Source organism: Microtus pennsylvanicus, chromosome X, assembly GCF_037038515.1.
Source record: "Microtus pennsylvanicus isolate mMicPen1 chromosome X, mMicPen1.hap1, whole genome shotgun sequence".
Lineage (NCBI taxonomy): Eukaryota > Metazoa > Chordata > Mammalia > Rodentia > Cricetidae > Microtus > Microtus pennsylvanicus.
The window spans coordinates 22,349,582-22,493,760 of NC_134601.1; the positions used below are offsets into that span (position 1 = coordinate 22,349,582).

The 144,179-nt window shown below is 39.5% G+C and overlaps 1 pseudogene; it reads left to right on the forward strand.

Moving 5' to 3' along the window:
* The first annotated feature begins 21,964 nt into the window (after positions 1-21,964).
* LOC142840272 (uncharacterized) lies at positions 21,965-99,150 on the forward strand (annotated as a pseudogene).
* Positions 99,151-144,179: the final 45,029 nt, after the last annotated feature.

Below are 144,179 nucleotides of genomic sequence, written 5' to 3' on the forward strand. Positions count from 1 at the left end.
GGTCATATTAGCATTTGTATAACAACCAAAATGATGTGACTTTCTAAATAAAATAACCATTCTTTTAAATACCATAGAAAGTCAGCATTTCCCCTGGAACTGTATCAAATCCAATTTGTGTTTTTTGTTTTTGTAAATGAAAGTTGGATTTTAAAAGTCAGTGATGTGCTAAAATGAGGGCATACAAAACAAATTTCCTTGATTTACTCTACTCATAAACATAACTCAACAAATTGACTTTAGGAAAATGTAGAAATTAGTAGATTTTTTCCAAGACTTTTACATCTCTTTTGAGAAAACAAATAAAATCACTAGCGACAGAAACTTTACCAAATGATTTAATCATATTGCATAATATGAAAACAAGGGCTTAGCAAAGACTTTAAAATACACCTAACAGGTGGATGCGAAGTTAAGCCTATGATTATATAATGAAAATATGTTGACTTTTGTAGGTTCTCTAATCACTTAATTGTAGTTTCTTTCTCATTTTTTAACAAAAAGTTACTTTTGTTTATTTTTTAATGCAGAATGTTAAACCTAGAGTCTTGCTCACAGTAATCAAGTACTCTACCACTTAACTATAAGTACCAATTAGTTGCTTTTGCTTTTTAAGGTGCTAGAGTCACCTGGATTCTGATTTTGTATATTTAAGAACTGCATTCCAAATGAAATTGTGTGTTATAAGTGACAAGTAAGTTGTCTTTTCAGAACAAAATAATATGTTTAAATTTTAGTATTCTAATTGTATATATTTTTAAATAGTCTCACTAGAACTTGTTCCAAAACAGAAGTAAATATATTTTTCAGCAGGACCATACTGATTTCTAGAGTCTTCATCTCAATAGAAACAGAGCAATGGGGGTGGGAAAGTGGCTCAGCTGTTAGAAGCACTGCCCGCTCTTTTATTAAAGAGGACCAAGGTTTGATTCCCAACATCCACTTTGCTGCTCACAACTCTTTAGCCCAAGTTCCAGGAGGATGCAGAGCCAGCTTCTAGCCTCCATAGGTACTGCATGCGCATTCATGCAGGCAAAACACCCATACTCATAAAATAAAAACACATAAATATTTTTTAATTAAATGAAGCAACAACATGATCAGATAGGCAAGTTGGTAGAAAGGTGGAGTCAGTCTTCTTGTTGGTTTTACTATTTACTATTGTTATAGTTTGAAAAAGCATCTTCTGCTCCATTCTACTGGGATCACAGTCCAGTTGCCAGAAGTGAGTTCATGGGAGAAAAGAATAATCAGCAATCACCTTACAGTTTCTTACTTCTGACTGACAATAGATCAGTTCTTTAGGCAATCAAGAGGCTTTTCTGTCTTTGTATGTACATGGGAACATACAAGTACCAAATTGGAAAAAAAAAACACTTCTGGATTTATAACGTAGCATTGATGAAAGACCCACTTATATTGACAGTAAAAAGTAAGGACTCTATAATATTAATTACATATATTCATAGATTTTTTTCAAAATCAACATTTGGAAAATTTTCCTGACTTCGTCACTTTACTGATAATTTATGCTTAGTAAATGCTATACAAGTAATGCCACTGTATTATTTCATGAACCTTACAAGAGAACACGTGCTTTGAGTCTCTTTTCACATCATAGTGGCTTTTTGGAATAGGAAAGTATTTCTTCTCTATATATCCATAAGAGAGTAATTAAAATACTTCTCACTATTTTTATTAAGAAGAATTAGAAAACATAAGCACAGTTGAATTTTCATGATTATAAAGCTCCAAATTCATCACTAAACATTTTAATCCTTCACAAATATATTTCTCTTACAGACACATGATGATGAGCTCATTTCAAATGTTTTAAGCTAAATTACAGTAACATTTTTATTTAGTAAATTGCACAGAAGCCTGTAGATGCTATCTTAGTTTAAGGAATGAATCCCCATACATGATTTGTGCTTTTTATATAACCCTACATTTTATTAATCATAATTAGACTGTGTTCAAATACGAATATAATATTAAGACTTAAGAAAAGTGACATTCCTTTCCCACTTGCTGCATTTTATTCAAATGACATACAGAGCCTACTGCTTTTCTGGTCAGAATGATAGATAATGACTTTGTACAAGTTAATTTAAAATTGGATCCTTAATTTTCTCTCATTTAATTACAAAGCAGCATTATACAATCCCTACCAAAATAGTTCACATAGTAGTCTGCTCTAAGGAAGCTTTTATGTGAAAGCACATTGTGTAAGATTGGTCAGTGGCCAGAAGTGGCAGCATTTTGCTGAGCAAGTCATGGCATTGTTAGAGGATGCTGGCATAAACAGAAATGCAGATCAGTAAATGAAATGGAGTATAGAAAGAAACCAATAAAGATGGTGTGTTTAAAATGTTGAATGTAGCTTATTAGAATACACGTTTAATGGTCTGGTGTGAGTAAAGACCTGAGGAAATGACCTTTCATTTCAGCGTAAAAGAAATGCAATATAATTTACTCCAACTGGGCTCTTTTACAGGATCATTTAGACTTGTTCATGAAAGTAGTTTTATTGATAACCTGAAAATAATAATAAATTGATTCTTCATGATACCAAAACGTTTGACTGGTGAAGAACTTAAAACAAATTAAAGGAATTTTTAATTTTATTGAAAATAGATATTGCAGTTTTCCCTCCCTCCACTAGGTCCTTCCCACTTCCCCTCCCATCCAAATTCAACCCATTTTGTTCCTGCCATTCAAGCACTAACCAGGTCTGACCTTGTTTAGCTTCCAAAATCGGAAAAGATTTGGTGTGCTCAGGGTGGTATACTATAAATCTATTTTTTATCTCATTAGAAAACAAATAGGCTTCTAAGGGATAAGGATAAGATAAAATAAAATAAAACAAAAACTAACACATTGGAATACAACAAAGAAAATAAACAAATAGAAGGAAAAGATCCCAAGAAAAAGCACAAGAAACAGATACAAACAGAGAGCCATTCATTCACACACTCAAGAGCCCCATAAAACTCATCTGGAAGCCAGGTGATGGTGGCGCACGCCTTTAATCCCAGCACTCGGGAGGCAGAGGCAAGTGGAGACCAGCCTGGTCTACAGAGCTAGTTCCAGGACAGGCTCCAAAGCCACAGAGAAACCCTGTCTCGAAAAACAAAAACAAAACAAAAAAACTCATCTGGAAGCCATAATATATATGCAAAGGACCTGTAGGGTAAAAATTAAGAAAAGATTAAAAAAGTAAAATAAAATTTTAAATGAAGAGGGAGAGAAAGAGAGAGGGAGAGAGAGAGAGCGCGCCCTGACATCCTGACATGACATATTGAGACAAGGAACTTCCAAAGATGATATTGAGTTTTTCTGTTGGCCAGCAATTGCTGGGCATGGGACCTACTCTTAAGCAAGAGTAGATTTGTTTCCCCAGTAAGGCTTCCTTGGAGAAACTAAATTTATATTTGGAAATGATTTTTGATTGGAGATTGCTTTGGGGCTAGAGATGGGGGTATGTGTTATCTTCTTCCAGTTCTAGAACCCCAACTGGTGCAGACTCATGCAGAACCTTATGCGTACTGCCTTAGTGTCTGTGACTTCACATGTGTACTGGTCCTGTTGTACTAGAAGGCCTTGTTTCCTTGGTGTCCTCCAACCCCCTCTGGCTCTTAGTCTTTCTGCCTTGCTTCCATGGGTTCCCTGAGCCCTGAGGGAAGGGATTTTATGGAGGCTTCCCATTTAGGGCTGAGTGTTAAGAACTATGTAGAAAATAAATTTCAAAAAGTGAGAAGAGATTTGTCCTCCAACGGACAGCAGGAAACATACTAGAAAATAATAATCTGGGCACATCATCATATTTATTACATCTACTATAAAGCTTACATTTTGTAATAGAAATAGCATAGTTGTCAAACAATCATTCATTTAAAAGAATGATTCGATTTCATTTGTACAGCAAATTTATCTTGAAATATCTATAACCAAGTAGGTATAGCCTGGTATAGACTTCATTCTCATATAACTGAACACATAAATAGGACATAAGAGATTCACACATTGTTGAATTTTCAGATTCTCTAATATTGTCTGCTTCTTTAAGAGATTTCCAATGAGTGTGTATAGCCCAAAAGAGACTCCTGACATGTTCACACTGTGTTCTAGCTATAACTATGGCCTCATGTGTCATATGTCTACATATATCTTAGGTTGACTAGGGCTGAGCTAAGCAGGGAATAAGTGCTGCAAGCTTGTAATCTTAACACTTAGGAGCTATAGGCAGGGAAATCAGAAGTTTACGGTCATCTTCAAATACAAAGCAGCTTCTAAGCCAGCCAAAGACTTGTGAGACCCTGTTTCAAAAAACAACAAACAATTGGCTAAACCAGCTGTGAACAAAGATAACTCTGTTTACTCAACTTCCATCCTAGGCTTGGGCCTGGGTTAGAAGTAAGAATAGACTTCCCCACAGCTCCCCAAGGGAAATATTACTTCCTTTTCTCAGCATACCCTGCTTCCTTCTTTCAATCTTAGGTCTTACATTTTGACAATGAACAAAAAGAAACGTGTTCTGGAAAAAAAAAAGTAGAACATGCTTAATTTACTCAGCTGCACAAAATACAAAGGGTTCTAGCTTCAAATGGGCTTACCTACCACTGTACTTTCATATGAAAGTACAGTCCAGCCTCAAACTTCTACCTCTTCGCTTCTTACACCAAAACCTCTCCCTCTTGAGGACTGTTTGTACTTGACCATTGCTAGAGGGCTGTTCCTTCAGAAGATAAAAGGTGGGGAGAAAAATGACCTCTTGCAGCAGTTAGAATGTTCCAGTAACAACTTGGAGAAAAGGGGAAGAATAATTACATACCTCTTAAGTTATTCTTCTAAATTCAAGGACCCAAATTTTAACACTTCATTGACCTGGTAAGGGTCCTGAAACATTTTTAACTTTATTGTCCATATCCATCAACTCGTTGTGATTTTAATAAGCAATTTTTACCCTATATACATATTCTTACATAGGGTAAATATATATATATATATATATGAATATATATATTCAGAGAGAGAGTGTGTGTGTGTTATGTGTTCAGAAAATATCAACTTGTTAATTTGTCTAGGTTTTTAAAAAATAGTTCTACCATGCAGGGATTTACTATTTCTATAATCACATATTTGTAAGGCATGTCTTCAAAATTGGCTTCCACCTTGCAAAACAATTCAGTAATTAATATTAACACAACATATAAACAACTTATAAATAATAAATGATATGAGTTATTTATTCTACTCTCATCCAAATCTAGGACCTAACTAAAAGTAGGACTACAAGTTTCCAAGCAAAGTTTTCTCATCCCCATTAAGATATATAAGAAAGGATAGGAACTCCATGTTAGGAAGAAGAGCTACTAACTTCCTTGAGGAAGAAAGTTTTATGTGAAAACGGTAAGACTTTGTTCAATATAGAAGTTATCAGGCTTTGATTCAAATTTAATTAATTGTAAACTCTGGAGATGGGGCTCAGAAATCTGTAATTTACCAACTTTCCCAATGATTCTCATACATGCTAGGATTTGAAGAACATTCTCTAATCTATTAATAGACCTAAATTTAGTAATTATCTTGTGTGCAAGGTACAAAACAGAAGCATTTGGGAATAAACTTAATTGCCATGATTCAGAAAGGCTCAATGGGATTAAAGAAGTCATATTATCAGACAGCATATAGAGGAAACCAAAGAACACAAAGTCATCCCTATGTCCCAACAGTCATGTCAGATACAGAGTTTAGGATCATGTGTTGACATGGACATATTATAGACACCTCCTACCTAAGAACAGTTTCAAGATCTGCAAATTGAGATTTTACTGCTTTCCATCTCTTTATTTTCTACCAGGGACATTAACATTCTTATTGTCTAGAAAATAATCAGTTTTAGGGAATGGAAATGGTAAATTAAGGCATCAGAAACAGAAAAATTAAACTAAGGAGTCATAATAAAAGCACATTGGTAATGTTAAAGAGATTGCTCAGTGGTTAAGTCATTGATTGCTCTTATAGAGGACTCGGGTTCAATTCTCAGTACCCATATGGAAGCTCACAATCACCTGAAATTCTATTCCCAGGAGATTCTGCTATCCTCCTATGTACTCTTCTAGCATCTACATGTACTGAATATACACGGTGCACAGGCGTACAAACCTGCAAAATGTTCATACATGTAACCTAAAAATACACACAATAAATAATATTTTTTGAAAAGCTCATTGACATGCCAGCATTTGAGGAACAGTGAAAGAAACAAATAAAAACAAATGGCAAACTCATTTATCATACTTTCAGTTGTTCCTTAGATCTCTGCCTTTGTAGTTTTCACCAAAGTTAGAAAACATTTGGCCATTGTTTCTTCAAATATTTTTCCTGTACTTTCAGTCTTCTAAGACTCCTATTGAAAATAAGTTAGAATGGTCACTTGCGGCTTCTCTGAGTATTTTTTTCACTCTGATGTTCTATTCAGTGGCCATCGCTGTGTGTTCAAGTTCACTGTTGCTTTCTTTTGCCATGTCTAATACTGTCAAGCCCATAAAAAATTTTCATCACAGATACATTTTCTTCACTATCATTTCCATTTGAAATGTTTTTACATCTGCCATTTCTTTTTTCATTGTGGTCATGCTTGGCTTGTTTACATCCATAAGCATATGTAATGTCCTTGTTTGCAAATTCTATCATCTTTCATTTTACCATCAGTTTTCTCAGTGCTTATAGGCCACATTTTTATAATTTTAACACATAATAATTATTTTTCCAGATAGAAGATTTTGAAAATTTTACTTGCAGAGTACTAGAATTCATAGTATATAAAAAGCATAGTACTGTGGCCAGTAAAACAGCTCAGTAGTAAGGCACCTGTTGCCAAGGCTGACAACCTGAGCTCCATACCCAGAACTTACGTGATGGAAGAAGATAACTGACCTCCAGACACTTTTCCATCAATTTCTGCCATAACTATGGCCGTTTACCTCCAAAACATGCACTTTACTCTGAGTGATGTGATCAGAAAATTTAAAAATCACAAAAATTAAATTTAAGGTCATATTCATAAAAGCTACTACATGCATAAATGGTTCATGGCATCACCACATCATTACATTGTGTACGTTACGACAGTATTAGTTAGCCAGTCTCTCATTAGTGCTTACAATGTAATTAAAAATACACTGAGCCTGCTCATTCTGGGTCAAAGGGTACATAATAATTAAATTTAAAAGGTAATGTTAAATTATCTTCCAGAAATGTTTACTAGTTAATATACATTGATAAATAGTACATGAGGAGGTAAGTTATGGGTATTAATTTTCTTAATCGATATTTGTGGCACTAGTAGGCTAAAATATCTGTTTTACACTCTACATTTGTAACTAACATGTTGGAGAAATTACTATATTGATAGGAATAATTTGTACTCCTCCCATGACTTATATATTTGTATCCTCTCCACATTTGTTTTAGCTGTTATTCTTTTGGTGATTGAAATATAGTAATTCAAAGAACCAAAGGGTTTCACACGTCCGTGGACAAAATGAAGAGCTTGTCAGTTTAGTGGAGAATAATCAAAACTATATGGGTAAGGATGAAGAGGAAGGTAAATGCCTAGCTATCCATGGTCGTATTTTAATCTAGGAGTAACAGAGAGCCAATGAAGGTTTTTAAGTGTGAAACAGCACAGTGTAATTAATGTTCTGTGATTTCACTTTTCAGACAATTCTAAAAATGAATTAGTAAAAGGGAAAGTGACAAACATAAAGAAGAGTGAGGCGACTACTCCGTCAGGAATCCCTGGCTGAGATGTTAGTGGCTTAGATGATGATGCTAGCTATGGAAAGGGAATCACGCTAAAAAGACAAATTTTAGACACTCAATCCTATATTGTCCTTCCACATCACGTGTAATGTACTTTCCTTTTCTATTTTCCTCTCTTCCTGTTCATGGCCAAGGGATGAGATAGGTATCTTTGCTCTTTTCTGAGACAAACCTCTCAGGACAAAATAAAAATCACCCACTCATGAAACTTTTTTTTTTTTTTTTGGTTTTTGAGACAGGGTTTCTCTGTAGCTGTGAAGCTTGTCCTCGAACTAGCTCTTGTAGACCAGGCTAGCCTCGAACTCACAGAACTCTGCCACCCTCTGCCTCTTTAAATGATGTGACCCAAGATAAGCCAACCAGATGCAAAGCAGAACCCATTTCCAAGGGTTGTTAGACAACACAAACTGTACTTGATGGGAATTGGATAAAGGGTAGATAATGGAAGAATGAGAGAGAGTAAATACACTCTATGAAATTCTCAAGGAATAAGAATATCATTTTATCCCCATGGACACCTAGGATCCCCTCTAGAGTCAAGTCTCTTGCCAACCCTAAAATGGCTCCCTTAATGTAGCTATCTTCTTCCCTGCTCCTATATCCTCCCTTCCTCCATCTTCACCCTCCCACTCCCCCAAGTTCTCCCCAGTCTTTCCCTTCTCCCTTCTCTCTCCCCTTCTCCCCTTCCCCCAACCCCACCCCTACTCCTACCTCCACCTTTATGCTCCCAACTTTTGCCCAGCGATCTTGTTTGCTTCCATTCCATTTCCACGGACAGCAAAGCAGAAGGTGCCTGAACTGGCCTTGCCCCACTATCACACTGATGATTATCTCGAATATCACCATAGAATCTTCATCCGGCGACGAATGGAGATAAAGACAGAGACCCTCATCAGAGCAACGGACTGAGCTCCCAAGGTCCAGTTGAAGAGCAGAAGGAGGGAGAATATGAGCAAGGAAGTCTGGACTGTGAGGGGTTGGTCCACCCACTGAAACAGTGTGCCTGATCTAATGGGAGCTCACCAAATCCAGCTGGACCAGGACTGAAGGAGCATGTGATCAAACCGGACTCTCTGAATGTGGCTGACAATAGGGGTAGACTGAGAAGCCATCCATAATGGCAGTGGGACCTGTTTCTACTACATGTACTAGCTTTTTGGGGACCCTTGTCTATTTGGATGCACACCTTCCTAGACCTGAATGGAGGGGGGAGGGCCTTGGACTTCCCACAGGGCAAGGTTCCCTGCCCTCTCTTAAGGAGGGAGGGGGAGGGGTTAGGGGGAGGGAGGGAGTGGGAGGGGAATGGGAGGAGGAGAGGAAGTGTAAATTTTTGAATGGAAAAATAAAACAAAATAAAAATAAATTTAAAAAATTAAAAAAGAATATCATTTTATATATGATTATGCTATATAATGTGTCAGAAAGACTTATTTTAAGAAGCCTTTTCTGATGAGCATTGTGACCACCTTGTAACTTTCTGATATAAACTTCTACCAAAGATTAAAAAGCATCAGATTTTATATATGTCACTTGTCTTTGTTATTATTGGTCTCTATGAAGTAAGTTAGTGTTTTTGCTTTTATAGGCTCAATGAGGTAAGCGATTGTATCTTATCTATGTAAACTAGAATCTAATGCAGGATATGTCATGTAAGTAAGTATTTAATTATTAACAGTTTTAGAACTGGCAAAAATGGGTATGCAACTTTTCCTAAGGCATCTATGGTGATACTAATTAATTTCATCTATTGATGTTGCATACAAATTGTTTTTGCCTTAGAAAAAATATCTTTATATTTTTGAAATAAGCTCATGTAACTATGGTAGATAATTTCCATGTGTTGCCAAATTTAATCTGCTAGTAGTTTATATAATTATTCTTACACTATATTTATGGGTTAATTTGGTATTCCTTGCCCACAATTTTAAACCAAGATTATGGTAACTATAACTATATATTAAATAGGTACCTCGTAAAAGTTTTTAATTTCAAGCAGCAGCTTATAGTTCATATGAACAATAGTGAGTTTCTGAGAAAAACACTAGTTATTTCACAGGACTCACAGAGACACCTTAAACTTAAGATCAGTGTGAATGCAAGGAGCTACCAGAGGATAGGGACCAGCAGAGGTACTTTAGATGTACATTATGCCATGGGACAGTCTCTTTAGCATTTGGCACTGCTAACAACCACTATAGTTGCTATAGTTCAATCCACTGTACAAAGAGAGAAGTCTACTTGGACCTGCTATTTTCAGAATCCAATTCCCTAATAGACTTCAATGAGCTTAGGTCAAAAACACATATTCTAGGACTAAATGTAATCTTCCCCTTCACTCACACCATACAAAGAAAGTTCAGATGTTGGACAGAGCCATAATACATACACATGAACATTGTCCTAAAAACAACCCCAAAACTAAATCCATTCAAGTTTATTATAATCATTTTAATGACCCTAAGTAGATTACATGATATGTAAATTTGTTTGTAAACATTCAAAGGCCAATAGAAATTCTTAATATAAATTCTTATTCATCTTAATTTTATCTATGGTTAGTCCTTGTGACAAGGAGTCTTCATTGTCAGGGTCATCGGATTTAGAATCACCAGGGAAAAATACTTCTGACATGACTGGGTGTGCCTAGGATGTTATTTCCAGAAAGTTTTAACTGAAGAAGAAAGATTCACTCTTAATTTGGGCAGAATATTTCATTCCATGCTCTGGAATCCTAGACCGAACAAAAAGGAGAAAACAAAGAGCACCAATCTCCCCCTTTTCTTTCTCTCTCTCCCTATCTCGGTAAATATCTCTCTCTCTCTCTCTCTCTCTCTCTCTCTCTCTCTCTCTCTCTCTCTCTCTCTCTCTCTCTCTCTCCCTCTGACAGCAATGCAAACTGAGCAGCCTCCCCAGGTTTCTGTCAACTTGCCTTCCAAGCATGATGGACTATATGTATCTCCTTGAAGTGTGAGCCAAAGGAAATCCTTCTTCTTTTTTTAATTTTTATTGAGCTCTACATTTTTCTCTGCGACTCTCCCTACCTCTCCCCTTCCCTTTAACCCTCTTCCAAGGTTCCCATGTTCCCAATTTACTCATGAGATCTTGTCTTTTTCTATTTCCCATGTAGATTAGATCTATGTATGTTTCTCTTAGGGTCCTCATTGTTGTCTAGGTTCTCTGAGATTGTGATTTGTGGGCTGGCTTTCCTTGCTTTATGTTTAAAAACCACTTATGAGTGAGTACATGTGATAATCGTCTTTCTATATCTAGGTTACCTCACTCAAAATGATGTTTTCTAGTTCCATTCATTTGTTTGCGAAATTCAAGATGTTGTTATTTTTTCTGCTGTGTAGTATTCCATTGTGTAAATATAGCTCATTTTCCTAATCCATTCTTCGGTCTAGCGGCATTTAGGTTGTTTCCAGTTTCTGTCTATGACAAACAATGCTGAGGAAATCCTTCTTCTTTTAAGTTGCTTCTTGTCAGGTAGTTGGCCACGACAGTGAGTAAAGTAACTTATGCACTGCTCTTCTTAAGTTGTTGGTAGTATTTTCTTAATATTTTGCTTTCTAGATGTAGAAACTAAATGGAAGCACATAAAGAAAAAAGCTATAGAAAGAAAAAAAGTCAAGCACACATAATCCCTGCACTTATGAGGTTGAAGCAAGAAGGAAAAGGTCATCCTTGTCTACATAATAAGAAGTTCAAGGCCAACCTGGGCTAAATGAAACCTTACCCCCCCCCCCGCAAGAAAATTTCAAAATTAGCATTGTTATCATTTGCCTACTAATAACATTTAACATCCATTTCCCTTTGCATTTACACAAATGATGTGTACATATATACACTATTGGTAGCTTTGGTTTTACAAAATTAAAATTATCCTAAACATATTGTCAAGATTTCTTTTCATATGATAGCAGAGCAAAGTCATCCTTGTATAATACAATTAGATAGATATTCCACATAATTTAAAGGGCTTTGTGATGCTTTGTTGTATAAATTACCATAATATAGATAATCACTATAGTCTGGGGAAATATTTTTGTTTCTAACCCTTGCTATTACATATTATAGTACAAGAAATATACTTTTGTTTATATTTCCGTACTGCAATCTGCTTAGATTTTAGTGAGGTTATGTTAAGCTTTTATTATTTTGTTTCGGTCCTTTCTGTTTCTCAGTCTCTTTTGAGTCTTTTATTTTATTTTTGAGATTATAATATAATTACAACTTTTCTCACTTCTTTCCCTTCCCTCCCTTTTCTCCCTCCAAACCCTTCCATATACCCCTCCCCACTTTCTTTTAAATTCATGGCCTCTTTTTTCACTAACTGTTATAGCATGCATTAATTTTAACACCTTCATCATCATCATGTGTTTAATGAACTTTTTTGTTCATAAAGTTCCTGGCTAAAATCTCATTGCTTAACTATGATTCTAAATTAATATATGCTTATTTTGTCCCACTAGCTTTTTCTTAAATTATATTTTATTAAACACCAATCTTCATTTTGTATGTGACTGTCATACATATATTTCATTTGTCCATTTATTTTGGGCTGTGGTTTTAATCTCTCCAAGAAGCAACACACGTTTGAGTGGGCCACTCCTTTACTAAGTGTCAAAATTTTCTTCTTCTTTGATCCTATGTCCCTGTAGTTGGAGGGAAGTTTGGCTCAGCATAACAATACCAAGTTTCCAAAAGTATCTTATAGGGTTAGATATAACACTTGTTGATACTATATGTGTTAGAATAAAAGATGTCTAAAATTACTTGACAAATAATTGAGGGCTATAAGAGGAATGCTTGCAGCTATCATCAGGCCTGGTGCTTTACTTACTCCTTTCTATTTGTAGAGCATGGTGGCATATATCTGCAGTCTCATCTCTAGACAGGCAAATGCATTCAGATGGAAAGTTAGAGGCTAGCCTAGGCTTCATAATAAGTCTGATGCCAGCCTGGGGTACTCATGTGACTATTTCAAAAAAATTTTAAATAAAATCAAAGATAAATAACGCCTTTCTTACCAAGAGATGAAGGCATAGATATCTAAGAAAAGGTTGTTACTTCTGAAGTTTAGCACATAAAGGTATTTCCTGGATCTCCTATTTTATCCCATCTTTGGGCAGATTTCTTCCATCTTAGATGGAAGATACTAACTTCTATCTCATTTTGAAATCTTATAACTGAGATCACATGGCTTAACTCCTGCATTTTACTTCTCCAGTGAAAGGCTCTTTATATAAACCACTGGGTGCACAATATTGTAAGCTTTACTCATATGGATGCATACCCTGCAGGCCAACATCCAGATTTACATTCCCCTATATCAATCCACAGTTTAGTGGAATTTCTTGGATTTAGGATAGTCATCATATGGATTACCTAAGTTAGTAAAAAATAACATTTATACAAGCATTGGGAAAGAATATAATCATTTACCTTTCCTGCTTTCTGATCCAGGTAAAACCAATAGTATGCCACTAGATTAGAATACAAAAAATATCCCCTCTACCATCTTGGAACCTAGGCTGTGGGAGGTTTTATATTTAGCAACTACTCAATATTATGCTTTAAATTTCTCTATCTTTTGGGTGCTATTTTTACAATTTGTATACATTTTCAGTACATTCTCTGGGATGAAGATGCTCTTGTCATATCCCCCTACAACTCCATACGTGGGTTGGTAGAAAGTTCTAAATGTATAAGAATCCAATAATCGTATGATATTTAAAGTGGAATAGGACAGCAACTATGGGTAAAATGGAAAAAAAACAATGATTGGGAGAAATAACTTTGCAAGAAGTGTAATACAAAAAACATGGATATGATACATTGAATCAGAGTTTAAATAGATTAATATAGTTTGGTAGTAAAAGAAAAGTTATTATAAATGCTATGATATACACGTAATCTTTAGTTTCTTCGAAATCCACAAAGGAGTGTGGTGATATTTTGTTTATGCTTTAACAAATAATGCTTGCCTGAAGATTAGAGTGTGGAGTTTGCCACACTAGTTAGCCATAAAGGTCGGGCAGTGTTGGCACACAGCTTTATTCCCAACACTCGAGAGACAGGGGCAGACAGATCTCTGTGAGTTCAAGGCCATCCTGGACTACCTGAGATTGAAACAGTATAAAAGAGAAAGAGAGACAAGTACTGGTGGTTCAGCACTAGGGAGGTGGAGATGGGAAATGATATGACTGGGCAGAGAGAGGAATATAAAGAGGGAGAAAACAGGAGTTCAGGATTCAGTCTGAGGTTTCATAGAGACGTCATTCAGTCTGAGGGCTTGTAGAGACAGGATAGCACTCAGTCTGAGGATTTGTAGGGACAAGACCACCCCTTTGGTCTGAGAATTCAGTAGAGGTAAGAATTAGTGGCTGGCTGCTCGGCTTCTCTGATTTTTCAGCATTAACACCTATATCTGACTCCTGGTTTTTATTATTAAAACCAATTATAATTTGAGCTACAAATGAGGTTGAGTAAAGAAGACAGAATGTTTTTCACTTAGAAAGAATCTAGTACTATGATTATAACTCCATGGTAGAACAATTATTGAGTAAGCATGAGGCACCAAGTTCAATCCCCACTTCTATACTCACAAAAACAATCATTTAAGAGAATTCCAATAATAGTAAAATATAATCACTACCGCCCTGCAACAGTCAAGTCTTTCTCTTCTGATCTAATAGGGAAGAATAGACTTTTGGAGCATTCACATTGTTTATGAATGGCTAATGATCATTTTCCATGTCCTTGTGGCATTTATCATCTGTACCTCTGCTACTCCAGATTTGCTCTATACCCCATTGGCATCAACTGCTTCTATCATACCTCTGGTCACCCATCATGCCATAAGCCGTTTTCCTACCACGTTCCAACAGTCACTTCTGCTATTAAACATATAGCAGTGTGTTATGTTACTAAGCAGTAAATATCAATGATCCTATGCTTTTAAGTTCATAGTTTGACTCTCATGATAATTTGATCTACTGCCTTTAAGAACCTGACTTTACCACCCTGACTCTGAGTGTTTAGCACAAAATACTTCCATGTGTTCTCTACTCATTTTCCCCATTAATACAAACTATTGTATTCCTGATTAAACCTATTACACCAACAATATCTCACCATACTGCTAGGTTCTTCTCATTGGTTTACCTGAATTCTTGTTCTGGGAAGATTTTTTATTCTCCCACAGCTCCACAAGAAGACTTAGTGCTGGATGCACATATCAATGTCAGTTTACCCAGCTATTATAGCTCAGATTTTATTCTGCACGCTCTTCCATGAACAACCTCCTGATAGGTCTGTTCTACTGGGCATCTGGATAGGACATGTTTGAATTTAGAGTGAGTGATACCATAACTTAGCCTCTCACTCTAGGACTCCCACTACACTTTAATAGCTTTTTTAAAAGATTTATTTATTCTGTATACAACATTCTGCCTCCATGTATGCCCGCATGCCAGAAGAGGGCGCCGGATCTCATTACAGATGGTTGTGAGCCAGGATGTATTTGCTGGGAATTGAACTCAGGACCTCTGGAAGAGCAGCCAGTGCTCTTAACCACTGGGCGATCTTTCCAGACCCATTTTAATAGCTTTTATAACTGAAAAATAACAAGCAACAGCAAAATGAGAGGAAACATATAAATTTGTAAATTGCAGTGTTTTGCAAATGCAATGTATTATAATTTTTGCTTAGTGTTTGTGTTATGTGTTTTAAAGAGATCCTTGTCAATGGTGCATCAAACAGGGAAGGTAAAAGAAAATAAAAACCAGTAATGATTAATTGAGGGAGAAGTCAAGCTGATGAATATATGCAAAGTAACACAAAGTCAACGCACAAAATAGAATTGTTGAACCTATTTGAATGTAAGGTATCCGTGACAAAGGAACTCAAATGAAATTTGGAAGATGTGGACTACCTAAAAAGAATACTTGATCCATATAATTTAGGCATCAGAATCTTAAGTGATGCTATAGAGCACAGGGAACTACAAAGATTGACTCCAAAGTTCAACTACTTGCTTTTAAATCTGAACTCAATCATTTATGAGTGGTAGGAAAACTTAACCAAGTCATCTGTTTCTTGTTTAATGAATTAGAGAGATAATAGCAATATGTCCCTTATTGGTTTTTAAAAATATGAGTCAATAAATATAAAATATTATCAGATCATATACACATTATGTGCTCAGTATGAGTTCATTTTAGAATTCATCATCCATTGTATTCCACAAATCTAAATTAAATGGGTCTATACTTTTATTCAGGTTTTCACTAAAACAGAAAGTTGGGGGATTTTATTTTTCAATTAAGTAGGATTTGGTTACTATTACCTGTAACTTAACAGAAAATGACTTTCTATCCTTAGTTTTAAGCAAAAGTTAGGGATAATATAGATTATTCAAGTAATATGAACAATTTATATATACATTTGCCTTTTTGTTGACAACATGTACACAGGGACATACTCCCATGGAACAAGTAGCTGTTGATATTAAAATGTAAGTAGTCTCATATACTCAAAATGACTGTTACAAATGAAAATTACTCTCACAATTTCTGTAGAAAATATAATTAATATTCATGTGAAGATACAATTTTATTTGCAAGTATCAGATAGTTTCCAGTGTACTTTGTTTTAAACTGCTACCATAAATGGAAATAGCATTCATCAACACTATAGAAAGCTACATGAATAATTATACATAGATATAGTTGAAGTTCTCAGTATTAGTAAGTATATCAAGCAATTTGTCCTAAAGTACTTCCTTATAAAAGAAAATTACTTTCATAACCATTTGAGAGCTTAATTACTAATCAAACATAGATACTGTTTTAGTTTCAAATATTAGAGTTTATTGTATAATACTTGAAAATGATTGCACTCTAAAAACATTTATTTTCAACAGTTCTTGAAAACCAAATGCTTAACATAAACCACAAAATGTTCACCATAACAATGCTTTCAAAATCTGTTTACTAGAACATGAATTTGGAACAATAATAAAAAAATGATTTGGATGCCAGCAATGCTTATATTCTCTCCCAGAAAGACACAGGAGTGAGTCAATAACATTCCCATTGGTCTAAAAGCAGGGATGTTTGCCAGAGTTCTGACTCATAAGCAGCCTGTTGGCCATATTTAGCCGAAGAGCCTGCAGTTGATTGTCTGTGCTCCAACAATAAACAGCCTATTATCACTGCGAATGAAAAGCACTATGGTACAGAGAATTGCTAAGAATATGGCACAACTCAGGTTAAGCAAGCTAGAATATGCATACACGAAAACTCATTGTTATTGTTCATTTCAGGTTTTGGTTCTTTTGAGACAGGATCTCAAGTACCCAGGCTGCCCTCAAATACACTATGTACCCTAGGATGACCTTGATTCTCCTGCCTCTGCTTTTCAAGTACTGAAGTTCCAGGCTGTGCTCCACCATGCTCCTAATGTAATAGAATGGTTTCACAACACCTCCTCATTGAATTAAGTTGAACAGGTATTCATTCAATGGATGATTGTCAGTGTAGCAAACGCTTTGATTTTGAGGCTCATTAGCTAGTTTCTGGGTTATCTATGTTCTGCTTTTTCTCCAACTGCTTCCTCTGACTGACAGCATTTTGACCATTTTGCTGTTCATTAGCACCTATAAAGGATACATGAAATCACATAGGTCACACCACTCAATTATGTTTCTCATACCAGTGTACCCAAAGGACTCTGTCTAAGAGGTGGCTACAACTATGCTGTAAAATCAGGTTTCTCAATTATCAGTAGATTCAATTTATCCTTGTTGCTTCTGTCCCCTGTGACCTTGCATAATCTGTACTTGGCTGAATACACAGATTTTTGCTGTGCCATATGGAGAAAAAAAAAGCGAATCTTTAATAGAAAAAAATAAAATGCTAGCTTTCTCATCCTTCTAGTGAGAGTTTCCCCCCTAGTTTTGCTTTTTTTTTTTTTAACAGCATTTGAGTCTCTGGGAATATTCAGTAATTATCTGTTTAATTACTACTGTAAATGGTAATAAAGAAACTGGAAAGTAATCTTAAGAACATGTGGGTGTTCAGCTACATTTCTCAGATTTGAAGAATTGCTTTACTTGTGAGTAAACACGTAATTTGACAACTCATTGGTTAGACTAACCTCAATCAAAGGTATAGTCAGGGAGTGCCAGTAATAACATGCTATTAGAAGTTTTTCCTATGATGCACGAACAAGGGTGTGCCTCTAGGGAAAGTATGACTTGAATAATTTTAAAGATCTTGAAATACTTTCATCTACTGTCACGTTTGTTGCTGTGGATTTGCACATTTGTATTGCAAATCAGTGCATAGTTCTTTTAGAAATTCAGAGTAATAAAAGATGTCCATAATTGTACTAACAATAAAGAGTGACAGTTTTGTCAGGCAGTGTTGGTGCATGCCTTTAATCCCAAAACTTGGGAGGCAGAAGCAGGTAGATCTCTGTGAGTTTGAGGCCAGCTTGATCTCCAGTGTGAGTTCCAAGACAGACTCCAAATAAAAACCCACACATAAAAACCCTGTCTCAAAGCCTCCTCCCCACAAAGGAATGACTATTTTGTAGTATACACTTAAAGAAACTTTCTGTTAATAAACAACACTCCCATCCTCCAAGTAGGGTCACATTTATAAAACTGCCTTATAACTAATATATATGGTTCTTAGAGACAAGGTTTCTCTGTATCTTTGGACCTTTTATTTTTATTACATTTGTTTAATATGTATGTGTGTTTGTCTGTGTATCTGTGTATGTGTGGGAATGATCATGCCAGACTGTACATGTAGAGGTCAAACGATAACTTAAGGGAATCAGGTCTCTCCTTTCATCCTGTGTGTCACTGGGCTTCACAACAAGTACCTGTTCCTCTGAGCCATCCTGTTGAAATATAACTTGATTTTTGTTGTTGTAGTTGTTGTTTTTTAGTCAAAATGTCAGGTATATTGTTCTGTGTTAATGGATTTGCTTCAACAATATTCTTTGAGTTAGCCACATGTTATGTAACTTGTTATACTCTAGATTCAGCTATTTTTTTAGATATTTACATTTTTCTTGGCTTATTTTTGTCATTATAACAGAGCCAGGAGATTTAGTCCAGTGTGCAAATTTTGTGCACTAATAGAACTAGAGAGAAATTGGTAGAAGTAGAATTTTGTCTATAAAGATACAGATGTCTTCCCTTCTCCCTTCCCTCTCCTGCTCTCCCTTTTTCTCCAACCTCACCCCCACCCCTGCCCCACCCCCATACTCACAACTTTGGCCCTGTAATCTTGTTTGCTTCCAATTTCCAGGAGGATCTGTAAATGTTTTTTCTTTGGGTTCACCTTGTTATTTGGCTTCTCTGGGCTTGTGAACCTTAAGGCTTAATGACCTTGGTTTATGGCTAGAGTCCACAAATGAGTGAGTACATACCATATTCATATTTTTGGGTATGTGTTATCTCACTCAGGACAGTGTTTTCTATTTCCATCCATTTGCATGCAGAATTCAAGAAGTCACTGTTTTTTACCACTAAGTAGTACTCTAATGCATATATATTCTATACTTTCTTTATCCATTCTTCCATTGAGGGGCATCTAGGTTGTTTCCAGGTTCTGGCTATTACAATAATGCTGCTATGAACATAGTTGAGGAAATGCTTTTGTGGTATGATTGGGCATCTCTTGGGTATATTCCCAAGAGTGGTATTGCTGGATCCTGAGGTAGGTTGATCCCGAATTTCCTGAGAAACCACCACACTGATTTCCAAAGTGGTTGCACAAGTTTGCATTCCCACCAACAATGGATGAGTGTTCCCATTACTCCACATCCTCTCCAGCAAAGGCTATCATTGGTGTTTTTGATTTTAGCCATTCTGACAGGTGTAACATGGTATCTCAAAGTTGTTTTGATTTGCATTTCCCTGATTGCTAAGGAGGTTGAGCATGACCTTAAGTGTCTTTTGGCCATTTGAACTTCTGTTGAGAATTCTCTGTTCAGTTCAGTGCCCCATTTTTAATTGGGTTAATTAGAATTTTAAAGTCTAGTTTCTTGAGTTCTTTATATATTTTGGAGATCAGACCTTTGTCTGATGCGGGGTTGGTGAGGATCTTCTCCCATTCAGTAGGATGCCTTTTCGTCTTAATGACAGTGTCCTTTGCTTTACAGAAGCTTCTCAATTTTAGGAGGTCCCATTTATTCAATTTTGCCCTTATTGACTGGTAACAGCTTGAGGGAGTGGGAGGTTGGATATGGAGGAAGGGCAGATATCGGAGCAGGTAAAAAGATACCTATATTAAGGGATCCATTTTAGGGTTGGCAAGAGACTTGGCTCTAGAGGGGATCCCAGGTGTTCACGGGGATGTCCCCAGCTAGGTCCTTGGACAGCAGAGGAGAGGGTATCTGAGTGGTCCTTGTCCAACTATATCATGCTGATGATTATCTCGAATATCACCTTAGAATCTTCGTCCAGCGACGGATGAAGATAGAGACAGAGACCCTCATCAGAGGAATGGACTGAGCTTCCAAGGTCCAGTTGAAAGGCAGAAGGAGGGAGAAGACAAGCAAAGAAGTCAGGACCGCGAGGAGTTGGTCCACCAACTGAGGCAGTGTTCCTGTTCTAATGGGAGCTCACCAAATCCAGCTAGACCGGGTCTGAATGAGCATGTAATCAAACTGAACTCTCTGATTGTGGCTGACAATGGGGGCTAACTGAGAAGCCATTGATAAAGGCACTGGGACTTGTTTTTAAGGCATGTTCTGGCTTTGGGGACCCTAGTCGATATGGATGCACAGCTCCCTAGGCCTGGATGTAGGAGGGAGGGTCTTAGACTTTCCACAGGGCAGGATTCCCTGCCCTCTCTCAAGCAGGGTGGGAGAGGGAGGAAGGGGTGTGGGGGAGCGGGAGGAGATTGGGAGGAGGGAAGGAAGTGTAAATAATTGAATGGAAATTTTTTTAAAAATTAAAAAAAGAGATACAGATGTCTTTTAATATTTTCCTTGAGTTGATTATAACAATAGTGAGATCACACAAATTTGACAGTAATATTTTTGTTTGTTTTGGTTTGGTTTTTCAAGATGGAGTATCTCAATCTGTTCTTTGCTGTCCTAGAACTCACTTTGTAGACCAACCTGACTCACAGAGATATGCGTGTCTCTGCCTCCCAAGTGCTGGGAATAGCAGTGTATATCACCACGCCTGGTGAGATTATATAAAATTTTAAGGGACTGAAAACAGCTATATTCTCCTTAGGTTCTAAAACTCAGAAAGCAGTCTACCTCCCTCCAGGATCCCTCTTCCTCACATCTTCATCCCAACTACCATGTGTTAGTTTGTTTGTTTATTTATTTATTTATTTTATGATTCTGAACTACTGAGTTCAATTAATGCTGCCCATATAAGCATTGGTGAGTGACCATCCACTGGAATATGATCAAACTACTAGAGACCACAAACCTAAAGAAAACTGATTCTTCTTCACTCAGCAGCCATCAACTGTCCATGACTCCTCAGCTGGAGGTAGGAACTCATGTGCTTCTTCCCCAATCCATCCTGGAACGTTGACTGACTTGATCTTGTACAGGTCTTGTGCAGGCAACCATAGCAGCTCAAAATTCATGAGCATAACAGTCCCATCATGTCCAAAAGACACTGTTTATTTCCTGATTTCTGGCTTTTACATCTCCTCTCCCACTTCTACAATGACCCATGAAACATTGCAGGGTCTGGAGAGGAGGTGAGGAAAGTACCTACACACATTTTGTTCTCTGAACTTTAACCAGTTGAAAATTTCTGTGTTATCCATAAAGATGCTTCCCTGATGAGTACTAACAGCTATACTAATCTATGGGTAAAGAGGCACATTTTTAGACAACAGTTTGATACTAGGACATTTCTATATATCAGTTTAAGAAAATATGTTCTAGCCAGGTGGTGGTGGCACATACTAAAATGTCCTGTGGAAATGAGGAGAGAACATGAGACATGAACAGACCCACGTGTATAAGTTTATTAATAAGATTTGTGCGGATGAGCTCGGTGAAATGGTGTGGACAGGAGGGGAAGAAAAGAGTGTGGGAATGGCACATTTAGCTTTTAAAGGTTCCCCAGCATATGCACATGAGGGGGAAAGACGTGCTCACATCAGATGCTGATGATGGACAACGCTACGCCCTGCGCCTGCGTATGGGGGCTTCTAAGTCAGATGCTGGTGACGCAGATGGCAGGAGACTCACGCATATGCACCTGGGATACATGCGCCAGCCTCAGAACCCAGAAGTGCATCCTTACAGGTGGCTAAAGGAATTACGCATGCCTTTAATTCCAGCACTTGGGAGGTAGAAGTAGGCGGATCTTTGTGAGTTCGAGGCCAGCCTAGTCTACAAGAGCTAGTTCCAGGACAACTAGGGCTGATACACAGAAAAACCCTCTCTCAAAAAAAGAAGAAGAAGAAGAAGAAGAAGAAGAAGAAGAAGAAGAAGAAGAAGAAGAAGAAGAAGAAGAAGAAGAAGAAGAAGAAGAAGAAGAAGAAGAAGAAGAAGAAGAAGAAGAAGAAGAAGGGTTCTAAAATATACAATTCATTCTTAATATAAAATTAAATCACTTACTGAATTACTTTATGTGCTTCTATAATCTACGATTAAAAAGCTCTTATTTCTTTGGCCTATATTCTGAAGAATTTATATATTGTAATACGTTCAATTATCAGATACTAAGTAAAAGAAAGATACCAAAACTTCATATCTAAAACTTTGCTTGGGAGGCTAGCAAGATGACTCAACAGGTACAGTAATTACCATGCAAGCCTCAGGACCAGAGTTCAATTCCCAGAAACCACATAAATATAGAGAGAATTTACTCCAAAAATTATTCCTATCATCTTTATACGCACGTGGATGATATGCACATGGCACTCACATACACACACAATAATGGAAAATAAATGTTTTCTAAAACCCCTGCTAATGTCATGATAAATTAATTTATAATTATTCATATTTTCTAAAATTAGCATGTAACATGGTATAGTGTAAATTTTCAAATGAACAGTGTTGGGGAATATTATTTTCAGGTGTGTGACCTTTGTTTACACTGCATTTGTTTAAGCTGTTTTACTGTGCCTGTCTATAAAGAGATGAATGGCCAATAGTGAGGCAAGAGCAAGGATAGGCAGGTCTGGCAGGCAGAGAGCAAATACTAAAAAAAAAAAAAAGAGAGAACAAGGGAGGAGCAGCGAGAGAACAAGGAGCAGAGGACACCAGGAGCCACCCAACCAGCCACCTAGCCAGTCACGGAATAAGAAGGAAAGTAAGATATACAGAAGTAAGAAAGATAAAAACTCAGAGGGAAAAGGTAGATGTAAAAAGAAAACGTAAGATATGAAAAGCTGACTAAAAACAAGCCAAGATAAGGCCAGGCATTTATAATTAAGAATAAGCCTTAGTGTTTAAGATTGATTTGGGAGCTGGGTGATGGACCCCCCAAAAAGCCAAAAGGATAAAACTACAAAACAGAGCAGCAAGTATGGCAATGAATTTAAGTATTTCATAATTCAGGAAAACACAAAAACTACAAGGGCAAAACATTTAAACTAAAACGTATTTTTTTATTCCTTAGAAATTTCATAACTGTATATTATTAATTTGTTCATTTTCGCCTTCAATATTTTCTCTTATCTCCCCATGAAACACTTCTTCCCAGCAAGCACCTTTTTACTTTGATTTTTTTTTCTAATCCATTGAGTTTAATTGTGGTTGTTTGCATGAATGGAGTGTTTCTTACTGAAGTATGGGCACATTGTACAACCAGTTGCTGCAGCACTGAAGAAAATGGCACCCCTCCCCCAGTAATGATTAACTGCCCATAGTCCCTCATTGATGGATGGGGCCTCATGAGTCCCTCCACTACGTATGACAAAATAGTGACAGGCCCAATTTTGTGCAAGTTTTCTGCAGCTGCAGTGAGTTCCTAAGTACAAAGGCCATTTGATATCCAAGAGACACTTCCACAATTCTCCCCATCCTCTGGTTCTTTCATTCTTTTTACCTTCTCTTCTCAAATGTTCCCCAAGGCTTGGAGAGGATGATATAGATGACTCATTTAGAGCCAAGCACTCCTCAGTCTCTTATTCCCCAGCACTTTGACCAGTTATGAGTCTCTACAGAAACCACTGCCTGCTCTAAAAATAACGTTCTCTGATGAAGGTTGAGAGTAAGCAGCACTAATATAAAACTCTGGGCATGTGAAGACACTGTATACATTTAGTAAAATAACAGTGGTAGATTTCTTGGGTATATGACCCTCCCCAGATGCAGGTTTCTAACTAGGTTTACAGTCCAAGGTATGAGCTTCTTCCTTGGTAAGCCATCATCAAACCCAAGAATAGAGGGATTGGTTACTTCTATAATAATCATGCTACCATTGCACTAGTGGTATATGTGGCAAGTCGTTATTGTACCTTGTGGGGTACATAGCTGAGTAAGACTGTGGATGACTTTTCTCCCCCAGCACCTTTCCAGTACCTGTGAGAAAACTTCTATCTTGGTTACAGTTTGATTACTCAGTGTCCTGAAACCCAAGTGTGTGATATCTTCAGAAAGAGGGGCTTACAATCTAGTTCTGGGCGGGTAACAAAGAGCAGTAGTCTGTAACGGTTTGGGGGGGGGGGGATTCTGCAACTTCTCTGACAAACAACTCGTGAGGGAATATTCCACACGTGATACTGGGGTTTTCATCCGATAATCTTTGACTTCTTGGTTACCCACTGCGCACCTCTGCATATTTTAAAGTTATGATTTCACTAGATTTATGAAATAGTAAGTTTCTGTCAGACTTTTTTATGTGTGCTTGGTTGTAGTTAACCTTTCCCTCGCCCATTCCTTTGCCCTATTGCTGTAGGAATTCCTACTGCCAGTAGCCTTCTTCACCCCATGTCTTGTCCTCATTCCTGCTTATACTTTCTACGTATTTCCTACCTCCGCTTCTGTATTACCTATGTTCCATTATGCCTCCTCCCCTAGTGGCCACTTTCTGGGTTCCTTACCTCCCTAGCCACTCCAAGTTAGATACAATAGTCTAAGAATTCAAAACTAAAATACATATATGAGAGAGAGCATGCAGCAGTAAGGATAACAAAATAATATTCCATTGTATAACTGTGCCACATTTTCATTATCTGGTCCATTTCCTGACTGCTGTACATAAGGAAGCAGTGAATATGAATATGCAAGTATCTCTGTAAAAGGTTGTAGAGTCATTTGGGTATATGCCTGGCAATGGGATAGCTGGGTAACATAAGAGATGTACTTTTAAACTTTGAGAAACAACCACGATGATTTCCGAAGTGCTTGTACCCCATTTACAGCCCCATCAACAGTGAAAAGGCTTTCTCCTTGCCAGTATTTGTTCTAGTTGTTTTCTTAATAATAGCTATTCTGATTGGGATCAGATAAAATCTCAAAGTAATTTCAATTTTCAGTCTTCTGATGGATAAGGATACAGCTTTCTCCTTAATGTCCAAGTCTTTCAAATCTGTCAAGACTCATTCATTTTATTATATGATATTTTCATCATTCTATTTGCCCAGATCCAAAGGATCAGAATTGTCTATAATATATTTTTCTTCTTTTGCACCCATATTAGCTTCTAGGGGGTACCTGTATTCAATAATACTGTGTTGTTATATAATTGGATTTTTAATACAAAATATGAGTTTTATGCATTCTTTTTTATTGTTGAAATAGGATTTTTTACTTGTTAGTCCAGACTAGCCTTGAATTCATGATCCTCCTACCTCAGCCTCTCAAAAATAACACCTATGAAGCAAGAGAAGAAATGTTTGTAGGTGAATATGTATTCTGGGAGAATGCATTGCAATGGTAGTATCTTGGGTTCTTCAACCTCTGTGTGATAGTTTGAATGAAAAATGTCCCCTACAAGCTTTGGTATACAGTTCCAGGTATGAGCTTTTTGGACTTCATTTGTGTGGCCCTGTTTGGAGAGGTTATAGGAAGTGCAGAGTTTTTTTGTTGTTTTTTGTTTGTTTGGTTGGTTGGTTTGTTGGTTTTGTTTTTTTGTTTTTGTTTTTTAGGAAGTAAGTCACTCAAGGCAGGCTTTGAGAGTTCATAGCCTCACCCAACTTGCATCTTGTTCTCTCAGCTTAGCTCCTTGCTGCCATGGCCCCCTGCCATTAGCCTCTTTGGAACCATGAGTCCAGATAAACTCCTTCTTCTATAAGTTGTCTTGGTCATCGTATTTTATCACAACAACCAGAAACTACCATACTCGGCAACACACACACACACACACACACACACACACACAGGTTTTTCATATAGCAATCACGCCCTAGTAAAGTATTGTTTTAAACAAATTCCAATGGATATACCTTCCTCAATGTGTCTAGTTCTCACAATTTCAAATGCTACCACCAAGGTTAAAAGAACTATCATGTATCATTGAGGTACTGCAGTTATCTCCTATTTCCCTTATTGAACATGTGTACTTCTGTGTTTTATTCTTGAATAATTTACAAATAAATATTTGTTAATATATGTTAGATGGAATCATCCATTTCCTTAAAACTTTACAATATAATCTCACCTCACTTTGAGTCAAAACCAACATCTTCTTAATGAACACACAGACCCTAAAGAAAATAGCATTACTTCACCATTTAGCAATCTCTTAAAATTCTTTTTCTTCCTTCCCTTCTCACTTCACATCAACCTATTCTAATTGTCTTTCCTTTTCTTTTTCCATTATTTTTGTTTTCCTTTTGGGGGATATACATGCATATGGCATGTGTGCATGTAAATATGAATGTTTCCATGTCTGTGTGAATCTGTGTTTATATAGGTGAGAGTAAACATATATGAACATGGGGAAGATAGGGGCTAATGGAGGCAAAGTTTCTCACTAAAGGTGGAGCTACCTGATTCGGCTAGCATGACTAGTCACCTTGTTCCATTGATCTCCTATCTCCATCTTCTGAGGTCTAGGATTACAGGCAGCTCTGGGTGTTCACTCAAGTTTTAGGTTAATTCTGGGGATCTGAACTCTGGCCCTCCCATTCAGTATGTAGCTGAGGATGACCTTGACTTTATCCTCTTGCCTCTACCTACCAAGTTCTGGGATTATAAATATGTGTAACCATACCTGGTTGGATATGACATATTGCTTGAGCTAAATTTTGTATAGGTCTGAAATTCTGTTCTATGTGATTTCTTTGCTCTTGGCATAGTTCCCCAACAATAAATTATCTACTATATGTGATAATTATCTTGCAATTTCCAACATAACCTTGTATGTGTTCTTGTAATTTAGTCTCCCAGATCATGGCTTTTACAGCTAATGCATTTATCTCTCTGCCTTCTGGGCCAGTAGCAGAAACTATGGCTGCATCTTAAAATTTTTGCTGGTTAACTTCTACCACAAAATTTTTCCTATTCTATTTGGTCTTTTCTCTTGTGTATGCCTTAGGCCTGGCAGTGACTGTCAGTGACATTAACATGCATTCCTTTGGCCCAACTTTTTTATTGAAACACTCATATTCAGAAATGAATTATTGGCCAAGAAGGAATTAGATCTGGTCATTCAACTGGTTATTTTGTTATAATAAACACATCCAATTCTAGTTTGAACCACTGTTACTTAGCTTTACATTAGTCTATCACTAATCTTGAAAATGCCCAAATATTTGAGATATTCTGGGCTCCCTTGATTTTTCAATTCTGAGATTCTGGTTTATAGTGGAACAATGTTTTGGGTTATCCCTAAGGGCTTCAGGCAAAATGGACTTTCTTAATCTATTGAGCAGCCTGCCTGTTTAGATAAGCGGAATTTAATTGACTTACATATTTAAGAGATTCTACTTAGAGATGAGCTAAGGAAAAATATAGCTATGCTAGGAAATCTCACTTTTCTCTTCCTAAACTCTGATTTTCTATAGCGTAGCCAGGCTTCCAGGGACTTTACATGGATTAATTAGAGCATAAAAAGCACCTTTGTAAATGAAAAGGAGCTATACTAAGATAATCATTTAAACTCTGAATGTTTGCCATTTTTATTACTATTAAAACTTCATACTCTTTTCCATCATGTCACCAAATTGTAGGTGAGCTCCCAAAATACACATTATCTAAGACTAAAACTGTCATATGTCAATATGCAAAAGAGCTCTGGGAAAGGAGTACTGAAACTGACTTGATTGTAGCAATAGCCAAGTCTTTTTTTTTGTTGAATGGCATCCTAAGCAGTTTTGAGAGCATTTGGAAATGAGAGTATTTTGTATCTGGTGTGGCACAAAACTGGCATTCATGTCACAGTCATTGCAGATTAGTTGTAATGCCCTATGAAAGTTTGTTTCAAAAATGGGGTACCGGATTTGACTTTAGTACAGGTCAGATCAATATTCATAAAAGTCTTGATATTGTAAGTTTTCTCCTTCCTTTATCTGATTGTTATCTTCTCAAAAATAAGGTTTGGTGGGTTGTTTTGAAGTATTTCTCTTCAAAGACAAATGTAAAAAAAAAATTCAGGCTGGTAAGATGGCTCAGTTGGCAAAGACACCAGTCACCAAGTCTGATGACCTGAGATTGATCTCCAACCCCCACATGGTGGAAGGAAAGAAAGAACTTCTGAAAGTTGTCCTCTAACCTCCACATGAATGCAGACTCCTATACATACACACACGTATACACACAAGATAAATAAAATCTAAGAAAGAAATATCTTCATTGGGCATGGTGCTGCTTGCTTTTATTCCCAGTACCATGGAGGCAGAGACAGGCAGATCTCTGAGTTCAAGACCAGCCTAAAGTACATAGAGCTAAATAGAATTTATCAGCAGAAATATGCATGTTATGGAATTGAAGGTGACAGTGTACGAATGATGTCATTGTTTCTAATTGTGAGAAAGGTTAAACTTATTAACTACTATATAATTAATATGTAGATTTAATACCAAACAAAGACATATTAGTTTATTGTATCTGCCTGAACTGCATGAAGATCTACTCCTCTTAGCAATGTAAATAATGATTATTTAATGGTCCTCTCACCTAACTAAATATGTATTATCTAGTTATAACTACATCTGTATTATAGTATTACTGACAAATTTATGTATTTTCTCTTCTTTAGTAATTCTGCAGCATATACTCAGAGAACTGAAATAACAAAATATTCTATCACAAATGAAGGTACACTAAATTCTCATGTAGGTTTCTAAGTGATTGCTACATTTAAAAAAATAAGTTGAGAGGCTGAAGCTATGGTTCAATGGTTGAGAAGAGGTACTGCTCCTGCAGAGAATCTGCCTTACTTTGCTGTGAAGAGACACCATAATCATATCAACCCATATTAAGAAAACATTTAATTGGGGTGGCATGTTTACAGTTTCAAAAGTTCAGTCCATTATCATTATGGTGGGGAGCAAGCCAGCAAGCAGGTAGACATGGTATTGGTGAGGTAACTAAGAGTTCCATATCTTGAACGGCAGACAGCAGAAGGACATTGTGTACTACACTGTTCATAACTTGAGCATATAAGACTTCAAAGCCTGCCTCCATAGTGACACATCTTTTCCAATAAAGCTACACCTACTCCAGCAAGACCACACCTCCTAATTGTGCCACTCTCTATAGGCCAAGCATTCAAACACATGAATCTATGGGGACCATACCTATTCAAACTACCACAATGCCTCACCTTACCTTTCATTTATAAAGTATTTAAGTGGTATGAATCTAATAATAAGAATAAATAAACAATTTTCAGTGCTATATTAATAGGTTAATAGGGAGGTTTGAGAGTCCCGTATATGAGTCAGAGTGTTATCATTTTGACAATTTATTAGGAACCTGAAGAGGAATGGATATTAGAGTTAGTCAGACTATAAGGAAAATTATAAAACACTCGTGGGAAACTGAACAAATATTACCACTAAACAACAGATGAAAAATGACAGCTACAATTTAATATTTCTGTGTATAAATCAATGCACATAGAAAAATACTGAATTGTTATGTACCCTGTAAGATTCTGAATTAGTACTTCTTTGGTGGGGGCTCTCAGTGTCCACCACAGGTAATGAGATTGTATACTCTATGTTTTGCTTTGCTCAAACTATTAAAAGTGTTATGAAATAAATGAAAAAGTATTCATGACACCATAACATATACATACACAAGCATTGTGACAAGAACAACAGCAACACACACACACCAGAAAAAAATAAACAAGTGAATTAATAGTCATTTGCCTTTGCTTAAAATAAATTAATATCTTTCAATTTTATTTTGGCATTATAAATATATTTAGCATTCCATTATCTCTGTGTAGCAAATATATAAAATAAGAAAAAAAAGTGTGACTGTTTAGCAGAAGTAGATAAAGGAAAGAATTTCTAGTCATAATGAAAGATGATAGTAGAAAAAGGTGAGGGCTTCAGTATCAGACACACATATATCCCAGTCCCACCTCATTACTAAGACAATCCCTACATCAAGAGATTAACAACTATCCATTTGTGATTCTCAATGCTCAAAAAGTAAAAGCTTTTAAAATGTAAATTTCTCATCATAGATGCTCTCCTAGCTCTTTTAGAATTTATCAGGCCAAATCAGAATGCTTAAAAACTTCACTGATATGTATTAATGTTGAAACATTACAACTACATTTACCAAAAAGTATATAAATTACAACCACACTTCATTAACCTTGCACTGAATGAATCTGTGCACCCCATCATGCACCTCGAGAAATGGAACTTAAAGTAGAAAAAACTTCTATATTTATTCCTTTTCCCACTCATTTCCATCCTCCTATACTAAGGCAATCACTATTGTCAGAAATGAGTTTTGTATCTTTGAAATGTATATAAATGTAATCAAATAGAATATTTTCTTATATGTGTGTGAGCTCTCATTCAATATTATCTTGGTGAGTTTCATCTATGCCGTTACCTTTTGTACTAGTTTGTTCATTTCCCTGGCAATGAAGCATTCATTCTTCTTATGATTAACATTTTGTTTATTTTCTGTTGCTACAAAAATCTGATAAATATTTCTTGGTGAATATATGTATACATTTGTCAAATTTGGAATATCTTCATCATAATTACATTTAATCAACATGGAAAAGTAGTTTTCCAAAGTCTAGCAATTTAAAATTACACCAGCAATGTATGAGAATTCCAGTTGTTTTACAACCGATCCAACAATTTTGAAAAACTTCATATTTTTTTTATTTTAGTCTCTCTGGTGAATATAATCATTTTCTGTAAAACATGTCTGAATGTTCTTGTTTATATAGAAAATGACAAACAATTGCGAGGGTCTTTGATTATTCAGATTAAACAAAATTTATACTAATTAAGTGGAAATGCTTTGATATCCCTATTGGAGTTGGATCTGAATGTCCCACAAAGGCTGGTGTATTTGAATATGTGACCCCTAGCTGTCAGCACTGTTGGGAGGTAGTTAGAAAATATAGCACATAGTGAACAAATTAAGAGATAAAGCCTGGTTAGAAGAAGTCGGTTACTGGAGGCATGCCTTTCACTGTATACTCATAATAATTCTCTCTATCACCTATCTATCTGTCTGTCTGTCTGTCTGTCTATCTCCCCCTCTAGTTCTCCTTCTCCCTTTCTCTCTCTTCACTTCCTTCCATCACATCCCACTTCCCTTTCCTCCCTCCCTCTTTCCTCTTCCTTCTTCCCTCCTTTTGCTTCCTCTCACTTTTCCTCTTTCCTAGCTGTTATGATATAAACCGCTTCTTAGCCAAACCCTTCTACAGTGTGGTTATTCTTTGTTGCAGACCTAACTGAAATCAAGCCAGCTGGCTGATCATAGACTGAAATCTCTGCAATAATCCTCTTTTCCTTTAAATTTTTTCTCAAGAATTTTGCCATTGTGACATAAGTTAACAACTGTTATCCATTACTTTTCTCAGTTTCCATGTCATAAAGGAAAGTTTTAACTCAAAGCAAGCTTCAACACATTATGTTTTAGATCAATATCACACCAATTCTAATGATTACAATGAGAGGCAGAAAACTTAGAACAGCCAACACCATATTGGTGGAGAAGAGCGAAATCTGAAGGCTGACATCATTTAACTCTAACAATGCAGTAACTGAGAAAATCAAACTATTTGTGAGAAAATAAATAGACAAGAACAGACTAGAGAGCACAAAAACAAACCTACACAAACATCTACAATTGGACTTGGACAAACAGAAAAAGGCAATACAATACAGTCTTCTCAATGGTTGTCTTTTCAGTAAATGACAGCCTTTCAACAACTGGGCATCTATGTGCTAATAGATAAATCTCTAGACAGATCTAATATCCTTCACAAGAACTACTTCCAACTCTACCACAGACCTTATTTTGAAATGTAAAACTATAAAACTCATAGAAGGTTACACAGGAGAAAAGGTCTAGATGATATTGAATTGATGACTTTTTGGATATGATTCCAGAGGTGTAATGTATTAAAGAATTGATTAGCTGTACCATCTTCAAAAATAAAAACTCCTGACACGTGTAGTGGTGCATGCTTGTAATCTGCGTAGTCAGATGGTTTAAAAAAGGGAATGATGAGTTTGTAATATGCCTATGCTAGCTACATAGCAACATATCATCTTTAATTATTCAGCTAATTTGTTAATTAATTAATTTTTGGTTTGTGAGGGAAATTGTCAAGTGCATAAGACAGGGTACAGACTAGATAAAAATATTTACACAACACATTAAAAAAAGAGTGTTATCTAACACATCGTAAGTGCACTTGAAAGTCAACAATGAGACAAACAACCCAATTAAGAAGAGCCAAAAGTCTGAATAGACACCTTACCAAAAAAGACATTCAGAGGTCAAATAAGCACATGAAAATATGTACACTGCTAAGGAATTAAAAAAATCAAAGTAATGAGACTTGTGTAGTTCAATTTTAGAGTGCTTGCCTAATATGCAGGATAGGATGCACTAACTTTTATCCACATCAGAAAGAGAAAAAGAAGACATGGAGAAAAGAGAAAAGTGAGAGATATCCTTAAATATAAATTGCAAAGTGAAAAAAATTATGGGTCTAACTTTAAGACATTCCGAAAATATAATAAAAGGATCAGTGAAAGCCAGGAAAGATGACTAGGGTGAACCTAGAGACCATTTAGAGCAGGGAAGTTCTGTATGGTGCTCTATTTGTGGATCTGTGTCATCAGACGATTGTCCAAATCCACAGATATACCGACAAGAGTAAACACTAGTGTAAATAGACTTTTGGTTATAATGATGCCTGAATGTTTGTTCGTTGATTGTAATAAATACACAAGTCTAGGATAGAATGTTAATGATTAAATGGTATACCTGTGGGGACTGGGGATGGTAAAAGAGACCTGTGTTTCTCTCAATTTTTCTGTGCACCTGAACTGTTCTAAGAAAAAAAATCCAATTTTTGAAATGTAGAGCAAAAGCTAATGTCTTATTGGTGATACACTGGGGACAAAGCCATTGTGAGTTTTATTATAAGAATAATAAAAAGATAATTTGAAGGGCAAGTCCCACTTCCAGGAATTTGACAGCACAAACCAAATTTGATGCGGAAAAAAAGAAATAACAAAAATACTATTTTGTAAAGAATTAAAAATCTCTCTTACAAAAAGAAAACAAAGATCACTCTTACTGCTCCTGAGAGCCAATCCCACAGTCTCATCTCCAGAACTGTAGCAGGAAACCTGCTGTGGTTTTTCCTTTCTTATCTGACCCCATCCCCAACAGATATAAAGACCTTCTCCCTCAACTTTCCTTTTTCCCAACTCACCCCAGTATCAGAGCCTCCAACTCCAACCCTGGGAACACACCAGCTAAGCAGAACAGGGAAAAGAATAAGTTAACTGAAGACTCTCACCTCTCACGGCTCCCCTCCAAATCCAACCCACTAGTCTCCTCCCCAGCACTGCAACAGAACACCAACCTCAGTCTTCCTTCCTCCTGTCCACATCTTCTGTGTCCATCCCCTCCTAACCTCCCTGCTCCAATAGGATTCTTTATTGCAGCTCCCAACTCCCACAGGCATAACTGCTAACCCACAGGACACCCCTGACAAAAAAAATAAAAAAAAAATAAAAACCAAGTATACTGCCCTCAGACCTTCTCTTCCCCCTCTCTTTCCCCAGATACAATCCTCCATCTCATCTCCAGCTCTGCAGCACAACACCTTTGGCAGCCTTGCCTGACTGCCCCCCATACCCTGTGGATCCCACACAGTCCTTCCCCTGCTAATCTTTCTCCCCCTCCCCCACTCACAGCTTTTTCCCTAGACTTCAATCCCAGCCAGCACCCCCTGCTGATGAAGGACTGTTCCTCCTAGAGCAACAAGCAGGCTGAAGGAAGACCACACCTTCTAACTGCTCCTGGGAACCAATCCCCCAGTCGCACACCCAGCTCTGTAGCAGGAATCCCGCTGTGGTCTTCTTTACTGACCCCATCCTCCAAAGGATCACAAACACATCCCCAACCTTCCTTTCTCCAAATCATCCCAGTATCCTGAACTCCAACACCAGCAGGCATTCCCTATCAATACACAAGCTGAGCAGGCAAGGAAAACAAACAACACACAGCAACCACACTCTGAAAACCCAGAGAGGAAATGAAAACCAAAGAACAAAATATCCACCCAACAAAGACAAAACCAGAACTCAGCATCTAGATCTATAATCATCCCAAACCCAGATGCCCAAACACCAGCAAAATCAATCAATCAAAAGACTGCCAGGGCAACATGGCTTCTATAAAACCCAACAAGCCTATCACGTTAGACCCTGACTATTCCAACATAGCTGAAGCACAAGAAAAAGGACTTAACACCAGCTGCATGAAAATGATAAAGGTCCTTAAAGAAGAAATCCATTGCAGAAATCTAGGAAAACACAAACAAAACTATTGGAGGAAATGAATAAATCCCTTACATTAAAAAATATGGAGAGATTTCCTTTGGGTGCCTCCACTCAGAGCTGGAGAACCCCGTGGAGGGGGGGGGGGTTGTAGAAGTCACAGGGGGCATGGAAGTCACCAGGGGAACACAGCCCACTGAATCAACTAAGGAGGCTTATATGGGCTCACGGAGACTGAAGCAGCAAGCACAGGCATACATGGGTCTACACCATGTTTCTCTGCATATTTACTTATTATGGTTTCCAGTTTAATGTTTTTATGGGACTCCTGAGTGGGTCTCTGTTTCTTTTTTTTTTTTTAAATTTTTTTATTGATAAAAGGAGGATAAAGAAAAGAAAAAAAAACAAATTTCCACCTCCTCCCACCAGCCTCCCATTTCCCTCCCCCTCCTCCCACTCTTCTCCCCCTCCTCCCACTCTTCTCCCCCTCCTCCCACCCCTCTCCTCTTCCCCCCACTCCTCTCCCCCTCCCTTTCCAGTCCAAAGAGCTGTCAGGGTTCCCTGCCCTGTGGTAAGTCCTAGGTCCTCCCCCCTCCATCCATATCTAGGAAGGTGAACATCCAGACTGGCTAGGCTCCCACCAAGCCAGCACATTGCGTAGGATCAAAACCACGTGCCATTGTCCTTGGCGTCTCATCAGCCCTCATTGTTCGCCATGTTCCGAGAGTCCAGTTTTATCCCATGCTTTTTCTGGTAACAGTCCAGCTGGCCTTGGTGAGCTCCCAGTAGATCATCTCCACTGTCTCAGTGGGTGGGTGCACTCCTCGTGGTCCCGACATCTTTGCTCATGTTCTCACTCCTTCTGCTCCTCATTGGGACCTTGGGAGCTCAGTCCAGTGCTCCAGTGTGGGTCTCTGTCTCTATCTCCATCCATCGCCAGATGCAAGTTCTAGGATGATATGCAATATATTCGTCAGTATTGCTCTAGGGTAGGGTCATTTCAGGTTCCCTATCCTCAGCTGCACAGGGAACTAACTGGGGACCTCAGCTTGGGCACCTGGGAGCCCCTCTAGGGTCAAGTCTCCTGCCCACCCTAAAGTGGGTCCCTTAACTAAGAATTGTGGTTCCGTGCTCCCCTATCCAACCTTCCTTTATCCCGATCCTCCTGTTTCCCCAAGTCCACCCTCCTTCCCTTCTACCTTTTCTCTCCCCATCTCCCCTAACCCCCATCCCACCCCACCCCCAAGATCCCACTTTTCCCCCCGGCAATTTTGTCTACTTCCCTTATCCAAGAGGATAACTATATGTTTTTCCTTGGGTTCACCTTCTTACTTAGCTTCTTTAGATTCGCCTATTGTAGACTCCGTGAACCCTATTTATGGCTAGAAACCAATTATGAGTGAGTACATCCCATGTTCGTCTTTTTGGGCCTGGGATACCTCACTCAGGATAGTGTTTTCTATTTTCATCCATTTGCATGCAAAATTCGAGAAGTCATTGTTTTTTACCGCAGCGTAGTACTCTAGTGTGTATATATTCCATACTTTCTTCATCCATTCTTCCATTGAAGGGCATCTAGGTTGTTTCCAGGTTCTGGCTATTACAAATAATACTGCTATGAACATAGTTGAACAAATGCTTTTGACATGTGATAGAGCATCTCTTGGGTAAATTCCTAAGAGTGGTATTGCTGGGTCCAGGGGTAGGTTGATCCCGAATTTCCGGAGAAACCGAAACACTGACTTCCACAGTGGTTGCACAAGATTGCATTCCCACCAGCAATGGATGAGGGTACCCCTTCCTCCACAGCCTCTCCAGCAAAGGCTATCATTGGTGTTTTTGACTTTAGCCAATCTTACAGGTGTAAGATGATATCTCAAAGTTGTTTTGATTTGCATTTCCCTGATCGCTAAGGAGGTTGAGCATGACCTTAAGTGTCTTTTGGTCATTTGAACTTCTTCTGTTGAGAATTCTCTGTTCAGTTCAGAACCCCATTTTTTAATTGGGTTAATTAGCATTTTAAAGTCTAGTTTCTTGAGTTCTCTATATATTTTGGAGATCAGACCTTTGTCTGTTGCGGGGTTGGTGAAGATCTTCTCCCAGTCAGTAGGTTGCCTTTGTGTCTTAGTGACAGTGTCCTTTGCTTTACAGAAGCTTCTCAGTTTTAGTAGGTCCCATTTATTCAATGTTGCCCTTAATGTCTGTACTTCTGGGGTTATACCTAAGAAGCGATCGCCTGTGCCCATCTGTTGTAGGGTATTGCCCACTTTCTCTTCTATCAGATTCAGTGTTTTCGGGCTGATATTGAGGTCTTTAATCCATTTGGACTTGAGTTTTGTGCACGGTGATAGATATGGGTCTATTTTCATTCTTCTACAGGTTGACATCCAGTTGTGCCAGCACCATTTGTTGAAGATGCTTTCTTTCTTCCAATGTAAACTTTTAGCTCCTTTATCGAAAATGAGGTGTTCATAGGTTTGTGGGATAAAGTCCGGGTCTTCTATACGATTCCATTGGTCGACTTCTCTGTTTTTATGCCAGTACCACCCTGTTTTCATTACTGTAGCTCTGTAATAGAGTTTGAAGTCAGGGATGGTAATGCCTCCAGACATTCCTTTATTGTATAGGATTGTTTTGGCTATCCTGGGTTTTTTGTTTTTCCATATAAAGTTGATTATTGTCCTCTCCAGATCTGTGAAGAATTTTGATGGGATCTTGATGGGGATTGCATTGAATCTATAAATTGCCTTTGGTAGAATTGCCATTTTTACTATGTTGATCCTCCCAATCCAAGAGCAAGGGATGTCCATCCATTTTTTGGTATCCTCTTCAATTTCTTTCTTCAATGCCTTAAAGTTCTTGTCAAATAGATCTTTCACTTCCTTGGTTAGATTTACCCCAAGATATTTTATGCTGTTTGTGGCTATCGTGAATGGAGAAGCTTCTCTGATTTCCCTCTCTGCTTCCATATCCTTTGAGTATAGGAGGGCGACTGATTTTTTGGAGTTGATCTTGTATCCTGCCACATTACTAAGCTGTTTATCAGCTGTAAAAGTTCTTTGGTGGAATTTTGGGGGTCGCTTATGTACACTATCATATCATCTGCGAATAACGAAAGTTTAACTTCTTCATTTCCAATTCGAATCCCCTTGATCCCATTATGCTGTCTTATTGCTATTGCTAGAACTTCCAGCACTATATTGAAGAGGTATGGCGAAAGTGGCAGCCTTGTCGTGTTCCTGAGTTAAGCGGGATGGCTTTGAGTTTCTCTCCATTTAATTTGATGTTAGCTGTCGGCTTGCTGTATATAGCTTTTATTATATTTAGGTATGACCCTTGTATCCCTAATCTCTCCAAGACTTTTAACATAAATGGATGTTGAATTTTGTCAAATGCTTTTTCAGCATCTAATGAAATGATCATATGGTTTTTTTCTTTCAGTTTATTTATATGATGGATTACATTGATAGATTTTCGTATGTTGAACCAGCCCTGCATCTCAGGAATGAAGCCTACTTGATCATAATGGATAATTTTTCGGATGTGTTCTTGGATTCGGTTTGCCAGTATTTTGTTGAGGATTTTTGCGTCGATATTCATGAGTGAGATCGGCCTGTAATTCTCTTTCCTGGTTGAGTCTTTGTGTGGTTTTGGTATCAGAGTAACTGTAGCTTCATAAAAGGAATTTGGTAATGACCCTTCTGTTTCTATATTGTGGAATACATTGAGGAGTATAGGTATTAGGTCTTCTTGGAAGTTCTGGTAGAATTCCGCAATGAAACCATCTGGCCCTGGGCTTTTTTTGGTAGGGAGGTTTTTGATAACAGCTTCTAGTTCTTCGCGACTGACAGGTCTGTTTAGCTTGTTCACCTGGTCCTGATTTAATTTTGGTAAATCGTATTTATCTAAGAAAGTGTCCATTTCTTTTACATTTTCCAGTTTAGTGGCATACAAGCTTTTGTAGTAAGATCTAATGACTCTCTGAATTTCCTCTGTGTTTGTGGTTATGTCCCCCTTTTCATTTCTGATCTTATTAATTTGCAAATTTTCTCTCTGCCTTTTGATTAGTTTGGATAGGGGTTTGTCAATCTTGTTGATTTTTTCCAGGAACCAGCTTCTTGATTCATTGATTCTTTGGATTGTTTTTTGTGTTTCTATTTTGTTGATTTCAGCCCTCAGTTTGATTATTTCCATTCTTCTACTCCTCCTAGGTGAGTCTGCTTCTTTTTTTTCTAGAGCTTTCAGGTGGGCTGTTAAGTCTCCAATATGTGCTTTCTCTGTTTTCTTTAAGTGGGCACTTAGTGCTATGAACTTTCCTCTCAGGACTGCTTTCATAGTGTCCCATAAGTTCGAGTATGTTGTTTTTTTATTTTCATTGAATTCAAGGAAGACTTTAATTTCTTTCTTTATTTCCGCCTTAATCCAGGTATGGTTCAGTAGTTGACTGTTCAGTTTCCATGAGTTTGTAGGCTTTCTGGGGGTAGCATTGTTGTTGAATTCTAACTTTAATCCATGGTGGTCTGATAAGACACAGGTGGTTAGTAATATTTTTTTGTAGCTGTGTAAGTTAGCTTTGTTACCAAGTATGTGGTCAATTTTCGAGAAGGTTCCATGAGCTGCAGAGAAAAAGGTATATTCTTTCCTATTTGGGTGGAATATTCTATAGATGTCTGTTAAGTCCATTTGCTTCATTACCTCCATTAATTCTCTAATTTCTCTGTTAGGTTTCTGTCTGATTGACCTGTCCATTGGTGAAAGAGGAGTGTTGAAGTCTCCTACTATTAGTGTGTGCGGTTTGATGGCTGCCTTGAATTTTAGCAATGTTTCTTTTACATACGTGGGTGCTTTTATATTAGGGGCATAGATATTCAGGATTGAGATTTCTTCCTGATGAATTTTTCCTGTTATGAGTATAAAATGTCCCTCTCCATCTCTTTTGATTGATTTAAGTTTGAAGTCAACTTTGTTAGAAATTAGTATGGCCACACCTGCTTGTTTCTTAGGTCCATTTGCTTGATAAGCCTTTTCCCAGCCCTTTACTCTGAGTAGGTGCCTGTCTTTGTGGTTGAGGTGTGTTTCTTGTAGACAGCAGAATGTTGGATCCTGTTTTCGTATCCAGTCTCTTAGCCTGTGCCTTTTTATAGGTGAGTTGAGTCCATTGACATTAAGTGATATTAATGACCAGTGGTTGTTAACTCCGGTCACTTTTTAAGTAGTAGGGTTTGTGTGTTTCCCTTCTTTGAGTTGTGCTGGTGAAGGGTCTCTAGATGTCTGAGTTATTGAGGTCTTTGTTGGACTCCTTGGTTAGTGATTTTCCTTCTATTATTTTCTGTATGGCTGGATTTGTGGCTACGTATTGCTTAAATTTGTTTTTATCCTGGAAAATTTTGTTTTCTCCATTTATGGTGAACGAAAGCTTGGCTGGATACAGTAGTCTGGGCTTGCATCCATGGTCTCTTAGTTTTTGCAGTACATCTATCCAGGACCTTCTGGCTTTCATGGTTTCCATAGAGAAGTCAGGTGTAAGTCTGATAGGTTTACCTTTATAAGTAAGTTGGCCTTTTTCCTTTGCGGCTCTTAATATTCTTTCTTTATTCTGTATATTTTGTGTTTTGATTATTATATGGCGAGGGGATGTTTTTTTTTTGATCCAGCCTATTTGGGGTTCTGTATGCCTCTTGAACCTTCATAGGTACATCCTTCTTCAGGTTGGGAAAGTTTTCTTCTATAATTTTGTTAAGTATATTTTCTGGACCGTTGAGCTGCACTTCTTCTCCTTCTTCTACTCCAATTATTCTTAGGTTTGGTCTTTTTATTGTGTCCCATATTTCCTGAATGTTTTGTGATGAGAGTTTGTTGGACTTGCTGTTTTCTTTGATCAGTGCGTTTATTTTCTCTATGTTATCCTCAGACTCTGAGATTCTTTCTTCTATCTCTTGTATTCTGCTGGTTATGCTTGTTTCTGTAGTCTCTATTCGTTTACCTAGATTTTCCATATCCAGCCGGCCCTCTGTTTGTGTTTTCTTCTTTGCCTCCATTTCATTTTTCAAATCATGAACTGTTTCCATTATCTGCTTGATTGTTTTTCCTTGCTTTCCTAGGGTGTCATTCACTGATTTACTCAATTCCTCGAACTTTCTGTTATACTTCTCATCCATTTCTATAAGGGCGTTTTTTATATGCTGTTTAAGGGTGTCAATCACTGTCATGAAGTCAGTTTTTTCTCCTTCTTCATGATTAAGGTGTTCATGTCCTCCTGTTGTGAGGTCGCTGGCTTCTGGTGGTTTCGTGTTGTTCTTCAGATTGTTGGGTGAATTCTTGCATTGGCGTCTCCCCATCTCTTCCTTCCAATATTCTCCTATGGATCTTCTTTTACAGGATCAGGTCTTCTTGCCAACTGATGTACCTTCCAAGTGATGTCACTCCCCCATGATGTTTCTCCTGGAGTCCAGTTCCGATCTCCTTGCTGCTTCGTTAGCTTGCAAACAAAGGCCCACCCTGCTTGCTGCAGGCAGGTTATGGAGACAAAGGAGCTACCACCTTCCCCTTTGCACTCACCTTCGGGTTCAGTCCCAGCGCCCAGGCAGGCTGAACATGGAGGCACTCTGCTCCAAGAAGGGAGGGATGGAGGGAGACAGGGGGTAGGGGGATCTGGATGTAAACTGGATGGGATAGGAAGAGAGAGGAGGTACCGGGCAGTGTAGCCCTGTAGGTTGATCAGGAAGTGTAGGCGGGCTGTTCCCGGGTGCCGCAGCACTCACTCACCACAATGATGTCTCACTAGGTGCCCTGATCGAAACTCCGTGCTGCTTGGTTCGCTCGCAGACAAAGGGCCCACCCTGCTTGCTGCAGGCGGGCTATGGGGACAAAGAAGCCCCCGAGCTCCCCTTTACCCTACGCTTGGGGTTAGGACCCAGCGCCCAAGCAGGCAGAGCAGGGAGGCTCTCTGCCACCAGGGAAGGGAGGGGGGAGAGAAACAGAGGGTGGGGGGATCTGGATCTGGGTCTCTGTTTCTTGTGCCCTCTTTGGGGTGCTTTTCCTTCTGGATTTTTTTGGGGGCGGTTGTTTTTTTTTTTTTTTTGCTTGCTTGCTTGTTTTTGTTTTTGTTTTGATGTGTTGGTTTTTATTATGTGTTGGTTTATATGTTATATTTTGTTGTTATCTCTTAGAAGCCTGTTCTTTTCTAGTGAGAGAAAGGGAGTGGATCTAGTGGGGAGACCCGGTAGGGAGGATCTTGGAGGAGTAGAGGGAGAGAAAAACTGAAAATCAAGACATACTGTTTGAGAAAATAATGTATTTTCAAGAAAAGGAGAAAAAGAAATTAAATGTAAGGAAAAAAATGGGGCCGGAGAGGTAGTTCAGAGGTTAAGTGCATATATCGCTCTTATAAAGGGCAGGTCCTCAGCACCTGTGCCAGGCAACTCATAACCACCTGTAACTACAACCCCAGTAGATCCGATGCGTCTGGCCTACAGGGCCCTGCACTCACATGCGCTCATGCACAAGCGCACGCGCGCACACACACACACACAATTTAAAGTAAAGATTTAAAAATGAGTATCATAAAAAAGAAATTAAAGTTAAGGCTTGATGGCGCACACCTGTAAGCCCAACATTTGAGAGGTACAGACAGCGGGATCATGAGCTCAAGGTCAGAATGGACTACTTAAATGAGACCCTATATTTTTTAAAAAGATAAATTGATAGGAATTGGCAATAATTTTAAAGCATACATGTTTTCATTAAGATATGCCAATTCAGGCTGACAAGATAGCTCAGTGTATAAATGTGCTTGCCGCCGAAGCTGATAACTTGACTTGAATACCTAGAATCCACATGATTGGAAAAACTGACCCATGAAAGTTGTCCTCTGTCTTCTACAAGACTGCCATAGCCTGCATGCACCCACACACTTAAACTAATTAAAATAATAATTATTATTATTAATAAATGGAAGATCTACAAACTTTTAAGTAAAATTATACATATATAATTTTATTGTCTAATGATGATAGTAAAAACAATGCATTTCTGAATCTGTATTTATTTCTTACCACATGGAATAGGCCTACTCTTTAGGAAGCTAGCTAAACTATATGGTTATTTACTTTTCTATTGTTATAAAGGGATACCATGACCAAGGCAATTTATAAAAGGAAACATTTAGTTGAGGGTTTTCTTAATTTCAGGGGGTTAGTCCATTATTAGCATGGTGAGAAGCAGACAGTTATGGTGCTAGAGCAGGAGAGGACAACTTTATTTACATCATAATCCACTCCACAGGCATCAGGCAGAGAGAGAGAGAGAGAGAGAGACAGAGACAGAGACAGAGACAGAGACAGACAGAGAGAGACTTCCATGTCCTTTTGAACCCTCATATCCTTGTTGACACACCTTCTTAAACAAGACACACCTCCTAATCCTTCTCAAACAGCTCATCAACTGAAGACTAAGCATTCAAATATATGAGCCTATGGCAGTCATTCTCATTCAAACCACTATACACATTATATATAAGTTGGTTTTCATCCTACTGTACTGTATTCTGTCATGGTATACCTTTCCACTTCTCCTGGATTTTGTGTGTGTGTGTGTGTGTGTGTGTGTGTGTGTGTGTGTGTGTCTGCATTTGACTGGTTTGTGGATCAGATTTGTTGGGTTTTTTTCTTGTTTGTTCTTTGTTTTGAAACAGCACCTCACTAATGTTGGGGACTGCAGACCCTCAGACCCTGAATTTTCTATGACTCCTTGCCTGTCCAAGTAAACAACTTGTTTTCCTATGCTTGCAACTGGTCTGAGAATGAGACCCTCATGAGTTCTTGATGGCAGGGGAGTGGTTTCTGGTTGGCTTGCAGCTGAAAAACCCAAGAGCTAGGGCATGGCCATCAGTCAGTCAAGGAGAGCCCTATAAAAGCTGCCCTGGAACACAATAAAACTGGCATTCTTGTTTCAAGGATGGCCCATGTCTTGGTCTGTATGTGTGTGTGTTTCAATCTCCAGCCCCTTGCCCAACTTGCAAACCATCACATGGTGTACAAGTGGTACTGTACTGGTGAAAGTGCCAGCAAGATCAGGAACTAGGGATGCCTGAGTGATTGCCCTCAGGAAAAAACGAGAGGGTGAATTGAAGGATGGGGCAGATTCTTTCAAGTCCACACTGGTAGTAAAGATAATAAAAATAAGTCACATAAAGATGGAATGTACACAGAGAATCTGGAGTATATATATTATTGTGGTTTTTTTTCTGACTGGAGAGAGATATTTGATTCTAGGAGCTGCTAAGAAAGGTACCTTGATTGCAAAATTTGTTTCTTTGGAAAAGAGGTTCTGCTTTTGTTTGCACAGAAGATGAGAACCTGTGGGATAATGCCAGACTCATCTGGTTTGATGGAGCAAAATTCCCCAAAAAGTCACTGTGATTTGGACCTTGAGATTTCAGTACAGTGCTCCAATGTGAGTCTCTGTCTCCTTTCATCGCCTGATGAAGGTTAATATTCAGGAGGATGCCTATATGTTTTTCTTAGGGTTCACCGTCTTATTTAGCTTCTCTAGGATCACAAATTATAGGCTCAGTGTCCTTTATTTATGACTAGAAACCAAATATGAGTGAGTACATTCGAAGTTCCTCTTTTTGAGTCTGGCTTACCTCACTCAGGACAGTGTTTCCTATTTCCATCCATTTGTATGCAAAATTCAAGAATTCATTGTTTTTTACTGTTGAGTAGTACTCTAATATGTATACATTCCATACTTTCTTCATCTCTTCATCCATTGAAGGGCATCTAGGTTGTTTCCAGGTTCTGGCTATTACAAATAATGCTGCTATGAACATAGTTGAGCATATACTTTTGTTGTATGATAGGGCATCTCTTGGGTATATTCCCAAAAGTGGTATTGCTGGGTCCAGGAGCAGAAGGAGAGAGAGCATGAACAAGGAACGCAAGACCGCGAGGGAGGCACCCACACACTGAGAAAATGGGGATGTTCTATTGGGAACTCACCAAGGCCAACTGGCCTGGGTCTGAAAAAGCATGGGATAAAATCAGACTCGCTGAACATAGTGGACAATGAGGACTACTGAGAACTCAAGAATAATGGCAATGGGTTTTTGATACTACTGCACGTACTGGCTTTGTGGGAGCCTAGGCAGTTTGGATGCTCACCTTACTAGACCTGGATGGAGGTGGGTGGTCCCTGGACTTCCCACAGGGCAGGGAACCCTGATTGCTATTTGGGCTGACTAGGGAGGGGGACTTGATTGGGGGAGGGGGAGGGAAATGGGAGGCGGTGGTGGGGAGGAGGCAGAAATCTTTAATAAATAAAAAAATAAAATGTCACTGTGAACACCCCCAAAACTACTTTGCCCAACTAACAGCAGGAAGCAGTTTGGAGAGAACTACACCAAAATTCCCTAAATGATTGTTTGCTGAGGTTTTGGAGTCAGGGAGCAGCATTGAGACACTGGAGAATGTCCAGGATGGAGAGTCCCTGGCCTCATGCAGAGGAGATCCAGAGGGGAAAAAATAAAAGCCACATTTGGATTTCTGAATGGTTTGTGCATACTATGGATGATTCTCCCAACCATCAGCCATGGCCAACAGGTACGATGGGCCCCAGTCAGGAATCTGCCAGTGCTGATGGTGGTGGGCCTGGATAGTCCCTTATGATCGTACTTCTTTCCACGGATTGGGCTATGGGACAGTCAGCCATTCCCATTAATTGGGAACACAAGTCTGTGTTTTTAGAAAATAACTGGAGCCAACATAAGATTTCTCATACAGGTGTCTGTACCTTGAATGATTCTGCCCTTAACTGCTCTCAAGTTTAAACAGCTGTTGGGCAAATAAGATGAATACTGCAGTGATCTTGGTTCCAGGCTTGGTACATATCCCAGTGAATCAGCTGGTGCTGAAACATCCTGGCTGAGAATTCAGGATCAAAACAGCTGTAGCAGCCACTATTGTCACTGCTGCAGCCTCCATAGCAGCCAGAATTGCCATCAGCCAAATGGCTGCTGTGGCTATCTTGTAGCTGGCACCAGCATTTAATTTCTTGTTGAGCCGGGTGGTGGTGGCACATGCCTTTAATCCCAGCACTCGGGAGGCAGAGGCAGGCAGATCTCTGTGAGTTCGAGGCCAGCCTGGTCTACAAGAGCTAGTTCCGGGACAGGCATCACCAAAGCTACAGAGAAACCCAGTCTTTTTTTTTAATTAAATATTTCTGCCTCCTCCCCGCCACCGCCTTCCATTTCCCTCCCCCTCCTCCAATCAAGTCCACCTTCCTCATCAGTCCAAGGAGCAATCAGGGTTCCCTGCCCTGTAGGAAGTCCAAGGATAACCCACCTCCATCCAGGTCTAGTAAGGTGAGCATCCAAACTGCCTAGGCTCCCACAAAGCCAGTACGTGCAGTAGGATCAAAAACCCATTGCCATTGTTCTTGAGTTCGTAGTAGTCCTCATTGTTCACTATGTTCAGCTAGTTTGGTTTTATCCCATGCTTTTTCAGACCCAGGCCAGTTGGCCTTGGTGAGTTCCCAATAGAACATCCCCATGGTCTCAGTATGTGGGTGCAACCCTTGCGGTCCTGAGTTCCTTGCTCGTGCTCTCTCTCCTTCTGCTCCTGATTGGAACATGAGATTTCAGTCCGGTGCTACAATGTGGGTCTCTGTCTCTGCCTCCGTTCATCGCCTGATGAAGGTTAATATTCAGGAGGATGCCTATATGTTTTTCTTTTGATTCACCTTCTTATTTAGTTTCTCTAGGATCACGAATTATAGGCTCAATGTCCTTTATTTATGGCTAGAAACCAATTATGAGTGAGTACATCCCATTTTCCTCTTTGTGGGTCTGGCTTACCTCACTCAGCATAGTGTTTTCTATTTCTGTCGATTTGCATGGAAAATTCAAGAAGTTATTGTTTTTTTTACTGCTGAGTAGTACTCTAATATGTATATATTACATACTTTCTTCATCCATGCTTCCATTGAAGGGCATCTTGGTTTTCAGGTTCTGGCTATTACAAACAATGCTGCTATGAACATAGTTGAGCATATACTTTTGTTGTATGATAGGGCCTCTCTTGGGTATAATCCCAAGAGTGGTACTGCTGGGTCCAGGAGTAGGTTGATCCCGAATTTCCTGAGAAACTGCCACACAGCTTTCAAAACTGGTTGCACAAGTTTGCATTCCCACCAGCAATGGATGAGTGTACCCCGTTCTTCACATCCTCTCCAGCAAAGGCTATCATTGGTGTTTTTGTTTCTAGCCATTCTGACAGGTGTAAGATGGTATCTTAAAGTTGTCTTGATTTGCATTTCCTTGATCCCTAAGGAAGTTGAGTATGATCTTAAGTGTCTTTTGGCTGTTTGAACTTCTTCTGTTGAGAATTATCTGTTCAGCTCAGTGCCCCATTTTATAACTGGTTTGATTAGCCTTTTAAGGTCTAGTTTCTTGTGTTCTTTATATATTTTGGAGATCAGACCGTTGTCAGTTGTGGGGAAGGTGAAGATCTTCTCCCAGTCAGTGGGTTGCTTTTTTGTCTTAGTGACAGTGTCCTTTGCTTTACAGAAGCTTCTCAGTCTCAGGAGGTCCCATTTATTCAATGATGCCCTTAATGTCTGTGCTGCTGGGGTTATAAGTAGGAAGGGATCTCCTGTGCCCATGTGTTGGAGGGTACTTCCCACTTTCTCTTCTACCAAGTTCAGTGTGTTCAGACTGTTATTGATGTCTGTAATCCATTTGGACTTGAGTTTTGTGCATGGTGATAGATATGGGTCTATTTTCATTCTTCTACAGGTTGACATCCAGTTGTGCCAGCACAATTTGTTGAAGATGCTTTCTTTCTTCCATTGTATACTTTTAGCTCCTTTATCGAAAATCAGGTGTTCATAGGTTTGTGGGTTAAAATCCGGTTCTTCTATATGATTCCTTTGGTCGACTTCTCTGTTTTTATGCCAGTACCACACTGTTTCATTACTGCTGCTCTGTAATAGAGTTTGAAGTCAGGGATGGTAATGCCTCCAGAAGATCCTTTATTGTATAAGATTGTTTTGGCTATCCTGGGTTTTTTGTTTTTCCATATAAAGTTGATTATTGTCTTCTCCAGATCTGTAAAGAATTTTGATGGGATTTGGATGGGGATTGCATTGAAACTACAGATTGCTTTTGGTAGAATTACCATTTTTACTATGTTGATCCTCCCAAGCCAAGAGCAAGGGAGATCCTTCCATTTTCTGGTGTCCTCTTCAATTTCTTTTTTCAAAGACTTAAAGTTCTTGTCAATTCCTTGGTCAGAGTTACCCCAAGATATTTTATGCTGTTTGTGGCTATCGTTAAAGATGATGCTTCTCTGATTTCCCTCTCTGCTTCCTTATCCTTAGTGTATAGGAAAACAACTGATTTTTTTGGAGTTGATCTTGTATCCTGCCATATTACCAAAGGTGTTTATCAGCCGTAGGAGTTCTTTGGTAGAGTTTTTGGGTTGCTTACGTATACTATCATATCATCTGCAAATAACGAAAGTTTAACTTCTTCCTTTCCAATTTGAATCCCCTTGATCCCCTCTTGTTGTCTTATTGCTATTGCTAGAACTTCAAGCACTATATTGAAGAGGTATGGAGAGAGTGGACAGCCCTGCCGTGTTACTGATTTTAGTGGGATGGCTTTGAGTTTCTCTCCATTTAATTTAATGTTAGCTGTCGGCTTGCTGTAAATAGCTTTTATTATATTTAGGTATGACCCTTGTATCCCTAATCTCTCTAATACCTTTATCATAAAGGGGTGTTGAATTTTGTCAAATGCTTTTTCAGCATCTCATGAAATCATCATATGTTTTTTTCTTTCATTTTATTTATATGGTGGATTACATTGATAGATTTTCGTATGTTGAACCAGCTCTGTATCTCTGGGATGAAGCCTACTTGAACATAATGGATAATTTTTCTAATGTGTTCTTGGATTCGGTTTGCCAGTATTTTATTGAAAATTTTTGTGTCGATGTTCATGAGTGAGATAGGCCTGTAATTCTCTTTCATGGTTGGGTCTTTGTGTGGTTTTGGTATCAGGGTAACTGTAGCTTAATAAAAGGAATTTGGCAATAACTCTTCTGTTTCTATATTGTGAAATACATTTAGGAGTATAGGTATTAATTCTTGGAATTTCTGGTAGAATTCTGCATTGAAACCATCTGGTCCTGCCCTTTTTTTGGAAGGGAGATTTTTGATAACAGTTTTTAGTTCTTTGCGACTAACAGGTCAATTTAGATAGTTCACCTGGTCTTGGTTTAGTTTTGGTGTATGGTACTTATCTTAAAAAAATGTCCATTTCTTTAACATTTTCCAGTTTTGTGGCATACAGGCTTTTGTAGTAAGATCTAATGAGTCTCTGAATTTCCTCTGTGTCTGTGGTTATGTCCCCCTTTTCATTTCTGATCTTATTTGTTTGTGTGTTCTCTCTCTGTCATTTAATTAGTTTGGATAGGGGTTAGTCGATATTGTCAATTTTCTCCAAGAACCAACTTTTTGTTTCATTGATTCTATGGACTGTTTTCTGCGTTTCTGTTTTGTTGATTTCAGCCCTCAGTTTGATTATTTCCAATCTTCTACTCCTCCTGGGTGCGTCTGCTTCTTTTTTTTAAATAGAGCTTTCAGGTGTGCTGTTAAGTCCCCAATGTATGCTTTCTCCCTTTTCTTTAAGTGGGCACTTAGTGCTATGAACTTTGGATAAAACACAGGTGGAAACTGATTTTTTTTTGTATCTGTGGAGGTTTCTTTTGTTTCTGAGTATGTGGTCAATTTTTGAGAAGGTTCCATGAGCTGCAGAGAAGAAGGTATATTCTTTCCTATTTGGGTGGAATGTTCTATAGATGTCTGTTAAGTCCATTTGCTTCATTATCTCCAATCATTCTCTTAATTCTCTATTAGATTTCTGTCTGATTGACCTGTCCATTGGAGAAAGAGGTGTGTTGAAGTCTCCTACTACTAGTCTGTGCTGTTTGATGTCTGCCTTGAGTTCTAGTAATATTTCTTTTACATAAGTGGGTGCTTTTATATTAGGGGCGTAGATATTCAGGATTGAGACTTCATTCTGATGAATTCTTCCTGTTATGAGTATAAAGTGTCCATCTCGATCTCTTCTGATTGACTCTAGTTTGAAGTCAGTTTTGTTAGAAATTCGTATGGCCACACCTGCTTTTTTCTTAGGACCTTTTCCTTGATAAGCCTTTTCCCAAACCTTTACTCTGAGTAGATGCCTGTCTTTGTGGTTGAGTTGTGTTTCTTGCAAACAGCAGAATGTTGGATCCTGTTTTCGTATCCAGTCTCTTAGCCTGTGTCTTTTTATAGGTGAATTGAGACCATTAATATTAAGTAATATTAATGAACAGTAGTTGTTTACTCCGGTTATTCTTATTGTTTTTGGTAGTAGATTTTGCGTGTCTCCCTTCTTTGTGTTGTGCTGGTGAAGGTTCGCTAGACACCTGAGTTATTGTAGGCAGTGTTCGCAATGTTGGATTCCCTGGGTTGTGATTTTCCTTCTATTACTTTCTGTAGCGATGTATTTGTGGCTACGTATTGTTTAAATTTGTTCTTATCTTGGAATGTCTTGTTTTCTCCATTGATAGTGAACAATAGCTTGGCTGGGTATAGTAGTTTGGGTTTGCATCCATGGTCTCTTTGTTTCTGAAGTACATCTATCCAGGACCTTCTGGCTTTCATGGTTTCCATAGAGAAGTCAGGTGTAAATCTGATCAGTTTACCTTTATAAGTTACTTGGCCTTTTTCCTTTGCACCGTTTAATATTCTTTCTTTAACCTGTATATTTTGTGTTTTGATTATTATATGGTGAGGGGATGTTTTTCTTTGATCCAGTCTGTTTGGTGTTCTGTATGCTTCTTGAATATTCAAAGGAATATCTTTCTTTATGTTGGGAGAGTTTTCTTCCATAATTTTGTTAAAAATATTTTCTGGGGCTTTGAGCTGTGACTCTTCTCCTTCTTCTATTCCTATTATTCTTATATTTGGTCTTTTTATTGTGTCCCATATTTCCTGAAGGTTTTGTGATGTTTATTTGTTGGCTTTGCTATTTTCTTTGTCCAGTGCGTTAATTTTCTCTATGGTGTCCTCAGAATCTGAGATTCTTTCTTCTATCTCTTGTATTATATTGATTATGCTTGTTTCTGTAGTCTCTGCTCATTGACCTAGATTTTCCATATCCAGCTGGTCCTCAGTTTGTGTTTTCTTCCTTGCTTCCATTTCAGTTTTCAATTCTTGAACTGTTTCCATTACCTGTTTGATAGTTTTTTCTTGGTTTCCCAGGGTATCATGTACATATTTACTCATTTCTTCAAACTTTTTTTTTATACTTCTCATCCATTTCTATAAGGGCGTTTTTTATATGTTGTTTAAGGGACTCTATTGCTTCCATAAAGTCAATTTTTTCCACTCTGTGACTTTAGCTCTCTTTCTTATTATTTTCATTTCTGTTGTGCATCCCTTAAGCCTCAATTGCTTTTTCCTATAGCTTTCTACTTCCATGCAAAGTTGCAATGATGTAAATCTTCTCTTATTATGGCTAGTAACTTACCACCTGCTCTAGACCCAAATCACCATAATGCCTTCATAGGCATACAACCATCTTATTTCCAGCTTTCTGATTGGTGAGCCTTTGATTCTGTACAGATATATATCTAGCCTGCTTTGCAATAGAAATAGTTTAGGATTTTGCAAAATACCATAGAAAGTGAAAGGAAGAGGCAATAGTTAAGGTAAATCAAGAAAAGATTATATATTTGTATGAAAGCCATCTGTGATGAGATTTAAGCAAAAAAGTAAAAGAAAAATGAATTTTTGTTCTTCTGGATATAAGACAAATATAATCAGAGATCACAAAAAATGTTTTTGGACTGTTTTATAATTCAACCCATGTGCCCCAGCCTACACTATTGAACACTGCATCAGAAAAATGTGAATTAAACAGATGGCTAAAAGCACATTTGATACCTGGGTCTCTGGGCCTTGAAATGGTAATTTAGCAAATCTTAGTTTCGTGCCTGAAATTATTCCAAAGTGTTTGACAAACTCAGTTAAGGGAACAGTCTCCAAAAATCCTAAATTTTAGAAGTAATCCCTTATTTTTTAGCTTTTCTTTTCAAATGTCAATCAATAAAAGCTGAAGTAATCCAACAAACAGCTTTATAAATCCATACTTCTTGCTCCTAAGAACCTATTTATTCCACAAGTGTTTATCATTCTTCTATCACATAAGTACCATTAGAAGCAGACTTTCCATGTTTGAGACTAGAACCAGCATCTCTACAGCAACAACAACTTTTGTAAGTCTTTTTAAATAATCCCTCAAACCCACTTGATTCAGAGAGCAGTAGCAATCCTGCCTAGATAAAAGTATGATTACCATTCTATAGTTATTTTATCCAAATACAGTCACCAGATTTATATAATCAAGTGCAAAACTCCACACTCAGCCACTCATTTGGTGGTTACCACTGTTACTAAACTGTGGTATTCAGGATTTCCACATCAGATACATGGCTGATGAAAAGTGACAGCCTGCTGAGGACTTAGTTCAGCCTTGCTCTTACTAGAGAGAGAACATCTATATGGGAAGACTGGAAGTAATTGTGATTCTCTTTGCCCTTGTCTGGGCTTCAGCTCTTTCTGTTGGATTGAAAGAACACAGGCACAAGAGGAAAAAAAATACCCTTAATGGAAGTACCAAGTAAAAACTGAAATCATACCATTACTTAGAAAAGATTGTAGCCTGTACTTCCCTGTCACTGTTAACATGCACTAAAGTCATAATGGGTCGGGTGGTGGTGGTGTGCGCCCTTAAACCCAGTGCTGGCAAGGCAGAGGCAGGCGAATCTCTGTGAGTCCGAGGCCAGCCTGGTCTATAAGATCTAGTTCCAGGACAGGCTCCAAAGCTACAGAGAAACCCTATCTCAAAAAAAAAAAAAACCTCATAATGGATTGGGGTGAGATTCGGGCCCCTGGCAGCAGCCTGGGACACGGAACTCAGATGTTCCTCATTCTCCCTATACATCCTGAGCTTCATTCTGGGCCTATACTCCCAGCATACTGCCTCTCTCTTCCTATCCCACACAGCTTGCATCCAGACCCCTCCCCCATTTTGCCTGCCTTCCCCCTCAGGGCACTGGGGCCGAATCCCTAAGGGCAACCTAGTGGGCAGGAGCTCCTTTGTTTCAGTTGCCTGCCTGCAGCAAGAAAGCAAGACACTTTGTTTACGAGCTACCCAATCAGCACAGAAATCTGATCTCGGCACCAGGAGAGACATCACTCAAGCACCCAGGAGAGCCATCACTGGGGAGTGCCATCACTGGGAAGATACATCAGTAGGCAAGGACACCTGATCCTGTAAAAGAAGATCCATAGGGAAGCATTAGGAGGAAGAGATGGGCAGGTGCCAGTGCAAGAATTCACCCAACAATCTGAAAAACAACATGAAACCACCAGAACCCAGCGACCTCACAACAGGAGGACAGGAACACCTTAATCCAGAAGAAGTAGAAAAAATTGACTTTATGAAAGTGATTGACGGTCTTATACAGCATGCAAAAAATGCCCTAATAGAAATGGATGAGAAGTATAACAGAAAGTTTGAAGAATTGAATAAATCAGTGAATGGTACCCTAGAAAACCAAGGAAAAACAATCAAACAGATAATGGAAACAGTGCAAGACTTGAAAACTGAAATGGAGGCAAAGAAGAAAACACAAACAGAGGGCCGGCTGGACATGGAAAACTAGGTAAACGAATAGAGACTACAGAAACAAGCATAACCAGCAGAATACAAGAGATAGAAAAAAGAATCTCAGATTCTGAAGATAGCATAGAGAAAATAAACAAACTGATCAAAGAAAACAGCAAGTACAACAAACTCTCATCACAAAACATTCAGGAAATATGGGACATAATAAAAAGACAACACCTAAGAATAATTGTAGAAGAAGGGGAAGAAGTGCAGCTAAACGGTCCAGGAAATATATTTAATAAAATTGTAGAAGAAAACCTTCCCAACCTTAGGAAAGATGTACCTATGAAGGTTCAAGAAGCATTACAGACCTCAATATCATTCTGAACACACTGAACCTGATAGAAGAGAAAGTGGGAAGTACTCTACTACACATGGGCACAGGAGACCACTTCCTACTTATAACCCCAGCAGCACAGAAATTAAGGACATCATTGAATAAATGGGACCTCCTGAGACTCAGAAGCTTCTGTAAAGCAAAGGACACTGTCACTAAGATAAAAAGGCAACCCACTGACTGGGAGAAGATCTTCACCAACCCTGCAACTGACAAAGGTCTGATCTCCAAAATATATAAAGAACTCAAGAAACTAGAACGTAAAAGGCTAATCAACCCAATTATAAAACGGAGCACTGAGCTGAACAGAGAATTCTCAACAGAAGAAGTTCAAATGGCCAAAAGACACTTAAGATCATGCTCAACCTCCTTAGCCATCAGGGAAATGCAAATCAAAACAACATTAAGATACCATCTTACACCTGTCAGAATGGCTAAAATAAAAAACTCCAGTGACAGCCTTTGCTGGAGAGGTTGTGGAGAAAGGGGTACACTCATCCATTGCTGGTGGGAATGCAAACTTGTGTAACCACTCGGGAAAGCAGTGTGGCAGTTTCTCAGGAAATTCGGGATCAACCTACCCCTGGACCCAGCAATACCACTCTTGGGATTATACCCAAGAGAGGCCCTATCATACATCAAAAGTATATGCTCAACTATGTTCATAGCAGCATTGTTTGTAATAGCCAGAACCTGGAAACTGAGATGCCCCTCAATGGAAGAATGGATGAAGAAAGTATGGAATATATACATATTAGAGCACTACTCAGCAGTAAAAAACAACGACTTCTTGAATTTTGCATGCAAATCGACGGAAATAGAAAACACTATGCTGAGTGAGCTAAGCCAGACCCACAAAGAGGAACATGGGATGTACTCACTCATAATTGGTTTCTAGCCATAAATAAAAGACATTGAGCCTATAATTCGTGATCCTAAAGAAGCTATATAAGAAGGTGAAACCAAAGAAAAACATATAGGCATCCTCCTGAATATTAAAATTCATCAGACTATGAAAGGAGATAGAGACAGTGACCCACATTGTAGCACCAGACTGAAATCTCAAGTTCCAATCAGGTGCAGAAGGAGAGAGAGCATGAGCAAGGAACTCAGGACCGCGAGTGTTGTACCCACATACTGAGACAATGGGGATGTTCTATCGGGAATTCTCCAAGTCCAACTGGCCTGGGTCTGAAAAAGCGTGGAATAAACCAGACTTGCTGAACATAGTGGACAATGAGGACTACTGAGAACTCAAGAACAATGGCAATGGATTTTTTGATACTACTGCACTTACTGGCTTTGTGGGAGCCTAGGCAGTTTGGATGCTCACCTTATTAGACCTGGATGGAAGAGGGTTGTCCTTATACTTCCCACAGGTCAGGCAACCCTGATTGCTCTTTGGGCTGATGAGGGAGAGGGACTTGATCAGGGGAGGGGGAGGGAAATGGGAGACGTTGGTGGGGAGGAGGCAGATATTTTAAATAAATAAATTAATTAATTAAAAAAAACTTCCCTACCAAAAAAGCCCAGGACCAGGTGGTTTCAATGCGGAATTCTACCAGAACTTCCATGAAGACTTAATACCTATACTCTTAAATGTATTTCTCAATATACAAACAGAAGAGTCATTGCGAAATTCCTTTTATGAAGCTACAGATACTCTGATACCAAAACCAAACAAAGACTCAACCAAGAAAGAGAATTACAGGCCAATCTGACTCATGAACATCGACGCAAAAATCCTCAACAAAATATTGGCAAACTGAATCCAAGAACACATTAGAAAAATTATCCATTATGATATAGTAGGCTTCATGCCAGAGATGCAGGGCTGGTTCAACATACCAAAATCTATCAATGTAATCCATCATATAAATAAACTGAAAGAAAAAATACCATATGATCGTTTCATTAGATGCTGAAAAAGCATTTGACAAAATTCAACATCCCTTTATGATAAAAGTCTTGGAGAGATTAGGGATACAAAGGTCATACCTAAATATACTAAAAGCTATTTACAGCAAGCTGACAGCTAACATCAAATTAAATGGAGAGAAACTCAAAGCCATCCCACTAAGCTCAGGAACACGACAAGGCTGTCCACTCTCTCCATACCTCTTCAATATAGTGCTTGAAGTTCTAGCAATAGCAATAAGACAGCATAAGGGAATCAAGGGGATTCGAAAAGGAAAGGAAGAAGTTAAACTTTCGTTATTTGCAGATGATATGATAGTGTACATTAACGACCCCCAAAACTCCACCAAAGAACTTTTACAGCTTATAAACACCTTTAGTAATGTGGCAGGATACAAGATCAACTCCAAAAAATCAGTCACCCTCTTATACACAAAGGATATGTAAGCAGAGAGGGAAATCCGAGATGCTTCACCTTTCACGATAGCCACAAACAACATGAATTATCTTGGGGTAACTCTAACCAAAAAAGTGAAAGATCTATTTAACAAGAACTTTAAGGCATTGAAGAAAGAAATTGAAGAGGACACCAGAAAATGGAAGGATCTCCCTTGCTCTTGGATTGGGAAGATCAACGTAGTAAAAATGGCAATTCTACCAAAGGCAATTTATAGATTCAATGCAACCCCCATCAAGGTCCCATCAAAATTCTTCACAGATCTTGAGAGGACAATAATCAACATTATATGGAAAAAAACCCAGGATAGCCAAAACAATCTTATACAATAAAGGATCTTCTGGAGGCATTACCATCCCTGACTTCAAACACTATTATAAAGCTACAGTAATGAAAACAGTGTGGTACTGGCATAAAAACAGAGAAGTCAACCAATGGAATCGTATAGAAGACCCGGATTTCAACCCACAAACCTATGAACACATGATTTTTGATAAAGGAGCTAAAAGTATACAATGGAAGAAAGAAAGCATCTTCAACAAATTGTGCTGGCTCAACTGGATGTCAACCTGTAGAAGAATGAAAATAGACCCATATCTATCACCATGCACAAAACTCAAGTCCAAATGAATCAAAGACCTCAATATCAGTCCGAACACACTGAACTTGGTAGAAATGAAAGTGGGAAGTACCCTACAACAGATGGGCACAGGAGATTGTTTCCTATGTATAACCCCAGCAGCACAGACATTAAGGGCAACATTGAATAAATGGGACCTACTAAAACTTAGAAGCTTCTGTAAAGCAAAGGACACTGTCACTAAGACAAAAAGGCAACCTACAGACTGGGAGAAGATCTTCACCAACCCCACAACAGACAAAGGTCTGATCTCCAAAATATATAAAGAACTCAAGAAACTAGACATTAAAATGCCAATTAATCCAATTAAAAAATGGGACAGTGAACTGAACAGAGAATTCTCAACAGAAGAAGTTCAAATGGCCAAAAGACACTTAAGGTTATGCTCAACCTCCTTAGCGATCAGGGAAAGGCAAATCAAAACATCTTTGAGATATCATCTTACACCTGTCAGAATGGCTAAAATCAAAAAACACGAATCATAGCCTTTGCTGGAGAAGTTGTGGAGGAAGGGGTACACTCATCCATTGCTGGTGGGAATGCAAACTTGTGAAACCAGTTTTGAAAGCTGTGTGGCAGTTTCTCAGGAAATTCGGGATCAACCTACCCCTGGACCCAGCAATACAACTCTTGGGATACCTTGAGATACCCTATCATATGACAAAAGCATTTGTTCAACTATGTTCATAGCAGCATTATTTGTAATAGCCAGAACCTGGTAACAACCTAGATGTCCTTCAATGGAAGAATGTATGAAGAAAGTGTAGAATATATACACATTAGTGTACTACGCTGCGGTAAAAATCAACGACTTCTCGAATTTTGCATGCAAATCGACAGAAATAGAAAACATTATCCTGAGTGAGGTACCCCAGACCCAAAAAGATGAACATGGGATGTACTCATTCATAATTGGTTTCTAGCCATAAATAAATGTCACTGAGTCTATAATTGGTGATCCTAAAGAAGCTAAATAAGAAGATGAACCCAAAGAAAAACATATAGTTATCCTCCTGGCTATGGGAAGTAGACAAACTTGCCAGGCAAAAAATGCTATCTTGGGGGTGGGTTGGGATGGTGTTATGAGGAGATGGGGAGAGAAAAGTGAGAAGGGGAGGATGGGGGGAACTTGGGGAAACAGGATGATTGGGATAAAGGAAGGTTGGATAGGGGAGCAGGGAATCACAAATTTTAGTTAATGGAGCCACCTTAGGGTTGGCAAGAGACTTGAACCTAGAGTGGCTCCCAGGAGCCCAAGGCGATGTTCCCAGTTAGTTCCTTGGGCAGCTGAGGATAGGGAACCTGAAATGACCCTATCCTATTGCCATACTGATGAATATCTTACATATTACCATAGAATCTTTATCTGGTGATGGATGGAGATAGAGACAGAGACCCACACTGGAGCACTGGACTGAGCTCCCAAGGTCCCAATGAGGAGCAGAAGGAGGGAGAACATAAGCAAGGAAGTCAGGACCACGAGGGGTGCACCCACCCACTGAGACAGTGGGACTGATCTATTGGGAGCTCACCAAGGCCTGCTGGACTGTGACTGAAAAAGCATGGGATAAAACCGGACTCTGAGCCCGGTGATGGTGGCGCACGCCTTTAATCCCAGCACTCGGGAGGCAGAGGCAGACGGATCTCTGTGAGTTCGAGACCAGCCTGGTCTACAAGAGCTAGTTCCAGGACAGGCTGCACAGCCGCAGAGAAACCCTGTCTCGAAAAAACAAACAAACAAACAAACACACAAACAAAAAAAAATGGACTCTCTGAACATTGGCGAACAATGAGTGCTGAGATGAGAAGCCAAGGACAATGGCATGGGGTTTTGATCCTATTTCGTGTTCTGGCTTTATGGAAGCCTAACCAGTTTGGATGTTCACCTTCCTAGCCATGGACTGAGGGAGGCGGACCTTGGACTTTCCACAGGGCAGGGAACCCTGACTGCTCTTTGGACTGGAGAGGGAGGGGGAGAGGAATGGGTGGAAGGGGAGAAGGGTGGAGGAGGGGGAGGGAAATGGGAGGCTGGGAGGAGGCAGAAACTTTTTTTTCTTTTTTCCAATAAAAATATTAAAAAAAACTCACAATGGTGTGAAGTATGCAAAGCTATGTCAGCCCCTTAAAATAGCATGTTAACTGTCTATTCTACCACATTTCTATCCTTCTTAAGTTTTCCATTCATCATTTTCTGCTAATCTGACTTGGAACTGAGCTGGAATAAATTAGTACATAATAAATGTTACTAGGGTTTCTGTAGTATAGATGTTTTAGTATTATTTCACGTATTTTTACCTATCAGTGTTCTCAGAGATATTAAAGGACAACCTATACATAGTTTTGTGCAAAGATGAAACACGATTATCTTGATCTCAATAGACTTGAGTGTTTTTTTTAATATTAACATCAACTTTTAGAACTGAAGTGATTTTATTGTTACTTCAGAAAAACATTTTTAGAATGAAAGAAAAATGAATAAATTGTCTTTGGTTGTCAGAAATGTCTTATTATAGTTTGGCTACTGTATTAGTTACATTTTTGTGACTGTGATAAACACCATGATCAAAAGAAACTTGTGGAAGGAAGATTTTATATTGGTTTTTGATTCCAAAGTGAGAGTCTATAATGTCAGTAAGTTTTGGCAGCAGTCAGCCTTACTAGGAAACTGAGAGATGACATATTCAACTTCAGACTCAAATTAGAGCAACTGGAAGTAGAGAGATGCTATAAACTCTCAAAGCCATCCCCCTGTGGTGCATTTCTTCCAACAAGATTCCACCTTCTATGATTTCCATTACCTCTCCAAATAGGACTACCAACTAGAGAGCAAACATTTAAATACCTGAGCCTATGAGACAATTCTGATTCAAACTACCCCAGATGTGTTATTGTGGTATTCTTGCTTGTTTATAATGTCAAGAGCACAAGATTGTTTGTATGTTCAAGGGAATTTAGAAAGTATGCCTAAGCTGTAAGAAATTAAATCTTATTCCCAGTCTGTTCTTTGTTCTCTGTTTCCTGTCTGCAATGATGTGAACACCCTCTTCAGCTGCTGACACAATATATTTCTTAAGTATAAAAGGTCAAATAACCACAGACAGAATATATATATAATTTCTTGATATGTTCTCTTTAACATTTTGGTCATAGCTACCCAAACATAATTAAGTAATTATCACACCTATCTTAATGAACCATATGGTCAGTCAAGACAAAAATCTGTATTATCCTTGAGATGCCCTTCTGTTTAATCTGTGACATCCAATCTGTGTTGATTCTAAGTCTTTTGTGTGTTTGATTTTCTTCTAGAGTTCTGTAATTAATACCTCCATTATTTTCTATCAGTTTCAATTTCTACTGCATTTGATTTCATCTTAAAGACCTACATTATTCTAGGTGTCCTATGTAGTTTGCTACAATAAACCTCTTGCCTTCCAAACCATTTAAAATACCTTATAAAATATTTTTTCTAAGATGAGACTATCAGACTTGTCTTAAAGATTCATAATATAAAGTCCAATTTTCTTTGCTTGGGCTATAAGGAACTTACCCCTCCAAGTTCATCTCTTCTCAATTCCTTCATACACCCATCTAGTTTGGTCTACTTAAAATGTCTTGTCTCTAGCCCTGTACAGGTTCCACTATTTCCTGTGCTGGAATGTATCTTTTAAATTCTGCATTACCAAATTTCAATATTCAGTTTATTGTTTGTCACTGTGTTTTGTGATGTTTATAACAGACACAAATTTTATAAGTATATGTGTGTGTGGTAGTGTGTGTGTGTGTGTGTGTGTGTGTGTGTGTGTGTGTGTGTTGTAGTAACTTACAGGCCCTGGTCCAGCTAGTCCAACAATTGCTGTCTCCTATTGTAAGGTCCAAGAATCCAGCAGTTGTTCAATCCATGAGGCTGGGTGCCTCTGCTACTCTTCAGCATACATAGGAACCCTAAAGTAAGTTTTAATACCAGTGAAAGAATTAACTTTACAGCAAGAGCTAGGACAAGCAGGTGAAGAGCAAAAGCTTCGTTTTCCCATGTTCTTTATATAGGCTGCCACGAGAAGGTGTGGCCCATATTAAAGATGGGTCTTCCCGCCTCAAAAGCTCTGGATTAAAAGTGAGTCTTCCTACTGCAAATGACTTAATTAGGAAAAATTTTTAACAGATGTACCCAGCTACATAGGCTATACTTAATTCTAGATTTAGTCAAATGGACAACAAAGAATAGTCATCACAACCATTTTGTTTTTACTTCATTTATTGATTTTTTTAGAGTGAGGGTCTCACTTTATAGCCTTGGATAACCTTGAACTCATAAGGATATACCTGCATCTGCTAGGATGAAAGGCATGGGTGCTCTACTCGACCCTGCCCTGCCTGTCACGTTCTTCCTTTTGTCCCCGGCTCACTGGGCTACCAGGCATCCTTGTTTAGGTGCTGAGGAGTTCCATCTGGATGGGTGAGTGTTTGCTATCCAGGGTCGGACTGTCCTGGAAGAGAGCACAAACCCCCCTCCCCCAGCTCCTTCTCCAGGACTGTCTTTCTTACACACGACCCTCCTCCCAAGCCTGCGTTTTCTGCAAGGTCCTCTGCTCAGGAACAGTTTCCTGCTCCTACACTAAGGCTACCCACCCAGAGCGGTGAGTGCCTGCCTATCGGTCAGGCCTCTAGGACCCCCAAAAGGGAGCACGGGCACCTTCAGCTTGTGCTTCAGGGTCTCCTGTGCTCTACTCAACCCTGCCCTGCCCCCCAAGTTCATCCTTTTGTCCGAGGGTCATTGGACTACCAGGCGTCCATGTTTCGGTGCTGAGGAGTTCCATCTGCATGGGAACAATTCCTGCTTCTACACTGAGGAGATACACCCAGAGAGTCAGTCACAGAAAAGACTGGACCAAGACACCAAGCCTCTCCTGGGTCTATTTGAAGGAAGAGATGGGAAGGTGCCAATGCAAGAATTCCTCCAACAACCTGAAAGGCAACATGACATCACCAGAATCCAGGAGTCCGGAAATAAGAATTGTACACTCCAGAAGAATTAGAAGAAATCGACTCAAAAGTGAATTATATGAAAATAATAGAGGGCCTTAAACAGGTGAAAAACTGCCATAAACAATTAGAGATTACAAAAAAAAAAGGTGGAGGAAATGAACAAATTGTTCTAAGATACCCAAGAAAACCAAGAGAAACAAGAAAAAGCAATCAAACAGGTAAGGGAAGCGGTTCAAGACTTGAAGAATGAAATGGAAGTAATGAAGAAAACACAAACCGAGGGAAGGATGGAGATGGAAAATCTGGGTAAACGAACAGGAACTACAGAGACAAGTACTACCAACAGATTACAAAAGATAGAAGAAAGAATGTCAGACACTGAAGATACCATAGAGAAAATAAACACACTGATCAAAGAAAACAGCAAAACCAACAAATTCTCATCACAAAACAATCAGGAAATCTGGGACACAATAGAAGACCAAACCTAAGAATTATAGGGGTAGAAGAAGGAGAAGTACAGCTCAACAATCCAGAAAATATATTTAATAAAATTAAAGAAGAAAACTTTCCCAACCTAAAGAAAGATATTCCTTTGAAGGTTCAAGAAGCATACAGAACACCGAATACACTGGACCAAAAAAAAAATCTCCTCGCCATATAATAATCAAAACACAAAGCATACAGAATAAAGAAAGAATATTAAGAGCTGCAAAGGAAAAAGGCCAAGTTACTTATAAAGGTAAACCTATCAGACTTACACCTGACTTCTCTATGGAAACCATGAAAGCCAGAAGGTCCTGGATAGATGTACTGCAGACTCTAAGAGACCATGGATACAAGCCCAGATTACTATACCCAGCCAAGCTTTCGTTCACTATAAATGGAGAAAACAAAATTTTCCAGGATAAAAACAAAATAAACAATACGTAACCACAAATCCAGCCTTACAGAAAGTAATAGAAGGAAAATCACAACCCAAGCAGTCCAACAATGCCCACAATAACTCAGACATCTACTGACCCTTCACCAGCACAGCTCGAAGAAGGGAAACACACAAACTCTAATACCAAAAAAAAAAGAAAAGAAAAGAAAAAATGACCGGAGTTAACAACGACTAATCATTAATAACACTTAATATCAATGGACTCTACTCACCTATAAAGAGGCACAGATACGAAAACAGGACCCAACATTCTGCTGTTTACAAGAAAAACACCTCAACCACAAAGACAGACATCTACTCAGGGTAAAGGGCTAGGAAAAGGCTTATCAAGCAAATGGACCTAAGAAACAAGCAGGTGTGGCCATACTAATTTCTAACAAAGTTGACTTCAAACTTAAATCAATCAGAAAAGATGGAGACTGACATTTTTTACTCATAACAGGAACAATTCATCAGGATGAAGTCTCAATCCTGAATATCTATGCCCCTAATATAAAAGGACCCACTTATGTAAAAGAAACATTACTAAAACTCAAGGCAGCTTTCAAACAGCACACACTAGTAGTAGGAGATTTCAACACTCCTCAGTCACCAATGGACAGGTCAATCAGACAGAAACCTAAGAGAGAAATAAGAGGATTAAGGGAGGTAATGAATCAAATGGACTTAACAGACATCTATAGATCATTCCACCCAAATAAGAAAGAATATACATTCTTCATTGCAGCTCATGGAACCTTCTCGAAAATTGACCACATACTCGTTAACAAAGCAAACTTAAACAGTTACAAAAAAAATATTAGTAACCACCTGTGACTTATCAGATTACCATTGATTAAAGTTAGAATTCAACAACAATGCTACCCCCAGAAAGCCTACACTCATGGAAACTGGACAACCAACTACTGAACCTCACCTGGATCAAGGAAGAAATAAGAAAGAAATTAAAGTGTTTCTTAAATTCAATGAAAATAAAGACTTAACATAGTCAAACCTATGGGACACGATGAAAGCAGTGCTAAGAGGAAAGTTCATAGCACTAAGTGCCCACTTAAGGAAAACAGAGAAAGCACACATTGGAGACTTAACAGTAAACCTGAAAGCTCTAGAAAAAAAAAGCAGACTCACCTAGGAGGAGAAGACTGGAAATAATCAAACTGAGGGCTAAAATCAACAAAATAGAAACACAGAAAACAATCCAAAGAATCAATGAATCAAAAAGCTGGTTCTTGGAGAAAATCAACAAGATTGATAAGCCCCTATCCAAACTAATCAAACAGTGCGGAGAGAATACGCAAATTAACAAGATCAGAAATGAAAAAGGAGACATGACCACAGACACAGAGGAAATTCAGAAAATCATTAGATCTTACTTCAAAAGCCTGTATGCCACAAAATTGGAAAATGTTAAAGAAATGGACACTTTTTTAGATAAGTACCATATACCAAAGTTAGATCAGGACCAGGTGAACAATCTAAATAGACCTGTTAGTTGCGAAGAATTAGAAGCTGTTATCAAAAACCTCCCTAACAAAAAAAGCCCAGGTCCAGATGATTTCAATGTGGAATTCCACCAGAACTTCCAAGAAGACCTAATACCTATACTCCTTAATGTATTTCACAATATAGAAACAGAAGAATCATTGCCATATTCCTTTTATGAAGCTACAGTCACCCGGATACCAAAACCAAACAAAGACTCAACCAAGAAATAGAATTACAGGACAATCTCACTCATGAACATTGATGCGAAAATCCTCAATATAATACTGGCAAACTGAATCCAAGAACACATTAGAAAAATTATCCATTATGATATAGTAGGCTTCATGCCAGAGATGCAGGGCTAGTTCAACATACGAAAATCTATCAATGTAATCCATCATATAAATAAACTGAAAAAAAAACCACATGATCATTTCATTAGATGCTGAAAAAGCATTTGACAAAATTCAACATCCCTTTATGATAAAGGTTTTAGAGAGATTAGGGATACAAGGGTCATACCTAAATATAATAAAAGCTATTTATAGCAAGCCAACAGCTAACATCAAATTAAATGGAGAGAAACTCAAAGCCATCCCACTAAAATCAGGAACACAACAAGGTTGTCCACTCTCTCCATACCTCTTCAATATAGTGCTTGAAGTTCTAGCAATAGCAATAAGACAACATAAGGAAATCAAAAGGATTTGAATTGGTAAGGAAGAAGTTAAACTTTCATTATTTGCAGACAATATAAAAGTGTACATAAGCGACCTTAAAAACTCCAGCAAAGAACTCCTACAGCTGATAAACAACTTTAGTAGCATGGCAGGATACAAAATCAATTCCAAAAAATCAGTTGCCCTCCTATACACAAAGAATAAAGAAGCAGAGAGGGAAATCAGAGAAGCATCACCTTTCACGATAGCCACAAATAGCATAAAATATCGTGGGGTAACTCTAACCAAGTAAGTGAAGGATCAATTTGACAAGAACTTTATGTCTCTGAAGAAAGAAATTGAGGAGGATACCAGAAAATGGAAGGATCTCCCTTGCTCTTGGATTGGGAAGATCAACATAGTAAAAATGGTAATTCTACCAAGGCAATTTATAGATTCAATGCAATCCCCATCAAAATCCAATCAAAATTCTTCACAGATCTTGAGAGGACATTAATCAACTTTATATGGAAAAACAAAAAACCCAGGATAGCCAAAACAATCATACAATAAAGGAACTTCTGGAGGCATTACCATCCCTGACTTCAAACTCTATTACAGAGCTTCAGTATTGAAAACAGCTTGGTAATGGCATAAAAACAGAGAAGTCAATCAATGGAATAGAGTAGAACACCCGGGTTTTAACCCACAGACCTAAGAACACCTGATTTTTGAAAAAGGAGCTAAAAGTATAAAATGGAAGAAAGAAAGCATCTTCAACAAAAGGTGCTGGCAGAACTGGTTGTCAACCTGTAGAAGAATGAAAATAGATCCGTATCTATCACCATGCACAAAACTGAAGTTTAAATGGATTAAAGACCAAAATATCAGGCTAAACACACTGAACCTGATAGAAGAGAAAGTAGGAAGTACTCTACAACATATGGGCACAGGAGATCACTTCCTTCTTATATCCCCAGCAGCACAAACATTAAGGACAACATTGAATAAATGGGACCTCCTGAAACCGAGAAGCTTCTGTAAAGCAAAGGACACTGTCACTAAGATAAAAAGGCAACCCACTGACTGGGAGAAGATCTTCACCAACCCTGCAACAGACAAACGTCTGATCTCCAAAATATATAAAGAACTCAAGAATCTAGACTTTAAAATGCCAATTAACCCAATTAAAAAATGGGACACTGAACTGAACAGAGAATTTGCAACAGAAGAAATTCAAATGACCAAAAGACACTTAAGGTCATGCTCAATTTCCTTGGCGATCAGGGAAATGCAAATTAAAACACCTTTGAGATACCATCTTACACCTGTCAGAATGGCTAAAATCAAAAACACCAATGATAGCCTTTGCTGGAGAGGTTGTGGAGTAAGGAGCACACTTTTCCATTGCTTGTGAGAATGCAAACTTGTGCAACCACTTTGGAAGTCAGTATGGCGATTTTTCAGGAAATTCGGGATCAACCTACCCCAAGATCCAGTAATACCACTCTTGGGAATATTCCCAAGAGATGCCCTATCATATGACAAAAGCATTTGTTCAACTATGTTCATAGCAGCATTATTTGTAATAGCCAGATCCTGGAAACAACCTAGATGCCCTTCAATGGAAGAATGGATGAAGAAAGTGTGGAATATATACATATTAGAGTACTACTCAGTAGTAAAAAACAATGACATCTTGAATTTTGCATGCAAATGGATGGGAATAGAAAACACTATCCTTAGTGAGATATCCCAGACCCAAAAAGATGAACATGGGTTGTACTCACTCATAATTGTTTTCTAGCCATAAATAAAGGACATTGAGCGTATAATTTGTGATCCTAGAGAAGCTAAATAAGAAGGTGAACCCAAAGAAAAACATATAGTCATCTGCCTGGATATGGGAAGTAGACAAGATTGCCGGCAAAAACTGGGAACTTGGGGGTGAGGTGGCATGGGGCTAAGGGGAATTGGGGTGAGAAACGTGAGAAGGGGAAGATTGGGGGAGCTTGGGGGAATGGGATCGTTGGGATAAAGGAAGGGTGGACAGGGGAGCAGAGAAATATATATCCTAATTAAGGGAACCGCCTTAGGGTTGGCAAGAGACTTGACTCTATAGGGGCTTGCAGGTGTCCAGGGAGATGTCCCCAGATAGTACCTTGGGCAACTGAGGAGAGGGAACCTGAAATGACCCTATCCTACAGCCATACTGATGAATATCTTGCATATCACCTTAGAACCTTCATCTGGCAATGGATCGAGATAGAGACAGAGACCCAAATATGAGCACCGGACTGAGCTCTTAAGATCCAAATGAGGAGCAGAAGGAGGGAGAACATGAGCAAGAAAGTCAGGACCACGAGTTGTGCACCCACCCACTGTGGCAGTGGAACTGATCTGTTGGAGGCTCACCAAGGCCAGCGGGACTGGGACTGAATAAGCATGGGTTGAAATCAAACTTTCTGAACATGGCGAACAATGAAGGCTGATGAGAAGCCAAGGACAATGGCACTAGATTTCGATCCTAATACATGAACTGGCTTCGTGGTAGCCTAGCCTGTGTGGATGCCCACCCTCCTGGATCTGGATAGAAGTGGGAGGACCTTTTACTTACTGCAGGACAGGGAATCTGGACTGCTCTTCATTCTCGAGAGGGAGGGGGAATGGAGTGTGGGGGAGGGAGAGGGGGGGAGGGGAGTGGGGGGAGGGGGCAATGTGTGGGAGGAGGGTGAGGGAAATGGGGAGGAGGCGGAATTTTTTTTTCAACAACTCAAAAAGAAATAAAAAAAAATAAAGAAAAGAAAAAAAGAAAGAAAGAAAGGCATGTAACACCACACCCGGCAAGAAGACAAGAGATCAACTTGCTGGGGGAGAGTTGTGGAATAACACTTTATGCAAAAATGTGTTACATTTGTTTATGTTGCAGAAAATTATTTAACTATATAAAGGTGTGTTGCATTCGCTTATGTTGCATATGTTTAATTTTGTGAAGATGTACTGCTGTTTTACTTTGCCTGCCTAAGGCACCTAATTGATCTAATAAAAAGCTTAATGGCCAATAGCTAGCCAGTAGAGGGATAGGTGGGACTGGTGGGCAGAAAGAAGGAGGAGGAGGAATTTGGGCTGGAGTGAGGGAGAGCAAAGGAGAAAAAAAGAAGACTCCTGGGATCAGCTAGCCAGGCATACACAAAGTAGAACATACAAAATGGAAGAAAAGTAAAAGCCCCAAGGAAAAATTTAGATGAATAGAAACAGGTTAATTTAAATAATAAGAGCTAGTGGGACAAGCCTAAACCAAGGCCAAACATTCATAACTAAGAATAAATCTTTGGGAGCTGGTTGGTGGTCTAAAACAAAGCCAGGTACAGAGGAGATGTTCTCTCCATTTCATCTTGTAGGTCCCAGGGTTTTATCACTGGCTGAGCCAGCTCTCTAGCCCCAAACACACTGTTTTATCAGACCACATGATCTGAAAATATTTTTAAATGATAGGCCAAGAAGGGAAGAGACAGACAGCATGGATTAGTCAATGATGAAAGAAGTTAGAAGGTCACAGTGCCCAGATTAGAAAAAATAACAATAAAAATAATTAAAATTAAGCTAAGGCCATGGGGGTGGTCAAGAATAGATCCTATTCCTCTGGCTAAAACACATCACATGGGTAGGTAAGATAAAAGATAATTCTCCCCAAGATATTTTCCAAGGTCCTAGGAGACTGGAGAGATGGCTCAGTGGTTAAGAGCACTGGTTGTTTTTCCAGAGGACCTGAGTTCAATTCCAGATCTGGTGCCCTCTTCTGCCCTACAGGTATACATGCAGACAGAACACTATACATAATAAATTAATAAGTCTTTAAAATAAAAAAAGATACCATCTGCATCTTAACTTCTAACTTTCATTATTATTAAGCCAAGTTCACACACAGGATGGACCAGTATGACAGCTATTGTCCCTGGATCAAAATTCAAAACTGAAGTCCTATGTTGGCAAACTATACCTCCTCCCTAACAGTCCTGGGCTGCTCACAAGATCCACATACCCACCTTCTTCCTGTTTCCGTTCTGCCCAAGAGACACAGACACTAAACTCAACCCATGGAAATTGATGCCTGGTTGAAGACAGGAAAAAGGCTGAGGCATCCCAGGCAAGACTAATAGTTCTGATAGCAGCAGGGCAGATAGTAAATGGAGCCCTCAGTCAAAGAAGGGATGATTTGTACCTTATAAGAGCATCTGATATTGTAGATTAGAGTTGGGACTAAAGAAGAAGCCCAAATGAAGACCCTAGAAATGTCCATAGATAGATTAGAAGCAATAGGTGTATCAGACCAACACATAGTCACAGTTTACAAGAAAAATCAAATCTGCTTATTTGATGAGACAGAAGTTTGTGTAACTCAGTCTAGCCTTGAACTCATGGTCATCCAGTTTTAGCCCCCTGAGATACAGCTGTGCTCCCCCACCATGCTGGCTTTCTTTTTGTGTGCCATAAGTCTAGGTTTAATGTCATCATCTGGTTTCCTTCCAGACTGCTGCTTGGAAATAGAAGGCACTTGATACATCTGATTAACAGAATGAGTGAGTGCTCCTTAGTACCTTTGGGTACTTTATATGCTGTACCTGAATCATCCGTTTAGTTGCTTACCTTATTTATAAACCTGTAAGCTTTCTAAGACCAAATGATGTCTGTTTTATCCCCCTTGGTATGGTATAGTATCTAACACATAACATTTAATAAACATTTGTTGAAAGACTGCATGACAGAGCACATTTTGAGATGAGAAGCTGTCAGTGAGTATAAATAATGACTGACAGAAAAATTAATTTCCCTCTGTTTCAGAATGGAAGTAAGCACCTGGTTAATGCAGAAAGCATATTAATCATAATATTTAGTTTAAAACCCCCAACAGTTAATTGGTCCCAAGAACTGTTGTCATTGAACTATCTACAGGTCTGTTTTCTCAATTCTGGAGCTATAATCTCAGATATTAGTGCTATCTCTATTATACATATCATTCTGACTTTCTGTCTTATTATAGTCAACTTTAGCTTCAGATCTTACCTGGAAACCATGTATGAAATGTCGCTTTATTCATGAGTAGGACAAGCTCGCTGTTAAACATCTTCATGCCATCTTCCTCGCCATCTCTTCAAAGTCCCTCATTATAAATGGTCTGAGTCAACTTGACAGCAGAACTGGGATCTATTTAATTACCTGTTGTTGTGATCATCACAGACCTCCAGTGCCCTTACCTGTCTACAACCTGTGAATCTCACTAGGAAACCCACCCCATCCTTTTTGTCACTTGTCTGTTCTGTCAATGAGACCAAAGCCTAGTTTTGACATGTGTGGGTGGGGCTGAGTTTACTTCATGAGCATTTTGTCAGTTAATAATTAGAGTCCAAGATGGAAATAGACTTTTGGTAATAATTCTGAAAAATATTCCAATGAATGAATTTTAAATTATAAAACACACAATTATGATTCATTTTCATAATTTTTTGTGGTTTTTTATCTATATGGGTATAGATGTGTGTATGAATGCACATCCCACCCATGTGTATGCCTGTGAAGGCCAGAGGTCAACATCAGCAGCATTTCTCTATTACTCTCTATTTTTGAGACAGGGTTTCTCACTGAACTGATGGGTTAGACTGGCTTGTCATCAAGTCTCTGGAATCTCTCTTTCTTTGCCTCCAGCACCAGAATTACAGGCACATACTACAATGCCTAGTATTTTAACATGGGTGCTGGGGATCTGAATTCAGGTCATGCTTGCACAGCAAGCACTTCCCCCACTTAACAATCTCACCAGTGCTTTCAGACTCTTCAGAACCTTAGGAAGCTAGGAAGTGTAATTTTCTTTCTCACCCAAATGGCAGCTCCTCTCGGCTTTCTTATTTCTGGTTTACAATTGTAGCCACAGAAAAATGAAAGTTGCACGCTTTTGTAGACTAGCCAGAATTGCCCTTGTTTTCACTAGTGACCGTTGTTAGTAATGTTGAAGTGTCAATAAAAAGACAAAAATCTAAACTATCCACTTTTATAAAGTGTTACTATTTGTAATGCCAAATTCTCTTCACATATGACAACTTCAACTCTTAGCCCCAGCGGTCTCGACAGAGGACAGATTCTCTTTGTTCCTAATGTTTCTACACAATTCACTTGGCATAATGTGCATTAAAATAGGTATTCATTCATTTATTTTCATGCAAATGTGGTAATGAACATATTCATTCAAATGTCTATTATTGGAGCCTATAGATACTAAGGGAAGGGATGAATCTTTCAATTCTTTTTGATGTGCTATACCAGTTTTCTTGGTATTCTATAAATTTTGCTAATAGTGACTCAATTATAATCAATTCTAAATACAACAACCTTCAGAATATATAATATAAATAGGAAGTACTGGAATAGATGAGCCAAATTTTCACCATCTCTCACTCCATGCTGCTCTTTGTTAGCAGTAATGCATTACTGAGATGATGTGTTGCGTTTCCTACATTTCTATCCTACTGTTATTTATATCAAACCTTTGGGAGAACCTGCTACATGCACAATCTTGTACTAGACAGAGGAATATAGAGAAGGCTGTGGCTAGGTGCCTGATCTCATGAATCTGATTTGGATCTTCCATATCCTCTATAGGTGCCTATATTTAAAAACAAACAAACAAAAACCCAACGTTAGTTCCAGCTGATGATGCTGTTGGAAAGAGTTTGAACATCTGAAGGTTGGGCCTAGTTGGAGAAAACGGTCATCTGCTGGCTCTGTCTACCTGACCACCTTGATGTTCAGTGTTGGTCCGCCACATGTATCCTTCCATGATGGTCTGCACCAGGGCCAGGAGCGGTAGACCATGGTCAGAAACCGGGACCTGTGAGCCAAAGTGAATATCTCTTCCTTTCAATTGTTTATTTCTATATGAACTATGTGGCCACAGTGACAAAAAGCAGACTAACACATTTGCCATCTGGCTAACTGGAAAAAAAGATTATACTTTTAGTAATAATTAACAGTCAAAGGCTTAAATAGCAACAGAAAATCACTGTTCATGTGAAATTTCAAACTGTTTCACAATCAGCAGGAGTTGTGACCTCTGGTTCCTCAGTTAATGAGAAAGCAAACCAGGCCTCCCTTGAGCAGCTTCTCATAGCTGAAGGACACTTACCATAAAATGATTTCACAAACTACATACCATGACAACACAAACATATCCCTCAGTTTTCAAACGGCACTGAAAAAATATTTCTGCTTCACTTTTAAAAAGTCTAAATGCCTTTTCAAATAGTTCCTGCATTGTACACCTTGCTTTTGACTTTCAAAAACATTCCTAACATAATTTACCAATGAATAATAATTCAAGAGTTCTGATACTGCTGTAGAGGAAAGTGCTTATGCCTTTACAGGGATCAACAAAGAGTGTGAGAAGTCAAAAGACGTAGTCTCAAATGGCAGATCCTTCCTATTATTTTCATCCCCATTTACCTAAAGAAAAAAAAATGTGTTTCAACCATATTCTCCAAATACAAAGAAAGTATATCTGCTGTCAGTGGCATGACCTAAAACCAGGTTGAATTAATTAGGAGTCATCTCCAACTGTCATCTGGCCTCATTTTATAGGCTGTAAGCACTTCTCAGTACAGTACAGCAGCTGAACTTGAACCACGACATTTTAGGTTCATTGAGCCTGAGCTAAACCTACATCCTTAGTCTGTCACATCCCAAACCTCTTCAGTTGCGACAACAAAGGCCACCTTTGACTTCCTACCACACTATATACATCTGTGATTTGTGGAGACAAATACAGATTCCAGGTACCTGCTTTTACCTACTCTGATACCATGCACGTGTATAGTAATAGGAGCGGGGGGGGGGGGGCCTGCGTCCCCAGCACCCTGGCCGCCTGGCTAGCTTATGCTCCAAAATAACAACACACAAACTGTATTCTTTTAAACACTGCTTGGCCCATTTCGATCTAGCCTCTTCTAGGCTAATTCACGCACCTGGACTAGCCCATTTCTAATCATCTGTGTAGCTCATGAGGTGGCTTACCAGGGAGATTCTAGCCTACATCCATCCTGGGTCAGAGCTTCATCACATGTGCTTCAGAGGGCAGAGCTATCCCCGTCTGCCCAGGAGACGGGAGCATGGCGTCTCTGCTCCAGAGAGCAGAGTTGTTGAGTCTGAGCTCACTTCCTCTTCCTCTGAGCATTCTGTTCTGTTTACTCCTCTCACCTATGTTTTAACCTATGAAGGCCAAGCAGTTTCTTTATTGCTTAACCAATGAAATCAACAGATTGATATATGACACTCCCACATCACATGTGGGCTGAAGGCCTGGAGCATATGCATTTACAAATGACCCCCATGCAACCCTCAGGCTCACTAACCTACACTTTAGCTAGAAGCTATTGCTTCTTTCCTGAACATGTTCCTCTTTTCTTGTTCAAAGTTCTTACTAGCCATCCCCATAGTTGGGAAAATCCTATTTCTTTCCAATTATAAGTCTTTATTTGTCCTTCAGGCTCCCACATCCTCTTCCAACTGAATATGTTTTTCCCTTCAAGGGACTAAAAAGCATTTTGACTTTTAATGGTGCTTATCAGACTCTGCTTTATCACATTCTTACTCCCCATCTATTTCCAGATGCCTCTACCATAGCAATTACTTTAAAATTGTGTGAAATTGATTGATTTCTCTTCGTTCAACTATTTGGGAAATTCCCTGCACAAAATCTGTTTGTCTGTCTATATAACAGAGAAGCTTTCATCCCAGTATGTGCTGGTTCCTTTCTCTGTCTGACTGTACTGTGTATATTCCTGTGGAGCTCTCCCTGGGTTTCAGTCTCTCTCTCTTTGTTTTTTTTTCCTCTACAACAACACAACTCCTTCCTACCTCTATGTGGCACTGTCCATCTGTCTGTATCTGTCTCATGGTCTTTTCCTTGTTATTGTCGGTATAACATTTTGATTTTTTTTTATTTTGCCTTCCTCTGTCTGTCCATTTCCCCTGTCCCCTTTTAACTAACAGGTAAATTACTAAAGATCTTGCAAAGATTTTCTTAAACTGTAACTCAGTGTGCACTGTTACTGGGCCATTTGAAGTTGGAACACAGAGGATAACATCTGAAGATCATGCCCTGTGAGAAAAATTCTTTCTAGGCAAAATTAAACACAGCATCTACAGTGGGAAATGTGAATTGGAATCAACAGATGCTTTCGTTGCCTAACTTTCATAATAAAGCATAATGATTAAAAAATAAAGGTGACCCACAACAGCTCATCACAGTAACAAGGCTAATTTCTTTCAAAGAAACAGGCATGCCAGAGAACAAACAAAAATTCTATAACATTAGCCTGGCATAGTGGCACACATGTTTTATGCCAGCACTAGAGAGACAGAGACAGACTAATCTCTGAGGGTATGAGTCCAGCCTGATCTACCTATCAAGTTCCAGAGTTGATAGGTAGAAGGGGGAGGGAGGGAGGGAGGAAAAGAAGAAGGGAGGAAGAAAGTGAGGAAGAGAGGAAGAGAGGAGGGAGAAGGAATTTATTATAGTTTCCTACAGTCTATGGTTCCAGCTAAGACTATATAGTGAGACTGCCACATGCTCACCCCCCTAGAACATTATTGGACAATATAGCACCTTGCCCAAGAGACTGAAGATTCATGTGTAAATTTAAATAAATTAAAATACATTATATATAAATTAAAATACATTATAATAATGCCAACTAAAATTCTCAGTGTCCACTGTGAAACATATGTCTTAATTTATTGAATTGTCATTTTACAGGGATGAAAACAGAGGTTGAGGGTAGTTAATTAACTCTGTGATCAGCTATCCTCAAAGGGTGAAGCTTGAGTTTGAACTCATATATAGTATCATTCCAACGTCTGGGCTTCTAACCTCTCCAGCAATTTTCAAACTTGTGAGCTCTTAGGAATCCCTTGGGTGCTCATTAAACCTTCACATTATAGAACCTCATCCTAAATGCTCCAAGTTCCCGAGTCCGATTGTTTCACAAGCAATGCAAGTGATTTTTGACTGTTAGAACTGCTTGAGAAACTGCACTAAACAGCTTTTCTAACCACGGCATAAAGCTTGAGAGAGTTACATACACTACCTTTTCAGTGACTTTGCCACACAGAGAATCCAAATTAGCTCTAGATTCTTCCTTAATCTATTGCTTAAGTGTACAAAAGCACCCAACTTGAGGAAATCACAATTTTACCCAAAGTCAGGAAGAAGTGGCATTTTAATAGTAGTGTTATTGTAGAGAATAGAATCCAGGGGCTGGAGGACTGGCTCAGTGGCTGAAAGCACTTGTTCTTTCAATGAACCTGTGTTTAGTACCCAGCATCCATGTGGGACAGATCAGAACCATTTCTAGTTCCAGTTCCAGTTTCAGAGAATCTGGCATCATTGGGCACCTGCATTCATGTGCACACACCTACATATAACTAAAAATGATTAAGAGAAAGCTTAAAATAAAATTAATAGACTCTACTTCAAAGTGGAAAACACAATCATCTCCTACCTTAAGAGTTAATTGGGTGGGTCAAGGACCTGCTCAAGGGACCACTCCTTAGGAATATGGATGAAGCTATCCCAGGAAGACAAGCCCGCCTTCAATCATGCTAATGCAGAGTAACCAATGAGATATTACACATTTCCTCCTCTTAATTCCTTTATGTCCAAGCTCTACCTCCTTTTAGCCCTTCCCCTACTCCAGACATGGACTCTCAAAACCACCATGAATTCTAGTTAGGTTCGCTCTCTCTGATACTTTGGGTTCACTTACTCTTTATCTAAAGCTGCCTGGCTACCTACTACCTCCAGGCAGACTCCCATGTAGATTAGCTCAAATACCATAGCTTTTCTTCTGCCTCTTCTCCATTCTCCTCCACCAGGCAGCTACCAGATTTACAACTTACAAAGCTGGGATGTTTGTCTTTTAAACTCTAATAAAATTATTCCCCAGCTTCTGAATTTGTTAAATTATTTTATGAATTAGATTGAGAAACCTAAGAGGAGACCCCAGTTTCTCTGGTATCATCTGGTATCCCTGCCAAATGCCTGCTAACAGAGGCATGGGAATAGCAGGAGACTCTCCTCCTTTCTAAGGCTATACTTACAACAAATTGGGAAACAGTATTCATTACTTTTCTCATCTTTGTGACAGATCATCTAACAAGGCAAACGAACATAGGAAGGATATATTTTGGCTCCTGTTTGAAGGCACAGTTGGTGATACTGAGGAAGATATGGTGTGGGGAGCAGCTCTCAGCTATGTCAGTGAATATGAGGCTAAGGGACTGGGGTCAAAAATGGACCAGGTTATAGCTATCAAGACATACTCCCCAGTAACTCACCTTCTCCAACTAGGCCTCACTTCAAAAATGTTCCACAACCTCCCAAAACAACAATACCAGATTGGGACCAACTGTTTAAACACACGAGCCATGGGGACATAATAGATCAAATCATAAAAGGGCTAACAGCCTTCTGAATAAAGTCACACCACGTAGGTGGTGACTATTTTACCCTTTTAGATTCAGCAAGACTTTAATTAATGGAAGGGTCTGACATTATTAATTATAAACATCTAGAAAATGAGTAGGCTGGAAGCACAAATTCAAAGACATACATGTAATGAATTGAATGACAGGCTCTCTACTACATAATTTACTCAAATATTCACATTGAATGTGCACAATGTACTTACGATGTAGCTCCTTTTATTTCCTGCATTTTATAGGTGATGAGACAAATGCCCAATGAAATGAACTCTTCAGGATTTACAATTCCAACTCAAGTTTGTCAGCAATGTGGGCCCTGTACAGCCTCTGTTTCTGAGTCAAAGAAAACTTTCAGTAAATTCAGTGACAAAAGATCCCTGGTGATATATATTAAGGATATTATGGGATATTGAGATGTTTTGGGAAAAAAAATATTTAGTGATCATTCCATTGAAGACAAAGAACAAGATTTTGCCACAAAACTATCCCATGGTTTCACTTGTAAAGATACATCAATGTGATCCACTAAAAGATTCCCTATGTTCTTTGTTATTGTGTTTATTAGCAACTGATTTTTCACTCATTTAAGGTAGGGTAAAATTTTCATCAACTGAAATTTTCTAAATTTATATACTTTAAGATATAATAAAAAATCCTCACAGTGCTGAAAAAATTCCCCAAATTAAAAAGATAAGAAAAAGGAAGACATTCATTTTTCTGTCTTGAATTTTTTCCTATTCTAGATATCTTTCTTTTAATTATGCAAAGAGGAATAATGGCTATGTCACATATAATAAAAATGCCTCTAAAATAGCAGTACAAGATATTTGATGCATAATATGTACAAGTAGCTTCTCAATAATTCTTTTCAACTCATAATGCGCTACCAAAATTACATATTCTGAAATAAAACCTTAATAGCTTTTCAAATATTTGAGTACTTATAATTTCCAAATTTAGAAATCCTTTATTTTACAAACTGAACAAGTTATAATAAGTCTGAACATTTTTATACTTCAGTTTTTAAAAAATGAGCGATTATGAAAATGACTAAATGCACTACATTAATCATTAACTGAATCATACAACTTAAGAAGAACGTACTTACATGTGCCTGGTGTTTACTTATGAACCCTTCTTTTGTATTTTTGGTTAAGCAATAACACAGATAGGGTAGAAATTTAAGGAGCAAATAATGGCTGTTCCTCTTTTTTCCATTTCCCTCATTTTCATTCACAGTACACAAATTCTTTCAAATAATTTGAGTTTCAGTTCTGTATAAGCTAATTACTCGTGTGCTAATACGACTTTTTCTGTAATAAAAATCTATGTACCTCTCATCCAGCTACAAAAATAATGAGTGTCTTGTCAACAGTGCTTCATCTAGCAACGCTTTCCATTTTCTCCTGCAGTTTCTTTTCCTTATTGCTTTTTTTATCTCTGTACCACCCAGCTTTCAGTGCAGGAACTAAGTCTAACTTCTAGCCCTGCCATGCGGCTATTTTACACCTTGTTCACTTCCTGGAAACTTTATTTGGGTTCTGTTGCTTGCAGAAGAAACAATTTTGATTGCTAGAAACAGGAATGAGAACTTGGAATCTATAATATTGAGCCATTTTTCATAAGTAGTATTTACTGTTTTATATTTTGCCATAATTGAAACTGCAATAAACTGCATGTACTTTATAATGATCAAAGTAATGAGTAAGTCCATTGCCCAACATGGTTTTGTGCTGTCATTTTGCTGCTTTTGTTCTTTTTTGTTAGGTGCTCAGATTGAACCCAGAGCCTTACACATTTAAGGCACACATTCTGCCACTATGTTCTACCTACAGATCCTGAAAAATACCCTATTAGGTCATCCTGTCTTACCCTGAACCTTTGCCCTACTCAGGGACCTGCCGATTCTATCTGATTTATTTTCATTTTCTATAGTTTTAAATTGATGTAAGCTTACATACAATTTGTTTTTGGCCTGACTTCTTTCATTTAGTATACTTGCTTTGCGATTCATTTATGTTATTTTATGGATTCACATTTCTTTCATTTAGTGTGCTAGGTCATTGTACATTGACTAGCTATAAAATACATTTACATTATTCTCAGTTTTGTGCTATTATAAATAAATACATTACAGACAGTTCTTTTCTACATGTATTTTTTATTGGTAAGTCCAAATTGGCAGAATTACTTGATTGTATGCCAGACATATATTCATATACCTATATTGTTAAGGAGCTTGCCAAACTATCACTCATATCAATAGTATAAAAAGCATCAGTCCCCCACATCCTTACATACTTGTTATGATCAAGCTTTTTAATGGTAATCACTGTTTTTACTCTTTGTTCTTTTGGGGGACCTGCCACCAAGATCCCAAATAAATACATGGAGGTTTACTCTTGCTTATGAATGCCCAGCCTTAGCTTGATTTATTTCTAGCCATATTTTCTTTACTTTTTTGCCTTTGGTTTTTTTTTTTTTGACAGAGTTTTTCTGTGTAACAATCCTGGCTGTCCTAGAACTCACTTTACAGTCCAGGCTGGCCTTGAACTTACTGAGATCCACCTGCCTCTGCCTCCCAAGTGCTGGGATTACAAGAATACACCACCAACATTTTATACAGTTTTCAGTTTTTCTTAAATTCTCTACCTTTTGTCTCTGTGCTTTTACATTTCTCTCTCTCTCTCATCTCTCTTTCCTTTGTACTCTGTGGCTTTCTGGGTAGTTAGTAGCTGACCACTGGAGTCTTCCTTTTCTTCTTCCTCCTTCTCCTCCCAGATGTCATCTTCTATTTATTCTCTCTACCTGCCAGCCCTGCCTATATTTTTTTCTGCCTTGTTATTGGATGTTCACCTCTATATTAGTCCAATCAAGTGTTTTAGATAGGCAAAGTAACACAGTTTCACAAAGTTAAACAAATGAAACATAAAAAACGCAACACATCTTTGAATCATTAATCGAATATTCCACACCATAAACAAATGTAATACATCTTAAAATATTCCTCAATATATACTACATCACTGTAGTTTGCCCTATACTTTATAACTAACTAGTAATATTAAACAGTTTCTCTCATGATGTGGGAGTGTCATATATCAATCTGTTGATTTCATTGGTTAAGCAATAAAGAAACTGCTTGGCCCTCATAGGTTAAAACATAGGTGGGAGGAGTAAACAGAACAGAATGCTGGGAGGAAGAGGAAGTGGGCTCAGAGACGCCATGCTGCCCTCTCCCGGGAAGATGAGATAGCTCTGCTCTCTGAGGCACACGCGATGAAGCTCCAACCCAGGATGGACATAGGCTAGAATCTTCCCGGTAAGCGCACTTTGGGATGCTACACACCTTATTAGAAATGGGATAGTCCAGGTGCGAGAATTAGCCTAGAAGAGGCTAGATAGAAATGGGCCAAGCGGTGTTTAAATGAATTCAGTTTTTGTGTTGTTATTTCGGGCATAAGCTAGTGAGGTGGCTGGGGTGCTGGGGACGCAGCCCCGCCGCTCCGTACTACTATACTTTCATACTTAGGCATTCTTTTCTTTGTTGAAATGCCTTCAAATTCTTTTCTTATCTATAGCAGGAGGATTTTAGCACAATCTCAATTTCACTAAAAATCACAAAACTCCAAAATAGGCTTTACTCATGACTAACGTTTGCCTCTGGAAAACTAAATAATACATAGGGAACAAGTATCCTGAGCAAATGTGTATTTTTGACAAGGGAATGGTCATGTCAAGGACACCAATGTCTTGGCTAGCCACGTGGGAGAGGCAAAGCCTTCCTTGAGTGAGGTTCAGAGGGATGGCAAAGCCTTCCTCTGGTCTGAGTTGACAATGTGTGCAGAAATGGCTACCATAGCATTCTGCCTGTGCATGATGACAGTCTGAAGACTCATCCTGTGCAGAGACTTCTCCTATAGAAATTAGCTAAACCTGTTCAATTGTATATAATAACTCCATCTCTTACTGTATATATATATATATATATATATATATATATATATATATATATATATATATATAATGAGCCTGCCTCCTTGCTCAGTTGTATGAAATAACTCCAGCTTGATAAAAGTTTTTCTATACATGTCTCCTTGCTTTCTCCCTTCCATTCCCCATCCCAGTTAGGCCAATTGCTGAGGCCATTAGAAGCTGCAGTAATAGTACAAATGAAAATGTGAAAGAAGTGACTGTTGCATGCAGCCCTGAGTATTTCAGGCAGAGGTTGTGAAGTCTTTTCCAATATGGAATCTTACCAGACATACTTTCTCTCTCTTTTATAATAATATACAGAAGCTTTTATATAATATGCAAAAAAATTCACTGATTGTGAACTGTGTGGATATATTTTATAAAAACTCTCAGTACACATTAACCATTTTTTGGTGGTTTGAATAAAAATGGCCTCCATAGGCGCATAGGGAATGTCACTATTAGGAGATGTGTGTCCTTGTTGAAGGAAGTATGTCACTAGGTGGTGGGATCTGAGGTCAGAAATTCAAGCCAGGCCTAGTCGCTCACTATCTCTGCTTCATGCAGATCCAGATATAGAAGTCAGCTACCCCTCCAGAACCATATTTGCCCACATGCCACCATGCTTCTCATCACTACAATAATGGACTAAACCTCTGAACTGTAAGCCAGCCTCCATTAAATGGTTTCTTTGATATGAGTTGTCATGGTCATAGTGTCCCTTCAGAGCAATAAAACCCTAAGACACCATTCAAGTCTGAGGTTTTCATAGCAGGCTGGTTCCACAATGGTTTTATGCACACCTAGCCATGGCAACCAAAGCACAGGACTCCAACAATGATTTCTATGAAAGCAGTCTGGACAGCATAGTACAATACAGTCCAAAGCTCCTGTTATACCCTATCTTAGTCACTGTGCTATTGCTGTGAAGAGACACCATGACTAGTCAATTCATAAAAGAAAGCATTTAACTAGGGACTTGCTTACACTTTCAGAGGGTGAGTCCATGAACATCATGGTAAAGGAACATGGCAGCAGACAGGCACTGTGGGACTGGAGCAGTAGCTGGAAGCTTACATCCTGATCCACAAGTTGGAGGCAGAGAGAGAGAGAGAGAGAGAGAGACAGAGAGAGAGAGAGAGAGAGAGAGAGAGAGAGAGAGAGAGAGAGAGGAGGGAGGGAGAGAGAGAGAGAGAGAGAGAGAGAGAGAGAGAGAGAGAGAGAGAGAAAGGACTGAGTCATGTGGGATTTTGAAATCTCAAACCCTTTCTTAATGACACACCTCTTTCAACAAGGCCACACCTCCTAATTCTTCCCTCCTTTCACAGAGTCCCCAGCCACACAATTCAGAGCTGCCTGCTGGAACTGGAATCTGGCCTCCTAGTTGAATTATATTTGCATAAGGTTTGACTTGTTTGTGCTTTCCTTTGTGGCAAAACAAACAAACAAATACTTTCTTTTCCTTAAGAATCTCCAGAAGAAGACATTTAAACAAAAATCTTAAGCCATGCATGGTGGTACAGGCCTGTAATCCAGGAGATAGAAGAAAAAAAGATCAGATGTTCAAAGCCAGCCTCGGTACATAGTGATTTTGTGGCCGGTTGAACTATAAGAGACCCTGTTTCAGAAAATAAACAACAAAACCAACCATACTAATAAATACCTTTATCATAATAATTTCCTAATACTCAGTAACCAGCCTGTGTTTAAAATTTCTCAAGTCTTTAAAGAATATTCTTGTTTATTTGATCAGGACCAAATAATATTAGCATGTAGTATTATTTATCTCTAGTAATCTAAATAGTTCATTTAACCTCATTTCCCCTGTGACATTTTGAATTTGTCTGATTATATTGTCAGGAAGTTTTTAATGTGTTTCTCTGACCCTCCATTTCCAGTAACACTGCTATTTATTGATTTATTGACTTTTCACATTATACAGTTACTCTGATATGAGATTAGCAATATGACTGTCGACTTCCATGTCAATAATCATTATCTTGAGAAATGGGATAAACATGGGTAATTTTTGGAAGAATAAATACATATAAGTATTTGCCTCTTGCCTTGATTTAATGTTAGTTCTTCCATGAACTGCCATAATTTTCAATAAACTAGATTTTATATAAAGCAATATTAGGGAGAATGTAGAAAACAAAAATCAGGGGTATGTGTCAGAATTAACCCCTTTGAATAAAGGAATGAAGATAGAATGACTGCTGTGCCTGTCTTCAACTGGATAAATAAAGGGGCTGTTTTCTAAAACAGAAGATGTGGAGTAGGCTCAGATTAGAGGTAGTGAATAAAAAAGGAAAGTAAAATCAGCTTTGAACATTGAGACAGGGGATATATTTATCAGTCAAGTGAAGGTATTTAGTATACGACTGGAGGTATGGATCTGAGCTTCAGAAGAGACAGATAGGCTGTAGACATGATTGTGATAAGCAAACAGGTAAGAGCTGAAGGCATGAGTATGAGTGATATTACCCAGGGGATGTGCACGAAATAAAGAAAAATACAAAAGCAAAACCCCAAGGAGTTTCATGCTGTGAGGAAGCAGAAGCAATCCATCATCACAGAGTGTGGTAAGTACCACTCAAAGACAAAATTAAGATACTCCAGTGACTCAAAATGGCATTGGTTAACTTGTGATCAGATACTGCATAAAGGGCTTTAGTTCTATTTGGGTATTAAGGAATGTATGGGAGGCTGTGAATGGAATTGGGGCAAGAAAACAGTCTTCTATTTTACAAGGAAGACAAAGAACTTCAAATGAGAAAATCCGCAAGCTCCTTCAGCCATGTATCCTACTGTTTGAGCAGTTTTCCTCAAAGTGTGGTCAACAGTTCACTGGCATGAGAGAATCACATAGGGCATTTATCAAAATGAATACTATGTATTAAATTTTGTACAAAGCAATCGAAGGTGTGACCTTGGAACAAGTAGCTAGAGTGAAACAGGCTTAAAGACTTTGGAATTGATGAGTTCAAAGAATTAGGACCTTAACTTAGCCAGCATTGCCAAGAAGATAGTTGGATTTGGAGAATGGATGTTTTGAAATAATATAATTGACCTGATATGTTTTTCTTTATTTAAGCTAGAAAATGAGCCAAATATGCCAAAGAAGAGTAGCTATCCTCTAAATCAGCCTCACATTACTCAGGAAATACACAAGGTCAACTTCATGAAAGAGAAATAAAAACTTGATTGGTTAACTGGGTGTGGTCATTAAAACAGTTATGACAAAAACAGTCATGAATTAGGCTGGCTTTTCTTTCTTTCCTTAGCTTGTTATATGACACTTTCTCAGCCTTTCCTTATGAACTGATCATACCTAAAATTACCAAGTGCTTGCTTTACAATCCATTAATAATGTTGGAGATATACATTTCCATGTTTTCTTAATTTTATCCTAAAAAAAATTTGTTTTCAATTTGCCTGTTACTTTCCAAAGACAGAGAAAAAAGATGGCATGGAGTTAGATGGAGGAAGAGGTGGAGAGTATTTGAGGAGAGATGGAGGAAGGGAAACAGATCAGAATATATTCTCTGAAAAAAATTATTTGCAATAAAAAGGGAAAAATTAAAATAAAAAAATCTACTGTTAAGAAAAAATGTTTAAAGAAATATGCATCACTATAAGTTTAGAAATGTGTCATTTGGCAGAACATCTTGAGCTAAGGAAGTCATGAATTAATGTTGTGTCTTTATGGCATCATAGAGCTTTGCTCTCACATTAAATTGATAGTATACATACATACACACACATATATATAATACATATATGTGTATGTATGTATGTATTCTACTGTGATGAGAATCTGTCTTCTGAGAAATCTGCTAATGTGCTTTCTTATTGTGTCAGAGAAGCTATCTATATGACCTTCCAGATTTAGGCACATCATGTTAAAAATATGCTATTGAATTTGCTAACCTTTTGGTTTCAGAATAAGTCAACGTTCTTAGTCACTCCCCGCAACTTCTGGAAAAAATATCTAACAACAATTATCCTCTTTGAAAGCAGTATTATACCTGGCTCTCTCCTGAGATACAATTAATTTAATTCTTACTTTAAAATAGAACATATAGAATGATAACATTTTGTTTTATCTTCACAGATATATCAATTTTGTTTATAAGTCATTGGTTTCTAAGATAAATTTACTGAACCACAGATCGTGCTATTAAGTTAGTAATGAATAAGAAGCAGATGGCATGGCCTCTATCAGACAGGTATTAGAAGGCTCTTTAGGATATGTAAGCGATATAAAGGGGAGGTAAGCTATCACTTATGTTTTAATACTTTTATTGGTTGATATAGGAGATAAGAAATTGTAGAAGATAGAGAGAATAAAAAGCAAGAAAGAATAGAAATAAGGAAAAAGGAAGTGAAAGAAGAAAAACAAGCAAAGAAAAAAGAAAAAAAGGAAGTAAGGAAGAGCTGTGAAACTCAAAGGAAAACCAGAGGATCATGAACTCTGAGATTATGTGCAAATTTCTACAGGGAAAGACAGTAAAGCAAAGAAACACTGGATCACTAGAAAGTTACATTTTTTAGAACATATACTAATATTCCTATAGGGCCATGACATTTATTTTTCATTAAAAAATCCAATAGTTATGAAAACCGCCTTGCAGTGATTTTATTAGTTTACCAACTATTGTATTTGTTATGGTTTTGGTCCCTGGTCCCTTTAAGAGACAAGCCACACCCATTCCCTCTCCATCTGCTGAGGCAGGCTGATCTTCAGCTTCTGGCCTGAGTTCGCTCTCTTTTCCATCTTCCTCTTGGAGAGGCAGCTTGCTTCTGCCTCTCTCCCCACTTCTCTGCTTCCCCCTTCTCTGTCTCTTTTTCCTCTTCTCTCTCTCTCTCTCTCTCTCTCTCTCTCTCTCTCTCTCTCTCTCTCCCTCCCTCCCTCCCTCCCTCCTTCCCTCTTTCTCTCTCTCTCTCTCTCTGCCCTCCCTTCCCCCCCATAACCACCTGAATAAATTTTCAACCTCACTCTGCAAGTCGTGTCTATCAATGTCTCTGTCTTCTGCACACCCGCCATGTGTCTCCCTGCCTGGGACCAGCCACTGCTCGGGGACCGGCAGCCATCTCTGCCTGGGACTGGCTGCTCCACATGGCCCGCTACCACCATTTGGGACCTATCACCATTTGGGACCTACAGCATTTCTGCTGCCTACTGCCACCGGGGATCTTGTAGCATTTTTTAAAAAAAATAAAGTATTAACAGCTAGCATCACCCAGAATGTTACCTGAAGTGGGTGGCTTAAACAACAGATAACTATTTTCTAACAATTCTGAGGGGTAAAAGTCCAAGGTCAAGCAGTTTGGCTTTTTTCTGAAGCCTGTGTTTTTGGTTCCCAGATAATTGTTTCCTTGTGTCTTCACAAAGTAGTTCTCTGTGTGTGTCCTAATTTTAAATTTTTCTCTTCATATAAGAACACAAGTCATATTTGATTTGAACTACTTATTTTAACTTAATTAATTACCTCTTAAAAGACCCTATCTTTGAATACTGTCATATTTTTAAATACTAAGTTTAATATTTTGGCAGAAACTATTTAATGCATAATACTCATTACATCAGATTTTCACATCCATTAACACAAAAATTCCATATATGCATATATAATAAATTTTTTAAATGTACTTATTTGTTTGTGTGTATTTACTTATTCTATGTGCACATGCATACACCATGGTATAAGTGAGGAATTGAGAGGACAACTATTTCAAGTCAGTCTTGACCTTCTACCTATTGAAGATGGGTTTCTTATTTCTGCTAAACTATATACTTCAAGACAGTTGACCCATTACCTTTGAACCAATTTCCCTGCCTTTTCTACCCATTTCACCTTAGGAGTGTTGGGCTTACAGACGTACACAAACAAATTTGGATCGTTGTGAGTCTGGGTATTAAGTTGCGTAGTCAGGCTTATACAGTTATTGCTTTTATTCTATGATCCCCCTCGGGGGATAAAATCAGTTTATGAGTTACCATTTTATAGGTCTTATACAGCTGTATCTGGTGAGGTATGCCTTTAATCACTGCACTTAGGAAGCAGAGGCAGGGAGATATCTGTGAATACATGGCCAGCCAGAGCTTCATAAAAAGACTTCATAAAAAGTCTCTCAATAAATAAATAAATAAAAATAAAAAATATAAACCTGCCCTTTAAAGTAAAGGTCTTAACCCCCACCATCCATTGACCTCTGCAACCTGCAAGTCCCACTCCACCCCCCAAACCCTTGAAACCCTTCACTTCCACAAACCATTCCCAAAGGTATCAGCTGCCCCCAAGGCACAGGTTCCACCTGCACTGATTAGATAAAGTGGTGAGTGACTGGTCTCCTTCCTGGATGATCCTGCTCTCTAGGCCCTAGGCAGTCAGGCACATCCTGTTGCCTCCCCCTCCCACTGCAGCCCCAGCAGCTGGTCAGATGCTAAGACTCCTCTGGGCAGACAGCTCCACCACCACCACCACTTCACCCCATCACAAATTGTTCCAGCAAGACTGGCAAGGCACCAAAATACCTTGTTGTATAAGCCTCTGGATATGAGGTCTGATTCATTCTCTATCTTCTTGGTTCATTGGGTATTGACGTACTCCTATGGGGGAGGTATCAGTCTTTAGTCCCACTACTACTGGGGGAATTCTCACTGCCATTCCCATACCCCTAGTGTCTGCCCAAGCCTTAGGAAATGTCACTAACCAGTCCTTCATGTCCAGCTAGTCCGGATTTATCCCATGCTTTTTCAGACCCAGGCCAGCTGGCCTTGGTGAGTTCCCGATAGAACATCCCCATTGTCTCAGTGTGTGGGTGCACCCCTCGTGGTCCTGAAGTCCTTGCTCGTGCTCCGTCTCCTTCTGCTCCTGATTTGGACCTTGAGATAGAGGACAATGAGAAATACTGAGAACTCAGGAACAATCGCAGTGGGTTTTTGATCCTACTGCACGTACTGGCTTTGGGGGAGCCTAGGCAGTTTGGATGCCCACCTTAGGAGACCTGGATAGAGGTGGGCGGTCCTTGGGCTTCCCACAGGTCAGGGAACCCTGATTGCTCTTCGAGCAGATGAGGGAGGGGGACTTGATCGGGGGAGGGGGAGGGAAATGGGAGGCGGTTGCGGGGAGGAGGCAGAAATCCTAAATAAATAAATAAATAAATAAATAAATAAATAAATTAAAAGAAACCATTCCTTCATGTCAGGGGTCTTTGCCTGACTCGAGAGCTCATGTAGTTGATGCACTTCTTTGAGTCTTAGGGCCAATATCATGGAGGTGGGAGTCTCCTCCAGCCTGGTTCAAGTAAACCTGATCTGGGCCTTCAACTATGTTAATATGTCTCTTCCTAATAAAGGCATGGGATACTCAGGAATAATAATGAAGGAATGAGTCACTTTTACTCTCCCCAAATCTACAGTTCGTAAGATGGTCCACAAATATTGTTTCTGTCTAGTTGCTCCAGTTACTATAGTCTTTGTATTCTTTAGCATGCAGACTTCGTGTGCCTGTTGCAGCCTGAGAACCAACCTTTGGCTCCTCCTAAAATCTATCCTGAGATTGAGGAGCCACATGAATGGCCAAGCCCTCCACAACCCCCTATCTGTTGCCTGATCCTGGTGCTAGCGGTCGGGGGGGGGGGGTGCTGGGACAGGCAGATCAGGTTTACTAGAACCAGGCTGGAGGAGACTCCCTCCATGATTTTGGCCAGTCTTGCTGGAACACTCAATTGTTGCCCGTCAAAAAGCCTGGCACTAACAACTACAGACCAGAACAAGACCTAAGGGAAATTAACAAGAGGGTCTAGGACATTCACCTGACTGTGCCCAACCCATACAACCTTCTCAGCTTACTCCCACCAGACAGGAAATAGTACACTGTTCTAGATCTAAAAGATACTTTCTTTTGCCTGAGATTACATTATTCCAGCCAACCTATTTTTGTTTTTCAATGGAGAGACCCAGACACTGGACTGGTAGGTCAATTGACCTGGACCAGACTACCCCAAGGGTTCAAAAATTCTCTCACTCCTTTTGATAAGGACCTGGCCACCTTCAGAGCTGAAAACCCACAAAGAACCTTGCTCCAATATGTTGATGATTTGCTTTTGGCAGCAACTACTGAACTTGAATGAAGACAAGGAACTGAAAAATTACTAACAGAATTAGGTGAGTTCGGATACTGAGCCTCAGCTAAAAAGGCTCAGCTGTGTCAGATGGAGGTTACTTATTTGGGATACACCCTCCGAGATGGGAAGCGATAGCTAACTGAAGCCAGGAAAAAGACTGTAACTCAGATCCTCACCCCAACTAAACCAAGGCAAGTAAGAGAATACTTGGGCACTGCTGGCTTCTGAAGGCTATGGATACCCAGGTTTGTGACGCTAGATGCCTCATTGTACCCCCTAACCAAAGAAGGGGGCTGTTTGTGTGGACCCCAGATAACCAGAAAGCCTTTGAAGAAATTAAAAGGGCCATATTGATGGCCCCAGCCTTATCCTTGCCTGACCTAACCAAACCTTTTGCTCTCTATGTGGATGAGAAAGCAGGGGTTGCCAGGGGAATCTTTACTCAAACTTTGGGACCTTGGAAGAAACCAGTAGCTTACCTATCCTGTTGCCAGCAGATGGCCTTCTTGTCTGAAAGCTATTGCTGCCGTAGCTCTGGTCATGAAAGATGCTGATAAGCTCACTCTGGGACAACAGACAACTGTAGTGGCACCCCATGCTCTAGAAAGCATTACCCAACAGGCCCTTGACCGATGGATGACCAACACTCATATGACACATTATCAAAGCCTTTTGTTGACTGAACGAGTGACCTTCATTCCCCCTGCTGTTCTCAATCCCATTATCCTACTGCCCAAGACGGATGACTCCTCACCTACCCATCACTGTGCTGACATTCTGGCAGAAGAAGCTGGTACCCGAAATGATCTGAAGGATCAGCCTTGGCCTGGGAGTTTGAGCTGGTATACGGACAGCAGCTTCGCGGTTGAAGATAAGCAGAAGGCAGGGGCAGCAGTGGTGGATGGGAAGCAAGTAATCTGGGCCAGTAGCCTACCTGAAGGGACGTCGGCCCAGAAAGAGGAACTTGTTGCTTTGATACAAGCTCTATAGATGGCAGAGGAGAAGTCGATCAACATCTACACTGGCAGCAGGTATGCTTTTGCCACTGCCCATATACACAGAGCAATATAAATGGGACTGTTAACATCTGCAGGAAAAGACATAAAAAATAAAGAAAAAATTTTGAGCCTCTTCGATGCCATACATTTGCCAAAGAAGGTAGCCATCATACATTGTTCAGGACACCAAAAAGCTCGAGATGCTGTGGCTAAAGGAAATCAGATGGCAGACCTAACCGCTAAACAGGTGGCTCAAGGAGCAATGATCCTGGCACTCAAAGAGCCTAAAGATCTTCATGATATCACTAAAACCAACTTTAGACATACACCAGAGGACTATCAAGTTATGGGCAAATTAGGACTGGCAGAAGAAGGAGTCAAAAGCTGCAAAGCCTGTGCTATGACTAATGCAGGACACTCCATATATACTCCTTGGAAGAGGCTCAGGGGCAACCGGCCTGGGGCCTACTGGGAGGTAGATTTTACAGAAATTAAGCCAGCCAGATATGGTAACAAGTACTTATTAGTTTTTATAGACACTTTTTCAAACTGGGTAGAAGCTTTTCCTGCCAGGACTGAGATGGCCAATGTGGTGGCTAGGAAGATCATAGAAGAAATCTTTCCAAGGTTTGGGATAAACTAGGTAATTGGGTCTGATAATGGACCTGCCTTTGTTGCACGGGTAAGTTAGGGACTGGCCACCCAACTGGGGATCAATTGGAGATTACATTGTACTTACCGACCCCAGAGCTCAGGTCAGGTAGAAAGGATGAATAGAACCCTAAAAAGAGATCATGATAAAATTATCCCTAGAGATCGGCGGGAATGACTGGACAGCCTTCCTTCCCTTTGCCCTGCTCTGGGTTCGGAACAATCCAGGGCGATTTAAACTCACCCCTTATGAGATCCTATGTGGGGGACCGCCACTGCTAACTGAGTAGGGTGGAGTGCATAATCCTGATGCTATTCTTTCTAGACTTTTATTTGCCCACCTAAAGGCCCTTGAAGTGGTGAGACACCAGATTTGGGAGCAACTGAAAGAAGTATATAAGACTGAAAACTCACATGTGTGGCATCAGTTCCAAGTAGCAGACACCATTTTTGTTAACCGGCATCGAGTTGGGAATCTTGGGCCTCGCTGAAAAGGGCCACACTTGGTACTCTTGACGAATTGCAGTATCTGGGGCTTTTAACAACACACCCAGTCAGGATGCTTGTATTTCGGGGACTAATCATAAGCTGACTCTTACTGAGGTTATAGGTGTAGGGACATGCCTGGGAAATCCACTGGCTGCCTACAAACATTTATGTAATGAGACCCTTAAGAGATACCAGGTACTTGGTTCCTGGTTTAGATAAATGGTGGGCTTGTAGTACAATTCTGACAACTTGCATGTCTACATCATTTTTTAATTAATTAATTTAGTTATTTATTTATTATGTATATACCTGTGTGTATACCTGCAGGCCAGAAGAGGGCACCAGACCCCATTATAGATGGTTGTGAGCCATGATGTAGTTGCTGGGAATTGAACTCAGGACGTTTGGAAGAGCAGGCAATGCTCTTAACCTCTGAGCCATCTTTCCAGCCCTCGACATCGGTTTTTAATGACACAAAAGATTACTGTGTGAGTGTACAACTGGTACCTAGGGTCTTATATCATCCAGCTAACACGCTTGAAGATGAGTTTGACAAGCACCCAACTCACTTTGACGAGAACTTATTTCTCTGACACTAGCAGTAATCCTGGGCCTCAGGGTAGCTTCTGGTATTGGGATAGGTACTGCTGCCCTAATACAGGCCCCTCAGTATTTTAATGAATTAAGAATAGCCATGGATGAAGATTTGAGGGCTCTAAAACAATTTATTTCCAAACTCAAAGAGTCATTGACCTCCCTCTCAGAAGTGGTCTTACAGAGTAGAAGGGGATTAGATTTGTTATTCTTAAAAAATGGAAGATTTTATGCTGCTCTCAGAGAAGAATGTTGTTTCTATGTGGACCATTCAGGAGTAATTAAAGACTCCATAAGTAAACTTAGAGAAAGGTTAGACAAAAGACAAAGAGGCGGAGTAGCGTATCAGGGATAGTTTGAGAGCTGGTTTAATATATCTCCTTGGATGACAACTCTGATATCTTCCCTTATGGACCATTCCTAATTTTGCTTCTGCTACTGATTATAGGTCCATGTATATTAAATAAACTAATTACCTTCATTAGAGAAGAATAAGTACTGTTCAGATTTTGATGTTATGCCACAAATATAGTTCTTTACAAGGTCAAGAAGATATTAAAATCTAGTTCTATGATTAGAACTAGGTACTAGAAGAAGTGGGGAGATGAAATACCCAGATAAATCCAGACCCCTCTAGCAGAAAGAATAGAGCCAAAAATCTAGCAGGGAGAGAAGAACCAAAAATCTCGGTTAGCCAGTTCAGTGACTCTGTTCCTGGAACTAGCTGACCATAAAGTTAGGTTTTAATCTTGAGAATAATCTTGAGAAAGTGATTATCACTGGTATTTTTGGAGTTTTCCAATGACAGCCTCCCTACCCCGTTTGGGTTGTGGTTTCTTCCCCTAAATACCCCCTCTCCCAACTACTCAGGATCGAAATCCTCTACCCCTGCTTTGGATATGAGTCTTGGCCCCAGTGAGCTGGTTCCTGTCAATAAACCTTATATGATTGCAGCAAGGATGGTCTCTTGTGGGGGGGGGGGCGGTCTTGTTATCCTGAGACTTGAGTGAAAGTTTCCCCACTCCAGGGGTCTTTCACTACTGCCTATGTTTTCCCAGGTACTTGTATAGGACCTATGACTAGACTGACATGTAAATGCATCTGTTTTCTTTGGAGAGTTTTGAGATGAAAAAGAATAGAAATAGCAAAAATAAGCAAGTATAATAAAATGTATTAAATAACACTAAAGGAATAAATACAGTTCTGAAGACCAAATTCAGCTAGACCCCTGGCAAGCTGACAAAGGTGAAGAAATATATTAATTACAGAATACTGTTGTGCTGGGTCATTTTGTTTTATCAACTTTAATCAGAATCACCTGGAAAGAGGGACTCTCAATTGAGGAATAGCTTCTATCAGATTGTCCTGTGAGCAAATCTGTGGGTACATTTCCTCATTAATGATTGATATGGGAGGGCCCAGCCCACAGGAACTTTGTCACTCCAAGCAAGTGACCCTGGCTTTCTTAAGAAAACAGACTGAAAAAAACCATGGGGAACAAGGCAGTAAGCAGCACCCCTCCATGGGCTCTGCACTAGCTCCTGCCTTAGGTTCTTGCCTTGAGTTCCATTCTCAATTCCTTCAGTAATGGACTATAAAGAAAGTGTAAGCTCAAATACACCCTTTTCTCCCCAGGTTGCTTTCTGTGGGTGTTTTATAACAGCAGGAAAGTAAACAACTACAGCTAATTATTGACCTAATTCACACCACTACATGAAGTATCAGATCATTATCTATTTGTAATATGTAATTTATTTACTCTTTTAGCTTTTATTCTGAAATTTGAAAACCCACTTACCATAGATATTGAATAAAATACATTATAAAATACTGTGTCCCTATTTATCAAAGTCTATAGAAATATATTAACTTTAGCATGAAAGATGGTCATGACTTTGTGTAATATGTTGCACAAATTAAATTAACCCTAATAGTATACTAGAAGTAAGCTATCATTATCCCAGTGATATATGTAGGACTCTGTGTGTGTGTGTGTGTGTGTGTGTGTTCAACAGAGAGAGAGAGAGAGAGAGAGAGAGAGAGAGAGAGAGAGAGAGAGAGAGAGAGAGAGAGAGGACTCTGAATTCCAAGGACTGCTCAAAAAGCTATATATGGGTTGTTTGCCAAGAACTAGACCAAATTCATAGTAATATGCAACAACCAAACAACCATAGGAAAAAATGTGGTGAGTTAACACAATTCATTTTCAAGCTCTATGTCATTTAGATAGCATTGTCTGTCTTTAAAGTTTATCTTGAGATTATGATGCACTTCAGCTTAGTTATTCTTTATAAAGTCACCATTTTTCCTGATCCCTGAGAATAAACATATCATAAATACTTACATACACCAATGATTCTTAACTCTAGGTTTCTTTTCTCTTTGGTCCTTCAAAGATGTTCATAGAAGTAGAAAGAGTTATTTGATCACTGCAAATGCCATCATGAAAAGATGAAAGAATTTTTTGATGTTGCAGATTCAAAATAGTGGTCTATGTATTATTACAAATAAGAACAAATATGACATAATGAATGCTAACAACTTAAGGACAAAGTTGTTAAGGGCTAAAGCTCTTAGATCATAAGCTGTAGATGACAGTCAGATAGATAGATACTTAGATAGTTAGATATAAAGAAGATTTATTAGAATGGTCCAGCTAATCCAACAAAGGCTGTCTCTCACCAGAAATTCCTAGAAACAAATAGTTATTTAGTCCACGAAACTAGATATCTCAGGTTGCCTTTAGGATGCATCTGAATCTCAAAGAAGTAGGTTTTGACATTAGTGAAGTGAGAACAAGGGTCAGCAGGCAAAGAGCAAAAACTTCTTTTTTTCCTTGTCCTTTATATAAGCTCCCAAAAGAATGTGTGGCCCACATTAAAAGTGCACCTTCCCACCTCAAGTGATATGGATTTAAGGTGGGTCTTCTTATTCCAAATGATCCACCTAACTAAAAATCCCTCACATGTGTGCCTAGCAGCTTGGGTTTTTAGTTAATTTCAGATGCTGACAGTGAAGGATAGCCATCACACCTATGTAATACAGATATTACACAAGACTTCTGAATTAATTAATTAATAATATGCAGTAAGGTCTGTAGGAAAAACTATTTTGTAGCTATTAATACATTCTTTTAAAATTGTGATATAATTAATATACCATAACTCTTTTAAAAATGTGTATATCCAAACCCAGGAAGAAGGCTCACAGTTATAGGTGCTTGCCACTAGGCCTGAAAACCTAAATTTGATCCCCAGAATCCATGTGATGGAAATATAGAACCGGTTCCTGGAAGTTGTCTTAAGATCGCCACACATGTCCCCCACCAACACAAATATATAACTAGATAAATCTGTATATCCATAAATGTGTATTTTGAGTATATTCACAATGTTGTAAAACCATCACCACTATAAAATGCCAGTATATATTACATTAAACAAAAAGCTTCTTTTGAGTAGTATCTATCCAAATCCTTTGCTTTTTTTTTTACACAGGATTATCTTATTTTTATTGTTAAGTTGTATATTGTTTATGTATATAGTCTAGATACTAGACTCTTGTTACATGTGTAGTTTTTATATAATTTTTATATATTTTTCTTTCTTCTTCTTCAAAATCTCATCAAGATTGAACTTGAATTTGAGATCTTCTGACCTCAACCTCCTGAGTGCTGGTTTACCATACATGTGCTGTCATAAGCAGCTTCCTTTTTACTTTTTAATGTTTTTTTTTCTGAAGCAAAAAAGTGTTTAATTTTGGAAAAGTTGAGTTCATCTACTTATTTTTCAACATTGTCTTTTGATGTTATATATGAAAAACCAATGTCAAGAACATTATATATAAGCCAGGCATGGTGGCACATACATTTAATCTTAGCACCCTGGAGGCAGAGGTAGGCTGATCTCTTCGAATTTGAGGCCATAGCAAATTTCAGGACAGTCAAAGTTACATAGAGAAACCCTGTCTCACACATACAAACAAGGATTTTAAATCTATATTTGTGTTCTATATGTGTTATACATTAGATTTTAATTTGATTTTGATTCATTTTGAGTTACTTTTTGTATATGGTATAAAATATATATGAGTCTATCTATATTCTGTCGTGTGTATATATAATTGTCTTGATCACTAAAACTTTGTATTAAATGTTGAAATCAAGAAATTGCCAAATTCTAACCCTTTTCTACCTATTGCTACTCAGTACTATGAATTGTCATTCTAGCTTATACTACCCAGCATCAGAAAAGGAAATAAAAAATAACCAGGTTGCAAAGGAAAAAAAATTGTCTTTTTTTCTTGTAGGACACATAATTTTGTATATGGATAATTTAAAAGCATCTACAAAGAAACTACTAGACTTCAAAAGAAGGTTTAGCCAAGGTGCAAGGATCAAAAATCAATTTATTTCAAAAAATGGAATGTAGTTCTATAGTCTAGCAATGAAAAATTGAATACTTTTTTTTCAACTTTTATTGATTTTTTGTGGATTTTCCAGCATGCATTCCGATACCAGTTATCTTCTCATCCTTTTGCATCCACCCTCTGCCCTTAAACCTCCCCATCAAAATAAAAGAAAAAGCAAAAACAAAACGAAGAAACAAAAGAAAAAAAGGAAAAGAATGTTTTAATGGAAGCTGTAGCATGGCCCATTGAGTTACATAGTTTACCCTTTAGTCCATTTATCTTTACTTGTAAGTGTTCGTTGCCATGAGTGGCTTGAGTGGAAGACTCTGTTTTCTACTATGCCACCAATAATGTGCTCTCACTGGAGCTCTGTATGGATATCCTGCTGTTGTCCTATGTTGCAGAGATCCTGTTGTTTGGGGTCTGTAGGTTCATGCCCTTTACAACTATGAACAGTTAGTTCATAGATGAAGTGGATGTTGGGGTGGGCCAACTTAAAGCCCTTGTTCTTGCCCTGAGTAGTAGCTGGGTTGGTCAGCCTGCCAGCTTTCCCTCATTGTCACTACCCAGGCGAGCTCTCCAGCACAGCCTTGGCTAGCTCTCCCAAGGCAGCCTGCAGCAAGGAGAGGTGCCAATTTTGCTCTCAAGGCCTCAGGTCTTGGTCTCCCACACTCACACTCCCAGAAGCAGCTTTACTGTTCGCCCAGGCGAGGTACAGTGTTCCCTCTCCCTATCACTGCAAGGGACATACAGGGGCAGGAACCAACTCGCCTGCTATCATATCCTCAGGGTTGGCTCATCTTCATCCCTAACAACAGGGTCAGCTCTAGTATGCTGCCCAGGCACAGTGCAGGATGCACTTTCCTGTGTGATGTAGCTGGTGAGGGGCAGGGCTAGTATGCTGTGAGTTAATCGTATGTACCCTGTCACTTGTGTTTTAAACACTGATTGGCCACAACGCTGAGATTAAATTTCATGCTCTAAAGAACCTCAGCCAACACTAGTTCTCTCACTTTCCTGATCCTGGGGCCACCTCTCTTGCCTGCTGTAGGTGGTCAGTATGGCCCTGGCAGCAGCATGGGCTTTGGGCCCCAACATGGTCTCAGGTGGCTGACCAGACCCTGATCATCCACGTGGCCCTATGTGGTAAGTGGAACCACAGACACTAACTCAGACCCTGGTTGCTATAAGACTAGAGATCTAGACATGACCCAGATGACACCATAGCCCTGATGACAGTGTAGGCCTTTCATTTCAGCATTGCCTTGGTGGCAGCATGGCTCACAGACACCCCCATGGCCATAGGTTGGAGCCCAGACTCCAGGCATCTGTGTGGTCTTTTGTGGCAACATGGGCCAGAGACAACAATACAAACTCCAGCTGTGCTAGAACCACGTACACAGAGATGGTCCTAGGCATCAGAACAGGTCAGGATGTCACCATGACCCTAGGTGGCAGCACAGGCCACTCAGATCTGCATAGCCCTCATGGAAGTGTGGCCCCTGAACACCAATATGGTTCCTGGTTGTTACTCCTGGCATCAGCACGGCCTTTGATGGTCTCAGGAGCTATGGACATCAACACAGATCCTGCAACAGGACCATGGACCCAAACATGGCCCTCAGCAGCAGCTTTCATCCAGATGATACCATGGCAGCTTGGCCTCAGCGGTGGCACAGCCCTTGAATACAAACATAATCATAGGTTTTGGTCTAGATACTGAGCATCCATGTGGCCTTTGGTGACAACAGGGGCCATGGATATTAACACAGACCCCAACCATGGTAGGACTAAAGACCTAGACTTGGTCCTCAGCACCAGGATGTCACCATGGCCCCCGGGTGGCATCCCAGACACACTGCATGCTTCTTCACATCCCTCAGTGGCAACAGGAGCCACAGGCATCAACATAGTCCTACTCAGCTGTTTCAGGACCTCAGACCAAGATCTAGCACTTGGCAATAGCCTAGGCCCAGACATCACCTTGCACTCCGGTGGCTAAAAGGCCATTCATGTCGACCTATTCTTCACCACTCTCACCTCTTCAGATCTGCCTCTCTTCCAGACCCATGGACCTTCTGCCCCCTCCCTCTCTTCCATTTCCCCACCCTATACTCTCTTACCGTAATGTTGTACTCACTCACCATAATGGTGCCCAACCACTCAAAGCCAGGGATCTTGGTTGCATCACAGGTGGTGCTTGGTTGAGCTTTGCCCACCCCTACCTGTCCCAACAGCAAGGCATGGTATGGAGCTGTTGCTTTTTTTCTCTCAAATGCCCAGGCCTAGCAATCTTGGCAGGCACTTGGTGTGATGGCACCTGCCTCTGGTGCCAGGCAGGCTCCTGGCTGATTTCTATTGTGATGTCTGGGCCTGGGCTGCTGCCAAGGGTCATGTCTGGGCTCTGCTGCAACCATGGTCTGTGTTGATGTCCATGGCTTCTGTTACCACCAAAGGCAGAGAGGATAGGCTGTACAGGGTTGGCCCCACACCTCACTGACTGCAACATTAGGGAGAACTGACCCTGCCCCTCACTGGCTGCAGCACATGACACCTCACCTGGACAGCATGATAGAGCTGACGTTGTTGGCAGGGGCACAGGTGAACACCGAGGGCATGAGATTGGGAGAACTGGTCCTGCCCTACTCATCTGTCATGTGATGGCATAGGCAAGAGAAAGATGCCCTCCCACCTTATTCTTTGAGACCCATGCCAGACGGGAAAGCTAATCCAACCCCTCACCAGCTGAAGCACTAGGGAGAGCAAGCCCTGTACCTGCCTGGGAAGCACAGTGGAGCTGACCCTGTAGACACGGGTGTGAGTGAGCTGGCCCTGAGAATGCAAGCTTGGGAGATTTGAAACCACTCTTCACCTGCCATATGGTGGCATGGGCAAGGGAAAGATGCCCCCCCCTCTTATTACCTGTGACAGGTGGGAGAGCTTTCCCTGAGATCACTAGCCTCTCATTGGCTGCAGCTCTCAGCAGTGTGGCCCCTGCACCATTCTGAGGCCCCTGCACCAGGCCCTGAGGTCATGAGAACTGGTGTGCTGGTCTGGCACCTAACTGGCTGCAGCACTCAGGAAAGAAGGCCCTGCACCTCAACTAGGCAATACAGTAGATCTGACAATGCTGGTGGGGACATTGGTGAGCAGCAGAATGTGAGCTTGAGAGATCTGACCCTGCCACTTTTCTGCTATATGGTGGCATGGGCGGGAAAGAGAAGACACCCCTACCCCCCTCCTTTCGTTGCCTGTAGCAGGTGGGAGAGCTGTCCCTGAGGTCACCAGCTGGTCCTGCCTCTCACCAACTGCAGCACTCAGCAGAATGGCCCCTTCACCTCTTCTGGGCAACACAGTAGAACTGGCCCTGATGGTGCTAGATGTGGGTGAACTGGCCCTGAGGGTGTGAAAGAAGAACTGGCCTCACACCTTGCTGCTTACTGCATGGAATGAGTTAGCCAGGGCGTGCTGGAGAGCTCACCATGTTGTTGGGGATGAGAGAGAGCTGGCAGGTTGACCAACCCAGAAACCACCCAGGGCTAGGGCTGTGAGCTGGCCCATCCCAACATCCACACCATCTATGTATGATGTATTGGAGCACATGAAAAGACCGGTCCTGCACACTCAAAGGCGCTGGATCTCCATGACACAGGAATACAGGATATCTCAGAGGAGTCCCAGTGAGGCCCCAGTATTGATTCTGTAGCAGAAACCAGAGTCCTTGAACCAGACCAATGACTCATTGCAATGAACACTTGCAAGTAACGATATTTGGACCAAAGGGTATACAGAGTAACTCAATGAGTTACACTACAGCTTTCATAAAGAGATTTTTTTTTCTTTTCTATAAAATTTTATTTTGTTTTGTCGTGGGCGGTTACAAGGCCAGAGGACAGATGCCAAGGGACAAGGAGATGAGAAGGGTTGAAATGCATGATGTGAAATCCATAAAGAATCAATAAAAAGTTGAATTAAAAAACCAAAACAATGACATTGTGAAATTTGAAGGCAAATAGATGGGACTAGAAAAAAATCATCATGAGTAAGGTAACCCAGACCCAGAAAGACAAAGTGTGTACTTATTTATAAGTGGATTTTCACTATAAAGGATTACCATGCTATAGCCACGGAACCCGAGAAGCTAAGTAACAAGGAGGGCTCAAGGGGGCAGGGTTTGGAGCTCCCAGGGAAGGGGAAACAGAATAGATTTTGCAGGTGGCCTGAGGGCAAATGATTGATAAAGAGAATGGGAGGATTTAGGTGGGGAGGTGGACAGCAAGAACACTGAAAGAAAGGGGAAGGGTCATTTCAGGGTGAGGCAGAAACCTAGTGCAATGAAAACTCCCAGGAATCTACAAGAGTGACTCCAGCAAAGACTCCTAATGACAGCAAATAATGTAGCCTGAACTGGCAATCTTCTGTGACCAGGCAAGACTTTCAGTGGAAGCGGGAATTGGGACACCAACCCAGCCATAAAACCTTCCACCTACAGTCTAGGGTAAGGAGGACACAGAGATTGTAGAGTGGCCAATCAGTGGCTGATCTAGCTTGAGATTCATATCAGCAGAGTGAGCCCACCTCTGACACTTCCTGGAGAACCAGGACCCAGAGAGTATATAACCCAGAAGCCTAAGATAAAGCTAAATATGATTGTAGAAAAAAATACATCAGTGTAATGATGACTAATGATATTCTGCTATATTCATAGATTTGTGCCTAGTCCAATTGTCATCAGAAAGATTTCATCCAGCAACTGATAGAAATAGATGCAGAGACCCATAGTCAAACATTAGGTGGTGCTCAGGAAATCCTGTTGAAGAGAGGAAAGAAGGATTGTAGGAGCCAGAGAGTCAAGGGCATCGCAAGAAAACCCACAGAATCAACCAACCTGACTTATAGGCGCTCACAGAGGTTGAGTCAACAACCAGGGAGCCCAAATAAGAATGACTTAGGCCCTTTGATATAAGTGACAATGGTATAGCTTGATATTCAGGGGGACAGGTACTCTCTCTGACTCTTTTGGTGACTTTTGGGACCCTATTCCTCATATTGGGTTGCCTTGTCCAGCCCTAACACAAGGGGAAATGCTTACACTTACTGTGACCTGATGTGTCATGATTTGTTGATATCCATGGGAGGTCTGCCCTTTTCTGAACAGGAATAGAGGAGGAGTAGATTGGGAGATGGGAAAGGAGGGGAAGTGGGAGAAGGGGATACTGTGATTGGGATGTAAAATAAATAAGTAAATATTAAAAAAATACTCACACACTAAAAGAAAAGAGATCTTGTCAAGCATTACTGAAAGATGGCATAACAGATAAAAATAAATAAATAACTTTTTCATAAATTGAAGAATAAATTTTTTAACATTGCCAATTCTTCCCAAATTGTTTCATAGATACACAAGCAGGCTTTCTGATGTTAAAACTATTTCAAACTACAGCAATAAAAAAAAACAGTATAGAACAGAAATTAAGATATATAGATAAATAGATGAAAGTAACATAATTGAGTCTAGAAATAAATCTATGTATATATATATGCACTTGTATTTTACAAAAATGTGAGGTAGGAAGCAACTGAAAAGCTGGAGCGATGATAGATATTTTAGTAAGTCATGGTGATACCATTGGATGTCTATATGCAAAAGCAGAAACATTTCACTCCATACCTTATAAAATTTAACACAAAGGTATAGTTAGACCTCTACTTGCCAAAGTGTAGAGAATAATAGACTGTGGAATGCTTAGCCATAAACGGAACATATTTACTATATCCCCTCCTCCCAAGGCTTGTGGAAGAGGAGATGGAAAGAATGTAAAAGCCAGAAGTGGTGAATGAATATAAGGCTCAAAGTCCTCTGAACACAACAGGGCAGCTTCACAGTGGTTATGACAGCACACACACGATCTATGCAAGCCCAATTTAGACCAAATTCCAGCATGGAAAGGGAAGCTGGGCATGAAGCCCCACCCTTAGCCAAAGAGCTTTTGGCAACTGTTAGCTGCTGAGAGATAGTTTTTCTCTAAGAGTGTAGTGCCTAGAAAGTGGACCATGCTCAAATGGAAGGCCACACATTCAAGAATATTTGCACAGCACAAACTGTAACTATTGGGGAAAATTTAAAAAAAAAGAACACAAATTTAGATGGCTAGGACAAGGGGATGGATCGGTAAGAGCTGGGGAAGGCAGGGTGAATATGATCAAAACATGTAGAAAGTTCTCATAAAACTAACAAATCTATGTTTTAAAAACCACAATAGATGTAAATATAACATCAACAATCATTTTGCATGTGAGGGCTAGGAATATAGAGCAGTGGGTAGAGAGCTTACCTAACCTGCACAGCCCTCTGGGATCAAAATAAGATATTTAGGAGAAAAAACGGAAGTAATTTATTAGTTTGAGCTAGAGTAATTAGTTGTTTTTTCTTTCTAGATAACAAACTCAAAATATAGTCCCTAACATGAACATTGGTAAATTAGGCCTCATCAGAATTAACACCCTATTCTTTGTAAAAGGTACAAGTAAAAAGTAATGGAATTAGACAGGCCATAGACTGGTAGAAAATAAAAGATGTGTATGAAAACTATCAAAAGAATCTAAAAATTTAATAATGAGAAATATGACGATCCCAAATTAAAATGCTCAAATATTTTAACAAACACCTCACAAAATTAGTAGGGATAGCAAGTAAATAACTAAATAAAATTTCAGAATCAATACACATTAGGAAAAGCACAATGAGGAATAGCCACGCCTCTGAAAAGCTGAAGTTGAGAGAGAATGGTACTAAGTTGCAGGGATGTGCAGCAGTGGGAACAGTCATATATTGCTAGTGGCAACTGAAAAAAAAAATACACCTATGGAAAGTGCTTTAACAATTTCTTTATGACTTAAGCATGGCCCTATCCTCTGACCCAGCCACTTTGCTCCTAGTAATTTGATCAAAAGAAATTTAAAATCCTAGACCAGGCAGTGGTGGCACATGACTTTACTCCCATCACTTGGGAGGCAGACACAGGCAGATCTCTGGGAGTTTGAGGTTAGCCTGGCCTACAGAGTGAATTCCAGGGCAGGCTTTTAAAAAGCTACACAGAGTTTCAATAGCCTGCCTGCAGCAATCAAGGTAGGCGCTTTGTTTACCAGCTACCCAACCAGCACGGAGATCTGATCTCGGCACCAGAAGCACCATCATTGGGGTGAGTTTTGGACCCGGGGCAGCAGCCCGGGACAGGGAACTCAGACTTTCATCATCCTCCCTATACTTCCTGGGCTTCCTACTGGGCCTATACTCCCAGCCTACTGCCTCTCTTTTCCTATCCCACCCAGCTTGCATCCAGAACCCTCCCCCCTTCTGCCTTCCTTCCCTCTTTGGGGCACTGGGGCCAAATCCCGAGGGCAACCTAGTGGGCAGGAGCTCCTTTGTTTCAATTGCCTGCCTGCAGCAAGCAAGCAAGGCGCTTTGTTTACAAGCTACCCAACCAACACGGAGATCTGATCTTGGCACCAGGAGAGACATCACTCAAGCACCAGGAGAGCCATCACTGGGGAGTGCCATCACTGGGAAGATACATCAGTAGGCAAGGACACCTGATCCTGTAAAAGAAGATCCATAGGGAATCATTCCAGAGAAGAGATGGGCAGGCACCAATGCAAGAATTCACAAAACAATCTGAAAAACAAGATGAAACCACCAGAACCCAGCGACCTCACAACAGGAGGACAGGAAAACCCAAGAGATGCCCTATCATATGACAAAAGCATTTGTTCAACTATGTTCATAGCAGTATTATTTGTAATAGCCAGAACATGGAAACAACCTAGATGTCCTTCAATAGAAGAATGGATGAAGAAAATGTGGAATATCTACACATTAGATTACTACGCTGCGGTAAAAAAAAAAACAATGACTTCTTGAATTTTGCATGCAAATGGATGGAAATAGAAAACACTATCCTGAGTGAGGTAACCCAAACCCAATAAGATGAACATGGGATATACTCACTCATAATTGGATTTTAGCCATAAATAAAGGTCATGGAGTCTATAATTGGTGATCCTAAAGAAGCTAAATAAGAAGGTGAACCCAAAGAAAAACATATAATTATCCTCCTGGCTATGGGAAGTAGACAAAATTGCCGTAGAAAAAATTGGGATCTTGGGGGTGGGGTGGGATGTGGGTATGGGGAGATGGGGAGAGAAAAGTGAGAAGGGGAGGATGAGGGGAACTTGGGGAAACAGGGTGATTGGGATAAAGGAAGGTTGGATAGGGGAGCAGGGTAGCACAAATCTTAGTTAAGGGAGCCACCTTAGGGTTGGCAAGAGACTTGAACCTAGAGGGGCTCCCATGAGCCCAAGGCGATGTCCCCAGTTAGTTCCTTGGGCAGCTGAGGATTGGGAACCTGAAATGACCCTATCCTATCGCAATACTGACGAATATATTGCGTATCACCATAGAACCTTCATCTGGCGATGGATGGAGATAGAGACAAAGACCCACACTGGAGCACCTGACTGAGCTCCCAAGGTCCCAATGCAGAACAGAAGGAGGGAGAACATGAGCAAAGAAGTCAGGACCACAAGGGGTGTGCCCATCCACTGAGACAGTGGGGCTGATCTATTGGGTGCTCACCAAGGCCAGCTGGACGGTGACTGAAAAGGCATTGGATAAAACCAGACTCTCTGAACATGGCGAACAATGAGAGCTGATGAGAAGCCAAGGACAATGGCATGGGGTTTTGATCCTACTTCATTTTCTGGCTTTGTGGGAGCCTAGCCAGTTTGGATGTTCACCTTCCTCGACATGGACGGAGGGGGGAGAACTGTGGACTTTCCACAGGGCAGGGAACCCTGACTGCTCTTTGGACTGAAGAGGGAGGGGGAGAGAAGTGGGGGGAGGGGGAGGGAAATGGGAGGATGGGAGGAGGCGGAAACTTTTTTATTCTCAATAAAAAATTTTAAAAAAAGAATTAAAGGCATTTGACGATTGTTTGAAATATAGGTGTGTCATTGTATGCATATTTAAACTCAAACAATAAGAATGAGATTGTAAAATGATAAAAAAAAAAGCTACACAGAGAAACACTGACTCAAGCAAAAAAAAAAAAAACACCACAGGAAAAAATAGAAATTAAGCTGATATTTATACAGAAATAACATTTTTCACATAGACATTCACCTTTGTTTCTTCTTCCTTTTTTCCCATTCCCCTCCTACTCTTCTTCCTTCTCCCCCTTCCCTCCTTAAATGTGCAGCAGCAGATGAATTAAGGGAAAAATTAGTACCATGCCAGCCACAGTGACACATATCTTTACTCCCAGCACTTGGAAGGCAGAAAAATGGAAGATCTTTATGAGTTCCATGCCAGCCAGGCAGCCTGTCTCAAACAAGCAAGCAGAAATTACAGAATAAAACAAGAAACAAAAATCCCATGCTATGAAAATCTGGGTTAAATATGTAGTTCAGTGGTACAGTTCTTGCCTAGCAAGCATGAAACCCTTGGCTCTGTTACCAACATTGAAATAAAGCATGAACAGAAAAAAAAAACAGTAGTATTTACATACTGTAGAATAATATTCTGTACTCAAATTGCAAGTGCACAGATAAATCTCAAAATAATTATGCTGAAGTAAATAAGTCAGGAATAGAGTGTACATGTAGACATGATTCCATTTATGCAAAGGTTTGTGAAATATAAACTAATCTATTGGTGCAGAAAAAGAACCAATGTTAGCTTAGCGACGAGGCTAGGATGGGAGAGAGAAAGGTTGCAAAAAAACTTTTGATATGCTTGATGTATTAATTTCTCATTTAAAGTGACATTTATGCAAAATTTTACATACATATCACTTTAATATGTGCAACTCATTGTATGTTAACTATATTTCAATAAAGAATTCAGGAGCATATAGTTTATACATTTTTTTTAAAAAAAATGTTAATTTATGTATATGAGTACTCTATCTACATGTACACTTTTATGTCAAAAGAGAACATCAGATACTACTATAGAAGGTTGTGAGCCACCAGGTGGTTGGGAATTGAATTCAGGACCTTTGGAAGAAGAGCCAGTGCTCTTAACTGCTGAGCCATCTCTTCCAGCCCCTATACATGTTTTTATAAATATGTACATATGGGGGAATTATGAAGGGGTTCATAACAGTGAGAGAGCTTAAGGGTGGGTAATGGAATATATGTGGCCTAAAATTAGAATGGATGTGTACTGGGTGAAAGAAAGGAAGCAACTGGAGGAAGAGAGGGTTTTGTATGAAGGCCATTTGTTTGTTCCCAGCTGCTCAGTCCCAAATTAACCACACAGAAACTGTATTAATTAAATCACCGCTCAGCCCATTATCTCTAGGTTCCTATTGGCTCTCTTACATATTAATTTAACCCATTTCTATTAATCTGTGTATTGCCACATGGCTGTGGTTTACTGGCAAGGTAAAACACTCGGCAGTGGCTACATGGAATCTCACAATTCCACCTTCTTTCTTTCAGCACCCAGTTTAGTTTTCCCCACCGACCTATATTCTGCCCTGCACAGGCTTAAGACAGTTTCTTTATTAACTAATGGTATTCACAGCATACAGAGAAGAATCCCATATTACCTCCCCTTTTTGCTTAAAAGAAAAGAAAGGTTTTAACTTTAACATAGTAAAATTGCACATAACAAAAAAGTATCAAGCAAGAATAACAGTTACAATATTTATGTATACTTTATGTTTTATCATAACTAAGGAAAACTATAATTATAACTATCTATTCTTCAACTTCATCAAAGACTCCAGAAGGATATGATATTACCTAAGTAAACAGGAAGTGCATTGTAAGCAACTTTTAAAATTCTAGAATTGACAGAGACATCTTGCTGCGTGGACAGTCACCCAAAGTTCTTCTGTACCATTGGGGCATCCATCTTTAGCCTACAGGCCCATAGTATCTGGCAGACTTTTTCATGAAGCAGGAAATTTCAAAGACAGTTCCGCTTATATTGGCAATTTTTCAGTCACTTTCTTCTATGTCCTGCAGACTCTTTCATGAAGCAGGAACCATGAAGGACTGTCTCACCTTCTTTAGGTAACTTCAACAGTCGTTTTTCTGTGGGTCATGAATGTCCAGTTTATACAGTATGACATCAAGCAGTTCAGGTGAGAGCAGTTTCTTGCCCAAATGATTAACCAACACCATACGGAGCCTCTTTTGTGTCCATCATCCCCTTTATGTAGATTGGTGCTGCCAGGAATGGATGTGTCTCATTGTCATGAAAATTCCTAAGTTCTTAAAACTTTTTAAATGCCATATTCAGAAGGTCTCTGAAAGATTTGAAGAATATCTATCTGACTGAAATATATCTCTATATATCTAGAAAACCTAACTAATATGACTAGAAGCTTAACTAATATAGATGGTTATCTATTAACCTATATTTCTTAAGTATAAATTAAATTTTTAAAAGAGCTGCATAAACACAATACCTTAATCAAAAGCAGAAACATACATATAATAAATTGATCTTAAATTTGTATCAATAAACCAAGATCCATATCAATGCAAATTTCTATAGCATATCCCCGTTTATATGTAAACAAACATTTTAAACAATATTTGGGAATATGGGCATAGTTCTCTCCAAACTGCTTCCTGGTTTTTGTTGGGCAAGGTATTTTGGGGGCTGTTCATGGTAACTTTTCGGGGGATTTTGGTCCATCAAGCCACATTAGTCAGGAAGGTTTCCACAGGTTCTTATCCTCTGTGTAAGTAAAAGCAGAACCTCTTTTCCAAAGTACCAATCCTTAGACCCAAATTTTGAAGTCAAGATACCTTTATGTTGATTTTTCTTAGCAGTCCCCAGAATCAAATATCTCTCTGTAGTCAAAAAGTTCAAAGAAAACACAATAATATACATAATCCAGATTCTCTGTGTATATTCCATCTTTATTTGGCTTTTCTTTACTCCTTTTAATCAATGACTGTTTCTTTAAAGATTTTGTTTTATTTATTAAAAAAAACCTTTTACTTCTTTTTATAATTCTCTATACTCTGTTTCTTCTCTCTCCTAAACCTACGAACATTTATCCATAACTGTGACCCATTTAGAGGTCTTTGTTTGGATTTGTCTTTATTGTATATCTGTAATCCTTCTTTGACCAGGATTGCTTCTTAAAATGCTAAGCCTCTGTGTGACTATGGCCAAGGCTGCTTTGCTTTTTGGTTCTGCCCAGTCCAACGTGCCAGAGGCATGTTCACTGCCTCTGCAAGCCTTACACAGTGCCCCAGTTCCATGTATACAGTGAGTCTTTTTTTGCCATTAAGCAGTTTGGAACATGTTGCTTACAAACCCCATTTAAATTATTGGTCTCCTGAAAGAGCCAGGGTTCATGCTGGCAGCATGGCCCATGGAGCCACCATTTCAAAACTGTATGGTTTTTTCTGCTACTGTTGAATCAGAAAAACCTCTCTTTATGGAGCTATGGCATGTCACCTGCAGCAGAGACCATTTGAGGGCAAAAATGCAGCTAAACTTTGTTTTTTAGTATCTAGAATTTCTTTCCAAGCCCTCTCAGGTTATGTGGCTTTAGCTGACACCTGTTGGGAGTGCCAATCTATTGTAGTAAGGTCACTTGTCCTGAAATAACCGAACAGAAACTGTATTAATTAAATCACTGCTTGGCCCATTGGCTCTAGCTTCTTATTGGTTAACTCTTATATCTTAATTTAACCTATTTTTATTAATCTGTGTATCACTACATGGCTATTGCTTACTGGCAAGGCTCCAGCATATCTGTTCCCAGCAGTGGCTACATGGCATTTCACGACTCTGCTTTCTTTCTCCCAGCATTCAATTTAGTTTTCCCCAATTACCTATATTCTGCCATGCACAGGCCTAAGACAGTTTCTTTATTAACCAATGCTATTCACAGCATATCAAGAGGCTAACCAGGTCAGCAGGAGAGGAAACAAATTAGAGAAAATTATGACATATTGTTGTTGTTGGAAAGAAAATGGTCCCCAAAAGGAGTAGCACTATTATTAGGAGGTGTAGCTTTGTTGATATGAATGTGACCTTGTTGGAGGATGTGTTACTGTGAAAACAGGCTTGAGATCTCATATATGCTCAAACCATGCCCAGTTTCTCAGAAAACTTTCTGTTGTCTGTGGGATCAAGATGTAGCTCCTTCTCCAGTACCATGTCTGCCTACATGCCATCATGTCCTGCCATGATGATAATGAATTAAAACTCTGAAATTGTAAGCCACCCAATTAAATATTTTCCTTTAGAAGATTACCATGATCATGGTGTCTCTCCATAGCAAAAGAAACCCTGTTAGGAATTTTTCCTAACGTGAGCTTTCTGCCAACACAAATTCTCAATCAAGCCAAATCAAAACAAGCCAAATTAAAAAAATATCCAGGTTTAATGGGATTCCTGACCTCTTGGGTGGCCCCAAAGGGTAACAGGGAGGCCATGAATGTGACCACCAGGAGGAAGGAAAAGAGAACACATGTTCCTCTTTTGGGAGCTCACTTAAATACTTTGTGGCATTCCAGGATTTGGAGTCCAGACCAATACAACTCTCAGGCCTGGGGGGCTGAGGGCTACACTCCCTACTTAACATACCAGACTCTTTGAATATAGGGATGTGACCAACAATTTGATCTCTCTAGGAAAAGGGGGCATTGACTCAAGTCTGGCTAGTTCCTGTGGGTATAGGGTGACATGGGAAAGGGGAGAGCTAGGTGTTGTTGGGTCCACACTCAGCAAGAGGTGTGGCTGGAAAGGCATCCCATGTACTGTCATCCTGGAGATGTCAGGCATCTGTTCCTTGGGGAAGGTGAGAAGGCAGGTGTCTAGGAAGAAAATATTGTTATTACCAAAGATGAGTGTGCCAGGATGAGGAGCAGATAGGCTCTTCATTGTGGAATCTTGGAAAATGGGAGGATGGAAGTTTTTGTCTTCTGGATAGACCAAGTGTCCTGAGTAGGTGCCTGCTTGAGCCTGGAGTGATGGTACCAGCATGGGTGTCTTAAGAGCTTGGCAGCCGAGAAGATGGTGAGGGTTACCGTGTGAGGTCCTATCCATCGGGGTTTGAGAGACCTAGGAGTTAACTGTTTGAGGAGTACTCTGCCCCTGGGGAGAGCGGGGCAGGTTCAGGGGAATTAGGGTACACTGGTGTGGTGGCAGGGAGACAAGTGTCAGTGTATGAATGGAGAAGTGACCTTAAAAGGGAGAGGAAGGGTAGGAGGAGTGAACCTATAAAATATAATCTCAGCGATGGGTGAGGTCAAAAGGGGGCTCCAAGAAGTGGAACAAAGCTCTGGGAAAGCAGCTAAGGATTTCTCAACCCAGTAAAGGTGCTGGGCAAGCAGGTATCACTAAGAATGAGAGAAAAAAATGTCCTGCAAGAATGTAGCGCAGTTGCAAAATTTTAAGTGGGGAGGAACGGGTCCCGTCTACTCTAACTGAAATTGGTGAGGGTAATATAAGGCCCAAGTGAGAATAAAAGTAATGGACTTATCTGCTACCTGCAGCTTTACCTTAGGCTTGGATAGGGTTATGGGATAAACCAAGTCTGGGCAGCATCAATCCTCTGCAACGTTGAGAAGTTTGAGGGCTAAAACAGTTTCACTTATTGATGGTGATGAGGCTGGGCCACCGTGGTGTGGCATATAGGACAAGCCTGCATGGGGGCATTGTGATTTCCAGTGTCCAGGTTGCTGGCACATAGGGCATAACCTTGGAGGAGGCATAGTGCAATATGGTGCCACAAGATCATTTAGGCCACACTTGAAACAGTTTGCCTGTGAGGTTGACTTAGGCTGGGCTCTATCAGGGTAGAGCCTTGTGGTTGGCTTCCCTTGTCCTCCTTCCTGTGACCTTAGGGCAGCTGCTAATGCCTGGACCTGTAGATTGTTGTAGCTTTGTCTGTCAGGAAGACTCAGCTTCTTGGGCATTAAAACTTTAAAGGCCATTTTCACCAATTTCCATATAGGAGTTTGGAGACCCTCCTCAACCTTTCTTCTGAGAAATAAAATGGGTAAGGAGGATTAGTAGAAAAGGAACCTAGCCGCTTTTCTATCTGAGAGAGATCTGGAAGAGAAAACGGAACGTGGGCAGGATTGGGAGGGGCTGGCCCAGTGCAAAGAGGGCATCCAAGGGTAGGGAGTTGAGGTGAGGGGGAGGGGAAGGTGGGTAGGGTGGAAGTTGATCTTGAACCAAGGAAGGGAATGGACCAGGAAGGAGAGGAATGTGAAGAATGTTGATCCACTGGAGGGGGTTGAGTAGTGTAGGTCTGAGAGAGTGGGGGAGGGGCCAGTGCCTCTGGCAGCATGGTGCTGTGAGACACAGGCTACTAATGGAGGGGCCAGAGCTCAGGGCCCAAAATACCATGGACATATGTAAGTTCTGTTCATTTGTCTTTAGGGTGGCAAAAATTTTCAAGATCCTGGAGGATGGTTGAGGCCAAATCTTAGTGCATAGGGAAATTAGCCATTGGGACAGACTGTATTTAGGAGAGGCCCAATTTAAAAAGATTTTGTAAGAGGCATTACAGGGGCAACAGCAGATCTGGCTTTGAACTGCAAGTACCCATTGTTGTTCTTAAAATTTTGGCGGGTCCCCAGCGGGCTCCGGCTCACAGAGTAGCAGCAAGCCCCAGCGGATCCCCAGAGGGGTGGGCAGGTGCCGGGCCCTGGCTCCAGAGTCTGGCACCCAACCTGTGGTGAGTTCCCAATGGCAAGCGGGCGTGTGGGTAGGGACATGTGACAGACACATAGTATAAATCAGAACTGAACCTTTATTACTTAGAGGAGAGAGAGAGAGAGAGAGAGAGAGAGAGAGAGAGAGAGAGAGAATGAGAAGAGAGGCGAAAGATCCATATGCACCCCAAGAGAACAGGAAGAGAAGAGAACAAGATGGCGGGGGAAGGTCAGAGGTAGTGGGAGTGGGCGTGGCTTGTCTCCAAAGAGACAGGAAACCACAACATTCCCAGGTCTTCCTTATAATAAAAAGCAGGAGACCAGACACCACAGCCCAAAGGAACTGGGGTGGCGAACACTCAAGACTGCTTCCGGCTGATTGTGGGCATCGTCTTTGGGGGGGGGGGGGACGCGAGAGAAGGCTGGGTGCTGGTCACATCCTGGCATAGCTGGTCTCTTTGCTTTTGACTGGTGTCTTTGGCATGGGAATGTCTGGTGTCCCTAAGGTATTGGCAGAACAAAAAACAAAGTTAAATTAAGGGAAAAAAAAATTTAGGACCAGGGAATTGAGGGGGTATCTGACCTGTTTAAAATGGATTTCTTTAAAAAAAAAAAAAAGATTTTTTTTTACTCCATGCAATGCTTTTCCTTCTCACCCTTTAAGATGGATTTCTTAATTCGGCTCCCTGGAACTCACAAGAATTCCTTGGGTTTGTGAAAAACAGTTTTAGACATATAATGACTGTGGCATAAGAGATACATTTGATTTGAAATTTGTTTGGTGAGGTCACCTGGCAAAACCTCAACCTGGCAAAACCTGTCAGCTATCAAACTGTCAGAGATCTTTGAGAAGGATAAGATTTTACTTGAGTTACTGACTAAAAAATGACAGAGAACTTACTTGGTTGGCACCCAGAGCTACTCTTTTTGTATCCTCCGTGGTCGCTGAAGGTTGCATTTGACCTTTGCTGTTAGCGCAGGCTCCAGAAGACCCTGTGGGCTAGGAAATCTTGACCTGAGCAGATAGGCTATGATTCCGTTCACGTCTAGAGGTCTTTAGTTTAGACAAAAGGCAGTTTTGCCCAATGGTCCGCACTTGCAGTCAAAGCAAAATGCAGAAGGATGTTGTTTTGTGTGCGGCTGTCTTCTGTCTTCTTTGGAGGAAGCAGAGTGCTACTGCTAAGAGCCAACCTGCCTCTTTTTGTTGTGAAAAGGTTCTAATAACAATATTTAAATATCACATTCCCCAGGTCTCTGAGCAGTTGTGGGTTATTTATTAGGTATAACTATAGTATAGAATTTGTTTGGAAAGTTGGGTCTGAGCTTGACCGCACTGGCTCTCAACTTATCAGGTAAGAGTTACATTTGTAAAAAGGCAGAAAGAAAGAAAAAAGAACTGGTTGTAATATAAGGTTAGTAGCAGAACTGACAATGGTAGAGAATGGCTAAAGGTACATACTATACCAGTTTAAAATATGAGACTTATGGTTTTGAAGTCTGAAATGAGATGTAATATGCATTATTATGTATAGAAAGAGTGAACAGGAATTGGGCAATGTGGATGACTCTGATGGGCCCTATCAGAGACATGCCATTGCTCAAAACATATGTAACAGAGTTAACAGGAGGATTTTAGTGAAAACCGGGTGAGAAGGAAGGGTAAAACTGGGAGTAAAACTGGGAGAGTGTGGTCACGTGACCTGGCCCTCAGCCAAGATGGCGACTGCCACGTGTTGTCTGCTCTGTTGGTGAGCTGCCATGCCATAACAAAAGCCGCAGAGGGGAGGGGCAAAAGGCTGGAACCGAAAAACTGCACCATGAAAAACTACACCATGCCACCACGGCTGGAATTGAAAAAGCCGGCTGGAATTTTAAAAGCCGGGGATTCGGTTGCTATCCAGAGCCAAAATCGTGAAAATCCATGCAAAGATCAGCATCCAAGGCCTATATTGGAACGTCTTCTAAGAGATATAGGTGGGATGCAAATCCATGGGAACACCCAGGACTCGTGGAGACAGTGAGACGGGTGCTATGACCCAGCTGGATTCTGGTGACTCAGAACCCAGAGAGGCCAGGGGGAGCCACTCCGAGCGGTGATTAACCATAACCATGAGAGAAAAGAAAAAAGAAAAGAGAGGAAATGGAAAGAAAAGATAAAGAAGCTGAGGACACGGTCCCCAGTCGAATGCACTACACGGGAAGTGTGCTGAGCTAACGCACCAGGGGACTGGCCCCCGGGACCAATCCAAATGCGACTCTGGCAAAGGAAAGCAACCATAGCAGAATGCGGAGACACTCACCGACCACCAAAGGAAGTCATCCAGGAAGCCAGTGGTGGGAGTGGAAAAAGAACCTGGTTCAGGAGTCACATGGCACCAATTGTTGTTCTTAAAATGTTGGTGGGTGCCGGTGGGCTCACAGAACAGCAGCGAGCCCCAGTGGATCCCCAGAGGGGTAGGCAGGTGCTGGGCCCTGACTTCGGAGTCCGGCACGGGACCTGCGGCGAGTTCCCAATGGCTAGCAGGTGAGTGGGTAGGGACATGTGACAGACACATAGTGTAAATTAGAACTGAACAGAGGACAGAGAGAGGAAGAAAGAGAGAGGGAGGGAGAGAAAGAAAATGGAATGCAAAAGATCCATGTTCACTCCAAGAGAACAGGAAGAGAAGAGAATAAGATGGCGGGGGAAGGTCAGAGGTAGTAGGAGTGGGCGTGGCTTGTCTCCCAAAGAGACAGGAAACAACACCCATTTTAAAGTCTATTACAGTGCATCCACTAAAATAGCTCTTATACCTAACAGGGCCATGGAAATTGAATGCTTGTTGTCCCCAAACAAACAAATCTCACCTTAGCTGAGCCCAGTCTTGTTGGTCTGGCCTCTACAGAGATCAAACTGACATGAGCTTGTGACTTCAACAAGAGTCTGATGAATGACAAAAATAAGACAAATGCCCCCCCCCAAAAAAACCCTATAGCATAGACAAGAAAAGGGACTCAACAAGACGCAGCTGCTGTAGCCCAGGAGCTGGTTTTAGCATGGCCTGGAGAGCTCATATTGAAGACTAGGAGGCTTTCAACACATGGCCTAGGGCCATGTGGAAAGGGCTGCCCTATCTCAGTGGGGCCTCCAAGATGTTAGGAATTTTTTCTAATGTGAGCTCTCTGCTGATGCAAATTCCCAATCAAGACAAATCAAAATAAGCCAAATTAAGAGATATCCAAGTTTAATGGGAATTGTGCTCTCTCGGGTTGCCCCTAGGGGAAACCAGGAGCAGCCAATGCAACCACCAGGATGAAGGAAAAGGGACCATGTGTTTCTCCTTTGGGAACTCACATAAATACTCTGTGGGAGTGGTGGGTCTGGACCTTGCCTGCTGGGATTTGGAGTCCAGACCAAAACAGTTCTCAGGATATTCACTATCCATCTTACTTTCCTCCTTCCTCCATGTCTGTCTGGCTGACACCCAGCTAGCTGACTGACTCCCTTTTTCTCTCTGCCTGCCAGCCCTGCCCATCCTTCTTCTGACAAACAATTGGCCATTCAGCTTTTTCTTACACCAATCAGGTGTCTTAGACAAGGTGAAACAGCAACATATCTTTACATAGTTAAACAAGCACAACATAAACAAAGCAACATATCTTTACATAATTAGATCATTATTCTGCAACACAAACAAATGCAATACATATTATATCCCCCAACAGAGAGTAAAGTTGAGTCAGGTGGCACATGCATAGACAATAGATTACATTTACTATAGGCAAACCCTCAATCTAAAAAGAAAAAAAAATGAAACCTTTTTAATAGTTAACAAACTACTAACTTTAATTTTCAGTCATGGGGATGTCTGTTCTTTCCTCTGAATAAAATAATGCTTACAAGGCAGTTTGCTATAGAAACATTTAAAGAGACAGTAACTGTCTAGAGGTATGTCTATGTCCTAAAAATGTTGACTCCTAAGTGTCAGCATACTACAAGGCTGACATTAGAACATCTTGTATTTTCTTGGATATTGGCTTATTTATCAGCATGGACTGTCTTCTGCATGATTTCTAAGGAAACTGAATGTTTAAAATGTTTTAAGAAAACCCTTTACAGGGAAAATAAACTACAGATTTAGTACAATCCCATCAAAATTCTATGTGTATTTCTAGCTCGTTTTCAAAAATCAGGTGTCCATGCGTGTGTGTATTTTTGTCTAGGTCATCAACCCAATTCTATTGATATACATGTCTGGTTTTATGCCAATATCATGCTGTTTTGATTACTTAGATTTGTAGTAAAACTTGATGTTGGGGATGTTGACACCTCCAGCAGTTCTTTTAGTATTCAGGTGTATTTTAGTTTTTCTGCAGCTTGTGTGTGTGTGTATGTGTTTCCATATGACGCTGAAGATTATACATTCAAGAAATGTGAAGAATTATGTTTGAATTTTAATGGTATTGTATTGAATCTGCAGGTTGGTTTTGGTAGGATAATCATTTTTATTATATGAATCCTACTAACCCATGACCATGGGAGATACTTCTATCTTCTAATATTTTTTTCAATTTTTTTCTTCAAAGTTTTACAACTTTTATCACACAAGCCTTTCACTTTCTTACTTGAGGTTATTCCAACATATTTTATATTATTTGAAACTGTTGTGAATGATGCTGTTTCCTGATTCCTTTCACAGTTCATTTGTCATTTGTATACAGGGGAGTTAATCTTGTATCCAGCCATTTGCTGAAAGCGTTTATCAGCAGTTGAATTTCCCAGTAAGTTCTTTTTATGCCACTTATGACTACTATAATACCATTTGCAAATAAAGATACTTTGACTTCTTCCTTTACAATTTATATCCCCTGATCTCCTTCAGTTTTCTTATTTCTCTAGCTAAGACAAGTACTATAATAAATACGTATGAAGAGGGTGGATAATCTTGTTCCTGATTCTAGTGGATTTGCTTTATGTTTCTCTCCATTTAATTTGATGTTGGCTATCATCTTGCTGTAAATTGTCTTTATTATGTTTAGATATATCCCCTGTGTCCCTAATCTCTCTAAGACTTTTATCAAATTGGGATGTTGGATTTCATTAAAGGTCTTTTCTGCATCTAATGAGATGATCGTGTGATTTTTTTATCTTTCAGTCTATCTGTATGGTGTGTTACATTTATCTATTTACATATCTTTTACCGTCCCTGTTACTCTGTGATGAAGTCTACATGATCATGTTGGATGGTCTTTTTTATGTGTTCTTGAATCTTGCAAGAATTTTATTGAGAATTTTTTCATCTATTTTCATGAGAAAAATTGTTCTGTAATTCTCTTTCTTTGTTGCATCTTTGTGTGGTTTGGTTATCAGGGTAACTGTGGCCACATAAAAGAAACTGTATAATGTTCCTTCTTTTTTCTATTTTGTGGAATAAGTTAAGGAGTATTGGTATTAACTCTTCTTTGAAAGTCTGGTAGAATTCTGTTCTAAAAAGATCTGGCCCTGGGCTTTTTTTTTAGTTGAGAGACTTTTAATGACTGCTTCTATTTCACTAGATTTTATAGGTCTGTTTAAATTGCTTACCTGTTCTTGACTTAACTTTGGTAAATGGAAACATACATTTCCTTTAGGTTTTCCAATTTGGCGGAGTACAGGGTTTTAAAGTATGCTATTATGATTCTCTTGATTCCCTCAGTGTCTATTGTTATGTCCCCTTTTCTCATTTCTAATTTGTTTAATTTGGATATTCTCTTTTTGATGTTTAGGTAATTTTGATAAGAATTTCTCTATATTATTGACTTTCTCAAAGAACCAATTCTTTGTTTCACCTATTCTTTGTAATTTCTTTCTATTTTATTGATTTCATCCCTGAGTTTGATTTTTTTTGTCATCTATTCCTGTGGGATATGGTTTCTTCTTTTTGTTCTAGAGTTTTCAGTTGTGCTGCTAACATACTACTATAATATCTCAGTTTTTTTTTTAATGTAGGCACTTAGTGCTATGAACTTGAACTAAGTTCCTCTTAGAACTAACCACCTTCATTTGTGCCTCCTAAGGTTATGTATGTTGTGGAATTAGTTTTCATTGACTTCTACAGTTTTTAATTTCTTTTTTCTGTTTGACCCATTTTTTATTCTGTAGTGAATTGTTCAATTTCCTTGAGTTAAAAGCTTGCTGTTGTTTCTGTTGTTATTGAATTCCAGCTTTAATCCACAGTGGTTAGATAAGATGCAGGATTTTTTTTTTTCAATTTTCTCGTATCTGTTGAGAATTATGTTCAGGTATATGGTCAGTTTTGGAGAAAGCTCCATAACATGTGGAGAAGGTAGATTGTTTTGTATTTGGGTGAAATGTTCTGTAAATATCTGTTAGGTCCACTTGGTTTATAACATCTGTTAGCCTCAATATTTTTCTATTTCATTTTTGTCTCGATGACCTGTGCACTGGTGAGAGTGGGGTATTGAAGTCTCCTACTATCAGTATGTGAGGATCAATATTTTATTTCATCTGTAATAGTGTTTTTTTAACTACTTGCTTGCCTTTGTGTTAGGTGCATAGATGTTAAGAATTGTAATGCCCTCTTGTATCTTTCCTTTAATGGGTATTTTCTATTCTGATTAGTTTTGATTTGATATCTGTTTTGCAAGATATTCAAAAGGCTATGCCAGTTTGTTCCTTAGGTCCATTTCCTTTGAATATATTTTTCTATGTTTTGTCCCTGAGGTGATTCTGTTTTTGTATCCATTCTGTTAGTCTGTGTACTTTTATTGGGAAAATTAAGATCACTGATGCTGATCCATATCAATGAGCCCTATTTGTTGATTCCTGTTATTTTGATGTTGTCGTAGTGGTGGTTATGGTGTTTATTTTGTGTGTGTATGTGTTTCCTTTTGGTTTTCTGGTCTGGGATTATACATTCCTTGTGTTTTCTTGGGTGTGGTTAACCTCTTTAGATTAGTTTTCCTTTTTGAGCCTTCAGCAGTGCTGAGTTTGTAGATAGATATTGTTTATATTTAGCTCTTTCAAGGAATATCTTATTTTCTCCATCTTGTGACTGAAAGGTTTGCTGGGTATAATAGCCTGGACTGGCATATATAGTCTATTATATTCTGCAGCACATCTGTTGTGTTTAAGTGTCTGTAGAAAATCTGTTCAGGCCTTTCTGTTTTTTAGAGTCTCCATTGAGCTGTCAGGTGTAATTCTAATAGGTCTGTTTAACATGGTCCCTTGAAGCTTTTAATATTCTCTCTTTGTTTTGTATTTAAAGTATTTTGATTATTATGTTTAGAGGGGAATTTATTTTCTGGTCCATTCTATTTCATATTCTTGCATCCTGATAGGCACCACTTTTTTTTAGGTTAGGGGAATTTTCTTCTATGATTTTGTTGAAAATATTATCTGTGCCTTAGGCCTAGATTTCCATTCCTTTTTCTATTCCTATTGTTCTTAGATTTGGTCTTTTCATAGTTTCCCAAATTTCCTGCATGTTTTGTTCCTGGAGTTTTTTTTTTGTTTTTTTTTTTCTTTTTTTTTTTCTTCTCTGTCTCCTTTCATCGCTTGCTGAAGGTTAATATTCAGGAGGATGCCTATATGTTTTTCTTAGGCTTCACCGTCTTATTTAGCTTCTCTAGGATCACTAATTATAAGCTCAATGTCCTTGGTTTATGGCTAGAAACCAAATATGAGTGAGTACATCCCATGTTCCTCTTTTTGGGTCTGGCTTACCTCACTCAGGATAGTGTTTTCTATTTCCATCCATTTGTATGCAAAATTCATGAAGTCCTTGTTTTTTATTGCTGAGTAGTACTCTAATATGTATAAATTCCATACTTTCTTCATCCATTCTTCCATTGAAGGGCATCTAGGTTGTTTCCAGGTTCTGGCTATCACAAACAATGCTGCTATGAACATTGTAGAGCATATACTTTTGTTGTATGATAAGGCCTCTCTTGGGTATATTCCCAAGAGTGGTATTGCTGGGTCCAGGGGTAAGTTGATCCCGAATTTCCTGAGAAACCGCCATACTGCCTTCCAAAGTGGTTGCACAAGTTTGCATTCCCACCAGCAATGGATGAGTGTACCCCTTTCTCCACAACCTCTAGTTAACATCTTCTTGGACTGTTTCTTCTCTTGTGTCTTCAATGCCTGAGATTCTCTCTTCCTGTATTCTGTTGATGAGGCTTGCCTCTTAAGTTCCTGTTCAAGTTCCTTTTTATTTTTCATTTCCAGTTTTCAATCAGTTTGGGTTTTCTTTATTGGTTTTATTCCACTTCCCATTCTTGAACAGTTTTATTCATTTTCTTCAACTGTTTATTCATGCTTTCATAGACTTCTTTAAGATACTGTTACTCCCTCAGTACAGTTTGCGTGCCACTGTACCATATGAGAGCAGGACAAGGGCCTGGAGATTAAAAGAACACACAAGAGACCTGGTTCATTCAAAAGGAGATCAACTGAATGCCATTTATTCAAATTTAGGAAAAACCTTAAATACCTAGCTGCTGCACAATGGAATACCCCTCAGGCAGGTGGGAAATTACCATGCCCAAAGAAGAATAAACAATGGCCTTTAGCTAACCACCAGGGGGGGCAGAGGGAGCACAGGAACAAATAGGATGTTTTAGCTGGCTGGCCAGAAATTGTCCTCAAGATGAACCCCAGGAGCAGGGGTAGACCCATGGGCCCTACAGGTCCCTCTTTTATATAAATTATATGACTAGGCCTGTCTTAGGTGGCATTGGATGTCAGGCAATACCCCTTACCCATCATGGGAAATCATCCAGGTCCAAACACATTTTCTGTCTTAGGTTGGGGCAGCCCCCCAAAAACCTTGATAGTCACCCATCAACAAGTTCAGCCAGATTTGCACTGAAAGATCCTCTGGAGCAATAGCTAAGAGGATTCATCACATGGCCACATTGACTTGAGCTTGCCTTTGGCTCTGACACCATGAAAACATGAAGATGATGCTCCAGCACATATAAGCACTCCTAAAGGAGGCTGTGCTTGCTCAGTCCTTAATAAGTCCGCCCAAATTGGAGCCCTTTAAGTAAAGTCTCAGTGTGGGTGGGAGAAATGCTAGTATAGTTAACTCGATTAATCTCAACAGCCAATTTGTAAATTGTGCATTCCAGGGTCTGTGAACAGCAATATAACCTAACTGTGGTCTCTAACCAAAACCAATTGAAAATTTAACTGCAATATTTATTTGTAAATTTAGCTCAATTTGAGTGGCCAAGGCATTTGCAACCTGCCCTGATAAGGTATCCATTGTGCTAGCAGAAGCAACTTAATGATTGTAAGACTGACCAGTGGGGCTGTTTTACTTTCTGATCCTCAGGCAAGTTTTATTAATTAAAATACAAGTGAAATGCTATTGCACTACAGAGCTGGTGATAAGACTGTGGGATAAGATATGCGAAGATATGAGAAAGGAAGCTCTGTAGTTAGCCTACCTTTTTCTCTGACTGGGGTGGCCTGTGGCTTTCCAGGGAACATCTGTTGGGATTGGGCGCTGGAATAAAGTGATGAGTTGGGAAACGATATGTTTGAGGGAAAGATCTGTGTGTTCCACTGGAGATGGAAGCAGGAAGGGAGGTGAGTCTATGGCAGGTGACTGTCTGCTACAGAGTAAAAGGAGGATTAGATTTGGAGCAGAGGAGGACAATGTGAAGATCTGCTCTTATCCGACCTGCCCTGGCCTGCATGGCTAGCAGGTTCCTGGGAAATGCCTGGGGGAGTTGGGGACAGGGATAAAGTAATGAGTGGGGTTAGAAAGTTTGGAAGTGAAGATCTGTGTGATCCATTGGAGATGGCAGGACTGGGAGGGTTCTTAGGAGTTCTGCTGAAAGACTGGGGATAAGATTGGGGTATTGGATTTGCAGGAGTGGAGGAAGAAGAGAACATCTGCAGTGAGCCTGTCTGCATCCCTGGCCTAAATGCTCAATTTAAAAGTAAATAAAAAAAACTCTAAAGGTAAAAATTTAAAAATTAAAACCAAAAGCAGTTTAGGGAAACATATCCTTGAAGAATAATAGTATTGGTTATCATTTATCATGTGTTTGTTATGTGCCAAGTACTTAAATAAGAATTTTGCATACACTAATTAATTTCTCTATAAAAGCAAAAGTACAGTAGTTGCATCATTTCATAGTCCCATTTTGCTTGTGGGGAGAACTAAGGCACTGTAGAGATCAGTTACTTGGGTCATGCCACAAAGCTGTAATAAATCATAGCATGCACTTAATCTCACAATAATTGCTGAAACATATTAGTCACTTTTTTGTATCTGAGTTAATATTTGACATACACTACATTATGTGATCCCAGTTAATACAATAAAGTAGGTACCATTCCACAGAAGAAGAAACATGATTAAGCAATGTGGCCCAAATCAGACATCATGCAGTAGAATATATTTGAACCAAGAGGGAAAATGTCTACAAAGTATTTCTCTGTTGGAAGCTGGACCTTTGGTACATGCAGGCAGATTGGATCTTTTCATAATCAGCAGAATGCTACCTATTCCATGTTGAATGCAGGCTTTTGCTGTATCCATTATTATTACTATGAGATGACTACTCAGGCATAGTTTATAGGCAGTTGAAAGTCTTTATTCCAACTGGCTGTGACCACATCCAGGGGATGTAGGTTTGACCCCAAGTGTTGAGAGCACATAGTTTTTGAAGGCAAATTCCACATCTTGACATCTAGCTCAGCAGCTGCAGGTGGCCATAGCAGAAGCAAGCAGTTTAACAGGAGCTGAGATAAGCAGGTGGCTGGAGGGGTTCCACATAAACAGGCAGTTTAACAGAAGTTAAGATAAGTCAGCTAGAACATCTTGACCTTTGTTTTCTAGAATAGAGTTGAGCTATTTTCCCTGGAATTCTTCATCAAGGAGACCAAATTCCAGTTAAACCTGAAATGGCCTCAGCAAGAAAAGAAGATGGAGAAACATTTGCATTGTCATGCCCTGTCACATTATCTCTATCTACGTTGTCCCACCTGTCCAAATGAATATTTAGGCACCAAGGGCACACTAATTACTTCCTCCTTGCTCTCTCTCCACTGTACCTATCCTGGTTGGATAAATGCAATATAGTTTTCCTGGTCCTCGGTTGCAAATATGTGTGTCTCTACCAGTCCCAAGTAGCATTTTCCACAAGATTTTTTTTTGATAACCAGAAGACCTCTTAACGAATGTATGGGAATTGTGAAAAAGGCTTGTTTACAAACATCTGAGTCTCATTTAACAGTACCTACTTCCTTACAGATCCATTTCTGATTTTTTTTTATTATGGGAAATTCTGTTCAGTTGAGGGCTATCAATGAAATGAGAGTTTCATAGGCAATATTCTCCAGGGAAAGAGCAGAGAAGAGTAGAGATTACATTGAATGCCTTGTTTCATGTTAACATTCCCTCAGATAATGTTGGAACAAGAATAACATGTTCATCTCCTGCCCTTGACCTGTTCCCAGGCTTGGAGATGCTTGTGCTTCTCTCTAGTAGTGCCTGGATCATCAGCTTGCTTCACCTCTCTTATCATCTGCTACCTGAGAGTCCTTGCTGGTTTGAACTTGATTCACCTCTTGCATCATTGACCCTTGACTATGAGTTTGCCCTCACTAAGCATTTGGCTTCCCATGTCCTTCAAAGTATTCCTGCCTCTTAAATGTGCAATTTGGTACTTTTAAAATATCTGCATGTAAAAATTGTTTTTGAGAAGGCAGTCAGTAGTAGTTTTCACCTTCTTACTTCAATTGCATCTCCATCACTACTGCTTTATTCTTCTGTCTGTTCTCTTGAGCCCTGTGGCATTTTTGTTTCTACCTTAAGGGGTTCTCAAACACCAGTGCATCAAAATAATTTGAGAGACTTATTCAAATCCAGATTTTTTTTTTATTTCACTAGAGTTTTTAATGCAATGAGTCTTGGGTCAGGGCTGATTTTTTTTATTTATAAGAACTGGGGAATGTAGTTAGGTTGGTGGAATATTTCCTTTGTACAAACGAAGTCCTTGTTTGATATGCAACTCCACATAGACTCAGTCATAGTGACACAGACCTATAATCCCAGTAATTGGGAGATAGAAGCTGGAAAATCAGTTCAAGGTCATCTTTTGATACACAGGTAGTTTGAAGACAGTGCAGGGAATGTGACAACATGTCTCAAAAATATTTATTTCTGGTTGGAGAGGTGGCTCAGCAGTTAAGAGCACTGGTCTTCCATTGAAGAAAACCTGGGTTAGATTTCCCATACTCACATGGCAGTTCATACCATCTGCAACATTAGTTTCAGGGGATCCTACACCCTCTTCTAACCTCCACAAGCACCAACTCCACATATGGTACACAGAGACAAATGCAGGCAAAACACCCATATACCTAAAATAAAATAAAACTTAAAAAGAGAATTATTTCTATGGTGCGGGACAATTGACTATATCCTGTCAATTATGTTTTAAATAAATACTGATTGGCAAGCAGCCAGGCAGGAAGTATAGGCAGGACAACCAGACAGGAAGTAGAGGTGGGTCAAAGAGAATAGAAGAATTCTGGGAAAGAGGAAGCCCATTCCTCCACAGTCTTGTCCAGACACTGAAGAAGCAGTATGTGACCTGGCCCACTGAAAAAGGTACTGAGCCATGTGGCTAACATAGATAAGAATCATGGGCTAATATACTTTATAAGAGCTAATATGAAGCCTGAGCTAATGGGCCAATCAGTTTATAACTTATGTAGACCTCTGTGTGATTTTCTTTGGGGCTAAGCAGCTGTGAGTCCTGCCAGACAGGACAGAAACCCCAACAAGTAGACCCTCATGTTACATTTCTAACACATTTTATTGTAAGGCTAATACCTTTGGTCAAAGGGGGCATAGTTTGAGAACTATAGTTCTAGGTCAACACTTTTTATATTAACTACATATTTATTTCTGTGTCTTCTTATCTAGTCCCTTTCCGGTAGAATAATTCAATGTATAAAGCTGGTTAGTATAGCTAAGACTTCTCATCTCTTATGGTCCCCAGGGTAGAATCTGTAGATCATTCTTAGTCAGAGTCACTGAAAAGTTACAAACTGAATGTGCTGTCTGGAATCAAAATAAAGGTCTTGAACCTATTTCCATTGTGCAGCTTACTGCCTAAATTTTGGAGGCTCTTCAGCTTTCTAGAAGTGGCAAGGAGAAAAAAAAACCATCAGAAAGTAAAAAGTAATCTACTTGAATAAGCAAAATAGTGTGACCTCTCATATTCATATTCTCTGTTGTATTAGAATGAACATATTTATATTTGTACATATTGGCAGAGGCAAAGGATTGTTTTGGAATATTCTTTATATTCCTTTATGCTGTGTGAAGATATGTCACTAGAAGGCCAATAGGTAGGCAGGAAGAGCTTAGGCAGGACTTCTAGGGAAAGAGAGGTCTTGGGGAAGAAGAAAGGGGGTATCACCAGCCAGACAAGGAAGAAGCAGAATGGGCAGAGCAGAATAAAGATAATCAAGCCATGTAAAAGAATGTAGATTTAAAAATATGAGTTAATTTAAGTTATAAGAACTACTTAGGAACAAGTCTAAGCTAAAGCTGAGCTTTCATAGTTAATAATAAGTCTCCATGTCATTATTTGGGAGCTGGCTGGCAGGACAGAGAAAAACCCATTAGAGATTGTTATTTGGATATGAATGCTCCCCAAAGGCTCATGTTGTGAAGGCTTTGTCCCTGGCACAGCAATGTTCAGAGTTGGGCCTTTGAGGAATTTATTGGATCATGGAGGCTTTAACATCATCAGTGAATTAATCCTTAAATGGGTTCATAATATGATGGCTTATTAGGAAGCTGTAGAGACTAGGAGATGGAGATGGTTTAGAGGAAATAGTTTACTGACCTGTGTTTGGAAGGCTTCATTTGCCCTCTGACCCCGTCCTGTTTTTTTCTGCTTTCAGCTGGACCATTAGCAAGGTGGGTTTTCTTCATAATGTCCTGCTTCAGCACCTCAAGCCCACAGCACTGGACCTGGCTAGCTGTGAATTGAAACTTCTGAAACTATGATCCAGAATAATCTAAAGTTGTTTTGTTCAGGTATTACATATGCCAATGAACAGCTAACACAATTATCTCTGTGTTTTATTTATGGGCTTTGTGCATTAGTTTTAATGGATAAACACATATCTAAGAAGGCTTGAAGTCAATCTAATTTATAAGTACAAACCTCCAGCACTTAGAGCATTCTTCCAGCACACAAATGAAATTTTGTGCCCCTGTGTACTTTCTGACACCTTCTAAGAACAAGCTGGAATTTGATTCTCTGAATGAATGTTGTACTACCTTGTAAAGCCTCCTTTCCTATGTCTGCCTATTCACAGGCCAACATCAAAAATTATATCATAGAAAATGGCGCTTAGGACTACCAGTTGTGACAGGAAGGGGAGGATAATGGCATATGCTAAGTAAAGGCTAGAAGGGAAGAAAGAAAGGAAAGGGAAAGACTAAAGAAATGATGAATATGAATAATAAGTATTCTTTGACTGAAAAGAAATTAGACTTTCCTATTTGGTTGGTAAACTGCCTCTGAAACAGTTTCAGAACTGAGGTTCCAAGCAATTTTACCTTTGGTTTAATGGGACGCAGTCGTCCAATGAGACATTATTTTGAAAACACCATGATCTGCTCATTGGCTTCTGTCTTTAATGTTACCCAAGGCCTCTTCCTTTCTGACTTTTCTGTAGCTACTCTTCTTAAGAAGTTAATGAATAGCTTCTGTGCTATTGCACTGTCTTGGATACCATCTCCTGCGTCTGAATGTGGGTTGTTTGTTGTTTGTCTGCCTTTTAGATAAGATGTTACTATGTCTCCCAGACTTGGCTTGAACTCTGCCTGCATGCTTCCTTGCATATCTATCTGGGGAATGTCTAGGACTGCTTCTGCTCACCATTACACTCAGTTCACCTGTGTTGGTTTTTTCCCTTAGCACTCAGCTATTCAGTATCCAAAATATTTCTCATTTTACATTTCCAATCTGTTTTACTGTATCACTACCAACATCTTTTTGTTGGAGAAAGGAGACACTTGTTGGTTGGTTCCCGACCACCCAGCTAACTTAGACATGAAATAATTACACAGAAACTGTATTAATTAAATCACTGTTTGGCCCATTAGCTCTAGATTCTTTTTGGCTAACTCTTACATCTTAATTTAACCCATCTCTATTAATCTGTGTATTGCCACGTGGCTGTAGTTTACCGGGTAAAGTTCCCAGTGTCTGTCTCCAGTGGCTTCATGACTTCTCTTGAATTCTCCCAGTATTCAGCTTAGTTTTCCTCACCTAGTTCTGTTTTCCTATAGTGCTGCTATAGCCCCAAAGCAGTTTCTTTATTAATCAATGGTAATCACTGCATGCAGAGGGAAATCCCACATCATCCTTTCCCTCATCTCTGGCCATCATTCAGTACTAAAATTTCATACTCTATGATGAATAATAAATAATGTTATGCTTTTTCCCTAGAAGATTTATTTCTCCTATCTATACTTAAATTCAGCTTTCCAGAGACTTATTTTCTTTGTTCTTATTACTCTCTACATCAGTAGTTCTCAACCTGTGGGTCGAGACCCCTTTGGGGTCAAATGACCCTTTCACAGGAGTTACCTAAGACCACCAGAAAGCACAGATACTTACTTTATGATTCATAACAGTAGCAAAATTACAGTTATGAAGTAGCAGAGAAATAATTTCATGCTTGGGGTCACCACAACATCAGAAGCTGTTTCAAAAGGTCACAGCATTAGGAAGGTTGAGAACCAATTCTTTACATGCTATTCTTTGGAAATTGTACCTACTCCTGTAGTTTCAACTAATATTTCCTTTCCTTTCTTTTTTCCCTGGGACAGGTTCTCACTATGGTGCCAGGCTGTCATTAAGCCTACAGATACAAGCCTGCCTCTGCTTTCTGAGTGCTAGGATTAAAAGTGTGTACCACTGTGTCTAACTCTAAATAATATTTTAATGGCTCTAAATTTTCACCTTTTTCTTCAAATATCATCTCTTTCTCAACACTTTTTCAGAAGCACTAGACTTTTAATTTCTAATAAATATTCATAAGCATCTGAAGTGTTGCTTCTTTTCTCTATAAAACTTGGCATTGTGTTATTTTTACAAATGTATTTCTTCTATTAGATTCCCAATCTAGTATTTCTGCTCTTCCTATTACAGGATATTGAAATCTTAGAATCTAACCATTTCCTTGCTTATATTAGGGCACCAAATTATGAGAAACATATATAATATTTGTTTTCATCTTTTATTTTCTTTTCTACTGTCCCAGAGCTTTGTGTATTGTAGGATGAAAACTGCCTCTGGTCTCTTGGACCAGACTAATATAGCTAATAGAGCAGTTTACCTACTACCCAATAAGATTAAGCTCTGGATGCCTATATGCTACTTACATTGATTCTCTTTCTTTAAGATAAATTTTCTCTTTATCCAGAGTCCATTAGGCAAATCCTTGCGTCCACAAATGAAGTATAATTGAAACTTTTATTATTGGGACTTTTACTTTTTTTTTTTTTCACTTAGTTATAGGCGGTAGATTTTACCATGGCTGATCCTCCCAGCTCCTCAGAGTCTTCACAGTCCTGGATATCTGGTAATGTTTCTAGTGAACAGCATTCAAGGTTAACACACTCATTTTTCTCACCCAAAAGATTGTGACTTTTGAAAATGGCACCTTAACTTATCTTCTCATCTCTATTTTTGAAAAAAAAATTGAGATAGGGTTTTCAGAAGCCCAAGGTAGCTTTAAACTCCCTATGTAGCTGAGGATAGCTTTCTGATTCTGCTTCCCATGTGCAGGGATTCCAGCCATATGCCTCTACATTCATTTTTATCTAGTTCTTGGGATTGAACCCAGAGCCTTGTGCATGTTACAAACACACTATATAGATATGACTACATCCCCAAACCTGATTTTCAGTTTTCTTAAACATAAGTCTACTACTTTGTTTCTATCATTCATGATTCTCTATTGACTCCATGCATATAGGACAAATTCAAAATTCAGGATCACATGTCAAGTGTTCCTGACTTGGTTTCACTCTTCTTACAGCTTTATCTCTCACTGCAGCATCTCGAGAATGCTAACTCAGCCCACATTTTTTCTTCATGCTGTTGGTAATGCTAATTCCTTTGTCATACACACTTTCCTCTCATTTTCAACATTTGGGGTCATACGCTTAGAGTCCAAGTTTCTCTACAAAACCTTCTCAATTCTCGATTCTTTTCTTATTGCATGATCCTATAACATCCTTTGATAGTTACTTATAAACTTGTCAGCTGCCCTGACTAGATAGTAATCCCACTGAGATCATTTGTTTATACTCAACACATTGCCCTGGACATGGATAGTTCTCAACGTTCATTTATATACCGTTACTGAATTAAAATCACATGTGTAAAATCTAATATTCTAGATAAAAATTGATTATAATTCTACATGATAGTAAACAATCAAAACTAGATTAAAACAGGAAAAACAATCTTCTAATAATTTATATATGACACGATAGGCCCACATGTAGGCCTGCAATGCAATGGGAAAACATTCTTCTGAGGATTTTGGAATCAGGCTCAGCCTGGTAAGCCTTTGAGTTTGGCCACTACTGAAGCAACAACATGTTGAGGGATTAAAGGATGAAAATGTTGATGCAAATCAGGGTTGGTTCATAGAGTTTAGAGGCAAGTCTGACTTCATAGAGTATCGGGGTTTGAAATTAAGCTGCCAATGCTGATGGAATGGCTTGTTAGCCTTTCTGTTTTGAAAGCTGCAGAAGGCCAATGTTACAGATAGATCTGAAACAAGAAAATATCAAATAAAATACAGAGGAGCAGCGTATAAATATCCTGATGTTTGTTTCTCATGAAATTATCCATGAGCTAGGAGCAGGGGTTCAATGGATTTACACTGAAGTAAGTTCAAAACTGAAGTAGGATGATTGAAGGATTGAAGCAAATCCAGTCTAAATAGCAAAACCCTGTCTCAAAACAAACAAACAAAAACCAAACAAAGAAACATATCGCATACTGACTTGGAGACAATACCTATACAACTCTAAACACAGAGAAGCTGAGTTAATATCTACCTAGAAACTTTACCTTTATGGACTAATGTTCATGGTACTGCAAGGGACTTTGCTGAATGATACCAAATGAGAAAGATAAACATCAACCCAGTTACAAATCCTTCCACCTACAATGGTGTCTTTCCTGTAAGATATGCTGGTACAATAGTGGCACAATGCTTGTGGGAGTAACCAACCAAAATCTGATTTGATTTAAGGCCCACTCCATGAGATGGAATCCATACCCAACACAGCCTGAGTGGTAAAGAACTTGAGACTAGCAACAGGCCAGGGACCTAGGGGAAATCAAATACTACTGTTCTGGTAAAAGAAAGTAGCAAGAAAATGACTCCTGACAACATTCTGCTATACTTATAGATCAGTGTCTTACTTTCCTATTGTCAGAGAAGCTTCCTTCTGCACCAGATGGGAACAAATATAGAGACTCAAAGCTATACAATGTACACAGAGTGAGAGACCTTGGGACACTCAGCCCTAAATTGGATTTCTCAAACAAATCCCTCCACTCAGAGCACATGGACCTGTGCAAAGGTGCAGTGTGTGAAAGCCAGAAGGGATGGAGGAGAACAAGGAAACAAGGCCTCTTGAACACAGCAGGATGGAAGCACAGAAGAACTCATAGAGACTGACGCAGCATTCACGTGGCCGGAGCAGGTCTACAGCAGATGGAGTCCTAGAGCTGAGAGGAGATGTGGGCTCACTGTCTACCCCCATTTCTAACCAGAAACTTTCTCTAATTGGTAACCACTTGAAAAGGAAAAATTAGTTTTCTCCAAGGCAATTTCCCTGGGGAAGGAAAATACTCTTAAGGGAAGGCCCCATGCCCAGCAGTAGATGGCGAACACTAAATTGATTCAATGCCATCTTTGATGGTTCCTTGTCTCGTAATACCTAGTAGAGGCTTTTTTCTTCCCTTATCTCCCTGTTTTTAATTTGATTTTTATTTGTTTTTTAATCCTATGAGTCCCTATGTTTTTATGGTTTTTCTGAGTATGTGAAATGACTGAATCTCCTTGTCTCTATGTTTTTGTGCTTTTTCTTGAACTCTCTTATTTATTTGTTTGTATTGTCCTACTAGTTTGTTTTTGTTTTGTCTATTGTATTTTATTATTATCCCTTTGATTCCTGTTTGTTTTCTAATGATAGACAGAAAGGGGGTAGATCTGGATTGGTGGGCAAGTGGGGGAGGAACTGGATAGAGTAGAGGGGACAGAAATCAAAACCCAAATACACTGTTTGAAAAAGAAATTTTCAAAAAAAAGAAAAAAGAAAATCAAAGAAAGAACCAAGTCACATGTGAAGTTCGAGACCTGGGTTAGATCCCCAGCACAAACAGAACAGGGAGAGAGTAAAAATTACATGGAAATCTTTACAAAGAGAGCCATAAGATGGTTCATGGGCTAAAAAGGTTAAAACATTTGCAAGGCAAACCTGAAGATTTGAGTTCCATTCCTGAATTCCATGGTGGAAGGAGAGAGCCAACTCCTGAAAGTTGTTCTTTCAACCCCCCCCCCACAAAAAATAATAATAAGAAGAAATTAAAGTTTTACAGTGTTTGTCTTCTGAGTGAATTTGATGCCATTGTAGAAGCACATGTTAACTTTTAATATGTTAAATTAGTAGACTTAAATAAATAAGAACTGTATATTCTTAGTTATTTATTAGGTAAAATATAACATAACATAGCATACACACCATAACACAAATTAGCCTCTAGGTTATCTTGTTTAATCCATATGCATAAAGTCCTGTGAGGTATACAGTATGTAATGTGCTACACACAGTGTTTGTGGTCATTTCTATAAAACACTAGAGATAAAATCTTAGATAATATTTTTTCTGTCATATTATTATTTAGGAAAACTGCATCACAAATCTGCATTTGCCAGGAGTGCTGAGAAGAAACCTTTTATTCTTGCCAGCTTGCCAGTTCTTGAATTGTAAGAAGCCATATTTGCCACTGTGTGAATAGCAAGGGAATTGGCTTAAACAACTGGCTTCTATCAACACACAAGTAATGTATAGATAACAATGCAAAAATAAGAATGGGTGTGAGATGATAAACATTGACAACATTCTTTTCAATAAATATGACAATTGAAATATATATATATATATATATATATATATATATATATTATATATATATATATATATAAACATACATATGATTCCATTATATGAAATGTCCAGAACTAATTAATCTATAAATACACAAAGTTGATTATTACCTTATGCTGAAGTTGGGGCACATGGGAGATATGGGGGAAGTGACTATTAAGTAATAAAGTGTTTTAGGTTTTCTTGATGTGTGCATGTGGTGTTTTTTATTTTTATTTTTTTCAGAGGATGATGAAAGTACTCTAAAATTTATTTTGTTAAGAGCTATAAAATGTTTTAAGTAAATGTACTAAAAACTATTAATTTGGCTATTTTAAAGGTTTGATCATAGGAAATGTGATGACAAATATAGGTATATATGTATATATCAATAAAGATGTTAAAATAATGATGTGAAATAATATATGAAACTCAAATAACATGTTTTAGACTTGACTAATTATTGCTGGATATATAGAGATAATATTCTTGTTATTTATGTGTTTCTTAGTTTTCATGTACTTAATAATTATTTTGGAAAAATCAGGAAATAAACTGCCAAATAAGAGAGAAAATAGTTTTCAATTGTAAGGTTATAGTCCTTCTTTTATAATATTTTCATTTCTAAGAGGCTGCATACTGGTTTCTTAAGAAAGTCTAAACCAAACACATCATCTTGGTGTGCACATGGAATCTCAACACTCTGGAGTCTCAGTCAAGATAACAACATCTAGGTCAGTGCTGTACAGCAGGACTGTCTCAAAACAAAACAAAAGAAAACAAGCTAAAAGCAGCTCAAAACAAGCCAGCGTTTCCAAACAGTAACAACAAAACTCTAAACTTTGTAAAGTAAATATCCTCATGAATACTGTGGTGTTTCTTTCAGCCCTCAGCCACATAGGTTAGCAAGGAAGAACAAAGCTTGCCCCATTCTGTTCATTCCAACATCTGTGTTTTAAGAATATAGATTGGAGGGATACTGTTGTTCCTTTTGGAGACAAGGGCGCACATGCGCAGAAAGTTCATTGGACTACAATTGCCAGCATCCCAACAAACTACAAATCCCAGCTCAATGGAAAGCCACGCATGAGCAGGACATTTTCCCAGACACACCTGGATCCCCCTTTAAAAAAACGGGGACGCCATAACTCGCCCTTTTTTCCCTTTCGTTTCTTCATCCCCATCCCTCACCTGTCGTCACCCCCCCATTAAAGTTTACCCACGTGGGACCGCCGTGTGTCTCGCGTTTTCTCTCCAACCCCACAGAAAGAACAACAGTTGGTGCCGTCTGCTCGAGGACCTTTCCTCCCAGTCACCTGAGGCTGCGGCTCCGGTTTTTGGCGCCTCCCAGAGCCCGGGGCCTCAAAGGACAAGGTCAGGACGGAGGACCTGCAACCGCCCCCACGTGTTAAACGCAGCCATCTGCAACCAACAGCATCTAATTCGTGAGTTTACCTGGGTTGGCTTACCGTCCCCTCTCACCCAGAGATCATCCTGTGAAGCTCCTGGCTTTCTTTAGTGTGTCCTGGGTACAGATGCTGACCCCCCCCCCCCCGACCCCCCCCCCCCCCCCCCCCCCCCCCCCCCCCCCCCCCCCCCCCCCCCCCCCCCCCCCGGCTAGACCTGTTTTTTATCTGTGCCTGGAAGCTCGGAGCTTCCAGTTCTCTCTCTTATTCTGTCCTCTTTACGTATGGGCTCAGGCCTAACTGTTCCCTCTTGCCCGGGACCCCACTTCCCGTTGGAGGCTAGGATCGGTTCAGTAAGGTCTTTTAACACTGCCCTCTGGTCACTGGGACGCCTGTGACTAGAGCTGCCAGCGTTCATGGCACCTCCCGGTGCCTTCTGTGGATATTTCCACGGTTCTAGCCATGGGTGCTAAGCCTTCAAAAACAATTCCCCTGTCCTCTCCCCTAGGACAGCTACTGGAGGCACTATAACCTCACGCCCTGATTCCTTCCATTAAGTTATCTACACTCATCTGTCTTTGCTCTAAGATGTGGCCAAAATACAGTTTACATGGGAACTTTAAATGGCCTCCTAATGGCTCCTTTGACCCCGATATTTTATGGTAGCTAGCTAACTTCTGCCATCGTTCTACTAAATGGAAAGAAATTATGTACATTATGGCGTTTTTTTACATGGCCATTAAAACTGACCCCTCCGCTGCTTCTCATTGTTCACCTGCACACATGTTCTTAGCAATGCCGTCCCTTCAGGAACCCTCTGCTCCTGCCACGGACCCCGCGGACAACCCCCCCCCCCCCCGGCCTCGATGGGCCACCCCTTCTCGCTCTGCCCAGTTGAGCAACAGCTCACCCATTCCTCTTTCCTCCAAGGTTTCTTCTAGGCACAGGAAGGACTCACCTACATCTCCCCATAATGCCTCTAAACATTCCACTTCTAGGTCTCCGGGAGTCCCGTGTAAATATTCTTCCAGGTCACCTAACCATTCTCCTTCTAGGTCCCCAAGAAACTCCCGTTCCAGATCTACAAGGGCCTCGCCTAGTCCTTCCGACTCAGCTTCACCCCATTTTTCCCGCAGCAGGACGTGCAGGCAGCTGGAAGCCCCCCCCCCCCCCCCCCCCCCCCCCCCCCCCCCCCCCCCCCCCGCCGCAGGTCACACAGGCAGCTAGAAGCTTCTTCGGACTCCTCCCTATCCCCTTCCTGCCCTATGCCTCCCCCTTGATCTTCCAAAGCCCCTCTGGGCTCCTGCCGTCACTAATCACTATTCCCCCGCTATTATTCACTTAAAACACCCACACCTGAGGATATCAGGTTCCTAAAAGCTACCACGGCCTCCTGTCAGATCTGCCGAAAGATAACAGCCCAGAGTTTACTTCCAAGATTTCTCAAAATCTGTCTAGGGCACCTGGAATCCCCTGGAATTTCCACATACCGTACGACCCTCAGTAATCAGGTAAGGTAGAACGGACTAACCGCTCTTTAAAGGAAGCCCTTGTTAAAATGTCACGGGAACTCCACCTCGACTGGGTAAGACTTCTGCCTCTGGCTCTTCTCAGGATTTGGGCTCTCCCAAAGGGCCCCCTTTTCATTTCACCCTTCGAACTCATGTATGGGCGGCCGGTTTTAATCCCCGGCCTCTCATCGGGAACCTCCCCCTTCCTGATCACCTGCTCACTCCCCTCCTTTTCCACCTATGCTCACTACTGTGGGACTTCACAGATCACTCACTACCTCAACCATGTGTTAACACATGTCCACCGCCAGTTAAAATAGGAGATAAGGTATTATTCTCACCTCCAGGCCAACGTCCCTCACCCCTTTCCCCTAAATGGCAGGGTCCCCTCAAAGTAATCCTTCTAACTCCCACAGCTGCCAAGCTTGAAGGAATTCCTCACTGGATTCACCTATCACATCTTAAACCGTTCATCTCCACGGCTCAAGATAATGCTCCATACACAGTAACTCAGACAGGACCTTGTTCTCTTAAGTTCCAAAGGACAGCAGGTTCAGCCCCCTCTACTCCAGTCTAAGGAAAACAGTGGTCCCATCCTTCACTTAATCCTCCTGTGTTAACACACCCTTCCTTCTTTAAATTTCTAAATAACCATCCAGCAGTCTTTACAGAAATCATCATCGAACAGGGAGTCAAAGGCTCAGGTGGTAAGCAAATTTTTAACGAAGTTCCTTGACATAACAGGTCTGTCACTGACTGCAGCAGTAACCCCTAAAATGTTAAAGTCTATTTCTTTTAAGACATTTTCTTTAAGCTCCAAGATGCCTGCCCAACCCACCTGAACGAAGTAGACACAAATGGATCATTAACGGAATAAGTACCATTAAATTAATGGAATAAGTACCATTTAATTATTTTTATCATTCTTAACCCCAGAGCTCCTACAGCCCACCCACCCCAAATCTCCCCTTTAATTTCCCAAACCCCCTCTCCCCTTTAATTTTTTCTTTCTCTCTACTAATGCGGCTTTTGTTTTCCAGCATCTTAACTACTCAAGAGCCAGACAGACGTGATTTCTTCAATCAACCACCTCAAAAAGCCAGCGGACAGGACATAATCAACAAAACATCATCAGAACAATTGACACTCCCCAGAACCCTCGACGCCCAAAGCCAGCAGGAAGCAGTCATGAGATACCAGGCTACGCCCCCATTCCCTACCCGTTAAGACCCCCCCAATTCTTTTTAATAAAACCAAAAGTGTGGAATGCTGTTCCTTTTGGAGACAAGGCCACACATGCGCAGAAAGTTTGTTGGACTACAATTCCCAGCATCCCACCGAACTACAAATCCCAGCTCAATGGAAAGCCATACATGTACAGCACATTCTCCCAGACGCACCTGGATCCCCCTTTAAAAAAACGGGGGACACCATAACTCGCCCCTTTTCCTTTTGTCTCTTCACCCCTGTCCCTCACCTGTCATCACCCCCCCATTAAAGTTCACCCATGTGGGACTGCCATGTGTCTCGTGTTTTCTCTCCAACCCCGCAAAAAGAACAATAGATACCATCCATGATCTGTTAAGATACTCTTAGAAAACACCTTGGAGTGTTTGTTTGTTAAAAGTTAAAGGCTTAGTTTTGAGTGTATTGTTTAAAACCACAGGGGGGCAAAAAACCACAGGCCACAACAATTTGGGAATTCACCATCAAGCTTCACCCACCCCCACAAGGATACATTGGAACTATTGTCTCTTAGGCAAATTTGTGTGGATCTGTGTTTCCATTTTTGCTTTCACTCCCAAATCCATTAACATTTATCTCCAAGGAAATGGCCATCAGTAGTTATTCGTGTTTGCAGTTTTGTCTTGTTGGTCTTCTTTTCCTCCACTGGGACCCAGGTAGCTCCTGGTCCCAGAGGATTTGAATAGTCTGGAGGCTTAGTTTGTGACCCTACTACAGCTGTAGATTTAATTCTTATGCCAGATAATAGAAGATGTGACTGGGTGTTGCAGATTATCCTGTCTGCTTTCATTTCATAGACTTCACTTGCTTTACTAGTTTCTTTAGATTCCATGCTTTGTTTTGTGTAGGGATAAGTCCCGCCCCTTTCGGGGCGTGTTCGCCTCGGGCTAATGTTTGCCTATAAATTTGGCGAGCGTGCTCCCAGCTGCTGCTTCTGCTTTCCTGGTCTCCACGGGAACGGTTGTTCTGTAAGTCTATTTCTACATTAAAGATATATATATATATATATATATATATATATATATATATATATATATATATATTTACAATCTGTCTGCATTCGTTTATGCCGTTACATTTTGGCTTCCAACTTCGGACTATTTTGCCCCCACTCAAGCGCGTAGCCCGCTAACTAACACAGCACGCTCCCGGTGCTGTTTTTTTAGTTCGTGACTTGGGCCCCAGTGCCAAGTCTGAGATACACTCGGCCACACAGGCCCATTGTGCCCCGCCTGCTCGCCAGAGCAATTAATTCCCCCCTACCTTACTTGGCTAAGTTTGCAGCCGAACCCCACTGCCTGAATTAGCAGAAACTCAAGTGCCTGTGGTTTTGCAACAAAAGTCGCCACAGCGGCAGATTTGGTCTGATACAAAGTGACTTGGCCGGACGGTGGTGGCGTATGCCTTTAATCCCAGCACTTGGGAAGCAGAGGCAGGCAGATCTCTGTGAGTTTGAGGCTGGCCAGGCGGTGGTGGCGCATGCCTTTAATCCCAGCACTCGGGAGGCAGAGGCAGGTGGATCTCTGTGAGTTCGAGGCCAGCCTGGTCTACAAGAGCTAGTTCCAGGACAGGCTCCAAAAACACAGAGACCACCACTGGCAGGAACCGGTCATTGCAGGTAAAAAAAATTTTCTTTTATAAATAAAATGTCTGAACACGTTAGTATTCAGGAATTTAACAGTTTTTTTTAATTGTACCATGTGGGAGATTTTACAAGAGGTGTCTATCACCCCACATCTATGGATCCTTCTGGGATTCGTAGTTTTCATTGGCACTAAATGGTTTGATAATAGAAATATGATAAAGTTTTTACGAGACGAATCCAGGATTCTTAAGGCAGAGATTGCATGCTTAAAACAATTGAGAATGACAACAATCTTCTCAAGAATCAGTTTGAAGTTCTCCAGGCTGATGTTAAGGAGAAATTCATTACTATGGAAGAGGGAACAGCTGATTTGGATAGTAAGCTTCAGTCCCTTTCTGTAGGAACTGAAACATTAGTGGCTGATATTAAGGAGAAATTCATTACTATGGAAGAGGGAACAGCTGATTTGGATCATAAGCTTCAGTCCCTTTCTGTAGGAACTGAAACATTAGTGGCTGATATTAAGGAGAAATTCATTACTATGGAAGAGGGAACAGCTGATTTGGATCGTAAGATTCAGTGCCTTTCTGTAGGAAATGAAACATTAACTGAGAGAATCAAAACTGCTGAATGTGACAATCGAATTTGGTCTAAAGCTTATGACAGATTGGCAGAAAGATTGTCAATACAAGAAGGCACTGTTTATGCCATAAAAATTATGTCCAAAGATGAGATGTTATCTCTAATGGACAAACTTCATATTTTAGAATCCTCGATGAAGGCTTTGGAACACAATTCTGGACAGGAGATTCAGACATTGCAGAAGACAATGGTGAATAGAATTGAAAAGATTGAGGAATTTCTAAATTCTGATGTAGAAGAGCAAAGGGTAGAAAGGCAAATTTTAACTACATCTGTGGATAAATCTCTCCGGGACAATTTCCACAAAGCTCTACCTACAGCTCTACATGCCTTTCCAGTAATAACAACAGAGAAAGTGATTGGTTCCAGAAACCCTAGGGTCATCAAGGAGGATACATAGGAGCCTGTCCGTATGAATGACCTCAAGGAAATTAAACAGGCTGTCATGACTTTTGGGATGCAAAACTCTTTTGTTAAAGAGATGCAAAGATCTTGGGCCACAACAAACAGTGCAACCCCCTCGGACTGGCTCCAGCTGAGCTCTGCGGTACTTGAGAGTGGACTGCAATTGAAATGGAAATGCTTATTCAGGCAAGAGGCTAGACTTTTAGAACAACAGGAAAAAGCGAAGGGAATTGACATTTCCCTAGATAAAATTCTAGGTGAAGAGCTCTTTTCCGACCCTCAGGAACAAGCTAATTTGGATGAAAACACACTCTCCATGTGTACTACAGCAGCCTTAAGGGCTTGGGACAGGGTACAAGACTCAGGACAGAGAATGGAATCATTTGTCAGAGTTAAACAGGGTCAGAGAGAACCCTTTAGTGACTTTTTACAAAGATTAACTAAGGCTGTACAAATAGAGATATCTGACCCAGAAGCAAGACGAATAATGATTGAGTCTTTGGCTTATGAAAATGCAAATGTGGAATGCAAAAGGATTTTGCAGCCTTTAAAGCTCAGATCAGCGCCCTTGGAAGAATGGGTCTTGCATACACTCAATGTTGATACATTTGATTATGGCACTGAAGCATGGGTAGAAGAAGCAATTTCCAATGGTAAAAGGAGACACCAGAATACCAAATGTTTTAATTGTGGCAAAATGGGTCATATGAAAAGGAATTGTAAACAACGGATTTTCAGAAATAATAATAATAATAATAATAATAATAATAATGCATCTTTCAGAAATAATAATGCATCTTCTAGAAATAACAGAAATAGGAAGACTCAGCCTTCAGGTTTATGTAGAAGATGTGGAAAAGGCAGACATTGGACGAATGAATGCAGGTCTACAAGAGATAGACAAGGCAACCTGATACAGACGGGAAACGTGAGGGGCGGCCTCACAGGCCCCCATGGCAAACATGGTTCAGTCATTTCCAGTTTCTGCAGAGAACGTGCCTCATCAGGACAATTAGGAAGCCCCATGCCTACTGTTACAAGCAATAATGATCAGAAAGATAAGTTACGTGTGTTTTGGCAAACTTCTATAAATGATCAAAGACCTAAACTGAGAGTGTGTGTAAATGGCATTTTTATTACTGGCCTGCTGGACACAGGTGCTGATGTAAGTATCATTACCCCAGAATTTTGGCATCTGTATTGGCCTCTTCAGCATGTAAATGTTCAGCTCCTGGGAATTGGAACCCTATCTCAAGTAAGACAGAGCACGAGATCGGTTGAATGTATAGGGCCAGAGGGACAAATAGGAAAATTAAGGCCATATGTAGCTAATATCACAATGAATTTATGGGGTTGTGACCTATTACAACAATGGAATACCCAAATTAACATTCCTGCTACGTCTAGCGCCTATATTTCTGAGAATAATATTAAAAGATATTACAAACGGAGAAAACCAGCCATTCGGGCTGTACAAGAACAAGCAATTGATGTCCCTTCAGAGATACCAACAGCCTTGCCTCTAAAATGGCTGACTGAGAAACCAATATGGACAAAGCAATGGCCTTTAGCTGAGGAAAAGTTACAGGCTTTAGAACAGCTAGTACAAGAACAATTAGATGCTGGACATATAGAAGAATCTACCAGCCCTTGGAATTCTCCTGTATTTGTGGTTAAGAAAAAATCAGGTAAATGGAGAATGGTGACAGATCTCAGGGCCATCAACAAAGTTATTCAACCTATGGGCCGTCTGCAATCTGGAATTCCTTTGCCCTCTTTATTACCAAAAGGATGGCCTCTCATAGTTATTGATTTAAAGGATTGTTTTTTCACTATACCTTTGCAAAAAGAAGATAGAGAAAAATTTGCATTCACAGTGCCTACTTATAACAATTCTCAACCTTTGAGGAGGTACCACTGGGCCGTCCTCCCCCAGGGTATGTTAAATAGCCCCTCCCTGTGCCAATATTTTGTGAACCAACCATTGCACATAATACGCAAGAAATTTCCCAAATCTATGGTATACCATTACATGGACAACATTTTGTTATCCGATTCAAACATGGATACCTTGGAGAGACTGTTTGATGAAATAATGATACTTTTACCTAAATGGGGATTGCAGATTGCTCCTGAAAAGATTCAGAGGGGAGATTCTGTTAATTATTTAGGTTATAAAATAGGTTTGCAAAAAATTAAGACACAAAAGGCACAAATTAGGAGAGATTGCCTCCGGACTCTTAATGACATTCAAAGACTGTTAGGAGATATATCCAGTCTATAACCAGCTATTGGGATAACACCTGTTCTAATAATTCATTTGAACAAAACCTTGGATGGTGATAAAGATTTGAGCAGTCCCAGAGAATTAACAGCTGAAGCAGAAAAGGAACTGACAATGATTGAGGAAAAATTACAACAGGCACATGTGGACAGGGTGAATCCACAGCTCGATTGTATTCTTGTCATACTACCATCAAAAATTTCTCCTACAGGAATTTTAATGCAGAGAGATGATATTATCTTGGAATGGATCTTTTTACCACATAAACCAAGTAAGAAACTGAAAACTTATGTTCAAAAAGTCTCTGAGTTAATTATAAAAGGCAAGCTGAGACTTTGTCAACTAGCAGGCATAGACCCAGCAGAAATTATAGTGCCTTTCACTGCTGATGAACTAAAGAAATTATGGGAAGATAACGAACCATGGCAAAGAGCTTTGGGAGACATTAATAACAACTATCCAAAAAGCAACAGGCTTAACTTCATAAAGAGAACTTCTTGGATTCTTCCTCAAATCGTCAGTGATGCTCCAATAACTAGAGCCCGTACATTCTATACTGATGCCAATAAATCAGGGAAAGCAGGTTACAAATCAGAAGACTTGGGTAAGGTGGAACAAAGTCCGTATAATTCTGACCAGAAGGCTGAATTATATGCCATTCTTATGGTGCTAAGGGATTTTAAAGAGCCTATTAATATAGTTACAGATTCACAATACGCAGAAAGAGTTATTTTACATATTGAAACTGCTAAATTTATACCTGATGATACTGAACTAACCTCATTGTTTCTCCAGGTTCAAGATTTGATCAGGAACAGGCTTTGCCCTATGTACATAACACACATCCAATCCCATACGGGTCTGCCAGGTCCTCTAGCACAAGATAATGCAGAAATTGATCAATTATTGATTGGTAGTGTGCTACAAGCCTCTGAATTTCATAAAAAAAATCATGTTAATAGCAAAGGTTTGAAGAAAGAGTTTTCAATTACATGGCAACAAGCTAAGGAGATTGTAAAGAAATGCCCTACTTACTCTTTCTATAACCAAACGCCACTGCCTCCAGGGGCTAATCGAAAGGGCACCCAAAGGAATGAAATCTGGCAGATGGATGTGTTCCACTTTGCAGAATTTGCCAAATTAAAATATGTTCATCACACCATTGACACTTATTCAGGCTTTCAGTGGGCAACTGCTTTAAGTTCAGAAAAAGCTGATTCAGTAATCACTCATTTTTAGAAGTCATGGCTATCATGGGTATACCTACACAAATAAAGACAGATAATGGTCCTGCTTATGTCTCTAGGAAAATGAAACGGTTTTTTGATTATTATAATATCAAGCATGTTACAGGTATATCATATAATCCTACAGGTCAAGCAGTCATAGAAAGATCAAATCGAACTATAAAGGATATATATTTCTGAACAAACAGAAAAGGGTGGAAAACTCCCCCAGAAATAGGTTACATAATGCTTTGTTAACCTTGAATTTTCTCAACAGTAATGAGAAGGGAACAACGGCTGCTGAAAGACATTGGATAATGGAAAAGTCTACTGAACTAAATCAACCGGTTTATTTCAAGGATGTGTTGACCTCACAATGGAAGCCAGGAGATGTGCTACGTTGGGGAAGCGGTTTTGCTCTTATCTCCATAGGTGAGGAAAAATTGTGGATACCATCAAAATTAATAAAGGTTCGGTTTGAAGAAGAGAAGCCACTTGGAAAAGATAAATAACAATTCTTTCATAAGGATGGCGAGCATACTGATGGTAAGACATACAGATAGGTTGGAGGCAGGGTTCTTTTCTTATCTCCACAGGAAAATACTCATCTTCAAAGAAATTAAGGGACCCTGAATATTTAATTACTGATGGATGGATACATTTTGTAAGTATTAATTATATATATATATATATATATATATATATATATATATATATATGTCTTATTAAACATTTCTTTATAAATATGTAGAGCTGGTTTTGAAGTTGGACTCTGGCTCAGTCCCTCTCCAATTCCAAGCCTGTTAGTAAGAGAAAAACCCAGAGTTTCTGGAGTTTCTGTCTCATGTCAAGAGCCATGATATGGGACAGAAAGAAATGTAAGTTTAGAAAACATCTTTGCTTTTCTTCATATCTATCATACTTTTCATTGAATATATCTGTCATGTCTTTCATTGAATGTATATATATGTATGTCTATATATGTCTATATAATTAATGTTTAAGTTTTTCACAATGAACTATGAGTTTTTCCTGAAGTGACATTTGAAGTTTCCAGGAAGAAGATGGGGCCCCATAACAACAACTCCACCTGGTTGGTATGATGTCATGATACTGATAGCGCTACTACAAGACCTGTTTTGGGTACCAGCTGCACAAGACGATCCCAACTTGGTTAGCTGAAATGGTGCACATCTTTACAACATTCTGGCCAGACCTCCACAAAATACTCAGAGACTATTTGCAATTTTAAAAGACATTGATCTTGAAATTTAACCATCATTTTACTTTCACAGAATCCCCAAGAAAGAACATCGCCCCCATTACAGCTGGAAGTAATTCTAGAGGACGACGTCCCCTCTCCCAGTAAAGTTTGCCCCTGGGTTTAGGGATATCATTTAGGGGTTGGGAGGTTGGGGGAGGAATTTTATAAGTTCAGGGATCATTTTGAAAAAAAAGGGAATGATGGGAAAATAGATTTATAATTGTGAGTTACTGCTTTTAGAGAAATACATTGGTATCGATTCTTGTATATTGATACAAAGTTAAATTATATTGACTATTGTATGCATGCATGTTTCTATCTCTGTTTAAAACATTTTTTATGTATTGACATATATTGTATTGATGTATGTATTGTATATATTTACCATATTGCAGTGTACATTTCTACCTCTGATTAAGATACTTATATAATGTTTGTGTATTGATATATATTTACCATATTGCAATGTATATTTGTACAGTGTTTATATTTGGAGGTCATTGTCCTCATTTGTTACACAGTTGTTTATTGTCTTAGTTTTTAAGTTAGATAGATATTGAGAATTATATAGATTAATAGTCATCTAAGTTTGTCATTTATAATTAGACTAATCAGGTTGTCTAGATATATGGAGATTATACTCAGTATAGATAGATAATCTTCAACCTCTTCAAAGAGCTGTAGAAAATGGCCTTTAATCTAACTCAGAGTTTCATGATAGTGAGACACAATTGCTCCTGGCAATACTGCTCTATTCCCGGGAGAATGTTGAGCACCAAAGACACTCCACCTGGAGCCTTTCTTTTTGGCAGAACTGGCCTTTGGGCAAAGAAATGCCCATACCTCAACCACTGACAGAGATACAGAGCATGCACCAATGGATAAAACAGGACTGTCATATCCTGCCAAGACAGGGTAAGATAATTTTGAAAAGTTCCTTGCCTTTAATAACAGTATG